General features: G+C 36.8%; 9 protein-coding genes and 3 long non-coding RNA genes across 13 annotated transcripts; 4 read left to right on the top strand and 8 right to left on the bottom strand.

The window, feature by feature from the left end:
* Positions 1-3,682: 3,682 nt before the first annotated feature.
* LOC136239864 (short-chain collagen C4-like) lies at positions 3,683-7,635 on the bottom strand. The gene is made up of 3 exons (XM_066030613.1): positions 7,539-7,635; positions 4,708-4,768; positions 3,683-4,654 (listed from the first exon to the last, which is right to left on the bottom strand). The coding sequence occupies exons 1-3, from the start codon at positions 7,633-7,635 to the stop codon at positions 3,844-3,846; spliced, it is 969 nt and encodes a 322-aa protein (XP_065886685.1). The 3' UTR covers positions 3,683-3,843.
* On the bottom strand, positions 4,519-15,081 carry LOC136241913 (pulmonary surfactant-associated protein D-like). The gene is made up of 5 exons (XM_066033301.1): positions 14,905-15,081; positions 11,438-11,669; positions 7,676-7,774; positions 7,539-7,619; positions 4,519-4,768 (listed from the first exon to the last, which is right to left on the bottom strand). Exons 1-3 carry the CDS (start codon positions 15,073-15,075, stop codon positions 7,677-7,679), a joined length of 501 nt encoding a protein of 166 aa, XP_065889373.1. The 5' UTR covers positions 15,076-15,081; the 3' UTR covers positions 4,519-4,768; positions 7,539-7,619; position 7,676.
* A 1,554-nt stretch (positions 15,082-16,635) lies between these two features.
* On the bottom strand, positions 16,636-30,411 carry LOC136241911 (5'-nucleotidase domain-containing protein 3-like). The gene is made up of 16 exons (XM_066033299.1): positions 30,186-30,411; positions 28,984-29,159; positions 28,574-28,648; positions 28,462-28,517; positions 25,776-25,863; positions 25,509-25,580; positions 25,371-25,427; positions 25,247-25,307; positions 24,280-24,382; positions 20,175-20,279; positions 19,680-19,764; positions 19,547-19,633; positions 18,957-19,010; positions 18,818-18,904; positions 17,004-17,068; positions 16,636-16,954 (listed from the first exon to the last, which is right to left on the bottom strand). The coding sequence occupies exons 1-16, from the start codon at positions 30,316-30,318 to the stop codon at positions 16,756-16,758; spliced, it is 1,503 nt and encodes a 500-aa protein (XP_065889371.1). The 5' UTR covers positions 30,319-30,411; the 3' UTR covers positions 16,636-16,755.
* A 3,582-nt stretch (positions 30,412-33,993) lies between these two features.
* Positions 33,994-38,662, bottom strand: LOC136239863 (protein ECT2-like). Its single transcript, XM_066030612.1, has 11 exons — positions 38,606-38,662; positions 37,540-37,659; positions 36,712-36,780; positions 36,203-36,316; positions 36,026-36,122; positions 35,379-35,460; positions 35,207-35,309; positions 34,612-34,743; positions 34,440-34,545; positions 34,255-34,394; positions 33,994-34,122 (listed from the first exon to the last, which is right to left on the bottom strand). The coding sequence occupies exons 1-11, from the start codon at positions 38,660-38,662 to the stop codon at positions 33,994-33,996; spliced, it is 1,149 nt and encodes a 382-aa protein (XP_065886684.1).
* Positions 38,663-38,949: 287 nt separating this feature from the next.
* Positions 38,950-43,786, bottom strand: LOC136239862 (protein ECT2-like). Its single transcript, XM_066030611.1, has 13 exons — positions 43,690-43,786; positions 43,465-43,607; positions 42,243-42,362; positions 41,422-41,490; positions 40,918-41,031; positions 40,743-40,839; positions 40,530-40,611; positions 40,363-40,441; positions 39,768-39,899; positions 39,596-39,701; positions 39,390-39,550; positions 39,130-39,263; positions 38,950-39,055 (listed from the first exon to the last, which is right to left on the bottom strand). Exons 1-13 carry the CDS (start codon positions 43,784-43,786, stop codon positions 39,037-39,039), a joined length of 1,353 nt encoding a protein of 450 aa, XP_065886683.1. The 3' UTR covers positions 38,950-39,036.
* Positions 43,787-52,559: 8,773 nt separating this feature from the next.
* Positions 52,560-58,847, top strand: LOC136240787 (tyrosinase-like). 2 transcript variants are annotated; one of them, XM_066031832.1, is made up of 5 exons: positions 52,560-52,673; positions 55,229-55,477; positions 56,115-56,415; positions 57,009-57,649; positions 58,342-58,847. In XM_066031832.1, exons 2-5 carry the CDS (start codon positions 55,232-55,234, stop codon positions 58,762-58,764), a joined length of 1,611 nt encoding a protein of 536 aa, XP_065887904.1. In that variant the 5' UTR covers positions 52,560-52,673; positions 55,229-55,231; the 3' UTR covers positions 58,765-58,847. The 2 variants fall into 2 exon arrangements, with proteins under 2 accessions (XP_065887904.1, XP_065887905.1); XM_066031833.1 differs by lacking the exon at positions 52,560-52,673 and adding an exon at positions 53,371-53,456.
* Positions 58,848-71,058: 12,211 nt separating this feature from the next.
* Positions 71,059-71,447, top strand: LOC136241049 (uncharacterized). Its single transcript, XR_010694115.1, has 3 exons — positions 71,059-71,101; positions 71,152-71,212; positions 71,418-71,447. It is a non-coding gene; the product is annotated as an uncharacterized lncRNA (long non-coding RNA).
* Positions 71,448-72,874: 1,427 nt separating this feature from the next.
* On the top strand, positions 72,875-82,337 carry LOC136241133 (uncharacterized). Its single transcript, XR_010694182.1, has 2 exons — positions 72,875-73,026; positions 81,692-82,337. It is a non-coding gene; the product is annotated as an uncharacterized lncRNA (long non-coding RNA).
* Positions 72,928-76,202, bottom strand: LOC136241132 (uncharacterized). The gene is made up of 3 exons (XM_066032304.1): positions 74,535-76,202; positions 73,370-74,126; positions 72,928-73,309 (listed from the first exon to the last, which is right to left on the bottom strand). Exons 1-3 carry the CDS (start codon positions 76,140-76,142, stop codon positions 73,080-73,082), a joined length of 2,595 nt encoding a protein of 864 aa, XP_065888376.1. The 5' UTR covers positions 76,143-76,202; the 3' UTR covers positions 72,928-73,079.
* Positions 79,456-81,640, bottom strand: LOC136240792 (uncharacterized). The gene is made up of 6 exons (XM_066031836.1): positions 81,622-81,640; positions 81,070-81,225; positions 80,943-81,012; positions 79,846-80,571; positions 79,706-79,795; positions 79,456-79,656 (listed from the first exon to the last, which is right to left on the bottom strand). The coding sequence occupies exons 2-4, from the start codon at positions 81,139-81,141 to the stop codon at positions 80,372-80,374; spliced, it is 342 nt and encodes a 113-aa protein (XP_065887908.1). The 5' UTR covers positions 81,142-81,225; positions 81,622-81,640; the 3' UTR covers positions 79,456-79,656; positions 79,706-79,795; positions 79,846-80,371.
* Positions 82,338-82,385: 48 nt separating the features above from the next.
* LOC136240730 (uncharacterized) lies at positions 82,386-82,881 on the bottom strand. Its single transcript, XR_010693931.1, has 3 exons — positions 82,610-82,881; positions 82,489-82,559; positions 82,386-82,441 (listed from the first exon to the last, which is right to left on the bottom strand). It is a non-coding gene; the product is annotated as an uncharacterized lncRNA (long non-coding RNA).
* Positions 82,882-83,523: 642 nt separating this feature from the next.
* Positions 83,524-99,665, top strand: LOC136240852 (uncharacterized). The gene is made up of 8 exons (XM_066031912.1): positions 83,524-83,648; positions 83,697-83,836; positions 90,349-90,736; positions 91,616-91,809; positions 92,622-92,788; positions 96,473-96,914; positions 97,216-97,279; positions 99,258-99,665. The coding sequence occupies exons 1-8, from the start codon at positions 83,585-83,587 to the stop codon at positions 99,488-99,490; spliced, it is 1,692 nt and encodes a 563-aa protein (XP_065887984.1). The 5' UTR covers positions 83,524-83,584; the 3' UTR covers positions 99,491-99,665.
* The last annotated feature ends 12,893 nt before the right edge of the window (positions 99,666-112,558 follow it).

Below are 112,558 nucleotides of genomic sequence, written 5' to 3'. Positions count from 1 at the left end.
GAAGATTTCCAGTCAGAGGGTAACTTGGACTGGTAAAGTGAGGCTTTAAAACTTCTGTTAAAGATGGAGCAGTTTGATTAGCAGTTTCTTTTAATATGTACACAGCAGGGGCGGATCCAGACTTATAGAAAGGGGGGTCAAAAATGAACTGAGGCACTACATTGTCTCTGGTTTGATAAGGTGAGACCAAAAAAAAAAAGGTCACAGCCAGCTGACAATAGCTGCCCACCTCACCAAGCACGCATTTATAGCTAATAAAGTACATAAAAATCCTTAAATAGCTCACTACACACTGTTCTAATACTGTGACTGCTTTATTAGAGTGACTGCTCTATTAGAGTATTTCGATCTTGGTATACTAAAAATTTTTGGAGGTCAAGAGCCCCCTTTGACCCCCCTCCCCCCCCCGTATCCGCCCCTGATACACAGGAATATTATCAGGACCCGTGGTGAGAGGAGGCTTGCAACACCAGTGGGATTGATCCTGATGGGTTGCATCCTCATCTTCACTGATTACTGGGAGATGTGAAGACCAGTATCTTCACAGTGAAAATGGAGGAACTGCCTTTGTTTGTCCTCTAGAGAGTGTTGAAGGCATTGGTGTAGAGGAAAACTTGAGCTACATTCCTGTCTAAACCATGAACAAAGTGTTAGTGCATAGAGGCACCCCTGAAGTCGATTCCTGCCCTTGACAACTTTTCCTTCTCATTGCTATATACCTTTTTGTCATACTTTTCAAATGTCAGATATTGATGATGCTTGCTGACCAATCTGTGCACATATCAACATGATTCTGTATGAAATGCAATGCTCATCATCTGGCTAGCTATCTCATAAAGTTTATTGCAAGCATCTACATGCTTTCCTTTTGTATTGAAGGCCTAATGTAGAGAAAACTTCAGCTGCATTCCATCCATGCACAGGACAAACAGTTCAGCTGGTACAGCAGTTGTTGTGGTTTCCGCAATGTAGCTATAGGTTGCAAGTTCAAATCCTGCCTGTGGCATTTTTGTTCATTTCATGTCTCTTTAATGCATTCTTTTTCTATCTTAACTTTTTTCCACAGTAAGCTCATAGCATCCTGGTATTGCTTCACAGTGATGCATAGACTGTTGGAAATTATATAGTAGCTAGCTGACTGGGGTATGCCAATTAACTGCATGTTTGTTTGTCTGTGTGTTCCATTAGAGTAAATGTCTCCTCTTTTGTAACTTCAATTCTTTTAATATGATGTTAACTACTTGCCTAAATTATAGGTACCAAGGCCAGGAAGTGTGGGGCGTGGATTCAGTGGAATGGAATGGTGGAATGGACTGGAATGGTGGACTGGAATGGAATAGTGGAATGGAACGGTACTTTGATAATTTCAATTGGTGGTCACCTCTTTACAAAGACCACAAGACCACCTCTTTATAAAGACCATTTTACTTTAATGTTTAAATTGCTGCTATCTTGTTATTTTAGAGTGTGTCCCCATAGAATGGTTTTATTGATCAGTTGTGCGCCACATGCCTAGAAAAGTCAGAGTGATATCTGATTTGTAATACAGCAATATATCCCATGCAAAACAGTTTGGCTGTACAAAAATGACATCCCCATCAAACTAAAAGTAACTGACAACTAAAGGAGCTAATATCTGGGTGAGGCCAAGAAATACTGGCAAATAATTAACTCGCTATACTTTATAAAAATTTGGTTCTTTATCATTGACTCATACAGTCTTGCGGCATTCCTAATTAATTCCCTGTAACTCTAATTGGCTAGTAATTTAGCTGCCTTTTTTCTCCTCTACAATGCTGGACTATTAAGAAAGGTACCAATTTACTAGCCTATTAGATTTACAGGGAATTAATTAGGAGTACAGTCAGACTGCACAAGTCAATGATAAAGGACCAAGATTATTGCAAATTATACTTAGTTGCCAGTATGCATGTATTCATTTCTTGGCCTCACCAGATATTAGCTCCTTTAGTCGCCAGTTGCTTTTAGTTTCTTGGACACATCTTTTTTGTATAGCCAAGCTGTTTTTGTATGGGGTATATAGCTATTACTGTATTGTATCATAAATCAGATATCACTGGCTTTTCTAGGCATACCATATGGCACACAATTCATCAATTAGACTGTCTTATAGGGCCTTAAAACAACAATTCAGATATTAAAGTAAAATGGTCTTTGTAAAGAGGTGTCTTTGTTAGAAGGCGGTCTTTTTAAAGAGGTAACCACTAATTGAAATTACCTAAGTACCGTTCCATTCCACCATTCCATTCCATTCCACCATTCCAGTCCACCATTCAGTTCCATTGAATCCAGATGCCTGGAAGAGTGTATCCATGTGTTATGCTAATTTGCTCAAATCATTGCTTGCAGTATATTTACTGTGAATAGTGCAGTTTTAAATACTTTTGAACAAATTCATTTCTCATTGCTGACCATATTTGACATTACCACATGAATGCTTGCAGTATAGAAACTGTGGATAGTACTGCTTTAAATAAATTCATTTCTCATTGTTGACCATGTTATTTAGCTTCATAGCATGGATAATGCTAATATCTAATGCTATAAGTATTTAATTGTGGAATTTAAAATTGCTCTGTTCATATGGCATGAGCAGTTAATGCAGAAATTGTGTAACATGCATTGTGGGTGGGTACCGATGCTAACAATATATTTTCATGAAAAGACTGCATACTGTATAGAGGGAAACTTTGACAAATTTGCTACAAATTAGCCAACGTTTAACCCGCCAATTTCTTCTTTATAGCTAAAGAATTTGCCAATTCTCCAAATGCAATTTAGCTGGCTATTCGTCAAAGTTTAGCTATACACCCCACCAAAGTTTCCCTCTGTACAGTATAGAATGCAGAGAGGATTATTACTGGACATTGATGGATTTCTAGAATGATTGCTGGTATATATACATAGTTAATCTGTGGCAACTAAAATTGTGTAAGTGTATTTTGCATCTTGATTGCATTGTGACTTTAAACAAGTCAGATGACTCAAAACCTGATCTGGAAATCATTTGCTTAAGATTCACTTCCAAGCGTAGAGTAGCTAAAGCAGCATTGGGTGTCATCCTTGAACATAAATAAATATTATAATTGCCAAATATAGTAGTAATAATGTATAGGTTGCTTCTAACTTGGAAGAGATGTATATCTGCTTCAGTAATGAGTAAGAATATCCATTTGCAATTTAATGCAGAAGCATAAAACTTAAATGCCAGATATGTGCCAATCCATACATTACAAGCCTTAGGGTATTCTGCTGGTCTATTTATTCCACCCATTACAATGGCACCATGCATGTGCCTGGTAAAAAACTTCCACCTTAACTGCATGGTAACTTGAGAGGATGTCTAGTGTGTAAATAACACTTGTGGAGTTTGTAACCTCAGCCTTTTCATTTACATCCAATTACATGGAGTACAAGCCTTCAGTTGGTTGTGTGGTACTGGGAGGCCATGCATGCATAAGAAGTATAGCTACCATGTTATACATACATAATGGGTGGTACATATATACTACATAGTTTGTTTGTGTGGATGCATGGATGATGCATATAGTACAAAAGTGTAATTCATCACTTAACCACATGTGGCTTTCTTGCATGTCCTTTGCTAACAAGTGATAACGCTTTACAGTACAACATAATGGAGAAGAACTGGGTACTGAAGATAATAATCTGTGTTTTAATGCACAGTGCATCCATGTAAACAATATACTGACTTGACTATTTTTCCTATACTGCAAATACATTCTATATAATTATTGTGAGTGATGAGTACATGGTCTGTGTGCATTTCATATGTATAATATCTGTCATCCTACATGGTTTTTATTTGGTACATACAGCACATGAAAGCTCTCTAGTTTGTTCATATGGAGGACAAGGAAGTGATCCGGTACATCTTGCCTCTACTGGATAGAATGTTAGACCATCGTGGTCAGTTCCTGTTCCATAGACTGTTTTAAATTCTTTGTCGACGCAAGTGTATTGAGATCGATTATGACTCCAACGCTCAGCCATCAAATATCCATAATATTCTGTGGTCCATCCTGCAGGGCAAGTGTACCGAGCAGGGACCATGTAGACTGCAGAACGTTGACTGACATAGCATACAGCACAAACCACAACATGATCGTGAACAGACTTGCCAAAGATAAATGGATCTGTTTCATATTCTGCACCATGTATGTCTGCCACCAATCCTATCTTCCCATATTGTGTTCTAAGGTAGGTAGGATTTAAGGGTAAACATTGTGGATTACTGCCACCACCACTCTGTTTATAGTGTGATCCACCAGCCCTTCCACTATACACCAATTGAGCAGTTGATGGACACTGGTTATGTCCCCATCTTACATACACAGTACCTGCACTTGGACCTGGTGGTCCTGTTGCTCCTTGTAATCCTTGGTATCCAAGTTCTCCCTTTGCACCTTTTTGTCCTATAATTCCAGGTGGGCCAGTTGGTCCTGATATACCCTTTTCTCCTTTATTTCCCTTTATTCCTTGATATCCAGTTTCTCCCTTGGCACCTTTTTGTCCAATAATTCCTGGTGGACCAGTTAATCCTGGTGGACCGGTTAATCCTGGTGGCCAATTAATCCTGGTGGGCCAGTTGTTCCTGGTATACCATTCTCTCCTTTATCCCCTTTCGTTCCTTTATATCCAATTGCTCCTTTGAGTCCTCTTGGCCCAGGATCTCCCTTCTCTCCTCTACCTGGTGGTCCTATGGTTCCATGTTCTCCTTGAATACCTACAAATATTGAAAATGCCAAAAAGGGTACTTGACAAAATACATGATATGCTTGCAAGTAATCTTGCAAGTACGTAAACGGGTAAAGTTAATGTCAAATTCTTGTATCATGCTTCTACAATTAAACTTCTACAATTAAACAAAGTTTTCTTGATATATGGCCATGCTTGATGGAACTAGGAATTGTTTAGTTCCTGCTTAAAATATAGTATTACTCAAAAACCAGCCTCACTTTCTCTTCATGCCAACTTGGCAGTATTGGTTAGGCATAATCAAGCCTATAGAATGTCTTCATAGTGACACCAAATCCTTCCTAAATTTTTCATTTATTATGACTGAATGTCCTACTAACTGACTGACTGACTGACTGACTGACTGACTGACCGACGGACTGACTGACCGCTTGACTCACTAACTAACTAACTATAACTAATTAACTAACTAACTAACTTACTAACTAACTCTAACTTACTAACTAACTAACTAACTAATACTTTCAGCCAAGCATAATTCAACTATATAGTTAAAGCTATGAGCTTGATTTCTTCACTGTTTGATGTCGTTTTGACCTGGAATGTGCCTTTTTACTAACCACAGCAGCTACAATGCATGCACCATTGACTTAACTTTGTTTTATTTTGTATCCTGTTTCTCAGCAATTGTGTGTTCAGTCACCTCGATGTGTTATGTGATGGTACACCAGTCATAAACTATATCACACAAACTATGGAAAATTAGAAAGTTTACATTTGTGTAGGGATTACTGAAATAAAAAGTAATGAATCAAGGTACATCTGTATACTAGTGAACATTAATTTAACCCGTACTTCAGTCTATATGACTTCGGAATTAATGTGCAGCTGCACTTCCCTTGTTTTGTTACTTATTTATTTATTTCTATGATCCCTTTCACAAATTCAGAATTCCATACTCTTGTATATCTAAACATTTAAACTGTCAGCAAAAATAAATGGGACAAAACAGATCATGGTGCACACATTGTACTTATTGCCATAGGCACCTGTCGGACATCTAACAGTGAAACAGTCAATATGACTAACCTCTAATTCTCAGTGTTGGGAGTAACGCGTTACATAAGTAACGCGTTACGTAATATTATTACTTTTGTGGTGATTAAGTAATATAACAAAATCCGCTATAAAACTGGGTAATATAACTCAAGTTACTTTACTTACAAATGTAATGCATTACCTAAGTAATATAGTTACTGTAACGAGTCTAATATTATGTAATATTATTACTACAAGTAACGAAGTTACTAATCTCGTTAGTTATCCTCTGAGTAACGCCTAGCCACAACGAAGTAACGAAGCCTACTGAATGAAGCTTATTCACCAGCTTCTTACTTATAACCAAGATTTACACATTGTCCAACAACGCAATCATGTCATGTGATAAAGTGGTAGTTTCACACGTGACAGCTTAAGGCTGTGGACACAAAGTAATATAATATGTAATATTATTATAGTTACTTTATTTTATGGGTAATATGTAACTGTAACTAAATAGTTCAGTTGCAAGTAATATGTAATATGTAACTAGTTACTTTTATAAAGTAACTTGCCCAACACTGCTAATTCTTTAATATCAAGTTACCAGTGTTGGGAGTAATGCGTTACTTATGTAATGCGTTATGTAATATTATTACTTTTACTAAGTAATATAACGAAATACACTATAAAAACAAGTAATATAACTCAAGTTACTTTACTTACAAATGTAATGCATTACCTAAGTAATATAGTTACTGTAACGAGTCTAATATTATTACTACAAGTAATGAAGTCACTATTCTCGTTAGTAATTCACTGAGTAACGCCTAGCCATAACGAAGTATTGAAGCCTACTGAATGAAGCTTATTCACCAGCTTCTTACTTATAACCAAGATTTGCACATTGCCCAACAACGAAATCATACCACGTGATAAGGTGGTAGTTTCACATGTGACAGCTTAAGGCTGTGGACACAAAGTAATATAATATGTAATATTATTATAGTTACTTTATTTTATGGGTAATATGTAACTGTAACTAAATAGTTCAGTTACAAGTAATATGTAACCAGTTACTTGTAAAAAGTAACTTGCCCAACACTGCAAGTTACATACACTTGTCTACAGGCAGTAAGTTAGCCAGTCAGTCAGTCAGTCAGTCAGTCAGTCAGTCAGTCAGTCAGTCAGTCAGTCAGTCAGTCAGTCAGTCAGTCAGTCAGTCAGTCAGTCAGTCAGTCAGTCAGTCAGTCAGTCAGTCAGTCAGTCAGTCAGTCAGTCAGTCAGTCAGTCAGTCAGTCAGTCAGTCAGTCAGTCAGTCAGTCAGTCAGTCAGTCAGTCAGTCAGTCAGTCAGTCAGTCAGTCAGTCAGTCAGTCAGTCAGTCAGTCAGTCAGTCAGTCAGTCAGTCAGTCAGTCAGTCAATCAATCAGTCATTCAGGGAGAAATAAATATATTTTTGAATTTTGTAGCAAGATGTTCAAAATGTTTCAGGTCACACTAAAACACTTTTTTGGGCTTTTGTTATACTTAAAATATACTGCCTAGGTACCATGAAGATATTGTGAGGCTGGTTTGTAGTTAATATCTTTTTTGTGAGAAATTAAACTACAAACCTTCATTTCATAACTCAAGTACTTTGAAACTAACTGGCCGGGGTGGGGGTTGTTCACGTCACTATTCATGCACACATTGCTGTACACATAGAGAGCATTAGTTCACAAATTTTAGTGGGACTATATTATAATCACTCATTACGTACCTTTACTTCCTTTAATTCCATTGGTACCATTGTTCCCAGGAAGGCCTGTCTGTCCCTTCATTCCAGGGTCTCCAGTTTTACCTTTGTATTCACACATACGTACTTAGTTGTGTATACATGTCGATGTTTGAGCTAACCTTAGTCACCCTTTTCTCCTGGCCTACCTGGATAACCTATTGGACCTGGATAACCTGTTGGTCCAGGCCGTCCTGCTGGTCCAGGGTACCCAGGGTCACCTAAAATATTAAATAATGCAAGCTTCTTAATTTGTACTTAAAGTAAAAAGTACAATTAAAAGTCACATATATAATTAATTACATAGTGTAGAGTGTACACTATATAGCTAGTTGCTTATTAAAATATGGAAGTGGCAAATACACTAAAAGGCCAAGTACACATGCATTTACTCGCTCGCTCACTCATGCATACTGTAAGGAAAAGTTCAACATTATAATTATTGAAAATATTTATCTTTAAATTCTTAACATCATCATTTTAATTTTATTACAGCAAATTAAAACACAGTCTACTGTAGCTAGCAGAAGTGAAACAATGTCAAAGCTGAACTATCAAATACATTTACAAAGAGGTGGCCACTATACATAACTCAGAACACTGACAGTTCTGCTGAATCCAATTGATGCATAGTGGGACTTTGCTAGCCCTGCAAGCCCACAGCCCAAGCTGGCAATACAAAGTTCCTCATGATTTGATGTGAAGTGCAGTACAATCAGTGTTGGGAGTAATGTGTTACTTATGTAACGCGTTATGTAATAAGTTGTGGTAACAAAGTAATATAACGAAATACGCTATAAAAGCTGGTAATATAACTCAAGTTACTTTACTTACAAATGTAACACGTTACCTAAGTAATGAAGTTACTGTAACGAGTGTAATATTACTTAATATTATTATTTCTACAAGTAACAAAGTTACTAATCTCATTACTAATCCATTAAGTAACAAAAAAAAAAACACAACGAAGTAACAATGCCTACTGACTGAAGCTTATTCACCAGCTTCTTACTTATAACCAAGATTTGCACATTGTACAACAACGTAATCATGTCACGTGCATAAGGTGGTAGTCTCACTTAAGGCTGTGGACCGAAAGTAATGTTATGTAATATTATTATAGTAACTTTATTTTTTGGGTAATATGTAACTGTAACTAAATAGTTTAGTTGCAAGTAATATGTAATATGTAACGAATTATTTCAAAAGTAATTGCCTCAACACTGAATACAATTAACTGCCAGAACTAAATTCCCTTGTGGGTGGTGTCAACAATTAGTGAATTGCGCTTTGTAAGTGTATAAATTATTTTTCATTTATACTTTCATCAATGTAGCCAATTAATGGCTATATTTATGCATGGCATAGAGTCAAAACAGCCAAGCTGTGAAAACAGGACACAACCTTCAAAGTTTTAAAATCAAGGTGATGTGGCCAAGAAATGGCTACAATGATGCTAATGTTACAATCTTTAGCCAATTGATTATCATTAACATCATTGCAGCCATTTCTTGGCAACGTTTTTAGCAAAATACTGCGAACTTGGTAAGCTTTTAAATAAGTATGATAGAGGCACGAGATCAAGAGAAAACACAGTAAGATATGTGCATGCCGCTTATTCATTTTAATTAAGACACACAATAGTGTGTCATGCTGCCAAGAAAGCCGGCATGCCACACCATGAGTATATTTACAAGAAGAATGAAAATGCAATTTTCATGCATACGTAGCTCCCTTCTCAAATCAGAATCATTTTTGTACTGGAAATTCCCTCCATATTCAGCACTCCACATACCAAATTTGAACAAGATAGAGAAGTGAAATATGAGCCCTCAAATTTTGGCTTAATTTCTTCATATTTTGGGATCAGGGCACTAAGCAGTGTTGGGCAAGTTACTTTGTAAAAGTAACTAGTTACATATTACATATTACTTGCAACTGAACTATTTAGTTACAGTTACATATTACCCATAAAATAAAGTAACTGTAATAATATTACATATTATATTACTTTGTGTCCACAGCCTTAAGCTGTCACGTGTGAAACTACCACCTTATCACGTGACATGATTGCGCTGTTGGACAATATGCAAATTTTGGTTATAAGTAAGAAGCTGGTGAATAAGCTTCATTCAGTAGGCCTCGTTACTTCGCTGTGGCTAGGCATTACTCAGAGGATAACTAACGAGATTAGTAACTTCGTTACTTGTAGTAATAATATTACATAATATTAGACTCGTTACAGTAACTATATTACTTAGGTAACGCGTTACATTTGTAAGTAAAGTAGCTTGCGTTATATTACCTGTTTTCATAGCGTATTTCGTTATATTACTTTGTTACCACAAAAGTAATAATATTACGTAACGCGTTACATAAGTAGCGCGTTACTCCCAACACTGGCACTAAGATGATTCTTTTAACACACAAACATTAAATAGGTACACAATTTGACTTTCTTGAACTTTGGTGCACTTTATGAATGTATTGTGGCAAAATCATGTACCAAGTTTGGTGCAAATCTGATAAATAGAAACAGATTAAAATGGCCAACTTGTTGTCACACCTACAGGGTAAACCACTTATGGGAATAACTTAAAAATCAGTATGCATAAAGGTTAACCATCATAGCTCAAACCTTTTGCAGTTTAAAAGGAATTGCATCGACAACTATAGAGTTACAAGGCAAAAACTAAATAGCTGGGTCGAGATACTTTAATAGAACAGTCACTGTGGGATAAAAAAGATGCATGAAAAATGTTGAAAAGAACTTACCAGTGCTTGAACCAGGAACCTCCATACACTGAACACCTAAATCCTCAACCACTGAGTTGCTGCTATCGTGGCTGTTTACCTCACTTAATTTTTACTTCGTAAATGAAAATTCCAGTTAAAATCTAATTTTGTAGATCTACACAAATAGAAACCCTAGATTGTTCTATGTTTGTTCTATTAGAAATCCTTGAAAAGATGTGAGCTCTATTAGAGTATTACAAAAGTAATCAAATAAACACTGCAATACAATACCATTGTGACCTCTCTAGTATTCCATCGAATTGAAGCTGATATTAATACCCATTTGGTAACGGTAGTACACTACTATTAAGACCAACTCACACTGATCGTCATCATCATAGTCTCAGTGCTATGCTAGCAAAACTTGTGATAACAGACTGGAAATCGTATCCTAAAAGGTTTGCTTTGTTAAGAGTTGAGCAATTGCAATAATATTTATCATGATTTGTATGAACATTGAGATACTCCAATAGGAACTGCAAAATAAAATCCTAATAGACAAATAGTAGCTATACAATCATGCATTCCTAACTTGGAAGGAACTTTATACTGCCATAGCCATGAACAAGTTTATATCAATATTAATGGTTATTGCATAGATCCTTTGGCTTTGGATTGAATTGGTAGGTATTTTTCTGTATTGGTACAGAGCATGCACTAATTTAATTTGCCTTACATCATTGTCATCGTATATTCTGTAGATAAGAACAATGATTTGTGTAAAAATAGGCCTGGGTGAAAAAAGTAAAAGGTAGTGGCCATGAAATGGATGTTGATGATGCTAAATTTTAATAATAGTTTTGTGATTAATAAACTTTATTATCATAACACCATGAAATGGCTGCCACCTTTGATTTCAACCTTTTTCACCCAGGCTTTTGAAGGCTGCATGTCCTTTTTATATAGCTTAACCTCTTGCTTCTCATTTAGGCTTCTGTATGCATCAACAAAAATTTGCACACTAATGCTTTGCACGTGCTTTCCATTCCAACACATAGGTACATTAAAATTTATATGAAAATGTAGTAAAAGGTTTTAGATTTAGGCATATAGTGCACCAATGTTCATGCCATCTATATAAACTGTACCTATGGGTCCTCTTGGTCCCCTAATTCCAGGGTCTCCTATTGGTCCAGTGTTTCCTTTATCACCTTTAGTACCGTCAACTCCATCAACTCCAGGCATTCCTTGGTCTCCTTTTACTCCTTTCTCACCAGGAGGACCAACAGGACCATCAATTCCATCTTTACACTGACACTGTTCACCTGTCTGCCTTTTTACAGTGTTAAAGTCTGCCTTCACACTGTTCACCTTGCCTGCCTTTTTACAGTGTTAAGGAAAATAATATGATTATCACATACAGTATAGTAGTACTGTATAGTAGGGATCATGAAGATTTGTACTTTTCTTCCCAAAATCATCACCCAAAAACTAGACTCACAAATCCTTCATGACAGCTGTTATCCAAGTCCAAGGTGCTGAGTGACCCAAAATGTTTTAAACAAATTACATAGATTTTTATTTAGCTGAATTTTCTACTGACTGACTAAATAACTACCGATCGAACTAACTAACTAACTGCTAACTAACTAACTAACTAACTAACTAACTAACTAACTAACTAACTAACTAACTAACTAACTAACTAGCTATAGCTAACAAACAAACTAACTAACTAACTTACTAACCAACTAACTAACCAACTGACTAACCAACTGACTAACCAACTAACTAACTAACTAGCTAATTAACTATAAGTAACCAATTAACTAGCTAGCTAACTAACTAACTAACTATAACTAGTTAATTAACTAACTAACTAATTAACCAACTAACTAGCCAACTACGCAACTAGTTAACCAACTAACTAGCTAACTATGCAACTAGTTAACCAACTAACTAGCTAACTATGCAACTAGTTAACTAGCTAACTATGCAACTAGTTAACCAACTAACTAGCTAACTATGCAACTAGTTAACTAGCTAACTACACAACTAGTTAACCAACTAACTAGCTAACTATGCAACTAGTTAACTAACTAACTAGCTAACTATGCAACTAGTTAACCAACTAACTAGCTAACTATGCAACTAGTTAACTAACTAACCAGCTAACTATGCAACTAGTTAACTAACTAACTAGCTAACTACACAACTAGTTAACCAACCAACTAGCTAACTATGCAACTAGTTAACTAACTAACTAGCTAACTATACAACTAGTTAACTAGCTAATTGATGCCTTCAACCAAGCACAATTCTAATGCTGCAACTTTGATTTGATTTCATGTACTGAGACATTCCTTTTTGCCAACTGCAGCAGCTACAATGCATGCATGCACCATGGAATAATATATGTCTCTACTACCGGGTAAAAGTTTGTTCGCTGGTAGAACATAATTACGGCCTCTTGTATTGACTATCATGTTTATAACAGGAATCTCCGTAGTTCCTGGATTGATTGCAGAGGCACTTCTCATACTGCTCTTTGTTTGAAATGCCGTGCAAATACAGTAGCAGTATGCAAAAGCTCATAACAAAGTTGAATAGCCCTTTTGCTTCCCAATAATTAATGCTAAGGGGTTAAATGTTCAGATATGAAATATTGATTCCTGGCATCTTTGACGTGATATGCGTGAGTTCACCAGTCATAAATTATGTTACAAAAAAGTAAACAAACAAGTATGTAGCTAAAGGAAAATTGTAACTGAATTTTGGAAAATCACCCATATGGGCGCAAGTGAAATAATAAGAATTTTCATGTTTAGTGGGTTGCTTATAAAAGCAGGGAACAGTTTTGAAAATATTTCAAGAATTTTCTTGTAATTTAAGGTATTGAGAATGGCTTAAAGCCATCAACAAGTAGATTGCACTATAAAGTTTGTGATATGATCATTAAATATTTTAGGTGTCAAATGTACCCATATGGGTGATTTTCCAAAATTCAGTCACAATTAGGTTCTTAAGGTAGATATCATAAAGTAATGAATCGAGGGGGGATAATCTATACCTGTACATGTATAGACATTCTAAAGTTATGTGACTGATCATGACGAATTAAATATGTACTAGAATAGCTGCAGGTGTACCTTGTTTCATTACATTAATTTTAACCTCTATGATCCCTACTTAAATTTAAACATCCTATATAGTACTTGACTAGAGTTGTATATGCATGGTCACATTATACCCCTAACATATATACCTCTATTGCTTGGCATAATTTTAAGGAGATAGATTGAGTTAAACTTGAGGAGTTATGAATAGTAATTTAGAAAGGTCATGAGACCCTTTACTAGATCGCAATGTACCCAAGATTTGGTAGAGGCACCAGGTACAGTATGCTTCTTGCATCCCACAAGTCAAAGATAACCACATGCACATCCCCAGTCTACCGACGAAGGCATGCTGTGGGGCATGCGCCTAGTTAACAATTTCAGTAAACTTGGTGCTTGCCCACAGCCGGCCAAAGGGTGCACACCTGGTTTAATAACTATCATTTTATTAATGTCTTATAGAGCTGTACCGATATGGGATTTTGGCATGTACCGATATCCGATATGGTTACCACCAAAAGAAACCGATAACCGATAGTCGATCCGATATTTGCATTACAAACAAAAGTCATAGTTAATCTATGTGAAAGTGTACAGTTACTGTACCTATACTCTACAACAACATGTGGATATATTCATTGCTCACTCTATGCCTGTGGTAATAGTGGCTTGGTGTGCAATCCAGACAATTAGGCACCCACAAACATTTTTATGCATACTCCCATGGAGCCTTAAACGGATATTTCTGCATTACTCCGCATTTTATTGGCTTGTGTGAAGGCTGGTACAGTAGGTTTTCTTGTGACTGTTCTTTTATTACAAAAGTACTATATATAACTGCTTCATTTATTTAAGACTGATAAGCTTTCCAGCAACAAACACTAGAATAGCGTGTATTTGTATGGCTTCTCGTAGCGTAGCGCTTGCTGTCCAGTGAACAATAAGCCAGTGACTGCTACTGAACAGCCACATGGATAACGTAGAAAACCAATATTATAATCCGTTTATGTGCAAACTATTGCTGTATAAATATCGGTAGTGATATCGGTCCTCGTACTGTTCTGTACCGATGCCGATATTAATAAAAATTGCCATATCAGTGGCCGATATTTTGGCAGATCCGATTATCGGTACAGCTCTAATGTCTTAGAGTTATTACTAGATTATTATTGGGGTTACAGGTAACAAGGCAAAAGCCTGTAAAAACCTGATCTAAACATACTACAAAAATCAATATCATATTATTGGTGGTCATAATAAATCTATCTATATACGTGTGTCCTAAACCAATCATCTGAAGTAATAGCTAGATGCTTCAGTTCCACTTTTAAGATTTACCAATGGAACTTTACTGGAGAGTGAAATAGCTATTTGCTATGAAAATATTGGGTAGCTACAGCTATACCACCAGAGTAGAATCCCCCATTTTTAAAAGTTTGGATCCACCCCTGCACACAACCATGTGCCTTGATATAATATTCACTGATATGTTAACTCACCTGAACTTGGTCCTGTAACTTTACCAACAGTTCCCTATCATACTCTACTTGTTGTTGTAGCAGATATAGTGATGGCTGGAAGTACCAAGTCACACCAAACAGTAACACTACACTAACTAGTGATAATACTAGGCTGGCTCCCAACACACTATCTCTTTTGTTGGCAGTCATTTTATAACAAAGTAGGTGAGAAAACAACTACATGTATAGCATATATACCATGTATAGCATAGGCGGCGGAAAGGGGGGGGGCTAGGGGGCTAAAGCCCCCCCTCAGAATGATATCACACCGAAATTATCTTTCTTGGAGTGGGACTGAAAACCGTGATAAAGATCGAGATACTCTAATAGAGCAGTCACTCTAATAAAGTAGTCAGTGTGTAGCAAGCTATGAAAGGATTTTTATGTAGTTTATCAGCTAGAAATGGTAGCTAGTGAGGTGAAAAGCTCTTGTCAGTTGGTTGCGACCTTTTTTTTTTTTTTTTTTTTTTTTTTGGTCTCACCTTATCAAACTATAGAAATAAGTCTGGGTCAGCCCAGCCCCCCCTCATATCAACTACTTCCTCCGCCGCTGATGTATAGTTTATCAGTGTTTGGAGTAACGCGTTACATAATTACGTAATATTATTACTTTTGTGGTAACTAAGTAATATAACGAAATACGCTAGAAAAACGGGTAATATAACTCGATTTACTTTACTTACAAATGTAACGCGTTACCTAAGTAATATAGTTACTGTAACGAGTCTAACATTACGTAATATTATTACTACAAGTAACGAAGTTACTAATCTCGTTAGTTAACTTCTGAGTAACGCCTAGCCAAAACGAATTAACGAAGCCTACTGAATGAAGCTTATTCACCAGCTTCTTACTTATAACCAAGATTTGCACATTGTCCAACAACGCCATCATGTAATGTGATAAAGTGGTAGTTTCACACGTGACAGTTTAAGGCTGTGGACACAAAGTAATATAATATTATTATAGTTACTTTATTTTATGGGTAATATGCAGGGGCGGATCCAGAGTTTCGAAAGAGGGGGGGCATCTTTCTGAAAAACAGTTGAAGACCAAAAAAACTTGCTGAAAACCAGTTGAAGACCAAAAAAAAAAAAAAAAAGGTCACAACAATAATAGCTAGTTATCCTTACCTACTATATCACGTCTGTTATGTAAAATAAAATCCTATTTGTAGCTTCATAGGTAAGCTACACTGCCTCATGAACATTGTGACTGCTTTATTAGAGTAATTGACTGCTCTATTAGAGTATATCGATCTTGTATGCAATTTCTTGAAGGGGGGGGGGGGGGGGGGGGGGGCATTTGCCCCAAATGCCCCATCCTGGATCCGCCACTGATATGTAACTGTAACTAAATAGTTCAGTTGCAAGTAATATGTAACTAGTTACTTTTACAAAGTAACTTGCCCAACACTGTTTATGGCTTCATTTGGGTACATTACCCTTAGACTAACAGCTATTCACTGATAAATAAAATTTATCTTGGCACCTCAAGGTACAGCACCTTGTATACATGCAGATGGTACCAATAATATAACAATATACACAAGTTAATAGTAATGTACAAGACAGATGTGTTTTGAGCCGTGTAAAATTCAATTTTTAAGCCATTGAAATTAATTTTCTTTTCCACAAACCTACGGTTAGGGTTAAACCCAAACATGACTACTTGCATGATATTCTAAGAGTCTACAACAATACATATCTCTTAAAGGGATCACACAAATTTCATTTAGCTACATCAATTCATGTATATCTACACAATCAATAAATTAGATACAAAATCATTAATATCAACATCTATTAATTAGGGTATTTACAAGGGTTATTAATAGAATGGAGTTTCATGAGGTAAGGCAAGTCTCCTTGGATAGAAAGTATAGTCAAGAGGATATTGAAGTAGATTCTCTATCTTAGAAGTGTACAAGTGTGCGAACTGGCCAAGTCTTCGAGTGAAGTAAGTTGGAGCTTTCTCTGTCCGAAACAGACTACCAAACCGAGGATTGAACATCTTCTTCATGTCCATTCTGTGGAACATCAACATGCATCATTAACTATATACACAATAATGAATACCTGTGCTTCCTGCGTTGTAGTTTCCACTGTTCCATCATCTGTCTCACTTCTTCATCACTGCTACGCTATATGGCAAATTAATGTTAGCAAGAGTGAATATTATTCACTCTTGATGCTAGCAATAGCACTATGTCATATCTCAGTAACTGTAGCTATCTCATGCTATACTCAACTAAAATACTGGATCCTGTTGTCACATTATCAAACAGTACAGTAGTACACTATTTAGTATAGAGTTCCCTCTAAAGTGACGCATGCAGCTAAAATGCTGTGTCTAAAAACTATCATAGAAATATCATGCAGGATGAAAAATCACCTTTACAGAATTGTTTTACTCGATTTAACACCAAAATATATAGCGTCAAAAACAGAAAACACTTACAGGCGGCCAGATATAGAATGATAAAGAAATTGCCAAAACTTGAATTTTTAGCTGCCAGCCTACCTCACTGACCAGTTGCAAGGCTAGAAGCCAAACAAAGTAGTGCACAGCCACCATTTTACGCCACTACAACAAACTCACAGGTGGGATGTGCCTTTATGATTGTCTGCCTTCTATGCTTTGCTACTGCTTTAATCTTTATATAAATGGTTGTCTTCTTCATGCCAGGAAACACCATACCAAGGTGTTAATTTTATGTACTGACACCTTCCTTGAGGAGCGTGATTTTGAGGCGCTAAATGGACTGTAGCATCCCTGCAGTAGATTTTCTCACATTGCTATAATGGCAAGTAGGGATTTTCCCCCATCATTTCTTATTTCACTACTTTCTATCGCTAGAACCCTACTTCATTTCTAAATTAGTAATTTTTTTGTTGCACAAGGGAAATGTGACGGAATTAAAAATGCGGTGCAATTACTATAAATAAGGTTTGCTGAACACTAAATAGATTTCTCTATTAGAGTAGTTGAATTTTTATTAGAGTGATGAAAATTCTGTTTATGCTTTTCTTTACATAAACAGGGTTTTCAGTACTATCACTTGCAGTTCTGCACTTTTTCCAATAGTAGAACACTTAGCACCATAATGCTATGTATCAGATTACTGAGTATCAAGGTTCTGTACTGGCAGTGTGTATATGTATATGCAAACAACATTCAAAGCATCCAAGCTTTTGAAAGGACCTTTGTACAAATCCTGGCTAATGGAAATATAAAGTTTATTTGTCAACTGCTTAATTTGGGTATATTTGTTGTCCTTGACATTGCTGCTGCTGCTGCTGTATGCATTTGCTATTGAGAAAGTTAAAAAGGACACAACCTCAAAGAAAAAAACAACCTGTTACACCCCGTTCACACTATCCTGGGTTAGCCAGAGTGTTTTCAACTCAGGTCATTGAACTCGGGTTAGCACTTGTTCACACTACTGCATCTGACATGAGCTCGATAGTGCAAGCACCGAATAATAATTAGCTAAAACAAGCGCACGAGCTTTTGATTATTTAGGCGTTTAATAAAAAGGCACTAAAATTGTAGTGAGGAAGTGTAGAACAGTTGAAATAAGTCGTACAATGTTATAGCCACCATGGTTAAGCTATTGGGTGCTCCTTTCGCCAGGAATATTAACACATCGTTCGAGTGTAACTGTCACAACAAAGTCTACCAAAACTATGGTACGTCGTAGCCATTATGAAGAGCAGTTTTAGAGCATAGAGTATACTCGCTGTGTGACCAACAGAAGCAAGCTATATTGTTAACATGGGTTGGCCAGTTCGGAATGCGTTCACTGCAATTTGTTTCAAGCCGTGCTGTGCTCTACCTGGGTTAGAAGGTAGTGTGAACAGGGTATTAGAAGTGAAGACTGGTTGATTACCTGTAGATCACTAAACAAGCTTTCATTAGCTAGTAATTGGGAGAAGTTCTCCTTTAGCTCAACAGAATTGATTTTCTCTACTTCAGTCTGTAAAAAATCATGAGACATGTTTCAAGTGTGTGGAGCAATGTGTGCCTACCTTCAGTTCTGGTATAATAGCACCTGTTTTCCATCCATGCTTCAATGTTGGATCCTAAAGGTGGAATACAGAAGGTCATAATAATGGAGTCCCTTAGAAATGACAGTAACATAGATTTTGCACATATGATTGCAGTGGTGCATGTGTGTACAATGGAACCTCCATTATCTAAACACATATATACATGTATATTAAAATGATTAAGAGCAGCATGATTAAAATTTAAGGTATGGCTTCAGTAGAACAATTACTGAGGTTCCCCTGTATGTATTGTATGCATCTGCATGTATTTGTGTGGTACGTGTAGTGTGTGTGTGTGTGTAGTGTGTGTGTGTAGTGTGTAGTGTGTAGTGTGTGTGTGTGTGTGTGTGTGTGTGTGTGTGTGTGTGTGTGTGTGTATGTGTGTGTGTGTGTGTGTGTGTGTGTGTGTGTGTGTGTGTGTGTGTGTGTGTGTGTGTGTGTGTGTGTGTGTGTGTGTGTGTGTGTGTGTGTGTGTGTGTGTGTGTGTGTGCATTGTGTGATGACAGAAGGATACGTACTAAACATGACTAGCTAAGTACTGGTAACAAATGCCATTACATAACACATACAGCAAGGTCACTGTACACATGGTCTCCCATATAGAGCACACGACTGCCAATCCATCCTGTGTGCTTAACAAACTCTACAACATTTCCCTATGTGTGAACAATTATAATTACACAAGTATATAAACAGTGTTACCTCTTGATAAACAATACCCTTATCAAATTTGGAAATTTTCGTCCAAGTGGGAACATTCTTATCAGGATCAAGAGAGCGGAAGGGTCTGTGGGTAGAAATGCCACACTCAGTACAGTAAAAAGCTCAGGAAACACACTACAACTCAGGTGCTGTGAGTAAGCGAAGGCAAATCCTCCTGAGGTAGGACTGGTAATTTGCAAGGGAAAAGGTGTGTGCACTTGAAGTCCCACTTAACCTCCACCCACTATGGACAGTTGGCATTTGTTAACACCAGGTACCCAATGATGGGTGAACTGCTTCTCCAGTTGACACCAGGTCCCAGCTGGGTAGACTGGAGCAATGTGAGCAAAGTTTCTGCTCAAAGAAACAACAACAGCAACTGGGCATTGAATCTGGAACCTTTCAGTCCAGCACTCTAGCTACTCAACTATGCTGTACACACACACGTACTACACACTATGAACACATGACACACAAAGAGACAGCCTTACTTACCGGTATGTGTCAAAGTAGAACTTTGGTTTACGTGCTTGTACGACAACAACATCAAACAAATCCACCCAGTCCACCATCTTTGTTAGATGTCTCATTCCTATATCTCTGCAGAAACCACAAAACAAAGAAACACTACTGAAGTACAAAATGCAACCACAAGGAAAAATTCATATCATAAAATTAAATTTTGTATCTGAACACTGCCCCAACTATCAATTACTGAAAAGTGAAGTGGCCATTTTGCTTCCTCCATTTTCAGCTATGTTCAGTCCATTGCACAGTGTGGCAATCAAAGAATAGTATGAGAAGTACCTCTGCAATCAATTTGGCTACTATGGAAAATATACTGTGGAAAATACGGATGATTCCTTCTTTAAACATGATAGTCAGCACAGGGACGCCATTATGCGCTACTACGAACTGACACCTTGTGCCATCAGCAAAAAGAAAAGGGACACAAAGGAAGTCAAAGGTAACTCCATGGTGTGTAAATATACTGCAGTATGCTAAAAGGCATCTGTCAGGCTGAAGTGACATCTCTGTCTAACAGTGAAAATATGAAGCCCACAGTCTCAGCTGTTATTGAGTTACTCTTCTCTGAAGGCATCAGTAAGTAAGCAAGTCACTCAGTACAAAATTCCATCTAATAAATTTTTGAAAAAAAAATGTAGCAACCTATTGGAAGTGTTTCAGGTCACACTGAAGGCACTTTTGAAATTGATCATACTGAACCAATACGGCCATAAACCATGAAGGTATATTGCAAGGCTGTCGATATTATTTTGTGAGAAACTGTAAACCTCCATGAACCCTAATAATACCACTACTGTACTGCATGATAGAGACATACTCCTTGGTTCCACTTTGATAACAAACCCTCACATCATACGAAGCTAAACTATCAAAGTCAGTGTTCAATAAATGATGGAACTAAATGCCCTTCTATCCCACTGAATCCCTACATCAAAGTAAAAAAGTACGAGGAAATGGTAGTTAAACCCCAGAATCCTTAAATATAAAGGACAAGGTGATTTACACATTCAGTTGGATCAAAGGAAACATGAAGCCATACCACAATAATTATTATTATATAGCTGCAAGCACAGCAAACTTGAAACCTCACTATGAAGTAAAATGCTTCAAAGTGTGGAATAGAAGGTATGTAATAACATGTTATCCAATACCCCAATTTAGCAATTGATTGTCACATTGTTTATGAAATCAAGTGCTTCAAAGTGTGGGATAGAAGCCAGTTAAGCCCCACACCTGCAATCTTAGGATATTTCGGCCTTGAGTTGATAAACAACGATATCCTACTCGTGGTGGGATTTAAGTATACTGTATAGCCTAAATATTTCAAGTGGGATTTTTTTCTTTACCTTTTCGAGGTTTTTGGAGTTAACAGTGAAAGTTTTATCCTTGAAAAATTTATACCTCCATACATTACATATGGGATTGTTTGCAAATCTGCAAAATTTCTATTTTTACATTGCTCAACTTCAAAATATTTAGGCTATGCGGTAACTTAGGGCCAGCCAGAAAAAAAGAAAAGTTTCATTAGAGGCACATTTCACGCACAGTAATTGTGAGTATAGGGTCATTCCATGTCAAATCACTGAGAAATTGTAGGGTCACCTCTCGGATTTTGACAAAACTTGGTGTGTTTGTAGTACCTATGGTGCTCATCACCTATACCAATTTTTAGCCTCATACACCACATAGTTTCTGATCTATGACCACAAATATTTTGAATATTTCATGAAAAATTGGTTTGTCTTAAGTTACAAAATCAACTGTAGCTCACCACTGTGTTAATATTTTACAATAAAATTTTCAGCAATTAAAGACTGTTAATTGATAGTTCAAGTGATCCTTAAACTATGGGATATCAATTTAATTAAGGTTCAAAAAGGCTCCATTAAAAACTTTAATCCTTAATATTTCAAAAAGCGCTGCTTCAAATTCTTTGAATTTTTTAGTAAATACTAATTAGGTTATGGCCTATTATTGGTAAAATTTTTGTGGTGGGGCCACAATGGGTTCAAGAGATATAATTAAATATGTTATGGTATGTAGTGGAATTTTGTAGTCTATTATTGCTATATGGGAGTGTATACCTCTAAAAACCACTGCTGATAAGGCCATGCCAACTTTGTCTTACACAATGAAGGTGTCCAAGTACAGTGCAACCTGTATAAGTGACCACCTGTATTGAAAGACCACATTTGTGCTGCAATTTATTTAGTTGTATAGTTTTCAAATGCAACCAGCTTATATAGCTTGCAAAGGCAGTACAATGACCAGCTAATGACACCATATCAGTTGTTCAATTGGGCATGTAGCAACATACCTGCTGCTTACTTTGGGTATTGTAACAATGAAGATTATTTGAGACTACAGGGACGTTGCTTTCAACTCTCACATATAATCCATGGTATGAGAAAACCAATCTTTTGTGCCAATTTCGGAAAGAGTGGAAATAAAATTTTACTCATAATCTGATGTTTTCAGGAAAGAGAGAGGTAATTACTCTAGCAAAGAATGAAGTTTCACCAGAATCGATTGTTGGATTTGTCACTTGTTTGCAAGAAGAGAATTGGTGGTTAGCTTGTGTGCTTGAAGTTTGCAGTGACACTAGGAAGTAAAGCTGACATTTCTGCGGTCCATCAAACTTGTTCAAGTACTCAGAGCCCCAGAATATCCACACTATACCAATGGATGACATTCTAACTCTCATAGACCCAAGGACAAGAAGTGGTTGTGTGTACTCTGACAAAAAAAGAAATGACTTTTGCTACCAAACAGCATCATACTGTATCACCACAGTAACAAACTTGTATTACATGCCTATGTCACAACCTGTTTATATTAACTTGCAGTTGAATCAAAGAGTCTTGTGTGTCTGCAAACCTAACTCAACAGAATGGGCTTCAAGGTATGCAATACTGCATGGGATATCTACTACATGTATACGTCTCATCTTTGACCTTTGCTCTACCAAAAAGTGCTGATTAGAATTTTTGTCAACATTCACCTATTAGTTGCAAAAGTTTCAACTTGGGGTCTCTATGGGATTATGAGATAGGTAGCTAGCGGTGTTTGCGGTATACTTCAACAAATTAAGCTGTTAAATATACCAAATGAAATCTTTTTCTTTGAGCTTTAAAGTGGTGTAATTCATTTTAAAAACACCTAAGTTATGATGCTTTGAATGATCACAAGTACAGCAAAAATAGTATGCTAAATAAGCCATTTCTGGGATCCCTTACAAGCAATGGGTAAAGGGACACATGACCGCTTTGGATACCCACCCACCAAATTTTGTCCAATTCCGAGGGGGCCATGTGCAAAACTTTGGTGAACTGATGTGGAATTACCCATACAGTAAATCAAACTAAATAAATTGCAGTAAAAAGGTGGTCTTTCAATACAGGTGGTCACTTATACAGGTTGCACTGTACTTGGACACCTTCATTGTGTAAGACAAAGTTGGTATGGTATTATCAGCAGTGGTTATTAGAGGTGCACACTCCCATATAGCAATAATAGACTACAAAATTCCACTACATACCACAAGATATTTAATTATATATTTTGAACCCATTGTGGCCCCACCACAAAATTTTTACCAACAAAAAATAGACCATAATCTAATTAGTATTTACTAAAAAATTCAAAGAATTTGAAGCAGCGCTTTTAAAATATTAAGGATTAAAGTTTTTAATGGAGCCTTTTTGAACCTTAATTAAATTGATATCCCATAGTTTAAGGATTACTTGAACTATCAATTAACAGTCTTTAATTGCTGAAATTTTATTTTAAAATATTAACACAGTGGTGAGCTACAGTTGATTTTGTAACTCAAGACGAACCAATTTTTCATGAAATATTCAAAATATTTGTGGTCATAAATCAGAAACTATGTGTATGAGGCTAAAAATTGGTATAGGTGATGAGCACCATAGGTACTACAAATACACCCAGTTTCGTCAAAATCTGAGAGGTGACCCTACAATTTCTCAGTGATTTGACATGGAATGACCCTGTAGTAACAATGTTATCTCATACAATGTTAGAAATTCTGTGTTATATGTGTGGCACTTACACGAACCAAAACGGACTGTTGGTGATGAGAAAAAGACTCTTATTGTTTGATTTGAGCAGTTGAAGGAGCTTTAACATCTCGCTGCCATCTCTTGTGTATTTGTCTGTAAAAATATAATAACATATTTACATACAATGCAAGCATGATGGACCTATTTTTGTCCTTCTTTGTGTCCCATTCACCTTTGCTGACAGCAAAAGGTGTTGGTTTATGATGGCTTACCTATTAGAAATCACCATGGTGATTGGACTGATTTCAGAGGCGCTTCCAGTACTACTTTAAATTTGTAACACTACGTATGTAATGGCCTGAACATAGCTGAAAACGGAGTGTATTAACCACTTAATAATTGGGATGTGCATTCAGACAAAAATATAAAGCATGGTGCCATTCTTCTCTTAAATATGCGGTATGTACGTACGGGTTCACCATTCATAATTATGTTACAAAAAAGCAGACAAACAACTACAAGGAAAACTTATATAAATTTTAGGATCATAGAAATAAAAGTACTGAGGTCATGTATTCCTGAAGATACACTAGTTGACGTTTAATCCATAATTCAGTAATAGACCTGTGTTCCACTACTTTTTATTTCTATAATGCAAATTAATTTTTCCTTGCACTTGTCCGTATATAACAGAGTCACAAATGAGTGGATGCATACACTATCTATAGTTAAGCAGTTAAAGTGAGCTCTAAGCAGGAAATCGTATTGTGAATTGGAATTCACAGCGTAAACAGGTTAGTACATACATAATATGTATATTTAACGTAGGTGAGGACATTCTAGAAGCTACTAATCTATCATGTGAGCCATATTCACACAATAGATACAAACCACCGGAAGATGACTGGTCACCATACCATCCTGAACATGTAAAATACTTTATTTTGTTCTTTACAGTTTACAAGCAACAAGTGTAGTGTGCTGAGGTTCCACTGTATGTACGTGCATGTACCTTACCCATATCAGAAGCTATTCCCTCGTGTAGTTGTTCTGACTTGTGTATTTCTAATACTGCAGTCTGTAACGAATAAGAGTAGTTAAGTAAACACTACACACACTCATGCATGCACACTCAGTATACCTCAATGTCACTGTAGAGGTATTCTGGATCAAAAGGAATTTCTTTGTCAATCAAAAACTGAAACACACAGTTGAGTATGACAGGTATGTTACAATCTTGAAGTGTTCTAATAAAACATACAGATACTACAGTGCTTACTTGTGATACGTCAGAGTAGAGGGTCACTCCTGGTAGTGTGAAAAGGTCAGTAAAATATTTTATTTTACTTTCCTAGTGTGAATTACATACAGTATATATGTTGGTACATATTTGCATATAGTTCATGTCAGAACTGCCACATCCAGACAAGGGCACATATGCATGCACGCATGGCACACACACACACACACACACACACACACACACACACACACGCACACACACACACACACACACACACACACGCACACGCACAAACACACACACCTTATGATCAGTTTCCAACAGATCCAGTGACAAGTGAGTATCTCTGTACACTTCAATGACCTTCTCATCCTTGACAGCTTCATGACCCCTGTGACACAAACCAGCTATAACCAAAGCCAGAAAACCTTCTTGACTTCCACAACTACTTTATATGCTAGACAGTAAATATTACATACAATTAATTCCTTGTACTGTCGTAAAACAGAAGCATTTCTCAGTTCACGATCACAGTTAACTTAATGCTGCATATACATGTAAGCATACAAAACGCATGTACTGGGTAAAACACCATGGCTACTATCAGCCTAGTGTCAAAAATTGGTGCGGCTACTATTGGAGGGAAGTGTTGATAGTATATGCAGCTCTTTGGGTGTGATGACTTTCAGAATATTGAATGAAGGCAGTTGTTATAAGAAAACTAGTTATTTTATATTTAGTAGCACAAGTACACTTCACTGTGATGTGCACATATAAACGGAACAGCAGATGAAAGGTATAGCCCTCGGACATGGGATGTAGAAGAACAACTATTGCTCTTTTCCAAACTGAAGACATTACTGCAGGATAAACTAAATTCTAATTTCTAACAGGGAAAGCAGCTAATTCCTTAGAACAACAAGTATACATTTTTTTGTTGTTGGGATTTTCAACTAGAGTAGGGACCATAGTACATCGATAAGAAGGACTGAAACAAGCTGGAGTAGTGCATGATGTTAAATCACAGTAAAAAAATAAGAAGTATTATATCCCTACCGTGCTCAAGATACGGAAATGTACAGTAGAGATATAACACTTCTTATTGTTTTACTGTGATTTAATATCATGCACTACTCCAGCTTGTTTCAGTTCTTTTTATTGATGTGCTATGGTCCGGGAGTGTATAAACAGTGGAATGGACTACTGGAATGGTGGAATACTGGAATGGAATTTTTTTAAAGTTCAATATCATTTTGTACATCCAAATATGTACAACTCCTCCTCTTAAGTAAGCAAATAAATAGGATTCCCCACTGAAGTCAGCTCCTTTAGCATACTTTTCCCCACCACAACACTTGTATGACTTATAACTCAATACTTTACTACTTGTCTGAAACTAACTGTCTTAATGAAGGTTAAGTTCAGTGTGCAGCATGGCACTGTCACAATGAACTTTGGCTTAAATTTTGTTTTCTGACACAATTGTGGGAAAGGCTCATTGTAAACGCTTACAAGATAGTCCCATTTACTTTACCCAAAGATTTTCGCTTAGGCTCCTAGGTTAGTGGTAAACACCTTGCACAGGCTCTGCCTTCTGTTTTGTTTTCGCTCTCCAGTGCCTAACTGGTAAAGTTGATAATAAATAAATGAATACTTCATTATACATTGAGTGTACTTTTACAATGCATACATGTACTAATCAGCTGGCTAGCTAACTTTTTATCATTTGAGAACAAGGGGTCTTCTTGGTATTCCCACTAAACTGCTATTGTGTATGTTCATAACTGACTTTACAGTACATTACATTGGTAAACTTTGTAGGTGAATTATGCTAAATGAGCTGACTTTAAAGGGAAGCCTATTTATTTGCTTACATAAGGGGAGGAGTTGTACTTATTTGGATGTAAAAACTGATATTGAACTTTAAAAAATTCCATTCCACCATTCCAGCATTCCACCATTCCAGTAGTCCATTCCACTGTTTATACACTCCCCTATGGTCCCTAATCTAGTTGAAAATTCCAAGTTTTTGTGTACTTGTTTGTTAACCCTTTTTGTAAATAATTATTATGACTGGTGAGTACACGTACATATACCACATCAAAAGAAAGAATTAGCACCACGCACCCCTGCTATATCAATAATCGTCTGAAAAGTGAAGTATCCATTACGCTCCATTGTCAGCTATGTTCAACCTGTTACACAACATTGCAAATCAAGAACTGTTCAAAAAGTACCTCTGCTCACGCATACCGAATCAAAAGAAAGTGCCGCATGTCCCAGCTATATCAAAAATCGTCTGAAAAGTGAAGTATTCATTATGCTTTGTTGTCAGCTGTGTTCAACCCATTACACAGCAGTACGAACCAACAACTGTTTGCTGTCAGCAAAGATGAATGGGACACAAAGGAGGACACTTGTAAGTCCATGAAGAATGCATTGTATGTACTGCGGTATGCCAAAAGGCACCTCTCGGGCCAAAGTGGCATCAAACAGTGAAAAAATCAAGTCCATAACCTTAGCCATTATTGAGTTATGCTTGTCTGAAGGCACCAGTCAGTCAGTTAGTCCGTAGAAATTCCATTAAATAATTTACATGTATTTTTAAATTCCATAACAACTTGTTGAAAGCGTTTTGGGTCGATTGGAAAGCTTGTTCGAGCTTTGTTTACCTAACCAATACGACCTCATTGTCATCAGGGAAAATTGAGGCTGGTTTTTGGGTGATGCTTTTCGTGGGCCACACCTACTCCTTTGTGGTCCCTACTATACAGTACTATCGTAATGTATGATACAACCATACAGATTCAAATAATAGCTGAGACGTTTATGCTTTTCATTTAAGGATACAGTGTGGCCACTATTCAAACAAATGCAACGACTATTCAAAGTGTGATGTTTAACCAAGTAAATACACCTCACTAATAAGGGTGCTGTCTCTCTCTAAGTGTTCAGAATATAGAAGCCATCTATACTAATAGCAGCTCACCTGTAGACTGATCCAAGTTGAATATGATTGTTGGCATCAACCTTCATCAGATATCCCTAAGGAATACATAGACACAGCTTACTGCAGTAGAATACTCAACACTAATACTCACTGTTTTCACATCAAGATGTAAGCCTCTTATGGCAAACTGTGGATTGTATTGAAACTGCTTAACTTCAGTGGGATACTGAAAAATAAACACGCTATAAAATGAACAACAAGCATGGTCATACGACCACACACAGACATGCACACATAACCAGCAATGCATCACCTGTCAGAATGCATTGGTGACGTCACCTGAACAAAAGTACCAAATGAATTTAATGCTTCCATGCACTTGTAAGGTTTAAACACAGTCTCACGTGGTCAGATTACCTTTTCTCTTGGGGCATGGTGCTTATTGATTAAGCATCCCATTTCCAAGGGGTACTTATAATCTAGTGCCACCCCCAAATAGGTCTGGCCATATGAGACTAGGTGATCAGCTCCTATACTGTACCCTATCTTGATCATGCTTACTGTGAATTTATCCACAAGCTTCTTCTTGGCATGATCATAGATCAACTTGTGTACTTCACTAGTATAACTGACCAGGGTGTAGTCGTAGTCAAACCCATACACGTCAATGTGCTTCAGTGAAATATCTGAGTTGACAAATACTCCATTCCTTTTAACCTTCCTCTTTGAGAGTTCCGCTATACAAATACAATAGGCAGTAACTGTACTATGTCTTGTCAATATATAAATGGTGAAGTTTCATCTGTGATTGTTTTATTAGTCAGATCACAACTATTATATTGTTCACAACTATTGAGGCCTCAACTAATAAGAGACATTACTGCACTAGAACGCATTCAACGAAGAGCCACTAAATATATTCTTAACGATTATACATCCTCATACAAACTCAGACTGGAACAACTGCATCTCCTGCCTCTCATGTATCACTACGAACTCCAAGATATACTGTTTCTAAAAAAATCATTAAAGTCACCCACTGATAATTTTAACATCTACAACTACATTACTTTTGCAAGAGGCAATACCAGATCTGGGATTAACCAAAAACTGAATCATTCAAGGACATCATCAGTAACACAACATCATTTTTACTTTAACAGGATAGCCAGACTATACAATTACTTATCAGTCATTGATCTTTCACTATCTACCAACACAATTAAATATCGTTTAACTAACTACTTATGGTCGCATTTTACTAATAACTTCAACCCTGAGAGAGCTTGTACATTTCACCTTTTGTGCCCTTGCCACCGCTGCTCTAGAACGCCAATTTCTACCAATTTTAACAAACTCTAGCTATCTATTGTAATTATAAGTAACTAACAGTTGTAATTATTAGTTATTGCTCTGTATTGTATGTTTCTTTGGCAGTGGGTATCTATTACCCACTGACCTTTAATGCAGTCCTGAACTGCATTAAAAAGTATTAAAATAAAAATAAATAAATTAGAGTACTTGGACCAAATTATTAAAAAAAGCACCTGTACTCACACTGCAGTGGTGGTGAAGTTTCTAAATCTTTGCTCAGTCTAGAAGCATTTAGTGACTGAGAAGTAAAGGATGGAAGACAGCTTTGTTTTAGCGCTTGCGCGCACCCTCCCCTGTTGCGCGTACCAGTCAGTCAATGCGTGGAGCATTAGACACTACCCTACACTTAGGGTATACCAATACACTGTGAAATGGTAGAACATACTCACTTAATATTTCCTCTCTTCTTGCTTCGTACAAGGAACGAACCTCAGTAGCGGTTAGGTTAGCCGAAGTACACAAATAACGTGACCATTTTAGCATCAATCGGTAAGGTGTTGTCATCCACGGATTCCTCAACATGGATGCTGTTGTGTAGTTTTGTCATACGAGAAAACGAAGTAAAAAAGTGCCGCTAAAATTTTAACCTTTCATTCACGTGATTATGATTGTGAACAAAGGATCACGTGAATGTACAAAAGCCGGGAAAGCAGCGGGTACAAGTGCTAGGCTGGGGGCACACTAAACCATCACCTTGCAGCTTTTTCAATCTTTCCACAGCAGCAGAACCTAAAGAATTATTTGTTCCATCATAGCTACTTTTGGAGCCCATCTTCATAAGTGAGCTCTACCTGATAGAAATTTGAAAATGATGTTCACTGTATTTTGCACAAATTTAGTTTATGCAGAGTCACTGTAAACTACAACTATAGCTACTCATCAAATTAATTTCATTCAGAACTCCTGAATCCACTGCACTGTGAAACTATCTGTGTAGCTATATAGACCTTTACTAGACCTCGTTGTAGACCATGCACTTCTCTTTCAGTTCCCTTGCACCCGACCCACATCTCTTTACTGTCAGCACCATGATTTGTTCTCTTAATTCCATTATTTTCCGTACAGGCTCAGTAAAATATCTTGTCAGGGCGTCAGTGCATGTGCTATCAAGTTGGCACAAATTCATTCCTGCAGTAAACTTAAATGATCATTATTAATAAGAATGCTTTCATGCGACTTGTACCAGGTAAATAATGGCTTATTAAAAAGCTGTTAATCTCATAATTAAATAATGGAAATGGATCACCTTCCTGCATGCAAGATATGCCTGGGGTATACAGGATGGGAAATAGAGGGAGTAGAGTGATTGGTGAGCTCAACACAATGCACATGCACGGTCAGGTGCATGATTCTGCATGTCATCTACATTGAAATTGACTGACACACTTCAGTGATTATCCATTAAATACAGCCCTCATGGGTTGCCTTCTGCAATATTATGTAGTGATCATTTCATACAAGCCTAATCATTTGCTCACCAGGTGCTAGTCTGGCTGCGCCTGCCCCTTCTCAAAAAAGGGGAAGGGTCTGGTCACTCTAGCACTCAAAATTTGTAGTTTGTTACATGCAGAAAGCAAGTAACACCAATTGCTATAGATTTCTGTGACGCTTGTTTTGGAGTTACCATGAATCATGTAATCTGTAGAAGAGTTTGTCATGAAGTTTTGTGAAGATGCATTATGCTTGCAGTTGACAATATAGAGTGTACTTTTACAGAACAGCACTGCTATAGTAAAAGGTCTTGTTGTAGTTGGAACTGATGTACTCATGATGCTGCCTAATCAGTATGGAAAGTGTCTAGTTGTGCTAGCAGTCATTTGATAACCTACTTCTAGAACTACTTACTTTGTATGGTTATATATAGACACCATTCTTGCTGCCATTGTTGTGATGTCATTGTTTAATTACATTCCGTAGTTACAACTCTGTAATGTTAGAGAAACCAAACCCTTCCTCTTTTTACGAAGGGGCAGGTGTCACTAGGCTAACCAGCTACTGCTCTGAATAGAACCAATAACTGTTTATACTGTAGTATCACATTCCATGAGACACCTTGTTCATCATCGAAACAATTATTTTCCTCACAAACAACAGACTGGTCACATTTTTACTTACAGACTTAATTTAAACCATGCCATTTCCTCATGTGAATCTGGAACAGTACTAGCATAGATTTGATTTTGGGCTATGGACACTGCAAAGTTCCCAGTCAGATTGGGGGGCACTGCTCCTTACTTTTGGATTAGGGGGAATGTGCCCCTGGCCTCTCTATTGTGCTGCCCTTGTGGTAGTGTGGCTGATGGCAGCACTCCACCTGTCTCTGAGTGTGTGGTAGAGGCCAGAGTTTCCTTGCATTGGCCTTGCAAGTCAACACAAAGGCTTATGTCATGGATACACATCATGCTTTATTACACAAGGGTAGGGTATATTATACTAGAGAAATAATCTTGATCCTTGCCACAGGAGACATCTTCTAGTGATACTATTTGCAAGCCTTATTGAGAGGACTAGACAACAATTTAGAGAGTGAATAAGCATGGTTCACTGAAGAAAAGCTTTCCTTCTTAAGAATTTTGATCCACTGTAGCTAAGTGACTGTTGTATTAGAGTAGTTTTATTACTTGACTGCTCTATTGGAGTATCTTATCTTTAACCAAAGTTATTGTTCAGAACAATGCTATAGGTTGAGAAACTATTTCTTAATGTTTAAAATGCATGTATCCTGTTTCATGATGGATTCCAAAATTAAAGTTTCGATTTCTCAGTTCCTAGTGTGTAAGATTCAATAATCCGGGACAAGTCAGTCGATAAGTGTGTGGAGGATTTGAGTCATATATACATCTTGTTGGATTTCCTCTGGTATACTTAATTACCACAACTTGTGTTTTAAGGTCATTTATTTATTCTCTATAATCCCAAGTGATGTGCAAGAAGGTTATAGTTTGTGTAGCAGGGAGCCAAAAACTTGATATAATTATACTGAAACTCTATAAATGATCCCAGACCAGGTGGTGACTTGATCCACAAACAGCTTGCAGTCTTGGTAAGTACCTGAGGAACCACATGGCCTGGGATATTGCAAGATGCATGTTGTATGTGATGTATATTCAAGTGGGGTATAATATTAAACACAAGCTAGTGTGGTACACTATAGACGGTCTTGCTGTTGTTAGCTTGATTTGGCCACCACCAATCATGTAACCAAGCTGGGTAAGAAGCAAGTAAACCAACAGGAGATAAAATGACATGCTTACATCCTTATTTGTTATTGTTATTGTTGTATGTATTTATATGTTTGCATCATCATAATAAACATATCTGCTTGTTTTGAGTGCTACTGTACATTTTAATTACTATGACTCATTTTATCACTTATTATACTTACCAATGCAGTATGAAAATTATCATTAACTCTATTAATTTTGTAGTGCTTTGTGACAGTTGGTAAATACTTGTCTTGTTCAATTGACTTATATGGTCTATGGGTTGGTTAATTATATGCAACAAAAGAAGTAGAAATGATACCACTGCATGCATGTAACACAAATCACACAAATGAACATACATAAGTAATAGCATGCAGTAGACGTATGTACCACTCAACTTGTATGTCTATTAATTCTGTGATCATCATATCATACATCCATCATGATAATGCTTCCACTATACATGCCTTCAGAAATGTGTATATGGTACAGTAGCACCAGAGTGCTTTCATATATATGGTTTGGCATTTATGGGGAGTTAAGGGACAGACATAGAATGTGTCAGTGCTTCCTGAATAGTGTTGAATCTATAGTCTTGCACAGCCTTCAATTGTAACTAATGTACTGTGGTCAATGCATTGTATCAATTTATGGCCATTTTAAAGGCAAAAATTGTGCAGCTTCTGGGGTAGCCTCCTGAATTATACTAGAGCTATACAACAACATTTATACACATGGCAGGTCTAGAATTGCCAGTAAAATGCACTCAACTACACAACTTGCAGCTACAAGCATATGCCATATGTTTGTAGTGAAATAGTGCAGTATGCAAAGTGTAGTAAACAACTGATTTGAGTCGATTAATTTCTTGCCATGTTCTTGGTAATGACGAAATACTAATGAGCTTTATCTTTTTGTTTTTCACTACATTGGGTAAAATACATGTAGATATAGCAAACTAGGGCAACACATTAACTATTCCTTACCAATCTTAAGCAGTCTTTCTTGATTTATTGGCATGTTTAGAGGCATATAGTAAGTTTATTTCATTTGATTTACCAGGACTGGGATGCATATTATGGTAGAGAAAATCAACAGGAGCAGTAATCAAGAGCTGGGTCTACAAATAATGCATACTTATTACATAGAGCTACTGCACATGTAGGCACTATTGTGCACAAGAAGTTGTACGTAATCTGTGTTCAAATGTAAATATGGTGACATACTAACTTTGTCAGAAATGTTTGTTTACACTTGAAATTAGGCCACACAATTGTGCCAATAGATCATATTTGGTGGCTGTTCCCACATGACGTGGAAGTTGAAAAACAAGCAATTTTTCTTGTGATTCTTCAGGGTAGACCATAACTAGTCCAAACATTTCTGATTCAGCTACAAAATGGATAAATGTATTTGTGTTGCACTGCATGAACTCACAAGTAAAGTTGATCAAAAAGCGGATTCGATGGGAAACAATGAACTGTGTATGTTTATAAACTGTGGTGATCCTTCCAAATGTCACTATCGTTTTCTTCTGAGCAATCTAATTAAAATTATCACAAAGAGGTTGCACTAACTGTTAGTAAATCGGTTGATGAAACTACCTCACCTCAATGCTGTCATTGAATACAAACATTGCTATTGGCTGACTCTTGATACTTCTATTTCTTAGAGAACACAACTTGATAGCAAAAGCCTCCACCTTCCTTAAAAACACTCTGGTAGAAGAGAGTACAAAAGCCTATACAAAATATGGCTATAATCATGTCAACAAAATTGATGGTCATGCATGCACAATGGAGTATGATATACCACTGGCACTGCATCCACCAGTACACAATGCATGAAGATTTATGTATAAAGTGAGTATAGTAGTACATAGTAGTATATCCAGACAGAGGCATAATTGTTGCAATGATTGTAGCTGAGTAGCCATTCTGTTATATACTCATTGCTGACCATTCCATTACCCAAATAGTCTTTGGAACATAGGCTATCATGTGAAAGACCATTATTTGGTAGAAATAAAGGTTTACCATTCCACAGTATTGATCATTAATTTGGGAAGTTGAAAAAATTGATGATTGCATAATAAGCCAGTCTGTAAACTACGAAAACAGTTTTTAAAATCCCCTGGAACCCTTTTAGCCCCTGGCAGACTACATAATGTATCTGTGTATGCATGTTTTTACATGATAGCTTACTGGACAGTCCTTAATTTCTGCTACCACTTCAAACATTGCCATTTGGTTATGGACTTCTCTTTTGTTCTCATTGATCTTTCTAAAATGATTAAATAAGGAAGTCCTGTTAATACAGAGCAAATAATGTACGTATATTATATAATCAAACATGCAAGCTAGTACATATACGCACATTAAAGTATCTTTCATCTTTTTAACTGCATTGTTGAGGCTCACATGATCCAGATGCTTTTCCGGAGTACATTTCAGTAGATCTACAGGAGTGATATGTGGCAGTGGAAATATAACATCTTAATTATACACTTAACGTCCCTATGTATATATACATGCACAAAAAATTATATGCAAAGCATTTCATATGCACATATTCATATACCTACCAAGGTGTCATCAAATAAACTCCATGCAGGTTTGGCCAGCATTATTGTAGTACAATTTTGGCTTTTGCCATCTGCACATTATATGCTCTGCTATTACACATGTTTTTTTAGAAGTACACACCATGCTCTGCATAACTGGCAGCATTTTTTTGTGGGACCAACAACTCAAGTAACCACCTAGAAAAAGACTTATTTGCTCTTATGATCAAAAAGGCCATGCATCCCTGTGTCATTTTTCTTCAGTGTGATTATCAATATAGTTTGATGGTGTAAGAAAATATTAGGTAGTATCATCTACTTAGCTTAACAGCTTCCTAGACATGAAGAATTAAAGTTGGTCATAATGTGGTACAGCAGCTGTAAGCAGGGATATATATTTTGTAAAAGTCATGACAGAGTTAAGCTGTTACGTCTATAAAGGACTATGTTATATCCTTACTCTGAAGGAGAAGAACAATGCGAGGGATACGTTGAATAAGTGTAATCAACATTCCTTCCAAATTCTGACGCTGGCACTCTAGTTTAGATTCTTTTCCCTAGAAAATAAAGACTGTGTTATATAGTACATGCAATTAATTGTATATATGCAGCTATATATACATAAGTGGAGAATTACCATCAAGAAAGTTTTGAAAAGTGGATATTTTCTCTTGCACTGATTTAATGTCTTTATTCTTAATTCATAATAGCTCACAAATGGTGGATACTTTGTGACAATATCCTTAAGCACCTTAAAGGAAATACATTCATTGCAATAATACATGCAGAGAATTAAGTTTCTATATACAGTGGAATCTTTCTATAATGCAGTCCAGCACTTTGGGACCCAGAAATTTAAGCCAACATATGTACTGTATGTTTGCTGCAATGTAGTAGGTTTTCCTCTTTCAGTAAAATGTATGAAGTCAGACCTGCATATATACTGGGACCAAAACCTTCATCCTTATTACAGAGGTTTTTTTTATTGTGCCCTTACTTCAGAGGGTTTTAAGAGAGGTTCGACTGTAGCTACTTGACTTGAAGATGTGGTTATTAAATAAGCAAAAGCTTGCTAGTATGTATGCATGCATGTATACACATAATAACTTTGTAAATTTTATTTGTAGAACATAATTATATACATACTTCGTCATCAAACACAGATCCAAGGCATGATGATTCACACCACTGAGAGATTTTCTCATACAAAGAGTCCTATAAAAGTATGAATGACTACAAATCTAGTATAAGAGTATTAAGCAGATAACATTAACTGTGTGGAAATAACAGATACATATACTCTGTATATAAATCTAGCATTGAAGAAAGTGGTTAATCAGTATCACAATTACAAACATAACTATAATATTTATAAGTTAAAACAGGTAATTACTACATAGGCTTTGTATTTTAAACTATGCCTAATGGCAGAGTTTACAGTGCAACTATAGTGCATGCTATACCTCGCAAAATAATTGTTTCACCTTTACTATTAGGTAGTCTGATTATCTGAGTATGGGCATACAGAACTAGGGATACAATTTTAAGGAAGTGTCTAAGTTGATGCAACAACCAAAGAAGCTAGGTAGCAATGAATTTTCCACTAATGTCAGTAAAAAATATAAGTTCTGTACACTGTACTGTATATTGTTGCAATAGACAGCCAAGGCTTTTATGCAACAATGGTTGTACATATACATGGGTGCTAAACACAAAGTATATGTGACCAGGCCTGCGAAAATAGGGCATGTGGTCACAAACTACATCCCATCACATTATGGGCTATATTTCAATGCTGGGATGGAAATATCTAGCTTGCATTATAATGTCAATTAAACATTTATTAAGTGATAAAAATGCATGGCCACAGCATAATTAAACAAAAAAGTTATGACACATGAAAGTTTGAAAAAGTATAGTCAAATTTTGTATGCATGCACACATAACTATATGGTTAAGATAAAATAAATTCACCTTAATCTTAGTGTGCATCTCTAAAATGCCTTCGATGCCACCAAGAATATCCCTCACTTCTTTAACATTCAAAATTGGTGCATTTTCAAAGGTGTGATGAACAAGTGGCTCTTTGTAAACCTATATGCATGTATATATCCATATACCTGTATGAACAGCTATACAATTTTTTTTGTGGCATAGAGCTAGCTTCTATGTGGCTATATAGCCATAGCAAGGGATAATTAATTGTAATTGTGCTGTAATGTTACACTGTATTATTCAAATAGCTGTGATGGCTCTTTGGTTGATGTATGGATGCATGTACATTATGTTTGACACTTGTATAATCAACTATTTTTTTAAAAAGCACAATTGCCTAGCCATGCATCCTATTGTTGTACTAACTGGATGATTAAGAAAACAATATAACACACACACACACACACACACACACACACACACACACACACACACACACACACACACACACACACACACACACACACACACACACACACACACACACACACACACACACACACACACACACATATGTATACGTAAATAGATCTATTGGTACGTCCAACAAGTTATGAGGATAGTGCATGTGCAATAGCTACACGTGCAAATATGTGCATGTGTGTACATGTACGCACTCTGGTTCATAATATCAAAACATGAAAACATGGAAGCCTATTATAGTTAGTGGTTACTGACAAATGCGTTTAGCATGATACATGAATGTGACATGCATGTGCTCCACACATTTAGCTAAGCTACATGGTTATATTTGTTTATAAATGCTTTACTGAACCATCAGTGATAGACTCACTATTATGAACTCTTGGTACTATACAGTATGTAATGAAACAAAATGTTGAGGGTCCACTAGTTATTAAGTACTATCGTACTGTATGATACAGTATGAAGATTATCATTAACTCAATTTTTAGTGCTTTGTGACAGTTGGTAAATACTTGTCTTGTTCAATTCACTTACATGGTCTACTGGTTGGTTATAGCTATATACAACAAAATAAGTAGAAATGATACCACTGCATGCATGTAGCACAAATCACACATACAGTAGACATTAAGCTTGTATGTCTATTAATTCTGTGATCATCATGTAATACATCCATCATGAGATTGCTTCTACTATACATGCCTTCTTCCTGAATAGTGTTGAATCTAGTCTTGCACAGCCTTCAATTCAACTAATGTACTGTGGTCAATGCATTGTAAAGCCTTTATTATAAACTGCAAAAATCATGCAGCTTCCGGGGTAGCCTCCTGAAATTACACTAGAGCTATGCAACAATATTCATAAGCATGGCAAGTCTAGAATTGCCACAGAATTAAGTAAAATGCACTCAACTACACAACTTGCAGCTACAAGCATATTCCATAATATGTTTGTAGTAAAATAGTGCAGTATGCAAAGTGTAGTAAAACAACTGATTAGAGTCAATTAATTTCTTGCCATGTTCTTGGTAATGATGAAACACTAACAAACTTAATCATTTTGTTTTTCACTACATTGGGTAAAACACATGTAGATATAGCAAGCTAAACAGCAACACATTAACTCTGTTCATATTATACTTACCAATCTATAGCAATCTTTCTTGGTTTATTGGTATGTTTAGAAGCATCTAGTAACTTTATTTCACTTGATTTACCAGGACTGGGATGGATAATACAGTAGAGAAAATCAACAGGAGCAGTAATCAAGAGCTGGGTCTATAAATTTAATATAATGCATACTATTATATATATATAGAGTTAATAGTTGACTATATACATGTCAGTACTATCATACACAAAAAGTTGTATATATCTGTACTCAAATGTAATATGGCAACATACTTTGTCAGAAATGTTGTTTGCACTTGAAATTAGGCCACACAATTGTGCCAATAGATCATCTTTAGTGGCTGTTCCCACATGACGTGGAAGTTGAAAAACTAGCAATTTTTCTTGTGATTCTTCAGGGTAGACCACAACTAGTCCAAACATTTCTGATCCAGCTACAAAATGGATAAATGTATTTGTGTTGCACTGCATGAACTCACAAGTAAAGTTGATCAAAAAGCGGACTTGACGGAAAACAATGAACTGTGTATGTTTATAAACTGTGGTGATTCTTCCAAATGTTACTATCATTTTCTTCTGAGTGATCTAATTAAAATTATTACAAAGAGGTTGTACTAACTGTTAGTAAATCGGTTGATGAAACTACCTCACCTCAATGCTGTCATTGAATACAAACGTTGCTATTGGCTGACTCTTGATACTTCTGTTTCTTAGAGAACACAAATTGATGGCAAAAGCCTCCACCTTTCTTAAAAACACTCTGGTAGAAGAAAGTACAAAAGCCTATACAAAAATATGGCTATAATTATCATGCATGGACAATGGAGTATGATGTACCACTGACACTGCATCCACCAGTACATAATGCATGAAGATATATGTAGAAAGTGAGTTTTGTAGTTAGTAGTAGTATATTCAGACAGAGGCATATACAGAATTGTTGCAATGACTGTAGCTGAGTAGCTGTTCTGTTATAGCCATTGCTGACCATTTCATTACCAGAATAGTCTTTGGAACAATGTTATTACAAATGTATTACTATCATGTGAAAGACCATTATTTGGTAGAAATAAAGGTTTATCATTCCACAGTATTGATCATTAATTTGGGAAGTTAAAAAAAATTGACGATTGCATAATTATAAGCCAATCTGTAAACTACAATAACAGTTTTTTAAAATCCCCTGGAACCCTTTTAGCCCCTGGCAGACTACATAATGTATCTGTGCTTTTACATGATAGCTTACTGGACAGTCCTTAATTTCCGCTACCACGTCAAACATTGCCATTTGGTTATGGACTTCTCTTTTGTTCTCATTGATCTTTCTAAAATTAAATAAGAAAGTCCTGTTAATACAGAGCAAATAATGTATATTATATAGTTAAACATGCAAGCTAGCATACAAATACACACATTAAAGTATCTTTCATCTTTTTAACTGCATTGTTGAGGCTCACATGATCCAGATGCTTTTCCGGAGTACATTTCAGTAGATCTACAGAAGTGATATGTGGCAATGGAAATATAACATTATAATTATACAATTAACGTCACTATGTATATGTGCACAAAAAATTATATGCAATGCAGCTATTTTGTAAGAGTCATGACAGAGTTAAGCCTTACTCTGAAGGAGAAGAATGATGCGAGGGATACGTTGGATAGGTGTAATCAACATTCCTTCCAAATTCTGACGCTGGAACTCTAGTTTAGATTCTTTTTCCTAGAAAATAGAGAGTGTATTATAGTACATGCAATTAATTGTATATATGCAGCTATATATACATAAGTGGAGAATTACCATCAAGAAAGTTTTGAAAAGTGGATATTTTCTCTTGCACTGATTTATCGCCTTTATTCTTAATTCAAAATAGTTCACAAATGGTGGATACTTTGTAACAATATCCTTAAGCACCTTAAAGGAAATACATTCAGTCATTGCAATAATACATGTAGAGAATTAAGTTTCTGTATACAGTGGAACCTTTCTATATATAATGCAATCCAGCACTTTGGGACCAGAAATTTAAGCCAACATATTATATGTACTGTATGTTTGCTGCAATGTAGTAGGTTTTCCTCAGTATGAAGTTGTACCTGCATACTGGGACCAAAACCATTGTCCTTATTACAGAGGTTGTTTTTCTATTGTGCCCTTACTTCAGAGGGTTTTTAAAAGAGGTTCGACTGTAGCTATTTTACTTGAAGATGTGTTTATTAAAATGAGCAAAAGCTTGCATGTATATGTACACATAATAACTGGAGATAATCTTGTAAATTTTATTTGCAGAACATATAAACATACTTTGTCATCAAACACAGATCCAAGGCATGATGATTCACACCACTGAGCAATTTTCTCATACAAAGAGTCCTATAAAAGTATGAATGACTACAAATCTAGTATAAGAGTATTAAGCAGATAATATTAACTGTGTGGAAATAACAGATACACATGCATACACTGTATATAACTAGCTTTGAAGAAAGTGGTTAATCAGTATCAAAATTACAAACATAATATTTATAAGTTAAAACAGGTAATTGCTACATAGGGTTTGTATTTAAGCTATGCCTAATGGCAGAGTTTACAGTGCAACTATAGTGCATGCTATACCTCAAAAATAATTGTTTCACCTTTACTATTAAGTAGCCTGATTATCTGAGTATGGGCATACAGAGCTAGGGATACAATTTTAAGGTAGTGTCCAGGTTGATGCAACAACCAATTTGAAAGAAGCTAGGTAGCAATGAATTTCCACTGATGTTAGTATAAATTCTGTACACTGTACTGTATATTGCTGTAATAGACAGCCAAGGCTTTTATGCAACAATGGATGTACATATACATGGGTGCTATACACAAAGTATTTGTGACCGGGCCTGCGAAAATGGGGCATGTGGTCACAAACTACATCCCATCACATTATGGGTTATATCTCAGTGCTGGGATGGGAATATCAGCTTGCATTATAATGTCAATTAAACATTTAAGAAGCGATAAAAAATGCATGGCCACAGCATAACTAAACAAAAACAGTTATGACACATGGAGGTTTGAAAAAGTATAGTCAAATTTTGTATGCATGCACATATAACTATATGGTTAACATAAAATAAATTTACCTTAATCTTAGTGTGCATCTCTAAAATGCCTTCGATGCCACCAAAAATATCCCTCACTTCTTTAACATTCAAAATTGGTCCATTTTCAAAGGTGTGATGAACAAGTGGCTCTTTGTAAACCTATATGCATGTATATATCCATATACCTGTTTGACTATACAACTTGTGGCATAGAGCTAGCTTCTATGTGGTTATAGCCATAGCAAGGGATAATTACATGTAATTGTGCTGTAATGTTACACTGTATTACTTTGGTTGATGTATGGATGCATGTACATTATGTTTGACACTTGTATAATCAACTATTTTTAAAAAAAAGCACAATTGCCTAGCCATGTATCCTATTGTTGTACTAACTGGATGATTAAGAAAACAATATAACACACACACACACACACGCACACACACACATGTATACGTAAATTGATCTATTGGTACGTCCAACAAGTTATGAGGATAGTGCATGTGCAATAGCTACATGTGCAAATATGTGCATGTGTGTACATGTACGCACTCTGGTTCATAATATCAAAACATGAAAACATGGAAGCCTATTATAGTTAGTGGTTACTGACAAATGCTTTTAGCATGATACATGAATGTGACATGCATGTGCTCCACACATTTAGCTAAGCTATATGGTTATATTTGTTTAAAAAATGCTTTACTGAACCATCAGTGATAGACTCAATTATTATGAACTCTTGGTATTATACAGTATGTAATGAAACAAAATGTTGAGGGTCCACTAGTTATTAACTAACAATGGCCATGCAAAAAATCATTTTAGAAGGGGAATAAGCTATATAGCTAGGTAATCATATGGATGGGGAATCACACAACACTATGGTGATGACAGGTACAAAAATTTGAAGAACCATTTTGGTTATATAAGACCATAACATAGATTTAATTTGAGCGTATGATAGTTAATTTAATACTAAAAAGTGTTTACTCTGATTGTTTTTATTGCTAATATTGTTTAAATGATCTGAAGTTCTGAACAAATGTTGTGTGGTGTTAAGGGATTTGATAAAGAACATGATGTCTGCTAATTCAAATGTCATATCACCATATGAGTTCAATTTCAGTATCCCAGATTTTGGTATATAAGTTGCTCATCAATGATGTCTAATTTTAATCTGTAAGGATACCTATAATAATAATACCATACTGTCTTGATGTATGCATGCAGGGCTTTAAGTACTTAAGTTCTGTTTACCTTCAATATGGTTGAGAGGGTAGTGACATAATTCTCTTCTGTTTGTAGTAACTCTTTGGAAATGTAATACCGGAGATTGTGACAAGACTTGTAATACTTTTCACTACATTGTTGCTGATCATTAGAGGTTGCTTCTCTGTCTTCTGTAAATGATTTATTGACTCACCTCACCATATGCAAGTGGTTATTTTACACAATTTATATACCATGTTTCAATTAACTTACCTTTATCGAAGACAGTGTCTGAAGTTACATTCAGTACTGATAGTGCCATACTGTTGTGTGCCTGCATGCCTGCAGTGTAATCTTTACTATCTGGCATAGAGTTTAATGTACATGTGTACTTCAATTCTATTTACACATAGCTGCATGTGCATACTTAGTACTTATTTATATAATTAATACTGGAACTTCATTGAAGTAGTACTATACCATGATATGCTTGCCTGCATGAATAAGCACACATTATACAAGCAATGTGCTATGCACTGTATGTATTTAACTTACAGTGTTTCAGTAATTGAAGGTCTTTCTTCTATCACAGTCGTTATGCAATTCCACATTCACATACATGTACAAGTACCTCAGCCAACAAACCTCAAGCATTTTATACTCATCAATCGTGCTTGTTGCATGCACAACAGTGACACCATTTCCATCTATTGTACATGTTGCTGAATGTGTTGCATGCGTGTGGTCAATGGTTTAGTGTACATGAATGTGATTTGTTCACAACTAACACATTTGAATCATCATGTTCATTGCATGTCAAAAGTGTATACTACAATATTTGTCATGATCACAAAAATAATTCATGTGGAGTAACTAGATGTGAATCATGTAGTATAAAGTACAAATGTCATGCATACACGCACATTATGTAACCACAAGGCAATAATGTCTATGTGCTGAACAGCTGTAGTACTACTATGATTATTAGTCAGGAGTCTAATTTCCTCATCTTAAGGTTGTAAAATGGAAGCTTTGGAGTACACAGTGTGCATAAATCCCCATGCATTGTGTACATTAATCTAAGAGATCCAAATACAGAATCACAAAATTAATGTGTTAGTCAACGCATGGTGTCCACATAATGATCATTGAAAATGCTCTCAAATCAATCACTTATGCTGGCTATCAATTTGACGTGCACCCATACATGAAATGACCATTTTTAATGCATATATTTGTGGAAGGTCATGTCTCTTCTAGAATGGTGACTTCTGCATGACATTGTCAGTAAGTGCCATTGAATCGTTGATGGTGCATGACTATATATTTGATTCTTTTCTCTAAGTATTGTATTCATCCAACCTGAACATGTAATAATTCTCAACCAACAATCATTGGATACGTATAGGCATCATGGATGGATCTATGCATTCTCAGAACCTTCCAGGAAAAATTTGAAAATAGCCATATATAGCTATCATGAGATAGAATCTGGAAGTTATTTCTAACCAGATTGAAAGATTGCCAAAAGGTGGATGCAATTTTAGGTAAATTCTGGAGAAACGAACTGTATATAGTAGATAGATCTGGGTTTTTAATTGGAAGCAGTTTTAATTGAAAAGAACTATGTATCATGTCATTGGGTTTTAAAGATAGTGGACTGTCAAAGAGAATAAAAGTGTTGCTACAGTACACTGCATGCATTGTATGACTACATTAGATTGTAAAAAATATATATATGTATATATGTATATATATATATATATATATATGTATATATATATATGTGTATATATATATATATATATGTATATATAGTGTATCACAGGATTGGATCTTGAGGTCACTTTAGTTACATGACATACACACATATATAACTTAACTTTATAGCTACTGTTGTGTGGTGCACGCAGTTGTATTTTAATCTGACTTTTATGACTATAGTGCCATCACCATTTACAACTAGCTTAAAGCACTTAAAACTAACTATAACTTTTTAGCCACTACTAACCCCTGTTAAGCTCCTAGTTATAGCATATAATGCTGCATATGACTTTGAAGTTGAATTTCAAGTGGTCTGGGGGAACATCCTCCAGAAGCTGTATAATTCGTAGCTTGAATTGATACTAAAAATACAACTGGAGCCATTGAATCTATGTTGCAATGTCCTCCAAAGATGTTTCAATCAGTATCAGAGATGGGCAATTCTTCCTTTAGAGATGTCATACTTGGAATTGATATTTAAAGGAATATGGTGTACTCCCATTACTTATGTTGATAAAAGAAAAATACTTAGCACTAGTGGTCACATTATTTCATTTGTGCTAGAGCTAGGGAGATGTATCTGGTATATAAGTAGTAGCCCTGGTGCATGCATGTAGCCTTATTTTATTGATGTTTTAGTTTTAAGAGGAAGCATTCAACTCAACCATCATAACTGCAACTGAAAATATCCACTTTATATTTAACCAGAATGGTTTTTTGACCTTGTAGTGTGTATTCAAAAGCTAAAGCTGCTTTTACTGTTATTAAACGATTTTGCTCACGTGGTTGCGTACGGGCAAACATAGAAAGGTAGATAGGTACACACACACACACACACACACACACACACACACACACACACACACACACACACACACACACACACACACACACACACACACACACACACACACACACACACACACACACACACACACACACACACACACACACACACACACACACACACACACACACACACACACACACACACTTTTACGAAAACAGTGGGCACGTGCCTGGTTTAAAAAGTATCGATAGGCATTCAAAAATTTGAGTGATTGCCTGTGACTATACTGTAACCTTGGCACGGCAAACACTAGCTAAGTATGGTGAATGTTGTTTGGTCCACCAGATAAAAACAAAATTTTAGTATGGCTAGATGTCAGCCGCTTTGTCCAGGGAAAGAAAGCAATAAAGGCAAAGGGAAGTTGAAAGCAGATATCATAAAAGACAAACCATAATGATGTTAAAGAAGTTGAAGGTTGAGTTGAAATGTTGTATGCAGATGGAGTGAAAGAAAGGCTATCAATGTCCATGCAGTTTCAATTTCACCACAGGAAAGTGGAAGGTGTAGTTTTACAATGACATTGAGACAACTGAAGTGAGTTTTCCTGATAAAGATGTCAGGTTGATACAGTAGCGGTTAATGGGATTTGTTCAAGGTTGAACTATGTAGTTGTAAAACTTGTAATAATGTCGTGATTTCCACCTAGGTTAGGTCTACCGTATTGAATTACTCATAATTGATATAAAATTAAGTTCACACAATATTAGCTATTATGTATTCAAAAGCTGCCTTTTTTGCAAAACAATTTTGATAATTAATAACAAGAGTTTATAATAGCACATTATATGGTAATAATGGATCAAATTGTTAATAATAATAATAATTGCTTGCTGCAGGTGAACTTGTACTTGTTGCCATGGATACTGCTCATCGTAAGGCAACAATGAGACTGTATTTGTGAAATTGTTTGTATAGGATATACTAAGCCACATACTGTGTTATCTTTAATAGGTAGTGACAGGTTTGAAATCAGTGTCTGGTCTTAGTAAGAGACCTGGATGGGAAGAAATGAACACCTCAGCCATCTGTCAGAATATGTGATCTTGTTACCATGATTATACCCAATACATACCTAGCTTGTAATTGTTTCCATAGAAATTATGTCAGTTAGTGGTATCATTCTTGTGTTGTGGAATGTGTGGGGTTTGACGTAAAAATAGCCCATTAGCTATGTATGTGTTGGGTTTTATGCAATTCGTTTAGTGTAAATTAAGTACATAGAGCAAAGAATGGCATAAATGTTTCCCTTTAGAGTAATACGCCATTGTGTACAGTACCATATTAGCTACACAAGTGTAATATTATATGCCTGTGTCTTCACAATCAACATAGATCATAATCCAGCCTGGTTCAGTAGTTTATGATGCTGCATATAAAAAGGTATGAAATTTCAGTTTAAGCAAGTGACAGGGTGTCTAGCACAGTATCAGTGCACAGGTCAAAAAGAAGAAGATAGTCAGTTTTAGCTTACACATTGGTCTTATTTCCTTACAGTTTATAGAGTAGTTTTTGGATGTTCTATTAGAGCAGTTGACTGTAGTTTAATTTTTAGCACTTTCAATTCATACCTTACTCCTAAATTATAATATCAACCCTTTCTTGTAATAAAAGAGATTAGCCATTACCACATTTTCAATGCGTAAGATACAATTGCACCTGTGTACAGTAAATTTTAGTTGCTTCCTAGCTAGCTAATATATAGATATTAATAATTTTTTGAAGGGTGTGTGTGCTTCAGCACCCAATGCAACTCTTAAATCTCCCTTGGGCATAAATATGGCATGAGAGTGGAGAAATCTTAGCATTATTTTGTGAGTCACTTTGTGTAACTGAAAACTGATCCTGCTGTGTCTTGCATAAGCATGTACAGCTGCTGTATTCACATTAAGCATAAAGACTCTGTGGAGTACGAGCCCCTTGTTCTATAATTACCATTATTAAGAACTTTATATCCTGCTGTAATTTAGTTGTAAATGTTATATGTACCATGTAAAGCATTGACATTGTAATGATTTGCTTAATGATTAATGGTACAAATTTTAAATGAGTTAGAATTGTTATTAGCTATAGCTTATAATGTTGGTAGGTTGGATTATCAAAATAATGTTGGTACCTATACCAACCCTGAAGAGTTTTTGCAAGCCTCTCAAAGGATAAAGCCAGATAATGTGATGGAGTTTAATTCTCTAAATGGTAGAGTGAGCATGCATGTGCTATATACTTGAAATGATAATAGGTACATTGTTCTACTAAATCTACAGCATGCAGTTTTCAAAGAGGCATGGACTTGTGGTGTGACAGTTGATTTTGCTGTTTATCCCTTCCTGTGTATAAGGATTTATACTAGGCAGTAAAGAAGAGTAGAGAATAGTGTCACACATACACACACACACAGAACCTACACACACATTATATACAGTGGCGGATACAGGGGGGTTGTAATGGTTTCAGCTGAAATCCCCTCTGAAAATAATGTGCACCTGAAATTTATTGATGAATTGTTGTGTGGGTGATAAAATCACCACAAGTTATACATAGTGTATTATAGAAGGACTTTCTACTGGCGAAACTTCATACTTTTGTCTTTGAAATCACAATTATGGCATTCAATAAAGGTTGTGACCTTTTTTTTGGTCTTCAACTTACAGCTAGGCTGAAGTTGAGTGGAATCTGAAACCCCCTCTAAATCCGTCACTGTTATAATTATAGCTGACCAGCACCAGAAACCAATTACTTTTATGTATGCGTACATTTTTTCAGCCTGCATGCATGGCAGCATGTGATTTTATTTTAACAGTGAGAATTGTATATGAAATTTGCCTTAATTGTGATGCAATCTACCCAGTACATTTTGATTGCTTTCTGCCTATAACTATACAGCTAGCTAGATTTTATAGCCTGGCATATGCATGCTAAACAATTGCACCATATACCTACCCTGTACCCATCTAACACTGTACTTACAAAATAAGCAGCAGAACATGCTGAATAAATCATACCCTATAGCTGTCTACTTTAACTTTAATATTATGTTCCATTTAATTATTTTATGCTAAGGACTAAATATGGTGTGTGACCATGTCAATCATACACTGAATGTATCATAATGTAATAGCTAGCTGTGGCTTCAACATATTGATCTAAATCAACTTGTAGACAATAATACTTTAGTCTGGTCACCTGGGCAGGTCCAGGATTTTAAAAATAAAGTGGTGGCCATGCAACCTGTCAGGACAATGTAATGAGTTGTTTTGGCCAATTGCAGTTTATCACTATGGTGACAGGTCATTGCAAAACATAATGATTACAGTAAAATCTGGTTTATTAGAGACCATGGGCCAATGCTTCATAATAAACAAGCAACTATAAAAGATAAGCAAGACTTTATAGGTAACAGTGGATCTGGGAATTAGCAACAATCTGTATAATATAGAATGGCAGGGGCGGATCCAGGGGGGGCTTTGGGGGCTGAAGCCTCCCCCCCTCATATTTAGGATCAATATGCTGAGTATTATAATGAAATTTTGTCTTAGCATAATTATATGATCACTAATAATACAAATACTCATAAAACCACCTTATAAACATCTTTCCAAGGTATTATCAGTGGATTTATGCTAACGTTTATGCAACAAGGACCCGGATCAGCATTGGAGGTGTACAAGATCGAGATACTCTAATAGAGCAGTCAGCTAACTACTCTAATAGAACATTCACTGGAAACATGTGATTTTGGTTCTGTTATGGAATTTTTCCAAATCTGCCTGCACCTATACATACAATGAAGTGCATTGGTCTGTTTAAAGGGCTTCATTCATCTACTTGTGTAGTTAATATGTATGGCAATATTTAATTCAGGTACACAATTTCCATTGAAAATGCTCTCAGATTCATTCTTGTATTGTTCAAATTTCGAAATTTTCCACATTTTCAACATTCTTATTCTAACATGCACCTATTCAGTGTTGTGCAATTGTGAGAGGGGTGCATCATGTACTTGGTTGTCTGTACCTACCCAAATTTTTCCATTAGCAAAATGCTTCAGAGAACCATACCTATAACCTAAAGGCAGTATATAAAATATCCACAGGTATGAATTTTATGTGGAAATGTCTCCAAATTGCAGTATTTTAGCATCTATTTTTCAAAAATTTCCTGGGCGGGGGCATGCCCCCAGACCCCCTAGTTCCAGCATGCTTTGCATGCTGGGAAGTGTGCTTTGCACACGTTTACCCAAGAGATTAGTACCTTGAGTTAGCCCCCCCCCCCATTATAAATCCTAGATCCGCCCCTGAACGGTCACTTTTAAAGGCAATTCAATAAGTGAGAAACTGTTAATGTTAACATGTTTCAAAAATCTACAGTGATCATTACTATCCTATAGCCACAATGTATGCTTGTAATTATGTCATGTTCTGTACAGATTTGATTATGATTGTTATGCATGGAAACCTTAAGATCTCTTGTTAAAGCAGGATAGGTAAAGGTAATCAAGGCGTGACTGATCAATTAAGAATGTTAGATGTGCATGACTGATGATACATAATGGTGTATCCCAACAGCTGTATAGCTACCATTGTACACATATTGTATCTGATTAGATTACAATAGTCTGTAGTACTTAGTATAGAGTGGATAGAGCTATTGGCCACTGGTAATATTATAATTAGTACCTGAGTCAGAGAGGGAGACAGTTATCCACTCTCTTTATCATTAACAAGCATCCATGGAGGTGGGTGGTATGCATATCAATGTTGTCTTCAAAGTAGACTTGCATAATACACAGCATAAAAACAGTATCTTTTCATTAAAATGATGTACAAATTATGATACATAATTAGTTTTGTAAGTATTAGGCCATCAGTGGTAATTGCATGCTGATGGACCTTCACCATAATTTGCTTTATTTTCGTGCAAAAAATTTTTGTGATAAAAATGTTCGTTGTACAAAATTATATGTAACACTTTCACACCTCAGATCAAAGGAATTCTTTATGCTACAAATGTGATGTGGCACACTTAGCAGTGCAACATCTAGATGTCGCACTGCAAAGTGTGTTGACAACTCATTACTGCATTCCACAAACTGTACAGCTTTAATGCTTCTTACTATTGAATACTGTAGTAAAATGTATATGAAACCTATATGAGCAACATCCACTTTACATTGTGGGCTTCAGTGATCTCCTGTGGCCTACAATTGAGCCCTCCTGTGGCTCTCAATTGAGACCAACCGAATCCCACAATCAAAACTATCTCATGGTGATAAGGTCTCTTATACATTTTGAAAACCTTACATACTAAGTACTAGTGTTATAGTAAGAGCTAATGTGAAGCTTTGATATAGTAACCATAATGATATATTCAACCACCACAGAGGATCCTGGACAATGCCAGACCACATTAAAGGCACCCTCAACCACATCAAAGACATTTAACTTAAACGTGAATTTAGCAGCGTAAAAGTAACTTGAAAGGGTTAAAACTACTTTAAAAAGCTACTTTGAAGCATAGTAGTTGCAACACTGTAAGGAGCGCATTGCCTGATATGTACGCACGATGCTGCGCGCCCGAGCGCACCCCCCACAGCGTTACAACCATTACGCATAGCATACGAGGAGCTCATGCATGCTGCAATGCATAGTGTGCCTGGCACCCACAGGCCCCTGAGCACACCGAATCCTCATAATCTCATTACATTAGTGCATTGAATCAGTGAGGATGTTGGATTATATAGCTAATGATATCAAATGTGTTAGGACTGATTATGTGTCATATCACAAACCAGATAGTTCTGATTACATTAGTAATAATAGCCTAGTGATTTGAACTTATATTATAATTATTATCAAGAGTAAATAATGGAAGAGAGAGTATCCAACTGCCAATATACTGCATCAAAAATGAGCACCTCAAGTAGAGAAGCCATTTTAGTAACAGTTGTGCTCATGTTGTAGCACAACTTACTGTATGATCTAGCAGGTTCAGTTAGCTTGCCTTATAGATAATAACAAGAGTAAATAATAGAAGAAAGAGTATCCAACTGCCATATACTGCATCAAAAATAGCCACTTTCTTCCATTATTTACTCTTGTTATTATCTATAAGGCAAGCTAACTGAACCTGTTAGATCATACAGTAAGTTGTGCTACAACATGAGCACAACTGTTACTAAAATGGCTTCTCTACTAGATAATAACAAGAGTAAATAATGGAAGAAAGAGTATCCAACTGCCATATACTGCATCAAAAATGGCCACTTTCTTCCATTATTTACTCGTATCCAACTGCCATATACTGCATCAAAAATGGCCACTTTCTTCCATTATTTACTCTTGTTATTATCTATAAGGCAAGCTAACTGAACCTGTTAGATCATACAGTAAGTTGTGCTACAACATGAGCACAACTGTTACTAAAATGTGTTCTGCATCAAGAGGTAAGCATTTTGTACATTATGATATCATTAAATGCCCTATTTGACACCTCTGCTTGGCTTCCCACAATGAGATGTAAGGTTTTATTACCTGTCAGAAAGCCATTTAGTTAACCAGACTACTATATATAAATAACTCACTGTTTTTTACAGCTCCTGTACTAGCTAGATAGCTGTCTGTGGATTAGTGGTCAGCTTGGAAAACAGGTTTGTACACCTTATGTAATCATGTGATACAATAATAATACTGTACAGAAAATATACTAACTGTGTACAGTGTACGTAGCTACTACATAAAATTATTATGTTAATGCATGTGTCCGTAGGTTATAGTTATCAGTGCTGCTCCATGTATACAGTTGGTGTTGATATAATTCAAAGGTTTAAGCAGAATTACTATTTGCTTTTTTCTCTCAAACAATAACCACACAAAACATATAGTAATGACCTGCAGTCTAATGTATCTAGATACTGACTAGTGATTTGTAATTACTATATCAAGACACACGGTAGTGTGTCGTGCGGCCCAAGAAGCCGGCGCGTAACACCCGTGAGTACATTGACAGGAAGAAAGAAAACGCAATTTTCGCACCTCCGTAGCTTTATGCTTCCTTGATGAAACAAGACGACTTTTGCTGTGGACATGCCCTCCAACTGCAGCACTCCACATTCCAAATTTGAGCGAAATCACGTCGCGCGTTCCCGAGATATGCGACTTCAAAAATTGGCTCAGTTTCTTCGTTTTTTTTTCTTCTTATTTTTCTTTTTCTTGTCGCACACTTACAAAAACTGCTATAAAACGCGAACGCCACATCCGATTGCCTTGAAATTTGGCACACAGAAGGGGGGTATAAAGGCGCATCTCGGTACCAACTTTGGCTGAAATACGATAAACAGGCAAAGAGTTATGAGCGATTATGCACGAAAAATAACACCAATATGTTGTCACGCCTACAGGGTAAACCGCGTATGGGAAGAAGCTGAAAATCGGTGGGTGAATAGGTTAACTATTGAACCTCAACCCTTTTGTAGTTTGAAAGAAATCGAGCTAAAAAACAGGAAGATACAACGAATAAACCAACAATGTGTAACAATTACGCAATCGAGATTAGCTAATAAAAAAAACGACTGCTTGCCACGCCTACCAGATAAACCGCTTGGGGGAATGCTTTGAAAATCGTTGTACAGATGGAGTAATCATCTTAGAAAGGCTCATCAATGGTGTAGAAGAATCAGACTTAAAGCCACGGAGTTATAATAACACGAAATCCAACTTGGTGCAGCAAGTGCGAGATCGAGATACTCTAATAGAGCAGTCATCCTAATAGAGCAGTCATCCTAATAGAGCAGTCACCCTGAAGAGAATTCAAAAGATCAGCTAGAAACAAGAAACCTGTATAGAGATCAGTTACACACAAGTCACCCTGTAGAGAGATCAGCTAGAAGAAGTTATCTTGTAGGGAGTTCATGTAACTATGGAAAGAGATAGTTCAGCTAGAAGAAATCACCTTGTAGAGTTCAGCTACAAAGAAACCACCATGTAGAGAGTTCAGCTACAAACAAATCGCCCTGTGGAGAGATCAATAGAAGAAGTTACCTTGCAGAGAGTTCAGCTACAAAGAAACCATCATGTAGAGAGTTCAGCTACAAACAAATCTCCCTGTAGAGAGATTAGCTAGAAGAAGTTACCTTGTAGAGAGTTCAGCTACAAAGAAACCATCATGTAGAGACTTCAGCTACAAACAAATCTCCCTGTAGAGAGATTAGCTAGAAGAAGTTACCTTGTAGAGAGTTCAGCTACAAAGAAACCATCATGTAGAGACTTCAGCTACAAACAAATCTCCCTGTAGAGAGATTAGCTAGAAGAAATTACCTTGTAGAGAGTTCAGCTACAAGGAAACCACCATGTAGAGAGCTCAGCTACAAACTAGTGACCTTGTAGAGACATCAGCTAGAAGAAGTTACCTTGTAGAGAGTTCAGCTACAAAGAAACCATTCTTTAAAGAGCTCAGCTGCAAACAAACCACCAGTACAGAATTCAGCTACAAACAAATCACCCTGTAGAGAGATCAGCTAGAAGAAGTTACCTTGTAGATTGTTCAGCTACAAACAATTCACCCTGTAGAGAGAGCATCTAGAAGAAGTCACCTTGTAGAGTATTCAGCTACAAAGAAACCACCATGGAGATTTCTATAATCAATATATGTATTATATATATAATTTGTACATTTACTGATAAAATATTTAAAGTATATCTACTTCATCTTTTCTTCTTCCTGTGGTAAAGAAAAAAACATAGGTTAAAAAAGTCCCAAAGCCGGCCATAGGGTATACAAATACAAAAAGAAATGAAATCTAATCCAAAACAGCCAAGCTGTAAAAAAAGTGTGCGGCCCTCAAAAAGGCTATGGTGAAAAAAGATGTGAAATCCAAAGTGGCGGCCAAGAAATGGCTGTGATGGTAGGTTAATGGTAAACATTTTAATAACGACAATTCAGGTGAATTTTGTGCCAATTGACCAAGCGGCACCAAAATTCACCTGAATTGTCGTTGTTAAAATTTTTACCATTAACCTACCATCACAGCCATTTCTTGGCCGCCACCTTGGATTTCACATCTTTTTTCACCATAGCCTTTTTGAGGGCCGCACACTTTTTTACAGCTTGGCTGTTTTGGATTAGATAGCTATATCTATAAGATTGTGTATATGCACTCTGTTTGCATCTAATTACTGCAATCATAATATATGATTTTATATTAAGGGAATGTCTGCCCATCTGCTACCACTGATTGTTATTGGAGCATGGCTAATGCCACAGTGTACAGTTGGACAAATACCAACAACATGTGCCGATGATGACAGTCTGGAAAACTTACGATGTTGCCCAACAACAATTGATGGTGTGTGTGGAGAGAATGCTAATCATGGACAATGTGTTCCATTAAACATTGAGGGATACAGCACAAATACCACCAATGTCCGAGATAACTGGCCCCACTTTTATACACAAGTAAGCCAAGGATTGGCATGAAAGATGTAACATTGTAGATAAAGTAATAACCACCTAGTAAAGGAGCTTGCCTAATATCTAGTAAAGTTAATCCTAGTTTTTTTCTGCAATTGTACTAAAAAGCAGCCAACCAGATAACAAAATCACCAAAGCCATTTCAGTCCAACACTGAAAAATGATAATTATGAACAAGTAGTCAAAGAGGTTAGCTAAACAGCATTATCAGCCTTTACAAAGTGCTACTGGAAAATGTGATCACCACTAGAATAATATGGTTGCACAGAACTGCACGCATTACAAATCACTATGGCTGTGGCTGTTTTGTAATATTATAGGCAATCACATTGCATTTTGTAATATTATGCTGGTAAGTTGTAACAGTCAAGGTAGTTGCACTTGTACATTGTTCTTTGTATGCATTCCCAAAGTGCACTAGCTCTAATGTATGTGATTGCATACCAGAATAACTACTCTTTGTGTGTGTAGTGCATGTGTGTGTGTAGTGTGTGTAGTATGTGTGTATGCATGGGCAGCATCAAGAGGTCAAGAGGAGCACATGTGAGTGTGTGTTATATGGAAAATTTTAGTGCATATGTGTGTACTGCTTAGAGTTTCAATGTTCCTTTTCACGCTACAGGTATGCCAATGTAATGGTAACTATGCAGGTTATGACTGTGGTAGATGTAAATTTGGCTATTATGGAGAAGATTGTAGCCAATCACAAGTCCTCCCTCGACGACCAATTGCCTCTTACACTGATGAGGAATGGGAGGAATTTATTGAAATTATCCAGTTGCTACATTCTCATGATTCTGGTTATACTGTAATTTTAGAGGAAACTTTTCCTGGTGACTCCAGTGTGTTAAGATCAAATATCACTCTTTACAAGTTATATGTATGGCTACACCATTATGCTGCCAAAGACACTGATGAAGCAGGTAAGATGTAACAGAACAAAGTTATCCATAATGCTATATATAAGTAACACTGTAGTTTGAAACATGGCTCCTTACTATCTTACTAGCTGTAACCCTAACTAGTTCTATATAATAACACGTGACAGCCATACAAGTGTAATTCCTATCTATATAGCTATGTATATGGTTTGTATGGTACCCTTAGCACTTTTGTCTGAAACACAATTAACTACAGCTTTGACACATACATCAATACTAAACAGAATCTGTATAGATGCATGCAGTATTTACTTTGTTTGTGAAGTGGTTGTTATTGGTATTAGTAGTACAAAGCCACCTGTTATTCAACACTTTGAACTATTGATTATCATCATGTAATAAAGGTTTTCCTTTAGGGTTTCAGTTTATACCTATAATCACAGCTGAAAGAGTGGTTACTATAGCAATGCTTGCAGTTGGTTGATATATGATGCGGAATTTACTTTCTAGTAACTACAGTATGTATATATAGCCATCAGGTTATTTTTAAATGAGCCAATGGCTTGTTAGGTACTTCCAGAAAATTGTGCTAGAAAACTACACTATACTTAACTCTGAGTGACATATATTTCCAGATGTTAATTCTCGTATTGACTATGCTCACTTTGGACCATCATTCAACACATGGCATAGATATTTCAACTTGTGGTTTGAGTGGGAAATGCAGTACATGTTGAAGAGTATAGGACATGCTGATTATCACACTTTCAGATTACCATACTGGGACTGGAGAATTGAAATTCAGAATAGTACTGGAATAAGAACAGAAGATCTTTTCACAGAAAATAGGTTTGGGGCAACCCATAATGTTAGTGGATTTCCTCATGTGGTTGGAGACATAGTTGGACCAGATGGCTGGGATACTTTGTGCTCACAGACAAATTTTCAACTTTGTGATCCAAACATCAGCACTGGTCCATTACAACGATGCCCTTTTACAGGAACCAATCCATGCCACAGCAGCAACCCAGACTGGCCTACAATAAAACAAGTCAATGATGCAATAGCCATTGATACTTATGACTCATCTCCTTATAATCTTTTATCAAGACCTGGCTATAGGCAGTTCATAGATTACTATGTTGATGATGATCTGGAAGGTTGTCGTAAAGATAGGATGTGCCAGTGTCTACCATATGGTGGTGCTGATTGTGATTTATCTGCTGTGCCTGCTAACGTCTCAGTTGCCGCTTATATTGGACAACTGCACACTGATGTATGTTAATGCATATGTAGCTATAGTTCAGTTAAAATTCACTTAGTGCGGCCACTTCTAGTAGGTCCCAAACACAGTTACTACATAATTTATGTCCTTATAATAAGGTCATTTTATTAGTGAGGCTGCATTTTTGGCTCCAGAGGTGGCCCTATTAATGAGGTGTTTCTGCATTATGCATGTACAATGGTATATGTTTACAGTAATGGCTATGTATATACGTAAAGATATATGGTTATTCTGTTAGAGTCTATTGACACATTCTGACACTGCATGCACAGTGTTAGCGTTTGTGTTATATAGCTGGCTTTATCAGTATGTAATATCAAAAATAAAAGATGCATATATATATATATAGTACTTATTTAGCTGATTGTTTAGTTTTGCAAGCTTAGGCTTACCTACTTTATATGTATATATGTGACCGGATTTGTGAAAAGGTACCTTTTTCACACATTTTATGTGCAGCAAACAAAATGCTGTAAAACTTGACTCCTTATATTGATTAACTTGCTCTTGGTTTCAAAATGCAGCCAGATACTTTAGCTGCACGCAAGGAAAATTTCAGGCAATTATATAGAATGATATAAACATTATGAAGCTTTGAAGTACACAATATGGATCAAATTTTGTGTGTGAAAAAGGTACCTTTTTGCAAATCCGATCATGTATATATAATCATCATTATATAGGCTCACATCATCTTAGGACTTGGAGATTTCAGTGCGAACACTCCTCCAGACAAAGCTGGTCCGATGTCCGATCCAGTGGCGTCTCCTAATGATCCAGCCTTCATTATTCACCACACAATGATTGACTGTATGTTTGATGAGTGGTTGAAGCATCATCCTGGTGAAGAGTATCCCGATGTGCCACTGACTTTCAGCACAAAAGGACATCAGGCCCGTAGTTATATGATCCCATTTTACCCCCTCTACACTAATGCTGATATGTTCAAGTTGGCTAAAAACTTTGGATATTACTGTAATCTACCTAACGTAACCACTAATACTGCTAATTCTGGAGCTAACCGAAATGCACAATTCACATTGTTCTGTTTGTTTACCTGGTTAAGTGCGATCTTCATAACCTTAGGAGTGTTGTACATGTACTGAAGAAGATCACTGACTTTTAACTAAACTATAAATGTATAGCATCACGCATATCTGTATATATTATGCTTATTATTTCAGCCATACTTTACTACAGTGTGTAATAAAATGCATTGGTGCCACACCTTAAATTAAGCTTGTCTACAATGTAACTTTGGACTTGTTTAGATGAATGATCAGCTGCAGTTAAGCAAGACTGTGTCAATGTTTTATATATGACAATAATATTTAGATGTTGTTCAGCTGAAATAAAGACATACTTCAGCAAGTTTCGTCTGATATTTGTTGACCAAACATATTTTTCTCAGTTGTGGAGTGTAGATGACAGAGACGTATATTTTGACTACAAATTTTGGAGTAAAAGGACTGGGTGTGTGCACTGCAAGCAATTGTTAATAAATTAAATTATGCAGCATTCTCCTTCAGTTCCTTGTACACACATAGTGCAGCAACATTGTTACCTTTATCATGGCTTTTAAATATACAGTGGTCCACTAGTGTGCACCAAGAGATTGCTTCTGATAAGTTGCTATGAATTTCAGAAATGTTTTATATATTTCTACTGACTGCTATATGCCTTCACACAAGCATCACTGCGCATGCTAATAATGAGTTTTGAAGTTTTTACTGTTATCTATCACTTCAGCCAGATATGTGCTTAGTGTGACACACAGTTGCATAGAAATCAAAATGTGAACTGGTCTGACAACACGAGTTTTATAGTTTTTTCCAGACTGATATCCAAATTTGATAACCATAACTTTCCATGCCTTCAAATTAAGTCTGTAGCTACTTGAAACTTTGCCATGTTATTGTGCCTACGTATACCTAGACTACCCCTACTTAGAGTAACTCACCAAATATTGGACGGGCTTCAAAATCGGATGCGATTACTTGAGCTACAACAGGAATTTTTGACCAACTTAGATAGTTCAAGCAGGGGATGTTGTGGCCTCCCATTTTTCTTTCTAAGTTAGTAGCCAATAAAACCCTAAATCTTCTATTCTATGTGTATCAAAAGCAGACTTATTTCAGGAACTATGCATCACTACCAACAGTCTATGTAACTATATCTATTGTTCAACTTTGTTCCAGGAGAGTATAGCTTCCTTTTCCCTTGGGAGTTCTTCAAAAAACAGGTTTTGATTGTGGGTTACATCTCCGGCAGTTACAAAAGTTTTAATTGTGGGTTTTGTTTTATTCAGACAATTAGCAGTGTTTTCCACTATGGCTATAAGAGGTGATCAATGTGGTTTTATATATTATATATTGTTGGTTGGTTTAATTGGTTAGAGTTATCAGCTTCAATATAATATGTCACGTAGCTCTGATCAACTAGGCCATTTAGCAAACTGTAGTCTTTGGTGGTAATTACAGTCTCATAAAGCAGCTATAGCATATTCACCCACTTTTGTATCTATGAATGTAAAATCTGATATGACCCCATGCTGTGGGTTATGGTGCTGGCTTTTGTAGCCAGTCTTCACTAACCCGGCAGATCTAGAAATAAGTTGACTATCACAACAGTAAATTCAGAAAGCCCGTAAATGCAAAATATAGTTGCACTTTGCTAAGGATTGCCAGTGGACTAGCTAATAGCTACTAGTACCCTTCACTGCATTCTGTTATTCAGTACACTTTATTAGTGTTACAGCTAACAAGTGTCACTAGGCTAAGGAGCATGCATACTAAGAATTGTGACGTTCAACACTACTACTACAGAGCTATGCTATACATGTTTCTGCCTCAAGCTGATTAGAGCATGGCTAAGAGAAGTTGATGCATTATGGTATATAGCTAAATGCTTGGTAGCTACAAATGAAAAGATTATCATGCATGTATGATATACTCAATGCATATTGCAATCAGTCTTGATTTAGTAACATTCAATGATATAAACTGTAATTCCACTGAAAAACTGCTAAAAACATTCCCAGATTCACCTTTAGAGGACCTAATTTTCAAAACTTTCTTAGGGGGAGGGGGGGCATGTCCCAGATCCCCCTAGGTTGCACACTAACGTAGTCATTATTCCAAATAGCTAATTTGACCATGGATACTACATGAATCTTACCACTATATATTATTATAGGGCCTTGTGAGAAGGCTTGGTATCTTCTAATGTCTGGCTAGTTACTTATGTCCCTGTCCAGCTTAGCCCCCCATTTCAATAAAATCCTAGATCTGCCCCTGTCAAGGTTGTGGGGACTTTGCACATCAAGTATCAGTTTTCTCGGCTTCTTTGTCTGGTGGCAGTAGCCCTGCAAAGTCATTGCCAATTAATACGTATATTAAATTACATGGAGGCACTAATTACCCCCACAAAGCTGCTAGCTACAATGTCTGAAATTAATGGCCATAAAGTTCAGTATAATAATTGAATAACTTAGTACACTAAACTGTCCATCATTGCAAGTCCAGCAAATTTTGGGTTATAGCTAGCTAGACACCATCATCGACCTTGCTGCATTGTCTCAGGCGACCAATGATCAATTTTGATAGCTGCACAAATTATCCATTACTCAAATAGCTAGCCTTCCTCAGTAGTTTTTCAGTAAATTCTATATTTTAGGATTATGTGATAACTCACTACAAATTAATATTCTACTAGTCATAAGTATAACTACTAGCTTTCTCACTATCACTGTGGCTTTCCAGGTTGTTATGGTAATAAACTGTGTTGCTTGCTAGCAGGGATAGTGGAGCAGACCAAAGGGGCAACTATTACAATAAAATTTACACATGTAGGCATACAATAGATGCTATTTTTTGGAGATCTTGGGAGGGATACACAGTGGAAAATACAGCACTCAAGTGCTTGTGGTCTTGAGTCAAGTATACGTACATAGCACTAGGCGAATTTGGCTTATAATTAACCACACCCTAGTGAACATATTTTCTGTATAGCATTTGCTGTGGTGCTTTAACTTACACAGTATGTATTTCCTGTATATTGCATCTGTCCAGTTATCCACATAACTGTGCCTGTATCTGCTTTATTGGTACACTTTGGACATGCACTTTTATCCTGTGAAAATATGCCATTTACTTTTATGCATATAAGCAACACTGATATGAAAAGTATTACCGGTAAACGATTAAATGCATGTGTTAAACTTTAAATCACTAAAACCAAGAGTTTGCAATATTGCTGTATAAACTCTTGCTACAACCAGCCAAAGTATTCCTAGGATACTTACTAATGGTGTAGTGGCTGAGAACTTTAATATAGTAGCTAGTTTCAGTACTAAAAAAGAATGCTCTGAAGAAGACAGCTCAGAATTATCTATCTGTCTTATATATATATATATATTATACATATAAAGCTGAAAAGCTGTCCGTCCGTCCGTCACGCTGATTACTCGCTTGGGACTGTCCATATCAACACATCATGTGTCCAACACGAAGCGCTCATCATCCGCCTACTTCAAGTTAGTTACTGCAAGTTTACGCGTGCTTCCATTCGTTCTCTACAGCGCGTAAAAGGTCAAGGTGTAGAGAAAACTTGAGCAACGTTCAAGTCGGTGGTAGGACTGAACGCCTGACTATAGCATGTAAGAGGTCGTGGGTTCAAATCCACGTGTCAGCATTTTTTTTTTCTTTTTGCTTGGTACCTTTTTGTGCCCACCTTTTAAAAACACGACTTTTAGCTCATCGTATCTTGGCATACAAAGCACGTATCGACGCGGGACTTTAGCGAAATTAAACACCAATCATTTGGCAACTTAAGTATTGTTGTAGCAAATCAATACGTGCTTTTGTTCGCTCTTTATAGGGCGATGAAGGCACTGGTGTAGGGAAGGATCACTAAAAAGTTGAGCTACTGACATTCCTGTCAAAACCACTGATAAACAACTGTGGCGATTTGTGCACCTCCAAGTTATTATAACCAGCCAGGGTTCAATCCCCGCCTAGGTCATAACTTCTTTTTTTTTTTTCACTTTTGGGACCATTTTGATGCACCTTTTTGTTCTATCTGTTCCATGCTCAGTTTTTTAGCACTGGCACTTAACTGCCTCACATCATAGGGACTCTTACAGCCGGCACTTTTGGGATAGGGCAGGCAAATTGCTAACATATTTGTCCATCTGTATGTTGGTCCAGTGTGTATTAGAGTAGGTAAAACTTCTTTCACCAGTATCCAGAATATCTACATCTTTGTTTTAAGCACATAGGTGTCACTGACATGCAAAACTGTTTGTTCAGACTTACCTCATTACTGCTGTAGTAAATAGGCAGCTTGCATGATTGGACAAATACTACTGTGATTCTGAAAAATGATAATACCGGAACCATGCAGATCCATAGTTTACACCGAGGAACTGCATCTGACCAGGCACAACTGTTTCACTATGCCCAAGTTCATTTCTCTTTCTGACAGTCGGCAAGGTAAACATCATAGTGTAGAAAATGAAATTGTACCATGTGTACACAACGTGTATGTAATGTAAGGTATACTGTATACAATTGCCTTAGCTCACATACAGTTTAACTAATTAGCCTTGCATGCTCATTATTTCACAATAAAATTAATTATTATGTACTGCATAAGGATCATGTACTTTAAAGCGCTATCGACATGCATGCTACACAGCAAATATAGGACACTAATATTTATGCTTGGTTCCCAATGTATTAATTATTGTTGCATTAGTTGTCATGTAAAGCAGCAAAGGTTTCGTTTGTTTTATACAGCATGTTGAAGTCACTGGTAGGGAAGATGCATTGAATAATTAAACTACATTCCTGTCAAAACCAAACCACAAACAATAAATATAGTGTTTTGCATCATTAATGACATAAGGAAACCTCATGCTCTTTAAAAAATGTGATATCACCATGTCCCCACATAGCTACATTAGCAGTGCTGGTGTTTAATGCTTAGTCCCTCTTCCTGGCATTAAATGGTTAATGTGGAGATGGTCCTGCATGTAGGGCAGGTACCAATGCTAGTATTATATAATTCGTAAATCACTGACTTTGCTAGTGTGTACAAATATAACTAGTGATGTGCAATATATCAATTATATCAATTATTGTGATATATTAATTTTTATATCGTAATTGCGATAAAAATTTATATCGTTATGATTATCATGATATAATTATGCATGATGGTGTAGTAATTTCATCAGAAAATGATGTTCAAGACAGTATTAATTTCTGTATAACAGACTTACTTGCAGAGGAAAGTGCATGTTAGGGACTATTTTACATGGTTTATACTCAAATACTAGCAATTTATTACCGTGACTTCATGCAATTTGTATATCGTGATAATTTATCATATCATGATAAAAGAAGAGAGCAATAACCGTGATAGGCAATATACAAAATTTGCCATATCGCACAACACTAAATATAACACTCTGGGGATGTCTCAACTATAACACAGCATTCAGCTATCCATGCTGCGTTAATCTCTCAATGTACCCTCCTTGTGCTGTAACTTTTGTGCACATGCACTGTGGTGTTTTATGTATTAATGTGACCTGCTGAGCAAAAGCCTCACTATGTAGTTTGTGTTTATAACTTCTATGTCGACTAGGGTAAAAACAATGGACTGTTAAACTTCAAGTTCAGTATTATTGTTGAACACCTAACTGTTGTTGTTATTGTTGTTGTAGTGGTAGAAAGCAGGAACAGTAAAACAATTGATTTTTATATACAACAACCAAACACATGTGGACTGGCAGAAAGATATTCTTACTCTCTATAAACAGGAAAATTCAATGGCATAATCTTGTTTTGGATAAAATATATTTGTAGCAAGTAGTTTTTCTGTACCCAATGCATTTTACTAAAAAGAATGCAAACATGCCAACTGGTAGGGTATTTGCTCAGTGAATTAATATACATCTAGTTGCTGCAGCTATATAACATACATACTTTTTCATTTTTTTAATCAGGGAGGATGTCTGCCCAACTACTACCACTGATTGTTATTGGCTATTACCACAGTGTGCAGTTGGCCAAATTCCAACTGTATGTACTGATGATGATAGTCTGGAAGGCTTACAATGTTACCAAACAGCAATTGATGGTTTGTGGAGAGAATGCCAATCATGGACAATAAGCTTCATTAAACATTGAGGGGTATACAGTACAAATACTGTTAATGTATGAGATAACAGGCCTCACTTCTATACACATGTAAGTTGTGGATAAGTATACAGATATATAGAAGTACTCTAAGAGTGATGCTGTGAGAGTGATGTGATCACTACTAGTATGTGGCCACACAGAACGGGATGAATGTGCATTACAAAACAGGCTCTGAAAATTAGGGTGATCATTTTGTGATCAGTATAGGAAATCACATGTATTTTCCACAATCCTGGAACATTCATTTACATGTATGCCACTGACAGTCAATGCAAGTAAATCAACTTGTGCTCCTAGTACAAGTACGTGTTCTCAAAATGCACTATAGTCTGTGTGTGTGTGTGTGTGTGTAGTGTGTGTGTGCGTGTGTAGTGTGCGTGTGTGTGTGCGTGTGTGTGTGGTGTGTGTGTGTGTGTTTGTGTGATTTTCACATACGTGATATGTATATACTAGTTTTAGTGTTGCGTTCACGCTTCAGGTATGTCAATGTAACGGTAACTACTCTGGCTATCAGGCTATGACTGCATGCAGTAGATGTAAATTTGGCCATTATGGAGAAGATTGCAGCCAATCACAAGTCCTTCATCGATGATCAATTGCCTCTTACACTGATGAGAGATGGGAGGAATTCATTGAAATTATCCACTTGCTATGATCACATGATTCTGGTTATACTGTAATTTTGGAGGAAACATTTCCTGGTAACTCCAGCCTAATTAAGAACAAATGTTACTCTCTACAATTGTATGTATGGTTATATCATTATGCTTTTAAGACACAGATGAACCAGGTAAGATACAATAGCGTTTATCCTTATAAGCTGCATGCGTGTATGCACTGTAGTTTGAAATACCTGTATGTAAAACTCCTATCCTACAACCTCGAGTTTTACTATTGTTATTATTATTTTTACTGCTTTACAGTGACCAGCACTAAAGGTCTGACAGCAACTTATGCTGCAGCCTTAGGATTACCTAACCTAGTTACAAGGACTCAGACTTAGACTTAAACAATGACTTAAAACAAATAAGATGTAACAGAAAAGGGGCCAAACGATAATGAAAAATCCCTCCAACCCCAATAATGTTTAAGTTTAACCCAGCTGTTTACATAATGTTTCAGGACTATAATTTCCACCTGACTGTTGCTAAGCTAGCTGCAGTCATATTCAGTATGATAGTACTGTAGCAGTAGCAGGGGTCATAAAGATTTGCACTTTCCTGCCAAATATCACTCAAACGCCAGCCTTACGTTTCCTTCATAACAGCTTGGCGGTATTGGTTAAGCATAAACATGCCCAAAAGTACCATCAGGATGATCTTAAATCATGTAGTTTTGTGGTTTTTATAAAACTGTTGTCTACTCACTAGCTAACTAACTGATGCAGCAAAGTGCTCAACTATGGTTAATGCTACAAGTTCGATTTCTTCATGCTTAGGTCCAAGATGTGCCTACACTGCAGCGGCTACAATACATGCATCATGGGATAGGAAACATCATGGGGATTTCATGAAAATTTTCATGTATGTTGTATCTGGTAGTGAAATGAGGTTATATGGTTTTCTAGTAACTTTAGTAACTACATATTATGTATAGATCAAATTCATTTGGCCACTTTGTTAGACACTTCAGAAATCTATTAGCATTGTGTTGAATAACTATATTTGGCTCTATAATCTTTCCAGATGTTAATTCTCATATTGACTGTGCTCACTTTGGACCATCATTCAACACATGGCATAGATGTTTCAACTTGGTTTGAATGGGAAATGCAGTACATGCTAAAGAGAATCGGACATACCAATTATCACACTTTCAGATTACCATACTGGGACTGGAGAATTGAAATTCAGAATAGTACTGGAATATGTGCAGAAGATATTTTCACAGAAAATAGGTTTGGGGCAACCCATAATGTTAGTGGATTTTCTCATGTGGTTGGAGATATAGTTGGACCGGATGGTTGGGATACATTGTGTTCTCATACGATTTTTCAGCTGTGTGATCCAGATATTAGTTCTGGTCCATTACGGCGATGCCCTTTTACTGAACTTCCGGTAATATTAATCCATGACACAGCAGCAACCCAGACTGGCCTACAATAAAAGAGATCAATGATGCAATAGCTATTGATACTTATGACTCATCACCTCCTTATAATTTCTTATCAAGAACTGGTTATTGACAGTTCATTGATTACTATGTTCATGATGATCTGGAAGAATGTCGTAATGAAAGAATGTGCTTCTGTGTACCAGATAGTCCTGATTGTGATTTAACAAATGTACCTGCTAATGCCTCAGTTGCTGCTTATAGTGCACAACTGCACACTGATGTATGTTAATGTGTTTGTCCACATGGTATATACCTGTACAGCTATAGATTATTATCTGTATGTTTGTACTGTTAAATCCATTGACTTGTTGTGGCATGGTTAGCTGCATGGTTTTACCATCATACTCTCTGTAGGACCAGTATTCAATATGTGTGTCATATATGTAGATGTCTGAATTAGCAAAGTAGTTGGCTATGTCAGACTGTTAATTGTTGCATTTGTATAGGGTCATGTCATCTTGGGATTTGGAGATTTCAGTAAAAACATTCCTCTGGAAAGAATTGGTCCAATGGGAATCTCCTAATGATTCAGCCTTCATTATTCATCACACAATGACTGACTGTGTATTTGATGAGTGGTTGAAGTGTCATCTTGATGAAGAGTATCCCAATGTACTACTGACTTTCAGCACAAAAGGACATCAGGACCACAGTTACATGATCCCTTTCTTTCCACTCTACACTAATGCTGATATGTTTAAGCCGGCTGCTAACAACTTTGGGTATTACTGTGATCTACCTAACATAACCACCGATACAGGTAATGGAGCTCACCCAAATATACAGCTCACATTGTTTACCTGGTTGAATGTGATCTTCATAACCTTAGCACTGAGTGTTATACTGAAGGATCATGCACACTGTAGAATATTATTTGGCTTATAACAGTGCTCATTTAGCTAGATATCATTGTGACATCATTAATGTGATTTGGTAGATAAAATTGCATACAGTTCTGCACACATATTATGCCAGTAGATAGCTACCTTTTTTGTTGTACAAATTATATGTGCACAGTTATACAGTTTTTGGTGTTAGTTTGTTAGATGCTTAGTGACATAACTTGGCATGCAAGTTAGGGAGACACTTATCGACTTGCCGCTAACCATAAATCAGATATTAAGACACCAAAACGTCAGTATTATTTTTGAAATATGGGCCTTTATTCTGACACCTACTATATGGTCCTATGGAGTGATGTACCAGCTCCAATGTCTATTACAATAAACAACACAAGTTTTTAGGCAACACAAATAAGTCACACTTTGCAAATAGTTTGGCTAAGTAGCATGGTCACTAGACTATCTCAGTAGCAAGGCTAGTTCAGGGCCTCTCCCTAGCCTACTTGGAGTGCCATCATGCCATGATCATGGGCTCTGCTTTGATATTCACTGCTTGAAGTTTCTTAGTTTAGGGAGTGGTATATCCCCAGTATATGGAACAGTTAATTGTTTGTTATTTTAGTAATTTTTCAGTAAACCCGCATTCACTGATGTTTCACTGAGAGTTTAAAGCTTACTAAAACAATTATGTTCCATATACTTAAAGTTACTGACATTTTACTATCAGTATAACTGGGTACAACTACAGTAAAGCAGCTTAACAAATTAGTAAACTAAGCAGTGATTCTGCTCCATGGACAGTTACTCTAAAAGTTTGTGGACAGCTCTGGTAAGACTGGTGGTAGAATAACATTATACAAGGGCGGTGGAACAGGCCAAAAAGCGAGGGATCAGGACAGCTGTAAGCTGAAGACCAAAGAAAAAAGGTAATCACCTGCTGACAATAGCTGCCCTCCACCAACTATATCTCCTTATTTGTAACTACACATCTGTAGCTAAGTAGCTTGACACACAGCTTCTCTGAATACTGTGAACTGCTCTATTATCTTGACTATTCTATTAGAGTATCTCAATCTTTTCTTGCAAACATTGTCCCATAAAAATGAAGGGAGTGGGGGGGGGGGGAGGTGGCTCCCACTGGCCCCTCCATCTCTACTGCCTATGACATTATAACCAGACTGTGCTATATGGTCATCATTATTTACAGCACAACCAGCTGACCAATGGCAATGACTGCAGTCCAACATCTTGTTAGCTACAGATCTAGAGATGTTTAAGATCACTGTACTCAGCTGGATGTCTTTGGAGTGTTGCCATCAAATTTCTAAACCACCATGTATGCTGTGATTCTAGCTAGCTAGTTTGCTCATCCACAAGGTCTCTGCAACACAAGAATCTATATTTTTTTTAAAACATAAATGAAAAGACAAAAATCAAGCCATATACATTTTCGTGTCTGCAATGCATTAACCCTTAAACGCTGTAAAAAGTTAGTAATGAATTTCACTACTAATTCCTATCACAATACTCACTATGTTTTAAGTAGTGATGTTCACTACTTTTGTAGTGACCCTCACAGTATTGTACAAGTTGAGCTAGATCCTGAAAAACAGCTAAAAATGAAAATGGATTTTTCTCAAGAGAGTAAACATTTCAGCCAACCAGATGATTAATGGTGACAGCAAAGTTGTCAACAACAGACACATACAGTTTGGCTCCATTACAAATGGCTGTAATGGAAACCATACTATATGGCTTCCTCATAGGAAATGTATGGTGAAAATTTTGATTAGCCATGAATATTTTGTCAGATATTTGAACAAACAGTGGGTCAAGCAGTGCTATAAATGAGCCAAATTTCAAGATTGTGTGTAATTGCAATTATTGCATCCATAAGTTATTAAATGCTTTTGAGGATCCAGCTCAATGCGTACATACTATAGTAGTGAACGTCACACTACATACAGAGTATTGTGGCAGACATTAGTACTGTAGTAAGGCAGCTTCACTATATAGTTTGTTTTCACTGTATATTATGCACTTTGAGTTAGGAAATTTTCAAGTCCACTTCTCTACACTACTGATAACATTGACACTATCATAACGTAGCTACATGTAATCTAACAAGTATACAAAAAAATTGGAATTTTACACCTATACAGTAGGGACCATAGCTAGCACATTGACAAAAAAAGTACTGAAACAAGCTGGAGTAGTGCACGATATTAAATCACAGTTAAACAATAAGAAGTGTTATATCCCTACTGTGCATTTCCATTATGGTACCTTGAGCACAGTAGGGATATAGCACTTCTTATTGTTTTACTGTGATTTAATATCGTGCACTACTCTAGCTTGTTTCAGTACTTTTTATTGATGTGCTATGGTCCCTACTCTAGTTGAAAATTTCAATTTTTTTTGTGTACTTACAATTAAGCTTCTTTGTTAACTTTTTTTGAAAAGACTGGTGAGCCCACACATACCGCATGCATCAAAAGAAAGAACTGGCACTGTGCGCCCCAGTTAAGAGAAATATCCATTACACTTTGTTGTCAGCTATGTTCAACCCATTACACAGTAGTACGAATCAAGAACTGTTCAAAAAGTACCTCTGCAATTACAGTAACCACTATGAAAAATACAGATGAATTTTGTTGCAAAAGGAAGCCATCATGTGCTACTGCCAAATCGACACTTTTTGCTGTCAGCAAACTTGAGATGAATGGGACACAAAAGCCTGAAATGGGAAAATGTATGCACTGATTAAATAAACTTCTCACACATCATTGTGTTTACACAAATTCCTCTCAACATGGGCCCATCACATAGTAATGTAAGCTAGAGGTTAAAATACAGGGCCGGGGGTATGGTTGTAGTGCATGTACACTCCATCACTTCTAAGACTGCTCAGGGTCATTCGTTTCACCTCGTATAAGCTAAACCTTACATTTCACCATTGTCCAAACATGGATGATAACCATAATAAGCTTAAGGTTAATATGAAAACAACTGACACTCACACACTTGACACTTTAGAATTCATATAATTGAATGCAACAAGCTAGGCTTACTTGTGTTATATAGTTAACAGTCTATCAGTCGCAGTGTCCATCCAGTCTGGTGGTCATCATTGCTATTCCGGGCTCTTTATTAGAAAATATTTAACAAATTATGATTGGAAGTAATCAAAATATATAGTAGCTAGCTCTCAATGTAGTATGGTCATAGATGGCCTTAAATTATAACTTGATAGGAGACCACATAGGCACACACATTTGGTAAGACTATCATTTGACACCGCAGTGTATTAACTTGTTACTAAATATAGTGCAAGTTTTGTTGCTGGGCTGCTGTCAACACTGGCATCCAATCCAATTGATGTCGTCAAGGTACAGATATAGTTTATTGACTGATACTTCTTGGAATCTGCAATAATATCAATAATATTAAAATGTAACAGTTTAGCTATCATGTTTCTATTGAAGTGTTTCACTGAATAGCACAATTTCACATTTCATTGCTGCATAAATTTTACATTTTAATAGCACATGATTGTATGTACTGGGTTAACGTTTATTGTTTTCTATTTGGCAGACAAGAATGATGAACCAGAGACTTGCAATGTAAGTAGAATATTAGAAGCCTTAGCGATAGAGAGAAACCACTGTCTATATTCATGCATCATGAAGTGGCTTCTATTTACACAGATAACCTCTAAGCGCTATGGTTAATACCTTGGGAAGCCACACGTGGTTCAGCTGGCAGAAGTCATGGAAGCCGTGTAATAACACAGATTACAGTTGATCTTACAGTGAAAACAAAATTTCCAGTTTAAAAATTGGGGTTCGGTAGAACCCCCTCGAACACTCCTGGGTATGGGCCTGAAAGGAGGACACTGGTAAGTCCATGAAGAATGCATTGTACTAACTGCAGTATGCCAAAAGGCACCTATCAGGCTGAAGCAACGTCGAGCAGTGAAGGAGAAATCTCCTATCACAAAACTGCCAGTGGGTAATGATTCTGCTAAAGGAAAAGGGAAAGTTGTTATTTCCAAGTCACCAGTGAAATAAAGCTGTGGGCTGAAAACCATCAAACAGAATCTGATGAAAATCCAGCCAGTGGGTGGCCATCAAACTGGGTACTTAATGTTTTTTGTTTTAAAAAATTCTGTTGAAAGCATTTCAGGTTGATATGAAGGCTTGTTTGGTCTTAGTTTTGCCTAACCAATACTGCCTCATCATCATCTGGGAAAAGTGAGGCTGGTTTTTGAATGATGTTTTTCATGGGCCATGCCTATTCATTTGTGGTCCCTACTACACAGTACTCAAAGTGTATTATTCACTTTGAGTTAAGAAATTTTCAACTCCGCCGACTTCTCCACATTATAATGCAGTACTGATAACATTGACGTACTACATGTAATCTAATTAGGAATATTATGTTGGATATGAAATTACAGAACACAACTAAGATACTATATAAGATTTTTACAGTGTTGTTATTTCACTTGTTAGTTAGCCACCTAGCTACAATATTTAGCTGAATAGCTAGCCTACAAGTAGAAAATTTCAAGACAGACAATTGACCCTGAATGAAAACAAAGCAACAAGCTTCCGCATGAAATAATTGGAGCCTGACAACAAACCATTATATAGGAATTTCTATTTCTATACCTTGCCCTAAGAGGATGACCCATCAAATTTGGCATTGTGTGTAAAGCAATTGAATAAATTATTACGTAGGGCCCAGGAATTTCCCTTATCCTATATCAAGGGTGAATATTTTCATTGTGTAACAAGAAAAAAAAAGCCAATTTGTAAGCAATTCCAAATGTAATACAGCCAGTCCACCTTCACATGGCTGCTGCTGACAAGTGGATTAGCTAGTGTATATTATAACTAGATGTCTCATTTGGGGAAATTTTAGTTGGCCTTCAGGTGCCGCTAAGACAGGTTCCTCAACATTTTCAAGGATACAATTTTCACTGTTAAGCTCCAAAACCTCTAACCCCATCTCCAATATATTCAAGCGACGCCCAATGCGATTTTTGATTTTGGGCTCGGATGTAACGGAATTCCGTATACTACGTCCTTATACTATACTAAATTTAAGGCATAGTGCTTTCAGCGCAGAGTGGAATCATCTTTGGTGGTGTTCTATGTCTATGGTTAATGGACAGTGCTACTCGAATTCGTGCCATTTGGTGAGTCATTCTAACTATGCACAGTAATTAAAAATACAAAGTCCACTCCATTACTACGAAATACACGTGCTACACCAGGCTTGTTTAACTTTTAGAGACAAACAATGCTGCAACTTTCGCTTCTTGGGCTTAGTTGGTATGTGTTGGTTTCCCAGTTTTCTTTTCATAGGCCTTCCTTGGGGTGCCATCTTTGTACCTCTTGGCAGTCCCTTTCTTCGTCTTCTAATACCAGTTACATTAGTTTTGATGTATCTCCCCTTCCTTCCATGTGACCATACATACCCTATAATAGCCAAGCACATACATACATAAACTGCTGGGTTAAGTTACAAAACCGGCTTACTGTCTGGTTTTCCGAAGTTGTGTAGTGCATAAGAAATGGTGGCAGAAGGTGCAACTGATGATTGCTGCATGTACCTGTAACTGTTAATAAACTTTTTTACCCCTGAAATGAAATTGTGGTCTCCATCACTTAATCTGTATGTAATGTCATCTACTATGCTGATCAAGTCTTCATTCATACTCTGTATTTCTGGTGTTGATACACTGGTGTTTGTGCTGTATGAATGTTCACTTGCCATGCTAGGTGACATTGGTGAGTCAGAGAGGTGAGTGTCAGTATCATGTCCTTGAAGCTGTGGAACAGAATAATCTTCTGTAGCATCCATGTGATATTCTCTTAAGTCACTATAAAAATTGGTTTCCATTACGTTGTCTCCTTTGGCCAAAGTTGCAAATAACTTCCTTGCTTCCCTAGAGTGGAATGGAGGAATGTTAACAGCAAAAATACCAAATGTTTTAGCCACTGCAGCTTGGTATTTACATGGAGCTCCTGCATATCCCTTGATGCATGTGCAGACGCCTAGCTCCATGTCAGTGAGGAATGTGTCTGTCCCATGTTGTGTGTTGTCCGTCACTGAATATATATGATCACTTAATTTGTCCGTAGAAACAATGGTATCCAGTGATTTGTAAAGATGCCTGTACTTTACAGCAATTCCAGGTCTGTACCTGCTGTGTGCAATGTCTAATAGTCTGTTACTAAAGTATTGTTCCATTGTGTTTGTTAAAAATTCGAACATTTGAATTAAATTATATGCCTTTACTAGAGCTCGGCGGTATTGAAATTTGAATACACGGTATTAGTAACAGGAAAATATCACGGTATATCGGTATATAGTTAGCTTGTTATTGTAACTATTGCGTCATTTCTTGGGCTTAGTATGAAGCAGTATGCATCCCAAAAACCTAAAAATATATAGTTCAGTACAAGAAAGCATGTGTTGTAATGTGACAACCTTAAGTTTTTGTTCAGGGTGTGTCTGCTAAACCATCAACAAATTGGATAATTAAACACCAAAGGCTGGGTTTAAAGCAATCCTATACCGGCATTCATTGATATACCGGTATTTCGATATATCGGTTATCAAACGCTGTCACGGTATGATAATCGGTTATGATATTTTATGACGATAAACGGTATTACCGATATATCACAGAGCACTAGCCTTTACACGGTCAAATACAATTTCTTTTAAGATCCTTATTTCTCCCTCTGCATAGTTATTTGTATGGTTACCCCGTGTAACCTCCCTAATCCTGAATGAGAGTGCCCACTCTGATCTTCTCTCCCAAAATTGTCTAAGCCTATCCACAAGGTGTGGATACTTTGTAGCATATGTGGATTCCATTATTGTATCATACCACGCAAGCAGACTACCTTCACTTTTCACATACACTAACTTTCTAATTAAATTAAATATTGACTGCCGCTCATCTTTTGGTATCCTCTGCTTTGCTTCCATCAGCCACGACCACCAGCACTGTAGATAATGAAAGATGCATAAGAGGTAGTTGGTGTTAGGCCATACTGCTTTTAGTGCAGCTCGTTCAGCTGCACAATCATCAGTAATAGAAAGCTCTGGTCCTAACTCCTTCCTCCCATAGAATGCATTAGATGGTATTACCGTCTTCATGACTGTCAATGCCTCAGTAATAGTGGCCTCAGTTTCACCAGATGTAATCACCACTGCAAGTGGAATGCCACCAGCAGAGCAAGATGTACTAATGGTAAATAGTGGACAGTTGTATCTGTCCAAACTTGATGTTGAATCACAGTAGACCAACTCACCGGATTGTTGAATTAGCTGATGTGCTCTAGCCATTAAGGGTGTGCATACTGCTAGAACCAGTGGCTGTGAAGTACTGGTGCTATCTCCAGATATGTATCGTTGTAAGAATGCATGTCCACCATCTGCTTGATGTTTATCATTGTATGCTTTTATAATGCTTTCTAGTTTATAAAACATGTCCTGTCCACTTTCTTTTCCGTAGCGTTCTTCCCTCCATTTACGGAAAAGGTAGTAAACGTCTTGTGCTGTTGGATTAATGGAGCGATCTGCATGCATTCTCTCTGCATACTCTTCCTCAGTCTCTGTAGTTAAGTTGAGTTCATGCAGCTGTTTAGCAGATGCTGGGGAATGTCCTTGCTCAAAGTATTCAAAGAATCTTCTTTTTGTTCTTTCACTAACTGGTTTAAAACTTAAGGCATGTGCAGACTGAATGGAATGGTTGTGTTGCCATACAATGTTTATTTCACAAGGGTTAGAATGATGTTTATTGTTGTGAATCTTCATTGTTAGTGTTGCAGGGCAATTTGTTTTCTTATCCCTCCTATTAACAGAGTTGGAGTGCTTAGCAGTCTTCACTGGTTGTTTTCGTTTATGTTGGCAATGTCGTATGGTTTTGTAGATAATCTTTTGGCCTTTTGTCTGTACTCCTCTTGTTATACGGTACGTAACGTCTGTCTGGTGTTCCAATGTGCTTATCCACTGTTTGGCCTCTTCCTCGGTATGTATGTCAGTGAATATTGTTGAAGAAAATGCACTATTGTCATGGTGGATGATCTGAAACTTTGTGAAAATGTATGTGTAATCAGCTGGTAAAACATGCTGTAGGTAGACTGGCAGTTGTGAATGCTTAAGTTGTTCATTCATAATTGGACACAAATTTGTGTTTGTTTCAGTTTGGTCTTGTGTAGTTGACACAAAAGGTGACAGTGGTGACATGGGTGGTGGTGAAGGTGACATACATGATAGTGATGGTGATGATGGCATACATGGTGGAGACAGTACAGTGGATGGTGATGATACAGAGGCTGGAGAGGGTACAGTAGATGGCGATGATACAGATGGTAAAGTGGTTGGAGATGGTACGGTAGCCAGAGATGGTACAGTGATACAGCAGCTGGAGACGGTACAGTGACTGGAGAGGGTACAGTAGATGGTGATGATACAGACGGTAAAGTGGCTGGAGATGGTACAGTGGATGGCGATGATACAGTGGCTGGAGACGGTACAGTGGATGGCGATGGTACAGTGGCTGGAGACGGTACAGTAGATGGCGATGATACAGATGGTAAAGTGGCTGGAGATGGTACAGTGGATGGCGATGATACAGTGGCTGGAGATGGTACAGTGGCTGACTGATAGGTGATGGAATTGCTGTGAATTTTGGACTGGCATCTGATGAATGTGGTATATTTGATGATCTTGACATGGATGATGATGGTGGTTGTGCAGTTGATGTAAAGGGTGGTGATGCTGACATGCATTGATCACAAGTAGCTAAAATTTTGCAATTAAGTAACTTTGCAGTAATTTTGTACATGTATGTAAGTATTTACCTTGTGTTAAATCTACATGTACTTGTGGGAGGGAAGCGTCTACATTTGCATCTGGGAGTCGGATTAAATTTTTGTGTAGATGTCTAGCAGCCAGTGGTTCAATGTGTATTGCTGGGTCATAATATATGAGAGAATTTTCTGGAGCTCTTTGTGAAATCAGTTGATTTCGTTCTGAATTGTTCCTAAATGGTATACATTTGCAGTAAATAATATTTTATTGAATGTACTGTATATTGGTGTATACATGTCATAATTTGTATATGGCACAGTTGTAGACTGCAACAAATACATTATAACTACAATGCACTGATCTCAGTGCATTATAGCACAAGCATCGGCAGCAGAGACTGCTACAGCACCTCACCTAATAGGTGAAAAGATGCTTCCTATATCTTTCATATATAGATACATCATTGACTTACTGTTGTTTGTCCCTTTTCTATGATGGAAGCACAAGGTGTTGATTTGTGGCAGCACACCAGTAGTTGTGTGCCCATATCGTATGAACACTAAAAAGAAGTCATGCTATCAGCTAGTTTCATATAATTATTGTTTTTCATATGTAAGGCACCATAGTAGGCAGAATGTATCAAATTTACTTTGTAAATGCTGTATCTACTAAAAGTCTAGTATGAAAAATGGATGTAGCTGTTATTCATAGCTTTGAGGGCAGTGTTTGTAGTATAAAACAGTTGTCAAATGTGAAGCTCATTTTTCTTATATCAGTTATTGTTAATGTATTTACTTCATGAAGTTTATGTATGGCCTCCAGCTAGACTCTCAATGTTGAACAACTATTAAAGTTTTGCTTCTGAAAGTATTACTGAATGATACTTTAGGACATCTAATTCACTATTCCAATCCAAGAGTGTGCCGCTAGGTATGGAGGACCAGAGGAGGTAGGACATGATGTCATGATAATTGCGTGATATAAGCGTACTGTACACCAATAGAGTGTAGTTCTAGTTCGCTTTAAAGTTTAGTGCTGTATTTGTTGTCCAAAATGATAATTCACTAGTGTAGAAATTTTTTATCTACTGAGCTCCAGTGATCTTACAGGGAATTTTGCAATAGCACATCATTTAGAATAAATTCTGATCTTATTTTCAGTAGTACTAATTTTCAGGTACCTGTGTAATTACTCATTGTATTAGTTGTCGTTAACAGTTAGACCTCAGCGTCTATAATGATGCTAGAAGCTTAGTACGTTAGTTTTTTCCATCATATAATTATCATCGGAATTCAATTAAATTACATAACTTCTCACTGAAATCACATGCATTATGACATCATGTCCTACTCCTGACTACAAATTCAAAATTCAGTCAAATAAAAATTTTGTTGGAATGATTTTTAGTTATTCTGGAGACATTTTTTGGACTTAACCCCTAAGCTGGCATGAAGGAAATGGGAAGCTGGTTTTTGGGTGATGCTTTTAGACAGGAAAGGTCGAACCTCTATGATCCCTATATGTACAACTGTACTGTATGGTAAACTATTACATACTTGAGGTATCCACTGAGCAATTCCTCCAGCATTATTTTACGTACAATTCCAATGTCCTCCTACAGAACATACATTATTCGGTTCCTTATTGCTAGTGTAGTGAATACTGTACCTGTATGAAGTTCATCCGGTCCCCTCGAACACAATGCAAAGCATACTGAGTAGTGAAGTTGAAATCATATTTATTGTGTGACCTTGCATCTTTTACCTGGCACACAAATGCTCCACCATCATAACTATTGTGCTGTCGGGGTAGGTCCTACAATTACAGTATATTTAATTGCAAATGATGTACACAAGGTAGTGATACATAAATTATGTTAATGCTTTATCACCTGATATGTGATGTATTTCTAATTCTGATTTACTGCTGTATATTTAGTGTATACGGGCTAGCAAAGGATCAAAATTAGTGTATCGAGGGGGGTGACATGAAATGGGATGGAATATTCAATGGTACAAAACATTTTAATTCATCATTCTAAGTAGTAGTGAAAGTCCTATGAAAAATGTTTTCAGTGAGTTTTGTCGCTTTCCAAAAATCCAAGAATGAGAGAAAAATCACCTCGTTCATCCTTCACCTTACACACTGTATATTTTAAAGCTTGAACCTGACTCTAATATATATTTCTGTTCTAGGTTGGCTAGTATTTGCTCACAAAAAGCTTGTCATCTTCACTGCCTGTACAGTAATACATTTTGGACTTTCAAAACTCAGAAAGTAGTAGGGCATGAATGAACATTAAAATTTAACATTCGAACATTCTCTAATTATTCTTAATGAATGTTCGAATGTTGTTACACTCACTCAATTAGTACAATAGTAATAATTTTGAATTATGAACATGTACCAAAGATGGGTTTGCGTACATTTCTGAAACCTTTTTACCTCAAATTAATGTTAAAAACAACCATATAAAAGTAAAAACCTACTCTTACAGTGGTAATAATTGAGTGTGGGTGATATAACGAATGTTGAAATTTACATTCGAATGTTAAGCTTATCGAACATTCTAACGAATGTTTGACATTTGTTCATGCCCTAGAAAGTAGGTGGAAAGGTTACAGTAAATTTACCAATCCTTAAAAGGCAACCCATCTATACACACTTACTTTTCTAATTTTGTAAGTGTATTGCTTCCACTGACTGTGTGAAGTTGACCTTTCATCCAAAAACTCCCTAAAATGTTTCGTGTCAACTTATGCACACATATGTATGTATGTATGTTACTTTGCTGTTAACCAATTGTTAATGTTGTGATTGTGAAGTGAGTCACAATACTCCACTGTTCGATTTACAAAATCTACAACCTAATTCAATGTAATATGTTTTTGTTGATAAATTTGCACATAATACTCTATGACATTACCAGTAGACACCAATGGCGTCCCTGTTCGTTTATGCTAAACAATAACAGGTCTTGTTGATGCAGGTCAACCTATACGTCAAGTAGAATTTATAGTTATGCTACATGAAAATTAACTTACCGATCTGTACCAGTTTGTGACACTCTGGTACCCTTGAGTGGCTAGTTTCTGAAAAAACTGTGAACTGAATACCTGCAGTCGAGTTCCAGCCTATAACAAATTATCTTAGTATCTGAAAAGATATGTAACATGCTCTTTACCTTTTGTGCTTCTCTTTGTGTCAATTGCAAGTAGGAGTCAATCGTCTAATAATTATCCACACAGGGCACAATCATGGGGGAGGAAGGTTTGAAGTGAACCCCAATTTTTGTGGTAGAAATTTAAAATTTAAAAATCACCCCTAGAATTCAATCTTATTCTTGAGGATCATATCGCACAAATAATGAAACATCCATCAACAATAAAACAAGCTTTTTTATGTTGGTTACATGATCATTTGTGCAGTAAAGTACTGCATCCACAATCTGTTACAAGACAACAGCTGCATTATAGCTTTGTGGGTTGTGTTGTACATGTGTAAAGTTACCATAAGCTGTTGGATAATGGATGTATATTTTACAACATGGATGTTTGCTAATGGGCAGGAGAAACAAGGTGATATGTAATGTCATGAGTACATTAGGGTACAAGACGTTTTTTTTTAATTTCACTGTTGACCAATGACATAAAAGTTTACGAAATAATGGGTTTAGGTCTGGAAGAGACTGGTGTACCGTTAAATTGAATCTATGTTGTGTGGAGTGGAAATATGGCTGCAGGAGAAGTACCCTTGACCTTGTCCAAAATACTCCACATCAAACCAGAACCCCTGATTATGCCCCCTGTGCATGCGTGAAAATTGTGTATGGTACATACCTGATCGGTCAGATAGGACTGCCATAGAATTGAGTAGCAAGAATTTATGGATAATGCATGTGGTCTCTCATCTGTAAAACAAGTAACATTATATAAATCAGAAGCTTATGAGCTGCCAAAGGCAGTGAAGGGAGCATGAAACTTACACTGCCTTTCGGGTGCCATCACAATCCAAATGGATGGCTGATCAGTTTTCATATAAGGAAAGTAAAATCTTGTTATTGGAGCCATATACTAAATTGCACACGACCCTCATAGCAATTTATTCAAAAAACCTGACATAATTTGGATTGTCATGGAACTCAGTTTCATGGTCCTTTGCCACGTTCAGCGGCTCATAAGCTCCTGATAACATTAATAATATACAGTGGTATAGTGCAACATGCACACAAGTGCATTGGTCATGGATTTCTTGCTGTTAATCTGATGGGCTTAACTGTACCTTTTCTCAGTCTATAAAATGCCAGAAATGGTTCTTGCTGGAGAACTGTAGCAACACTGACTTGCATGACCTACGTATATGTGGCATATAGATGTAGCACAGCAAATACACATGAGGAGTTATTCACCTCTGCATCATTGGCATAAAACCACTGTTTTAGATCCTTACTGGAACAAAAGAATGCTGTGTAGTGACCCATTCCTTTCCCAAGTGCTTTGTATGATACAATCCCAGTAAGTTCATATACATGGGAATTTAATCCAGGGATCGTCAGTGCTGTTCGCTATGAAATTTTTTTGTAAACCTAACAGGTCTGCATGTATTCATGTTTATATATTTAAACACTCAAACCCTAGTTATTTGTTAATAAATATACAGCAGAACCTGTTAATCAGGACACTCAAAAATATGGACAAGGTGGACAGTTGGTAACAGTCCCAAAATATCCTTAAGTATGTAAACTGATTGGAAAATCAAGACACCTTGATAATCAGGACACTTTTAGTCGGTCCCAAGGTGTCCTTAACATACACATTCCACTGTATGTATTCATATTTGGTTATTGTTATTGTGCATATACGTATCTACGTACAAATATGGGAGCATAATAAATTACTGCACAACAGTTTCTGTATGTATAGTTGCATTCTGCATTCACGTATACTGTACAATAAAGTACCTGAACTTGAACAGTAGCATTTCTGTAATGTTGTAACTTGTGTAATAAATAATAATAATAATTTTTATAGTCAATACCTGGACTGGTGTTTGGACACATGGATACATAAGGCAACTGGACATGAGCTAAGGAAATTTCTCTTTTCCTTCTGAACTTGTGTATTACACCTGCATTGGAAATACATACAGGCACTCATACACACAGTGCATTTGTGTGGTGTGTGCATATGTACAGGTGTTTGTGTCTTGCTTGTGCATGTGAGTACATGTTTGCATAATTTTTTTCAAGGGACAAGCAAGCTGTTCAAATAGCTATGATTTGTGTAGTACAGACCATATATCCACGAAACTTACTTCTGAGATTATTTCTAAGTTTCACCTACCCACTGACTGACTGATGACAGTCATGATGTTTACAACATTTATATTAATAAGGGAATCAGACCTTTTCCCCTCATATTTCAAATTTAGATTTTAAAAATCTCTACTAAGTTTATGGTGTATGTGCATGTGTAGTGTCTGTATGAGCATCTGTACGTTGGTAGTGTTTGAGTGTGTGTCCAAAGTGTGCACGCATGTATATTATGTGATATACTCATGTGCTCCGTATCCACATACATTTAGCTTGTGAATTAACAAGTGGAATCTATGTATGACATTTGAACTTATTGTATATTGTCTTGTGTATCTTTATTATCAATTTTACTGTTACTATGATATGTATGCATGAATTCATGCACTTTTTACAATGGGATTGTACAGCCGGTCTCTGCTTCAAAGTTTTCACTGAGTGCACCTTGCATGGAGTTTGAAATTCTTGGCTATGGAGGGTAGTATTATAATCTTACATCTATTAATGGTTATGTACCGTGTATATCTCGAGGCAGAAGTTCTTTTGCGCAGGTGTTACACTTGTATTGCCACACCGCTTACATTTTACTGTGACAATAAGAAATACAACTAGAGATAAAATGACAGTAGTAACATACGCTCTGTTAAGGTCTCCACTTGTAGTTGATCTTGAATGTCATCCCTTATTAGAGTTGATTATAACATAATTTGCATACAATCAGTGCACTTATGATGTGCTACTTCTGTTACATAAACTTTCTAGAAGTGCTATGTAGAATTCATGTGCATCATGCTGCTCACCACGCTTGAACTCTGTTGACATATCTTACAATATATTTCTAGTAACACATGCCTGACATTATTCATGCATGGACTCATACTTTGTAAGCTGGTGAGTAGGGAGAAGGGTGGCACAGTGCAAGGGTTGTGTGAATACTTGTAATTAGTATTAGTAGACTAACAATTCCCTTTAGTCCAGCCACTGCACAGAGACCTTGACCTACATGCAGTATATAGTTGTATACCAAAACCAACCACAAGAAATTGGCATAGCTCATTAGCTATAACTAAATTAAATCACACTAATTGAATACTCATGAATTTAATAGCTATATACAATGACAAAATCCCACATACCTGTTCGAGAACATGTACTATTGCAAAAGCCTTTGTGCATTGCAATAACCTCATTTAGCGTTGGAAATACCGGGTGGTTGAGGAGACAGTGAAGCACACTGCTGGCATAGCAGTTGTTTGCAGCATTAGTAATACCAGCAGGACGTAAATAGTTACGAAAACACACTTCTCCAGTTACATGACTTCTCCGCTTTGAGGTAGGAGTGGTAGCTGTGTCTTTGCGCTTAGAAGTTTTCTTTAAACTAAGATTCAGTTGTTTCATTATTAAAAATCACATGAAGGCGCCAAGATTGTGAAGCGCCCTTTGATAAAATTTCATTACATGTGCAGAGTCCGTATACGGAATTCCGTTACATCCGAGCCCAAAATCAAAAATCTCACGCCCAATAGCTAATTAAAAACTGAAAATAATTAAAAACTGAAGCGCTAATTTGGGAAATCGCGTTATAGCATAGCCTTGAGTCGAACCTCGAGTCATGCAAGGCTGCGTAAGTGTTTATGGCAAATGTTTAGACATCGCTTCATGTAGCCGAGACAAAGGTATGCTTCTGTAGATATGATCATGCATAATTTCTTACTGGGATGTAGATGACGATGAAGTTCGGCGATACAAAAGAAACTGGATTGTGCTCCACACGACCACGTTCTTGATGTTCACCAGTTACACGATCGTGCTGCCGACACAGCATCAGTTTGTAACTAACCCACGACACCCTGAGGATCCTGATGTACGTAAGATCATATATGTAGTACTATACAGGCTGTATTGGTGGTGACCGTCGCTTTGGGAGGGGACAGGGCGTGGCAAGATTGCGGTAGTTTTAGTAGAGGTTTGAGACTCTGAAAGGGTTCCTCTAGTTGGATAACTGGTTGTACTATTGTAATAGTCCATTCAACCTAGGCGAGAACTAGTCTGGCGCCGCCCGCCCTTCGCATAAAGTAAGGGTCTGGTGAAATACAGATACTAAATCATTTCTAGCGCCCAGATTCGGCGCTAGCCAATTAGTGCATGCCAATGACGTTCACACAGAAATCGCCTTGGCAACACAATGCTTTTGTTCGAATTTTTTATTTATTATTTTTATTTTAATCATATCAAGAAGTTTGCGGAGATTTGGTCCAGCTGCACCGATTTGTTCACTATAAGTTGCATAGTTTCTATTGTACTGACACTTTGTACTCACATATCTTTTCACTCAAAAGATGAATTTCAGATTCGCAAGTACCATGAGAAAGAGCAACTCTTGGCGAACAGGATGGTACCAAATGAAGCTCAGTACACAAAAACTCCGCTCGTCATTTTCACAATAAAGGAACACCATCATCTGCAATACATTTCAAATGGGCATTTTGATAATTCTAATAGATTCATTCATATCTCGTGACACGTTTGGATTATCCCGGATTCGCTGCTAGATTCGTTTAGCTTATTCTTGAGCGATTCCAACAAGCCATAGTGAGCACTTATAGCGTAAACTATCACTCGTCAAAATGATGGCAAAGTTGGAGGTTAAATATGTGTGTGATTCTGAGCGAGATTATTACTTTGATTTGGCATGGACTCCGTCTGGCAAGGTCTGACTAGTAACGCACAGCAAGGCTTTAACTATAAATCACTTCTTAGAATTAATACAGAGCTTTAAAATGATTTTATTAAAGAACTTCTGCATGTATGCGTACTATTCCGGCCTGGATCCAGTACACCTGTCATGAATACACTATACGGAGCACAGACAGCCTTTGATGACTCCTTTAAGCAGAAATGTCTCAAAACCTACAAAAGTGAAAAACAGCAACAGTAAAGCCTTTAATCAATGAAATATAACAACTTAAAATAATTGCAGCTGCTAAATTGCTTTGATTATAATTGGGCAAATCACCCACAGCTGGCATGAAATTTCCATTTTTGAGCCAAACTTCCTGATATGGCTTTTTAATGCAGTTCAAGACTGCATTAAAGGTCAGTGGGTAATAGATACCCACTGCCAAAGAAACATACACACAATACAATGCAATAACTAATAATTACAACTGTTATTTACTTATAATTACAATAGATAGCTAGAGTTTGTTAAAATTGGTAGAAATTGGCGCTCTAGAGCAGCGGTAGCAAGGGCACAAAAAGGTGAAATGTACAAGCTCTCTCAGGGTTGAAGTTATTAGTAAAATGCGACCATAAGTAGTTAGTTAAACGAATTGAAGTGCAATCATCTGACGTAACTAGCATACGTATGCTGTCTAATTGAATTCCTTTTGAAATGATTAGGTATTTGTATTTCACCAGACCCTTACTTTTTGCGAAGGGGTGGGCGGCGCCAGACTAGGCGAGAACCTAGGTATGTAGTCAATTTTTATGGCTTCTGTGTGGTGCCGGCCTTCTTTTAACCGCGAAACCATGTTTTTCAACGATGAAAGCTGCTATTAATAATGTTTTTGGAAACACTCTAAATTTCACAAACTGAGAGCTACCGGAAGCATTTTCAGGTGGTCAACATTAAAAGTTTTCAAAACACTGGGTTCAACCCTTAAAAATTAAGAATTATGCATTAAATAAATCTAATATCTGTTTAATATCTTTTTTGAAACCTCAACTTGGTAAAACAGGCTGATTATAAAATCTTATCATTCCTTGTCCTTTAAAAATATTGTTGTCTTATGCAAAATGCATGTATTTTACACTACATACAAAAACACTAATTTACAACCTTTAACTCACAAGATCTCTACAGCACACCATACAATAAAAGAAAGCCCTTGAGCTTCTCTATCCAATTCTGACCGTACAATGGGAAAATGTCGCCATAGCAACAGTTGTTTACTGCTGATGATGACATAATACGGGCTCCATACATTAACCTATTGGAAAATTTAATAATCTCAGCAGGAAAACCCCAATTTACAAGTTGTTATCCTTAACCAAATTCGCTAAATTTGGTATCATTCTACGCAGTGAAGGATGCTTAATAAGACTCAGACCGTACAAATTGTTAAACAGGTTAGATATGTTGAAAAACACGTGTTTTTATGGGCATTTTGAACACTTAAATTCCATGGTACAAGGTTCCTTTTTAGCTTCCCCATTGTTACTACACAAAGAACTTACACATGAATCGAATCACCTTTCATCAAGGAATCTGATAAACCAAACTTTGTGTCTGTCAACCACAGTACGCGAAAGTTATGGCACCTTGTTTAGAAGATGGTGTTATTTTATACAAAACAGGCGTAACCCATTCAGAAATCCGGAATACCTTACACAAGTTTTGATATGTTTTGTTTCATGTAGCACTAATGTATCGAGGGTTAATGGGTGTCAGGAGGTCAGAATACTATATCTGCCATTGAATTTGCCATAGAACAAGAAAGTGATTTTCAACCTCAAAATGACGTGCTTAAATTTCCTCTGATTTCCTTCTGCTATAGCTCATTTAAATCACCATTCACTAATCTTAGTCCAGAATCTGAGGTATCTATCACGTGCCATGGGTTATTATTGCCATTTATTACATGACCCCAAAGCACCAAATACAAAATGTATGGGGGGCTTTGCTATACCGTATTAGTTTGGGCCGTTTTTACGTGCCAAAATTTCCATGAATTGTGCTCCTACTGACATCATTGTCCTCGTAGAGAGTTGCTCCTCACATATCACACCAGGGAAGTTGCTAAACAGATATTATGAGGTAGGCGGTACACAATAATTAATTTCGTTTGTCAATAGAAATTTATTGGACACGCCTGACATTTTTACCATTGAACAAAGTATAGCAAATGTCCACAAACTTCTTCATGTGTACCATGAAGCATCACAAAAATATGCAATAGTAGAAATGTGTGGGTAATCTAGAAAGCAGGCTAGAATAGAGCAGTAAGAAATTCTACCAGAAACATTAGTAGAAAAAATAAAATTACAACGATTACATTTTAAGACTTGATGGTTGCAACTATCAAATTGAATGCTGTCGTGAATAGATGATGAAGCAATACAGTAATGGTTACAAGGCCAGAAATCATTTTAAAACTTCATCGCAAAGTGCCTACCTCACAAAAGAGCTATCATTTTAACAGCGTTCGTTAAAACCCGGAACGGACTGGACTGGACCAGAATTTTATTGTTGAGGAGTGCGTATCCAACTAAATAGATTTAGGTGCACTTTCAAGGGATACAGGATGTGTTATGTCTTGGCTGTTTGGAACATGGTATATCCTATGCGGCAATGCGGATCTGGGTGTATGGCACTCTCAATGATTTTAAGTCATATACATAAGTTTATTGGCTTCGACCTCTTCATTTGCACTGAGGGCACGATTCTCCACTGATCGCCAGAGTGACTGATGGTGATTTCGAAGCAAAAATAGTCGTATATAGTGTATTACACGGACTTGATACTCTCACCATAGCTAACAATGGTGGCGAGATACAAGCTAGCTAAGAATGGTCACAGATAATATACCTGGACTGATCTACATACCGTATGCAAGGAAATTTAGTTGTAAGAAAAATTTTACAAATTTGATGAATTGATTTGATTAGTCAAATTTTTCTTAAGTCTAAATTTCCTTGTGTACGGTATGTTGGTATATTATCTGTTACCAGTCTTAGCTAGCTAGCTTGTGTCTCGCTGCCATTGTTAACTACGGTGAGAGTATAGAGTCTGTGTAATACACTACATTTCTGCTTTGCAAATGTGTATATATATGGCTATATTTGCTTCAAAATCACCGTCAGTCACTCTGGCGATGAGTGGAGAATCGTGCAAATGAAGAGCAGAGTCCACCTGTATCCCTTGCAAGCACACCTAAATTTATTTTAGTTGGATAGATACATGCTCCTCAACAATAAAATTCTGGTCCGTTCCGGGTTTTAACAAACGCCCATTTTAACTGCTCAAGGCACACAAATGATGTACATCATCAATATCATTGCATAATATTATCTTCATTGATGGATGAATTAATAGAGTGGTTCTACAGCTATATCACTAATATTGTTATACCAAAGTATATGAGATCAATAACTAATCAATAGTCAAAATACATTGGAGCCTATTGAAAACAGGCTTCATATCAAAAGTAAAAGGTACACTGCATACTGTATATTACTCGTTTATCTGAACCCGCTGGGGCCAAGCCCTGTTCATAACTTTGGATAATCCATAACTTTGAATCATCCATTAGTGCATGCATAAATGCAGTCACTATATACCTGTTAAATGGTGGTACTCAATGCTACTAATGGTCAACACTGCAATAAGAGCACTTAGCACTTCAATACCAAGTAGGTTTCCCCACTGTCTGCTAGGGTTTGGTCTGTGGTCACCACCAAACTATCAACCAATGATTACCATCAAACCATCATCAATCCATCTAATTACATGCCAATGTCTTTGGATGGCTGCCCTCCAGCTGGCAAGCCAATAACTTCCTTCAATTATTAGTCACATGCAGTACTTCAGACCCATTCGGTTAACCAAGTGTATGGATGTTTGGGGTCCGGATAAACGAGGTCCTACTGTATAGCCTCATTGAATATAGGCCATAATAGGAAACAATAGTAGTTACAAGATCACTAGTACAATACAAAAGTACCACAACTTTTATATCAACAAATCAATGATTTTTTTCTTACTGAAGTGTTGTTTGGTGACAATTGCTTTCTGAAGTTGAGCTGTTTTATTCTTGTAACCTGGACCTGATGTCCAAACAACCTTCGTCATGGTCTTCCCTCTATGTCCTGTGTAAGTTTCATGCAGATTAATTCACCAGAAGCCTAGTTGTAGCCTCCTGAAGGATTGAATTTGCTCCCTGTGGAAGTTGAGGTTACATGTTGTAGCATAATTTAGTGACGTATAAGTTACCACTTTATCATATCTATGCTGTAAAGATGCCTCATTCCACCATTAATTGTTTCTCAAGTTATACCTTGCAGAATACTGTTACAATGAGTGACACATAGGCACTAAGGACTGCAAAGTCAGTGTTTTCAAGGCCCCTGAATTCGTGCTCAGTAAGTCAACAAGGATGTTAAGTACCTATAAAAGTAATCGTTGTTTTGATGAATGTACCACGAGTGAATTGCATTGTTAGTCAAAGTCATGATTCTGGTAATTTGACTTAACAGTATCCATGCATGTATAGCTATGTACATGCAATATGGCTTTGTGGTTGTGAATAGCTAACTATAGGATATCAAAGCTCTAAATGTATGTACCATTCATCACCTGTATGGATTGTACACTATTCATCACTGCTATGTAAATGTTTACAATATCAGGTAGGGTTTCAAAAACTAGAAAGTGTAAAAGATTGATATAGCATTAGGAACTGTAATTTGTAAATGTTTGCATTGCCGCTAATAATGTTGCAGTATGATCTATACTGTAGCCATGTTATAAATGTTCTGTAGTAACTACTTCAACTAGTTTATTATCTAATGCCATGGCAACTCGGGTAAAATCTGCTTTCATGGTACAGTGCTTTGCATTTCTGCTGTATACCATATTCTCACAAGCTAGCATATATTCTCTACTAAATTTGTTCATTGAACTGTTATTTAACTTTTTGTATTAACTGAAGTTGGAATATTGATCTTTGGAGTTTTATACTGTATGGCAGGTAATTTTCGAAGGGTTTTTGTTTTTGGATATTATGAAGAGGCTCTTAATATTTCTCTTCGAAAATAAATTCCCAAGACGTGTCTGTTCTTCGAAAGTAAATTCCCATCACAACTTTCTGTTGCCTTCGCGTAATCAAACATATTGACATTGACACATCATCGCTTGTGTTTTAGCTCAGCGTTAGTGATTGTTATGGCTATATAAACAGTATCATTGCTGCATCAATAGCCTGATCCACATCTGCCATTGTTAAGTTTGATGCTGTCTGCTGTAATTGTATTTTAGGCATGATCATGCCACTATAATTAATGGATTTTCTCCACTCGAGACTCTGCCAGTCTTCTCTCCAGTGCATAGGTATAGACAATATACCTAGTGTTAGTATGTAGGTATATCTATGGCATAGAGATGGGATCAGTAAGTCATGCATGCTTTTTTTGTAATTTGACACAAAAAATACTCGGTATATGGTAGTATCTATTATGCCTAATAATTTCATCTGCAACTCATGTATGTTTCATCTTGAGGGTCCACAAACTCATTGTTATACACTTGCCAGAAATACCATTATTAGTGGAGATGGTATTTGTTTTTGGATTATGCATTAATATTACATAATATAGGAACGACCAGGTTTAGGAGAAAGTGATCTGTTCTATTCATTCACCATTGCAATATTCAGTATTGGAGAACTGTTTGCTTCATTGATATTTTCTGCACTGAGCAGTTGGCACATTAAACTGAAATACTTAATGTTACTAGGAATAATATTGTTAGTGATTGGTGGCCTGTTCTATGCAGTGGCAGATTATGGTTGGATGGTCCTTATTGGGAGGCTATGTCATGGAATACATTTCGGTGCTCAAAGTACCTTACTAAGAATTTACATTGGTGAGACCAGTAACACTGTGAGGGATATGCTTAAAGAGGACCCTGAGAAGTCTCAGTTGAAGAACACAAATTTTCTCATAGGATTCATTCTTGGAACTATAGGGTTTGCTTATGGTCCAGGTGAGTGATTGATGTCAGTTACTTTATATGTTTCAGCCATGTATGTGCATGCTATGCAAATCAACTTATCAATTGATCTGATATTCGTGAAGCAGTTGTGTTTAAGTCTGCAATTATATGTTTAAACTTTGATCAACCCCACGAGTTCAGTAATGACCAATCTATTCCAGAACATTGTTAATGCTCCCACATACACTGATGATTTAGACACTTTTATAATTACACCTGTGCATTATAATCACACATGATTTCCTGCACAGTACACAATAAAATATAATAAAATAAAGTTTCCTCAGAGTAGTTACATAAGGAAATATATTACCTGCCTATAATGGTACTATTATGAATGTTTGCAGTTGAATGATTATATAGTACCGTAACGTCGTCTCGCAAGAGTGAGAGTGATTTAAAAACTTGCTAATTAAAGGGCGTGGCACCTAGTTTTGCTTGTGAGTATTCATCCCAAACGAAACAGGATGAATACTCGTAAGTGAAATGGGTGCCACGCCATTTCACTCGCGAGTGCCATGGGTGCCCCGCCTCTTGCGAGACGACGTTACATTTGAGTGGTACCATATTTCATGGATTTTGTATATAGGTATGTGTTATCAAAACTGTGGTGAATACTTGAACTTCCATACCTATTATTACATGTTAGCAACTTTTTTAATCATAATTTAGCACATTATAAGAGGATTAGATTCTCCTTTGTACAGTACAACGAGATAGCAACATCTAGTTTTTACTTGGCCAGACCACATTGGGTATGACTGGTGATAGGGAAAGTGGTCTGGTCACATGAGACATACTGTTTTGCATGGAATCAGAACTTTATAATTGTATTATCACTTTATATGAGCTATCGTTATTTTCTTATAGGGCTATCAACTATAATTGTACAAATTCCAATAGTAGACAAGTTCAGGTGGTCAGGATGGTATTTGCTCTTTCATGGATTAATACAGATCTTACTCATCACTGTGGTGTTCAAGGAGAACTGGACTGACTTGAAGAGAACCAGCATTGATTGTAAGAGGTTATCAATCTTCAATGGTATTGCTGTACCACGCTATGTATCCTTTAATAATGAGTGTTCTATTAGGGGTTCCTGTCACCTTTGGGCCTTGGCCTTAACTGGTTTAGACATGCAGTTGGGTTAGTGTGCAAATGTCTCACTAGAAGAATTAAAAGTTGGCCTTTTTGGAGAGGTGGCTTTTCTTTACAGGTGGTCAGGTTCCACTGTTACATATGTATGCAAAATAAATGTAAAGAATGCAGAATGGAATGTAATTCAATGTTATATCCATACTTCAAAGAGAAGTAGTTATGGACCTTATCTGCATTTATGTCACCACATAAAATGGCAGTGATAGTGTGGGGACTTAGTATGTCATGAAAGCCGCAAACAAGGTTCATTTTGATTACTACATGATGAAGTCCCCAGCCTGGCTGTTTGTCAATTATGACATCTCATGTGATAAACTCCTTTTGCCTATAAATACCATACTGACCAGAAAGGTGTTTAATTATCACCTTTAACAAAAAGTATATTATTGCAAACAGCAAATCCAGCACAAGCAATTACTGTAGCAACATATCAAATGTTGAACAGCTTGCACCAAACACGGGTTTCCATCCACTCTCTATATCCAAAATGCAGAGTGAGTGTGATGTGTTTATGCAAGCCAAATATGATAGTCGTACATATCAAAATACCCATAACTCTTGCTGGTTATATCACAGAAGGAGTAGAATATCTTTAGTTATTTAATGAGGCAAAAACCTGTGGCCATTGTATATAATTAACACACAGAAATAATCTATATGTATGGCATCACACAATGTTATATAGCAGAAATAATGCTTTCTTAACTCTTTCAATTAGTGTATTTTGTACATGTTGGCATCATTCTTTATACTGAACTGTGTATTTGCTTTAATTGAAACACTACAAAACCCAATTCTTGGAGATAACTTTGGAATAGACATCGAGTGGGCATCGTACATATTTCTATTATCCTTGTCATTTTTTCCAATGGCTGTCATAAGCATGTAAGTATATATATAAAAGTAAATTTAGTATTGCATGTAACAATATTAATGGTATCATTTGAATAAAGTTTGCAATATTCTGTGCACTTACACAGTAATGCATGGGTAGTAGTGATGTGCGATATGTGATATATATCGAAATATCGTAATAAAATTTTCTATATCATGATATTATATAGAATCTTCATATCATGATATAAGCCTAGGTATAGATTTTAGCTATAATTAGAGAATAATGTACCCAAGATGTCATTGTACACTTTACTTTTTTTTGATAAAAGAGCTTGTAATGTTGTATGCTAGTCATGTATCATGTTGTATTGTACTTCTAGTACATCAGTACTACAAGTGTCATCAGTGTAAATACACAAGCTGAGTGATGAGTTGTATATCGTGATATATATATCGTATCATGATATATTGTGTGCTATAATCGTGATAGGAAAATATCCTATATCGCACACCACTAATGGGTAGTGACTATGTGCTTACACTTATGCCTCTGTGTGTATTAATTTTGTGTAATGTAGTATCAAGAGTACATAATACTCTCTCTTCTATTATTATTATGTACTCTTGGTAGTATGTGTCCTTACATGTGTGCACATGTGTTTGTGCATGCATACATATACATACTGTTTAGATGGGTAAAATCCCTACTCAGCCTAATATCAAGAGTTCATAATCAGGGGTGGCTCCAGGGGGATTCTGAGGTTTCTAGAAACTGGTCACGTTCAGATAAAGATACTCTAATAGAGCAGTCAATCACTCTAATAAAGCAGTCACAGTATTCAGAGCAGCAGTGTAGCAAGCTATGTAGCTATAATTAAGGATTTTATGTACTTTATCAGTGATATCAATATGTGACCGGATTTGCAAAAAGGTGTCTTCCACGCACATCCAATATATTAACTTTGCCGATTCATAACTTCAGATTGGAAAAGACTATTGGCTTAAAAATTTGGTCATTAGTGAGCAAAAATACAGCTTCCATAGTAGACAAAATTTCAGGGCTTTGTGCATTTTGATCACAGAGTTATGATTTTCCAAGTTCATAGAGTTGGATGTGTGTGGAAGACCACTTTTCGCAAATCCGGTCAAAGTGGAGGACAGCTATTCTCAGCAGGCGGTTACCTTTTATTCTACTTTTTTTTGTCTTCTCCAAAAATCTAGATCAGAAACCAGTCACCAAAAATCCTGGAACCGCCTATGATAATAGGGAGATTATCCAATGCCTGTATTACCCATTCAAAACAGACTGTGTTATAGTATTATCGTGGCTGAATATTTTAGTAGGTTTAGCTTCTTGTGAGAAACAGCCCTCCTATACTTTGGTGGTAGTGTCTGCTTTCTTGCTGCAAAAAGTCTGTCTTTTCATTGTTACGTTCCTTCTCAACGATAAAGAAGTACCTTCTATTATCTTCCACATGTTTATGTGCACTGAAAAATAATTACATCTGTGTATTACACGTATTATGCATACTATCAAGAAAGATATAGTGCACTTATAAACGCTTGAAGCAAGTTAACACCTTTTCATGATGTTGACTGTTGCATAATGTTATGATAATGCAGTGCTTTTTGAAGGGGCAATACAGCATTGGATATTCTCCCTAAAAATGTACCGTATAGCCGGAAATTTCTGGAGGGTGTAATTTTCGGATATTTCGGAAAACTAAATAATTTCCGAAAATAAATTTTCTGAAATTGTTTTAATATTCATATGTAGTCTACATTAATTTTAGGTAAAAATCGTGAGTTGACATAGCGCTCCTCAAGTACTTCAAGGTGTGTAAACAGAGTAGCGATACCAGTATTTCTTATTTACCTGTTGACAACCCCTAGTTCTGCACGTGTTGTTGCCAATTAATCTGTCACCAGAATGATGGAGATACGCCAGTGGAAGCAGGAAAATGGGAAACCATGTGGTGAATATCGGGTGTAGCTACACAGGAGAAGAGAAGGCGGAAATAGTGAAGAAAGCAGCTGTTTACGGGATTAGTGTCACTATTAGGCATTACGTGAAGTCCAACTCGTAATCCATGACCTGATGACTCACAGAAGCCTTCACCTGCCTTGCCAGAGCACAATTCCGTATATTTCTGTCAAGTGCTGATTGTGGTGTTTATCCGATAATTTATTTCCGAAATAGTTCACAATGATGACTTATACGAAAATTATACCCTCCGGAAATTTCCCGCTATACGGTATATTGTTGTTGTGAACTCTTGGTTATTCCTTGTGTTGCAAATGTCAACTGTCAATGTTTTGTATAGCAGTGAGGTTTAGGTGGGACATTGGATGCTAACACCATCACCTGGAGATATCTGTTGGGCACTAATCCAGGATTTGCCAACGCTGACTCATAGCTATAGATGCCTTAAAACTGCTTAGGTAGCAAGTAAACTGATAACAACTGATGGCATTACTTTGGCTTTGTGTACACTGTACGTATGTATGTGTGCATGCATGTGTATGCGTGCGTGCGTACGTACCTGTGTAGTATGTGCCAACCATTCTAAGCCGCAAGTATCCTCCTAGAGGTATGATGGTGTGTATTATTCTTGTGTCAGTCATACACATCTGCATATGATGGATTCCATGTGAGCATGAAGTTTCTTTTATGTTGGAAAAATGATTTGAACATACTGCATGCTTTGCAGCTTGGGTGCATAGGAAAACCTTATAATAGAACTATACTATTTTTGTGCACTGGTAGTCAAAAACTATATTATGGATCTATCCAGCTAGTACAAGTTCAGCATCTCATTACTGAGCCCTCTACATGATTTTGATTTCATGCCACCTTTGATACCACATCAATAAGGGCCACACCCATTACTGTTCTCTATATGAGTTTCTTTTGTATTATTTTGGAAGTGTGGTAAATTCCACACATTTGTGTTAACCACCACAACCAAACCACAATAACATGTACAGTGTGTAATTGTGAAATGGATAATGTGATATATATAGATAGATATATATACAGCTGCCTTGTACATATGTGTTTGTGACTGTGGCAGGCAAGTACATGTGTTAACATATAATCGGTTTTGACCTATATAGCAATGTCATCAATACTTCTTTGCACTATTATAATTCATTACACAGCTCCAAGATTAGACCTTACAGTTTGGGTGCATAAGAACAATCGAACTATACTTTTTGTGCAGGACTATTTTTGCTGGTCTATTCAGATAGCACAAGTTCAGCAAGTCACATTTGAAACCTTCTACATGATAGTAATATTTTTGTCTTAATGCCACCTTAGATTTCAAATTTTTTAGGACCACACCTGTTACTGTTAACTTTCTTTTGTATTATTTTGGGAGTGTGGTAAATTTCACATGCTAGTGTAAACCATCACATACAATAACATGTGTAATTGTGTGCTTTTGTTATATACAGCTGCCTCGTACATATGTGTTTGTGACCGTGGCAAGCAAGTATGTATGTTTATATATAAATGATTTTGGCCAGCAATGTACTCAACACTATTATATTACTCATTACACAACTCCAAGATTAAACCTTACAGTGTTGCTATATAGCATGCATATGGAAAGTTGGAAAATTGCCTACATTTGGCAGAGAAATGGTAACACTAGCTACTCACACATTGGATACTCTGTATATGTGTCAATTTGGAACAATGTAAGTAGTAATGACTAATTTTTACAGGTTTGTAATGCAGAGGAAAGGAGTAGACAATCGGTACATTTTTCTGATAGGATTATCACTATCATTAGTGGCTTGTGCTCTGGTCACTGACTGGCAGGCTATCGGTGGTGATCCTTGTGATAAGTTTAGTGGACCATGTATCAATGATACTAACATCACTATGACAGAAGAAATTGCATTGCAAGCACACAACACTTCAGAGTTGCTACCTTGTGAAATTTGTAGAATGCACTCTGATAGTCCATATCAATGCTTTTGGAATCCAGACGCTCGAATATCACAGGAATATTGTTCTGACTGTAGAGAAATTTGTAGAAGTGAACTACACACTCTACATTTTGCCCAGTTCTTGATAGGAATTTGCTTATTTGGATACAGCTTTCCCATGTTGAGAATAACAATGACAATCATCTTCTCAGATGCTTTGGGCTCAGCATCACAGGTATGTGTTAAGATTTTGTCCCAGGATTACATATGTTTGTATGTAATTGGCTAATCAAAATGTGAGTTGGAAGTACACTCAGAAGGTTCAAACCAAGCAGTTAACCCAGGCTTACACTAAATAACAAAATTTTGATGTGGGAATTGTATTTGCGTACCTTTTTATTCTCATTTAGTGTAGCTTACTTATATTTTGTAAAGAGCCCTTGGTACTGCTTACATGTTGTAATGATGAATTCTATGCATACTTGTAAACTAAATTCATTAAATTGAATTGTGCACTTCTACTGTGTCCTTTGTAGAGTATAATGATGGGCCTGTTAATCAGTAGCGGAGCTTTGTCAAGATGTACTGCTCCTATATGGGGTGAGTGTGTTATGTTAAAAATATAGTTACTGTTTGTCGTATTATTCAGCATTTAAAAGTAACAATGCAACTGATATACTGACACCAAGCTCATTGCAATACAGTGAAGCTCCACTATAGGGCTAAAAATTGGCCTCAATAATGAGGCGGCTTTATTAATGAGGTGCCTTATCAGTGGTGTGGATCTAGATGGGACTCTGTGATTTTGATTGAAACCACTTTTAAATTTAGTCAGTTAGTAGCAGTCTATTATAGCTAGATCAGTAGCAATATGTTATTGCTGTGTTTACATAATAAATCATTACTTTTCAGCAGTACGAATGTAATTGTTCTTGCATTAATTAACCTCCATTATAGCTATTAAACTATTTTCTGAGTGTGGCACTTGGCCAGTATCCAGGTGACCTGTGGATCAAGTCATGCTGTAGTTGTATTTTTAAATCCTTCTGGCATTTGTCCCATTTCACTTTAGTTAAAGGTTATTGTTTAGGTTCCTTGGCTTGTGGCAACATCTCTGCCTCCCTACAGTGCCCAACTGGTAAAGCAGATAAAAGCAAAGTATCACCAATGCTTCACTGCTAGTTCATAAATCTAATGCCTTAAACTGTTAGTTGTTCTAAACTGTATTTTTGATTGCTCTATTAGAGTATCTCAATCATTCTATGAAATGGGAAGCTAAAACTTTGGCCTATAAATTAGACCTCAGAGCTTCAAAATTTGTGTCTTCAAACCTCGCATTTTTTCATTCCTTTGCTATGCATATATTTATATATATATATTCATAGATAATATAGTACAAGAAGGGATTTGTAACGGTGATATCATTTCCGTAGGAACTAATACTTTTATGTACGGACAATCCTCGTTAAGGGTTTGATTGGTCTTGGTTACGGACTCAGAATCAGCCTCGCTTCACAAAATATAACCTTCATACAAATCTTCAGTCATTGGGGACTTAGTTGATGCTTAAAATATTCTCATACGTTGTCACAATCCTTTGTAATAGTGCCACAAAAATTATTGGTGCCATGCACACCTGAGCAATCGTAGCGAAGAAATTCTGGCTGCAAACTGCTGTGATTTGATAACACTCACTTAGTCTAATAGTGAATAGGAAACTGTCAAGGTAGATTCAAGAAGAAACAAAGTATAGTTGATGAGATATCGACACTCAAAGTCCCTACCCGTAATGAGGATTGTCCGTAGTGATGTCACTGTTGCGAATCCCTACTTGTACCATATAATCTATGATATATTGCTATCCATATACAGAAACCTTTTTAAGAATCCTAGATCTGCCATTTACTATTTAGTTATAATGTAGCTATTTTTAGATGGCCACTAAATAAGGTTCACTGTACAATTTAATGCATGTACATTTGGTTACAATTGTGACTGGGTCTGGGAAAACCAGTCTTATCACCCATGGCAGCAGATATTATTTTCACCAAGCTACATGAATAAACTATCTATTTTTCATTATCAAGGCTTGAGTGGTCTGCTTTTGCTGGCTGCTTTTCCAAAGCACAGTAACAATCGGTACAAGGAGCCTGGGGGTGGCGGTATGTGGCTGTACAGCTTTGTGATGTTGAATAAAGTTACCAGTTTTTGATACCTGAATGGCCCATAACTTGGCCTAATTCATCCCCATGCTTCCTCTTTAATTTTTAAAACAACCCCTTGCCTTCCTCTGGCCATTTGGAGCTTGCCTGATACAGTCAACCCAGTTTAAAAACTATCTAAAATGGCGGGAAACTTAGCTTATACAGTGGATGCTCTGATAAGTAAAGAATTGGTGTAAAATGTGTGAAAATTTGGTGCACGTAGCTTCATCCATTGGCAAGCTACAACACACTGAATACTTAAAACCAACATTTCTCAATACTTTTAAATAGGTGATAAGACTGGTTTTCCCAAACTGGATCACAATTATAATATTATTTCAAATTATGTTGGCCTGGTTTTTGACTCTGTCCAGGTGATGCAGCATATGTGGCAGCAAATCATCGTACCTACCTTCCAATTTTACTACTGGCTGGATTACTCCTGTCTGCACTGATAGTCTATTTAATATTGTTCAAGCAGCTCAAGCCATACTATAACATAAAGAAACAGTCTGGGATGACAAACGGTGATGTGGTTGAACTTATTGAGGGAAACTATAGCCAGGAAGAACAGGTTATCATTGAATCAGAAGTCACGGCATTATAAATAATTATGAACCAAAATTATTTACAAGTATGCGTTATATACTATTGATGTTTTTGTGTATCATGTGAGTTGTTGATGCCAAAACATAATTGATTTTGTGTAATGTCATTATATTGTTTGCTGAAAATGATTTAATGGTGCAAGATTAGCATAAGACACTGACATGCTATGTTTCCTCATCGTGAGTACCTATATAACTATGAATCTCTAAAAGGTCCGCAACGTGAAAAAAGAAGTAACAAGAAACCAATCCCCAACTATCGTAGTATGTTACTCTTAGTGCCCCATCACTAATACCACCCTTGGTTTGGAACTGACTTGAGTTCCCTTGTTGGGTGGATTTTAATATCTCATGTGATAGATCTTTTAATATTTCGTGCACTCCAAAGAAGACCTCCAGAGCTCCCAGATTTTGAGTGTGATATCAAGTGTTGTTGGCCTACCAAACCATGCATAGAAGTGAGTAAAACTTTGCCTGTGTTTTCCACACAGGCTGATTTTCTACTGATGGGTCGAGAAACATTTTCGTTTGAGGCACTCTACTTGCCAAGAGAAGAGAAACCAATGCTATCACATAAGATGGTAGTGAAGTTGAATGTATAAATATTCTACCCACCAAGTTTGAAAGTGCTGCAGCCTTTCTAACCATCTGGCTGGCAGAGATGAAATTTTCAGTGCAATGGTCTTCAATGATTTTGGTTAGTTGCCTCCTTCTAACTGCTACAAACTGTCTTTCTAATCAGGGGAAGATCCAGAAGAACATCTGAGGTTTCTAAGAAGCGGTAAAATCCTTGGCTTTTAGAGTTAAAAGGCCATTGCAACTGCAAGCTACTACACTAATAGAATATTCACTCTATTAGAACAACCATGTCATTGATAGTCACTATATTTGCCATCTACCATTGGTTGTGTCAATTGAACAGCTGTAGGCTAGTTGCTTAGTTAATAAAAATTGCACAGTCATTACATTGCATAAATAATATAGAATATAGACTGATACAGATCAAAGTTCTTGTGTATGTATGTTAATAATCCTGCATAACCTAGCTAGCTAGCAACTTCTTCAATGTATATAGGGCAAAGGTTATAGCTTTGAATCACACTGAAGAACACAAGTAAGTATAACCTGTAATGTTTGAGGTGCGTATTGTACACTTTGACATCCTAGCCTCATGCAGTGTGGTTGGGTGTTTTTTTATACAAATAAAGTAGTCTTCCAGGGATGGCATTTAAAAAGTTGCACAATGTTAATTTATAGCATTACAATTTCCGTTTTGTCATTAGCACTCTCAATCAAGGTCTAAGTGCTGCACTTCCCTGTGTTCTATGTTGCACACTCATCATCTCACTCACATTACTTTGGAAAAACAATCACTAAAATTGAATTGTCCATGATAGTTGTCAATCTAATGATAGCTCATGGAATGATTGGCATTATGATTTTAATGTAGGAATAGACTGCTTTACCAAAAAGTTTCATTGTGTTAACAACTTTCAAGTGTAGCACAATAAGCACATACTAAATTTATATGAGCATGAGTAAGAATGTTTATGGTTTATCACTGCAATGACTCCTTCATATAATTATTAAAGTCAATAACCAACATGCTCATTGACCTTAACATTCCCAGCTTAGAACACCTCAGACAAGTATCCATGCAGTATCACCCTTCTCTACACAATGATTCATAATCTCATTGATATATCTCCTGTTGATTTAATCCCTGTCACTTCTAACACCAGAGGACATGACCAAAGATTTCATCATATCTATGCAAGGACCAATCAGTACAGTAATTCATTCTTCCCTAGACCAATTAGACTGTGGAATTCACTCCCACCTGACCTAACAATCATTACAAATTTTTAAGTACCAACTGAAATTATTATTACTTTCCCCTACCAATCAGTAATCCCATAATCAATCATATTGTAAAACATTTTGTATGCATATTTCATAAGTGCGTTAATCCTCAAACTGAGGCTGCACATTTTTGGAAAATAAATAAATAAAATTATCTATATTCAGTAGTTGTATTGTGCTCAAGTAGACAAACTGCCAGGTCTTTCATTTCTTATTCCAGCTCCTGCATACATTTCCCACATCCTATTAAACTATATAGTGAGGCGTACCATATATACTTGTACATTAACCTACCCACATGCTAGGTCACTTCAAGAACAAACTAATTGTGTGATTTAGTCTTTCTAAACCAAAACAGCTAAGCTGTAAAAAAAGAGTGCGCCCCCAAAAAGGCCAGGATGAAAAAAGATGTGAAATCCAAGGTGGCAGCCAAGAAATGGCTGTGATGGTAGGTTAATGGCAAAAATTTTAATTACGACAATTCAGGTGAATTTGCATTGCCTCCTCCAAGTTTCACTAGGATTCTGTACTGAATTCACCTGAATTGTTGTAATTAAATTTTTGTCATTAACCTACCATCACAGCCATTTCCTGGCTGCCACCTTTCATTTCACATCTTTTTTCACCCTGGCCTTTTTGGGGGCCGCACTCTTTTGTACAGCTTGGCTGTTTTGGGTTTAGATATCACTTCTTTTTGTATTGCAAGCCACAAAGCCAGCCATAAACTGGCTTTGGTGATTCCTTTTAACTTGTTTTTTTTCTTTACTGAAGGAATTGTGGAACAGAAGTAATTGTGTGTATAGATTTTGTCTCATTAAATATTTGTATATTAATTTAACACTGAATGATTATCACATACTGAAGGTAATAAGGTGACTTCTTATGCATAACTGATCTGTGTAGCTGAAACTATCATTGTTTGTAGTTGAACTCTTTTCAGGGTGACTTGTTTCTAGCTGAACTCTCTACATGATGATTTGTTTCCAGAACATATTTCTACAGGGTGATTTGTTTGTAGCTGATTCTCTATAGGGTAACTTGTTTCTAGCTGATATCTCTACAGGGTGACTTGTTTCTAGCTGATTGTTTTACAGGGTGGTTTGTTTGTAGCTGATCTCTCTACAGGGTAACTTGTTTCTATAGCTGAATTATCTACTGGGTGACTTGTTCCTAACTGATCTGTCTACATGGTGACTTGTTTCCAGCACATATTTTTACTGGGTGATTTGTTTATAGCTAATCTCTATAGCAGGGGTGGATCCAGGACCTGGAAAGGGGAGGGGCACAAACAGGCCAAGTTGCAGGTGGTTGGGGAGAGCCAGCTGCAGATTTTCTTGTTAGCTAGTTGTTGTATTTTTGAAGCAGCAAATAATACACCTCTTAGTATAATCTCACTGTTGATTTTTACCATTTTGGCCTTTGCAAATGGTTGTGGAGTCTTAAAAGCTGTTAAAAGGCTCTGTATGCCTTAAACAACAGCAACACAATGATTATTTTTAGAGGCGCTTAGTGCGCACTAAGGTGCAGAATGACAATTTCATAGTTAGTTTGACTTTGGTTCGCTTTAATTTGTAATAAAATGTGCATATTTTTGTGAGTTATATAAGCTGATCTTGGCTTGACAAAGTTTAGTATTTTTATAATCAGAAGTGTGGCTCCTCCACAAGGTAAGAGGGAGGGGGGTGGGGGCATTTGCCCCAAATGCCCCATCCTGGATCCGCCATTGTATATATCCCATCCAAAAACAGCTTGTAGCTGTAAAAAAGTGCGCATCCAAGTAAAGCAGAGTTAACCGCGACAAAAAGTAATGATATCATAATGCGGCCATGTGTGAGGTGTGCAAGTTGTAAAATTAATATTAGCTAATCAGATAATACAATATTATTGTTAAAGTGTTAATGAGAACTATGTGATGCTGCTAGTTTTTAAGTGTGTGAGCATCTTCATAAATGCCACATAAATTTGATTCTCAATAAAGCAATGTGTATAGATTCTCTGATAGCAATAAATAGTTTGAGTTTGGCCGCCTTTCCTGTGTACGGCAATGCTATGAACAAAGGAAAGGCGGCCAAACTCAAACTATTTATTGCTATCAGGGAATCTATACACATTGCTTTATTGAGAATCAAATTTATGTGGCATTTATGAAGATGCTCACACACTTAAAAACTAGCAGCATCACATAGTTCTCATTAACACTTTAACAATAATATTGTATTATCTGATTAGCTAATATTAATTTTACAACTTGCACACCTCACACATGGCCGCATTATGATATCATTACTTTTTGTCGCAGTTAACTCTGCTTTACTTGGACGCGCACTTTTTTTACAGCTATAAGCTGTTTTTGGATGGGATAGTTTATACCTGACTATAGGAAGAAACTTGAAAATATGAGGTGTTTTTAATGCTCTTTACACATGATAAATATGCCCTGCCACTAGACTAGAAACAAAGAAACAACTGTTGATTGAACAAGTTGACCATACCATTTGAACTATCACTAAGTAGTATCCACATTGCTAGATGGGTGTTATTGTCTCAAATAACTTCCTCTATTCTCTGATCAGAATTTGGACCATCCCAAATGTTACTTAACTTATTCCAAATGTAAACTGTCCAACCCACTACTGGTTGTTTGAGCTGTGTTATTTATTCTTGTATAATAGTTAAGTACACTAGACCCTCAGTTATCCAACCCTCATTTATCCTAAATTGGTAACAACTGCTTTATTAGAATATTTTGAGTACAAATGTATGTCTATTAGAGAATTTCAACAGAGCTCTGGATATAAATGTATAGACTTCAGTTTTACAAACAATTGATTTATCTGAACACTTTTACCATTGTCTGAGACACATTGGGTTTCAAATAACCTAGGGTCCACTGCACCTTCATTATATTTGACTGGTTAATAGCCGTGGCTCTTACAATAGTTGCCCCCAGATAGTGACCGATCTACAGCCTAAAATTATTGTCATAATATAAGAGTTGCCCTCAGATAAGAGCCACATTTTGTATCTTAATATGCTGGTACAAGTGTTGATAAGACATGTTTGGAGTAGAAACCAGGCAAAGGAGTTGTTTTAAGCCAGGAAATAACGTTTTTGAGAGAAGTTTAAATGAGTGATACTGTTGAAGGATGATTGAACAAGGCCAGTCACTTGTGAATCCATAAAGACACCATGAGCTGCTGCCACACAAGCCCATAGTAGCCGCCTTCACATAGTAGCCACAGGGTTTTCTTTGCTGAAAGTTATAGTAGCCTCAGCTATAACTGGTCAAATGTAGTATTTGTTTTAACAACTAAATATTCCATGATTGCTGAATTGCAGCATGTACAGTTTCTTTTACAATCAACAGAACAGTCACTCTAATACAGCAGGAAGACAGAAGTAGTTGCTACTTGCTAATAGTCAGCCTCATGTTGGGTCTAGTGTTAAAAAATTTCTGAAAAGTATGTTTCCTGCTTTTCTGTAAAATTTCCCTAATAGAGCAGTCACTCTTGTACAACAGTAAAATAAGTACTGTATACAGTAAACTGCTGAAATCACCCTGAGACTCAACCACAATGGTCTAATTTTCTTAGGGATAGGGGTGGGGTGCATGGCCTACTAGGAACCACACTAAGGTATGCCTTCCGAATATTACCAAACTTTAGTATTTATGTAGCTAGGCCCTAAAGTCTATCAGTTCTTCTACTGAATTTTACTTGCATTGGAATTAGCAGTAATGAGAAGGTGCGTACACTGGAGAAGTGATTGTCAGCTCACTTATTGTACAGTACGATAGTACTGTTATCGTACTGTGTAGTAGGGACCACAAAGGCGTGGGTGTGGCCCATCCAAAAACCATCCTCACTTTTCCCAAATGATGATGTGGCAGTATTAGGTAGGTAAAACTAAGCCCAAACAAGCCTTCAGATTGACCCAACATGTTTCCAACAAGTTGCTACGAAATTTGAAAAAAATATTTATCAGAATAACTACTCTTCTACTCTGTGTGTGTCTGCATGCATATGTGCATGTGGTGTAGTGAGTGGTGATGATTGTGTGGTGTCAGTAGTCTTTTTCTAATGGTACAGGGAACAGGGAATTTTTATTATAAGCTCCGCTTGTGATTAATTCAGAGTAAACCAATTACTAATAACTGATAGTTACTCTGATGTAAAACTTAGACCAACAAATAAACCTTAGTTTAAATCTTGGGGTAAACTACGCTATATATGTAGTGTCCCACCCGTTAGTTTACTGTTACATTTCTTACAGGGTAAAATGGTATATCAGTCTTCTTCCTGTGGTGAAATGATGTACAGTGCTAGCTCCCTTGATTATCTGAACACTTGGTTATCCGAACAGCAGAATTGAGTTCTCTTTTGTTTATGACGTACGTTCTATTAGAGTATTTGAGCTCTGTATACAAATGTATGGGGTTTGATTATCTGAACTTGTCTTGGTCCCGAGGGATTGGATAACACTGTATTACCCTGTGATTAATGATCATGTGGAATGACACAGTTACTTTGTTTATGTGAAATGGTAGCGTGAAACAGCCCTTGAATAGCCGTACTTCTATCCATTCACTAGCTAGAATAAAATCCATTGGCAAAATTGATGTAGTGTTGTTTAAGTTGTGCTACTCATTCTTGTACAGTAGTTGAGTAATTTCATCAGTCAGTCAGACTTTTTATTCAGAATAATATGTCCCTGTGAGGTTCCTTATACTATTCATGTAACTGTATTTGTTGAATATCAGATGTAGGAATAAGCAGTTTCATGTATTCTTGTTTTGTAGCAAGATAAATAAATTGAATACCTGTCTCAATTTGCTATTAATGGATAAAGATAAACACTTGAAAAATTATTTTTGTAAGTTGTCAACTGTTACGTGCTTTTATGTTGTTATCATACCATATTTGTAGTGTGTAGCATTAGAATTCCACTTAAACTAATGTCGATTAATGTTAGGTCGTTAAGTGGGTGGTTTTCTTCATATTTTTTGGTCTTGAAAAAATCTGCCCTACTTGCAAGCTAAAAGTTGCTCTTATGGTGTTGCAAACTGACACTACATCTACATTCTTGTGGCATAATCAGGGCCATGGGGGCAAGGTAGAGAGGCCACCATCAATTGTGATACAAGCAGCTGATGCAATAGGACCTTGACTATCCAAACCTTGATTATTCATTCTTTATTAGTGGCTGTTCTATTAGAGTATTTCTTCATTAGATGAACGTTATATTAGAGTAAGTGTATGTTCCATTAGAGTAGTTGAACAGAACTCTGTGTATATTTAAACTGGCAGATAGGTGTTTGGATAATGGAGGTCCTACTGTACTTATTATGCATCACAGTTAAACAAAGCAGCCACAGGTTGTTTAATATGCTAACAAATTTACTTGGTTATGTGTGACCCGGTCCTAGTAATAATAATAATAATATATGCAATTGATTCAAAATGTCTTCACTAACACTTATATCAATCAACAACATGAGTCTATCTGAAATGCCTTCATTTACTGATGTATCTAATTGTACAGTGTCTCAATGATAGTCATTGCATAGGAGTATCCTATTCAACTACACATGTTCCACTGAATATGCTCTTAGATTCAATCTCAAAGCATACAAATCTCAAAATTTTCCTGTGGGGGCATGCCCCCAGACCCTCTTACTATTGGCATGTTTTGCAAGCTAGAGTGTAAAGCACACTGAGGTATAGTCTAGTTAATGATTTTAAAACACTTTGTAAGTTACAGCCAACCCACATGACTTGCCCCCCACCAGTCTCGCGTGGCCAGACCACTTTTTTCCGTGTAGCTATTAGGTGGGAAAAAAGGGTCTGGTGCAACTCCGATAGCTGTTTACTTCTGAGCCGTCCCCAGACACTGGGGACGCTAATTGAATAACATTGGCCGCAAAGGAGGCGCCGATGACGTCAGTATTAAAGTAAACTCGGGATCTGTTTATCCTTTAAACGAATCTTAATTTGCTCCGATGTCTTTCAACCTCACATGATCGTATAACAAGACTCACAACCGGAGCAGGAGTGTAGGAATACTTCATTGTTTTACTGACGTCATGGCACCTCCTTTGTGACCAATGTTATTCAATTAGTGTCCCCAGCGTCTGGGGACGGCTCAGAAGTAAACAGCTATTGGAGTTGCACCAGACCCTTTTTTTTCCCCACCCAATACACGGAAAAAAGCGGTCTGGCCACGCGAGACTACCCCCCACTTTTGAGTAATGTTCTCCGCTCCTGAAATATGTTATATACATACTTTTACCCAGCAACTTACTTTATACTAGTGCTACTCTATCTTTTAGCACGATTCCTTCGTATTAGCCTTAAAAAAATTTCGTAGGCATAAAATGCGTACGTTTTTTACCTTAAAAAATGGCGAATTCGTTATTTTCATGATGTAATCTTTTGTAACTATAGTAAAGTGCCACGCCTTGGCGCGCACATGGTCTATAGCTAAGCGGCTGTATGTGTATTATTATTATTGTTATTATTATTATTGATTAGCAAAACCCACTGGGTAAAGAGAGGGCAGCTATTCAGTTGGGTAACCGTGCATGCATGCATATGTAGCTATTCAGTTTGGTCGCACAAGACTTGTATGCATGCTGAGGGCACGCATGCATGCATGGTATTTGCAAGTTTGTCCTGACTAACTTAGCTATAAGTTACTGAGCTACGTACGACTATTGCATTTGTCACTACATAGCTAGACTATTATTATTATTATTATTATTATTATCAATTTTTCCAAAGATGGGTAACACAAAAGGCAATACTGCCTGTACAAGGTGATCCCCAACACAGAACATACATTCACATGTACAATTACACACAAACAAATACAAAAGGAACATGAACTACTTAATAATTACAAAATCAATAAACCTAATTACAAAAAAAGATAATGTTTTAACCTAGTCTTAAAACTGCCAGCAGTCCTTTGAGATAAAATTTCAAAAGGAATTGAGTTCCAAAGAAAAGGTGTAGTCACAAAAAATGAGTGCCGAAATGCGTTGATAGTTGACGACGCAAGATTTAATGTCAAAGCATGTGACCTCGTAGCCAATGTGTTAAAATGAAAATACCTTGAGAAATTGATGGCAGTTCTTTTATGATAAATGGAGTAGGGTCAAAAACTGTGGTTTTGTGACCAACCTCTGGCTAACAAAGTTTGATGGTTTAATATTGTACTTTAGGGTATTTTAAACAAAATGAGCTCCCACGCCGCTTTTTAAAGTCCGGGGAAAGTTCAGTAGAACCAAAAGTCTAAAATGGCTACTAGCTGACATGTGCAAAAATAAAATTATGATAAAAATTCAAATAAAGGTTCTTTTTAGGCTAATTTGGGGTCAAGGAATCCATTTTTGATGTTATTTTTGTGATTGGATGTTCTTATAACCAAGAAATTTAAGTTTGGTAGCTACCAGAATGAACAACTAGCTAGCTGTTTAGCACGTATGCACAGAGATGGGCAAGCTGTACAAGATCTAACATCATGCTTTCCATTTGATCTAGCACCACCTGCTCTAAGACCCTTACAATTAGCTATTCCAGCTACACTTGAGCTCATTTTAGACTTCAAGAAGGCCAAGCAAGATGGGGAGACCCAGCCAATAAAAATTTTATGGATGAGCGCATCTATTCTAAAGAAAAATCCATCCATGATCGCATAAAACATAATTTGCATCTCACCTTTGCAGGGATTCCATCAAGAAAAGTCTCTGAAAAGACACTAAAAATAAAACGAGGAAAAATGGATAGCAGGACACTAGCATCCATGTTGATTTCAGTGGTCTACTGTCTCTACCTGAGCTCATGAAACATCATATATCTGAAGAATACCTAACACCGTTTAAACCCAATGGTACTTTCAAAAGAGCAAACTTCTACAGAAGTTAGCATTACAGCCATTTGATGTCAACTCCTACACAGAATTAGTGGACGTGATGTAGTGCCTAGCATCACCTATGGGTCAAGAGTGATCTCCATACACTTGGGGTGACTACACCAACAAAATAGTGTCTGTGATCCTGGCACAGCATGTCAGTGTTACCACCATCATCTGCATCAATGATCCCCATGGTTATGCTGAGTACACCAGAGATGATGAGCGTGAAATGCGCATTCCGGGTCAAGGTTCCATACCCAATGTGTATACGAAGCCAGCTGATCTGTTTCCCATGGCCTACAAATTCAAGACAATTCTCTGCACTGCTGGCAATAAGAAACGCCTCCAGGCTCTAATCAAAACTCATCAGCTCTCAGAACTGTCTAAGTCTATCAGTCAGGAACTAGTCTACTCGGTGGGTGAGGACTGTGTGAGTCTGTCAACTGGTGACACCAAAGAAAGCCTGGGCTTTAGTCAGGATGAGGCTGACACAATTATGCTATCTGTTTATGCAGCTCTAAGATCGATATCACCTGGCTATAACAATCTCATAGTAATTGATGCAGAAGACACAGATGTGTACATTCAGGCTGCAGCCATTTCACATGACATTCCAGGTATTATATATAATACCTCTAAAAAGCAGGGTTTTTTTTTTTTTTTTTGCAGAAGCATGTGTATGTACTGATGATTTTGCCAAATCTTTTATACCTTTTCATGTCTTGACTGGCTGTGATGCCAACAGCTGTTTTTCTGGGCACAGCAAGATATCCCTCTATGAAAAATTGTCAAAATGTACCGAGGCCCATAGCTTCATCTCAAAGTGTATAGAGAAGACCTTCTGCTGAGTGACAATGTCTTGAATGACCTAAAGTCCTTTGTTATCTGCTACATGTACGGAGACACACTAAATTCCTCTCTGAATCTAGCCCATGCAACCAAGTGGAAAAGACTAGAGAAAAAAATCTTCAATGCGTTTGCCTCCTGATGATGACAATCTTGAGCAGCATATCAAATGTTCCAACTTTTTAGCCTATGTTCAGTGCCACCATGACTTGAGAAGACATCCCTCTCCTATAGGTCATGGTTAGGAATTGGTGAATGGCTGTTGCAGACCAGTGTGCCACACAAACCTGCCCTTCCAATTTCACTTTCAGTCCCATCAGTGCAACAGGATGGCTGTGACTCTGCCAATTCAGAGCTGAATCTGAAGCTGCATCTAAATCTGATTTTGATACTGAACCTGAATCATCAAATGAGTTGGAGTCATTGGATGAACCTTGAATTAGACTTAACACACTATTTATATGCATTACATCTTATTGAGCAAAATTGTTAACATTTTACATTAACAGAACATCCAATCACAAAACTAACATCAGAAATGGATTCCTTGACCCCAAATTAGTCTAAAAAGAACCTTTATTTGACTTTTTATCATTGTTGTATTTTTGCACATGTCAGCTAGTAGCCATTTTGGACTTTTGGCTGTACCGAACTTTCCCCGGATTTTAAAAAGCGGCGTGGGAGCTCATTTTGTTTAAAATACCCTAAAGTACAATATTAAACCATCAAACTTTGTTAGCCAGAGGTTGGTCACGAAACCACTATTTTTGACCCTACTATATAGCTTGACATATAGCTAGCCTATATTATACTAAGTGTGGAACAGTGAGTGTTGGAAGACAAAACTATGCTCTTCGCTGTGTTCATTGTTGCTGGGTTGATTTTCGGAGTTCATTCTGACACCATCGATCAACTGAAGGCGGAGGTTGACCAGCTGGAAAAGGTAGTGGAAGAGGCAGGGCCGCCCACAGGGGGGGGGCAACTGGGGCATTTTGCCCCGGGCCCCAGCCTGAAAGGGGCCCCAGGAGGCCCCATGAAGGGCCCCCTGAATACCTGTTTAAAAGATCGATATACTCTAATAGAGCAGTCAGATCTAAATACTCTAATAGAGCAGTCACAGTATTCTTCAGAGGAGCAGTGTAGCAAGCTTATAGATAAGGAGATATGGTTGGTGATGGGTAGTTATTGTCATTGCCAGCAGGTTGTGACCTTTTTTTTTTTTTTTTTTTTTGGTCTTCACCTTACAACTTGGGTCAAGGGCCCCACTTTAACTCTTTGCCCTGGGCCCCTTAATTTCTCTGGGCGGCCCTGGGAAGAGGGCGGGAAGAGATTTCCAACAATAGCATACAGTAAGTCCCTGCGTGTACAATAGCTAGCTACTGTTGCGGCTTGTTACTGTTGCTTGCTGCTGAACTGTTGCTTAGCTACTATAGACTAGCTATCTGTATAAATAAATAAAATCTGATTGCATCAATATATGTATACTAGATAATTGATGCCCCTATAGATTGCATCTCAGCATATATTTCCTGGGGATCATGTCCTCCGCCCACACTGTTAAAATGAAGTGCTATGGTAGCACCTAGAGGTGCTATTTTTTGACTGTAGCAGTCACAATTTAGCACTTTTAGGTGCTACCATAGCATTTTTAGGTGCCATCATAGCACTTCATTTTAACAGTGCACATGCATGCAGACCCAGGCCTACTGTGCAAATTAAGTGTGCTGTTGGTTTATCCACTATTGCTGCATAGTAATTTGAACACAGAATGATCTGAAATAAGCCGTTGGGTGATGTATTTGTTTTTTACTGCCTAATTTCTGTTGGCATCAAATGAACATATAAAACAACTGATACCTAACCCAAGCTTTATATACACAGTCACTGTGAATTCATAAGATCATGATATGTGAGCAGATTTGCAAGGGTCTTCAACATACATCCAATTCTTGAGAGATTTGGTATTCAAGTAATATCAGTGTTAACCTGAAATTTTCTCCATTTATAAACCAATGTTGGTGCTCACTTCTGACCAAATTTCAAGTCAATATCCTTTTGCAACCTGAAGTTACAAATCATCAAAGTTGGTAAATTGATCCCTTTTTGAGAATCCGGTCACATATTATGATTCATGCAACAATAGCTATGTAATTAGTAAATTCAGTTTGAACTTCTTGCAACTGACAGATGTATGGCATAGTATGTTTAATATCTGAAGCCTCATTATCAATAATATTACTGTGTAAGTATATTGACTGCATGCATAAATTTGTAAAGATCTAAGATGCAAAAATTGATGCAGATGCAAATGTTGATAAGATTCATTGAAAGACAAGGAGTTATAGGGATCATATGTATGGAACCTAATGTCTTTCTAAAATTAATCATGTTATTATCATTGTATCATGACGTACAAACTTGTATTTGTAGTACATAACTTATGC

The sequence above is a fragment of the Dysidea avara genome, chromosome 12, assembly GCF_963678975.1.
Source record: "Dysidea avara chromosome 12, odDysAvar1.4, whole genome shotgun sequence".
NCBI classification, from domain to species: Eukaryota; Metazoa; Porifera; class Demospongiae; order Dictyoceratida; family Dysideidae; genus Dysidea; species Dysidea avara.
The sequence above is the reverse complement of the archived record's forward strand: the minus strand, read 5'-3'. Positions and strand labels throughout refer to the sequence as shown.

Coding starts and splice junctions, on each gene's coding strand:
- LOC136241911 (XM_066033299.1), bottom strand. CDS start 30,318: ATGTTGAGGAATCCGTGGATGACAACACCTTACCGATTGATGCTAAAA. Junction 25,428..25,508: donor TCTACTCTGACGTATCACAA/GTAAGCACTGTA, acceptor TGTGTGTTTCAG/TTTTTGATTGACAAAGAAAT. Junction 16,955..17,003: donor CTACAACGCAGGAAGCACAG/GTATTCATTATT, acceptor GATGTTCCACAG/AATGGACATGAAGAAGATGT.
- LOC136239862 (XM_066030611.1), bottom strand. CDS start 43,786: ATGCCAGATAGTAAAGATTACACTGCAGGCATGCAGGCACACAACAGT. Junction 43,608..43,689: donor AGACACTGTCTTCGATAAAG/GTAAGTTAATTG, acceptor AATCATTTACAG/AAGACAGAGAAGCAACCTCT. Junction 42,363..43,464: donor CCCTCTCAACCATATTGAAG/GTAAACAGAACT, acceptor ACATGCATATAG/GTTTACAAAGAGCCACTTGT.
- LOC136240852 (XM_066031912.1), top strand. CDS start 83,585: ATGCAAGGCTGCGTAAGTGTTTATGGCAAATGTTTAGACATCGCTTCA. Junction 83,837..90,348: donor GACACCCTGAGGATCCTGAT/GTACGTAAGATC, acceptor TACATAATATAG/GAACGACCAGGTTTAGGAGA. Junction 90,737..91,615: donor AGGGTTTGCTTATGGTCCAG/GTGAGTGATTGA, acceptor ATTTTCTTATAG/GGCTATCAACTATAATTGTA.
- LOC136240787 (XM_066031832.1), top strand. CDS start 55,232: ATGTCTGCCCATCTGCTACCACTGATTGTTATTGGAGCATGGCTAATG. Junction 56,416..57,008: donor CAAAGACACTGATGAAGCAG/GTAAGATGTAAC, acceptor ATATATTTCCAG/ATGTTAATTCTCGTATTGAC. Junction 57,650..58,341: donor TTGGACAACTGCACACTGAT/GTATGTTAATGC, acceptor ATCATTATATAG/GCTCACATCATCTTAGGACT.
- LOC136241132 (XM_066032304.1), bottom strand. CDS start 76,142: ATGCCATCATCACCATCACTATCATGTATGTCACCTTCACCACCACCC. Junction 74,127..74,534: donor TTGTATTTGACCGTGTAAAG/GCTAGTGCTCTG, acceptor GCTCTAGTAAAG/GCATATAATTTAATTCAAAT. Junction 73,310..73,369: donor CAACTTCGGAAAACCAGACA/GTAAGCCGGTTT, acceptor TGGCTATTATAG/GGTATGTATGGTCACATGGA.
- LOC136239864 (XM_066030613.1), bottom strand. CDS start 7,635: ATGTGTGAATACAAAGGTAAAACTGGAGACCCTGGAATGAAGGGACAG. Junction 4,769..7,538: donor TGGAATTAAAGGAAGTAAAG/GTACGTAATGAG, acceptor CAATATTTGTAG/GTATTCAAGGAGAACATGGA. Junction 4,655..4,707: donor GGAGAGAAGGGAGATCCTGG/GCCAAGAGGACT, acceptor AAGGGGATAAAG/GAGAGAATGGTATACCAGGA.
- LOC136240792 (XM_066031836.1), bottom strand. CDS start 81,141: ATGGGTCACTACACAGCATTCTTTTGTTCCAGTAAGGATCTAAAACAG. Junction 81,013..81,069: donor TTTATGCCAATGATGCAGAG/GTGAATAACTCC, acceptor ACATATACGTAG/GTCATGCAAGTCAGTGTTGC. Junction 80,572..80,942: donor ATTTTATAGACTGAGAAAAG/GTACAGTTAAGC, acceptor CTTGTTTTACAG/ATGAGAGACCACATGCATTA.
- LOC136239863 (XM_066030612.1), bottom strand. CDS start 38,662: ATGGATGTATTACATGATGATCACAGAATTAATAGACATACAAGCTTA. Junction 35,310..35,378: donor AAGATGAAAGATACTTTAAT/GTGCGTATATGT, acceptor CTGTATTAACAG/GACTTCCTTATTTAATCATT. Junction 34,123..34,254: donor TGTGTGGCCTAATTTCAAGT/GTAAACAAACAT, acceptor CATTATTTGTAG/ACCCAGCTCTTGATTACTGC.
- LOC136241913 (XM_066033301.1), bottom strand. CDS start 15,075: ATGACTGCCAACAAAAGAGATAGTGTGTTGGGAGCCAGCCTAGTATTA. Junction 11,670..14,904: donor AGTTACAGGACCAAGTTCAG/GTGAGTTAACAT, acceptor CACTGTAAAAAG/GCAGGCAAGGTGAACAGTGT. Junction 7,775..11,437: donor GGGACCAAGAGGACCCATAG/GTACAGTTTATA, acceptor TTAATATTTTAG/GTGACCCTGGGTACCCTGGA.